Source organism: Rosa chinensis, chromosome 6 (genome assembly GCF_002994745.2).
Source record: "Rosa chinensis cultivar Old Blush chromosome 6, RchiOBHm-V2, whole genome shotgun sequence".
In the NCBI taxonomy this organism is placed as follows: Eukaryota; Viridiplantae; Streptophyta; class Magnoliopsida; order Rosales; family Rosaceae; genus Rosa; species Rosa chinensis.
In genome coordinates, this window is record NC_037093.1 from 5,314,558 (window position 1) to 5,458,207 (window position 143,650).

Here is a 143,650-nt window from a genome sequence, read left to right on the forward strand (position 1 = left end):
CTTGCCCTGGAGGCATTGGACGTGCACCTTCCATTCTGGGTCCTTCAAGTTGAGGATGGCTCGCACCTTGTCAGGGTTGGCCTCGATGCCCCGCTCACTGACAATATACCCCAGAAATTTGCTAGCGGTGACGCCAAAGAAACATTTTTCTGGGTTGAGGCGCATACCGTAGGTCAGGAGGATGGTTATTATAATTTTTAGGTTTGCCACATGTCCGCTGGCTTTTATACTCTTAACCAACATGTCGTCTACGTAGACCTCGGTTATCTTGCCCAGATGTTCCGCGAACATGGCGTTCATCAGTCGCTGATAAGTTGCCCCTGCGTTCTTCAAACCGAAAGGCATCACATTGTAACAATACAGGCCTTTTTCGGTGGTGAAAGTGGTGCACTCCTGGTCGTCAGGATGCATCCTGATCTGGTTATAGTCGGAGAAAGCATCCATCATGCTGAGGAGCTCATGTCCAGCGGTTGCATCGACGAGTTGATCGATGCGGGGTAGTGGGAAACTATCTTTTTGGCACGCCTTGTTAAGATTTTTGAAGTCAACGCACATCCTCCACCTGCCGCTAGCCTTTTTGACCATAACCAGGTTGGAAATCCACTGAGGATAGATGACCTGGCGGATGAACCCAATGCCCTGCAGCTTGGCAACCTCCTCTCCTATAGCACGATATTTCTCCTCGTCGAAGGCTCTGCGTTTCTGTTTGATAGGGTAGAAGGATAGTTTGATGCTCAACTTGTGTGAGATGATTTCAGGGGAGATACCTGGCATGTCTGCATATGACCAGGCAAAGACCTTAGCGTTGTCACATAGGAACTGAGTGAGCTCCGCCGCCAGCTCTGGGTCTAATTGAGCGCCTATGCAGACTGTCCGCTCAGGGTGCTCGTCCGAGATGCTGACAACCCTCAATGATGTTTCTGGGTTGACCGGCTCCTTCCTTACGTACTTCTTTTTGTCTTCCCTGGGGTCCTCAAAAATGTTTGGTGGCGGTGCCTGACTGCCTACCGCTAAGATCTCATGGCGGCGGGTTGATTGTGCTATAGTAGTAGAATAACATTCGCGTGCCAACTGTTGACTTCCCTTGACACAGCCTGTGCCGTTGGGTGTGGGGAATTTCATGAGCAGCATGTACCCGGCGATGATGCACTTAAGTTTGTTGAGCGCTGGCCGACCAATGATGGCGTTATATGAGCTGAAACAATCGACAATTATGAACTCTGTATGTATTTCAGCCATACATGGACTAGTACCAATAACTAGCCGCATATAGTCAGAGCCCAGCGGTTGCGTGACGACATCGGAGAAGCTGAGCAGTGGTTCATGATCTTGGAGCAATTTTCTGTTCCGTTTAAGGTCGTTGTAACAACCACTGAATATAACGTTGACAGCAGACCCGCTATCAACTAGGATTCTTCCCACTGACATTTTGCCGAGAATGGCGTCGATCAAGAAAGGATCGTCATGGGGCAGATATACTTCGCGTTCCTCCTCCTCTGAGAAGGTAATAGGCTCCCAACCAGACCTTGGGAGTTTGGCGGATCTTTCGTAGCGGATGTTGCAGACTTCCTTTGGGTGATTAGCTCGCGCATATCGCTTTCTAGCTCTGTGAGACATGTTGGTGATTGGAGCATCTCCGTCGATTGTGTTGATGCGGCCCATGGGCTCAATGTCGGCGATCACAGGTGGCGGTTGGCACACCTTGAATTGCTCCAGCTTGCCATCACGGTACAAGGTCTCAATGGCCGTTTTGAGGGCGTTGCAGCTGTTGGTATTGTGACCGCTGTCCTCGTGGTATTTGCACCACCTGCCGGTGTTTCTTGGCTTTCCCGTTTTTGGGTATTTTCCTGGGGGTGGCGGTGGGATCTGATCTTTGCACTGATTGTATATTTCTTCATACGAGGCCGTGAGGACTGTAAATACTGCATACTGCTGGGAAGACTCCGTATGTTTGTTGCGGTTGTCCCTATGGGATGGGCGGTTTCCCTTGTAGTGCTGGTCCTTCTGCCGCTTGTTCTGATACTGGCCCTGCTGCCACTCCCTCTTTTTGTCAGTTGGCGGTGTGTTGGAGGTTTTGTTAGCGGTGCCCTGCTGACTGGAGGAGGGTTGTGTCGACTTTGCTAGTGCTGCTGGTGGCGATGGGGTTTCTCCATATGTGATGAATTCTGCTTGGGCATGAATGACCACCTCACTCATGAGGTGGTCGTATACCGCATTTGGATGATTGTAGTTGAGGTGATAGAGGAATGGCCCTTTGAGGAGTCCCTGCTTAAAAGCCGCCGAAGCCATTGTTTTGTCAAGATCGTGGCATTGAGATGCTGCCGCCCGCCACCTTGTGACGAATGCCTTCAGTGTTTCTTCTGTACCCTGCTTGACGTTGAACAGTTGGCTTGTATTGTGGTGCCCGGCAGACAGTAGGATGAACCGAGAGAGGAAAGCGTGTGACAATGCCTGGAATGAGTCAATGGATCCCGGCGGGCATTCGAAGAACTAATTCATTGCCTCATTGTCCAGCGTTTCACTGAACAAGTGGCACAGGGTGGCGTCGTCGAATCCCTTGTTGTTGGTGACCTTCTTGAAGGTGTTCATATGGACGAAGGGGTCAGTCTTGCCGCTGTAGTGTGACATTTTTGGAGTCTTTGCATACGCTGGTCTGACGGCCAGCAAAATTGCTATGGTCAAAGGTCCTGGCCTAGACGCGAATAGTGGATTTGAAATTGGCTCTGGGATGCCTGATTCCGCCCGGATTAACCTTTGTTCCAACTGCTGCATCCTTTCCAGTATTTGAGCAGTTGCATCGCCGGCGGGGCCTAGCCGGGTACTCCGCTGAACTGATCCTCGGCTGGGAGCGGGTGGGTTTCCCTCGGTTCTTGTCCTAGGTCTCGAGCGGTGAGTGTGCAGTGATGACTCTGCCTCCTGTTCCAACATTAGCTGGGGTATAGGGGGCGGCCCCATTCTTGCTAGCTCTGGTGGGTGTAGCGGGACCTGCATATGCACGACTGGTGCTGGTATCAATGCTCCGGTACCAGGTCGGCTGTGCCTGGTGCTCCGTGACTGCTCGCTTCATGCCGGGTTGGCGGTTGCTTCCATCGTTCTCTTTAGCTCGTCAAAGCGTGACACAAGCGTGGCCACTTGCTTTTGGGCCTCAGCCTTTTCTTTTCGTTCTTGTTCACGCTCTCTGTTTGCTTTGTGAAGATCCGCCAGTGCCAGCTCATATAGAGAGGCAAGGTCTTGGCCTGGCGTGCGGCTGCTACTTAGGTTTGTCTCACCGCCGGGGTTGACCGGGGTGGTGAACAACGCGCGGTTGATGCCTACCGCTGGGTTGGTGGGTTGGGGAATGGCGGACTGATCTGCCTTCTCTTCAGCGTTTCCCCCGCCATCTTTAGTCATGGTGATTGTGGCGGGATGACCTTTTGTTCAAGGGTTCCCACAGACGGCACCAATGTTAATGCTCAAGTCCGGCGGTAGCCGACTCTTCGCCTAACGCTAGTCCAGTGGGCGGACCGCTACTCCGAGGATTAGATGACTTCTGCTTGCTGCAACACGAGAGACAGGGCGTCAGAGGGAGACCGCGTTGGGCGGTCTTCACTTCTCCGATGCCTAAGTTAGTCACTGTATACGGGCAGCATAGCAATAAATGAGTAGTAAATGCGTAATTAATGAGGAGAGAGGGGAGAACCTTTTATAGGTGAGGAAAAGGTTGATCTTCTTCTTGTTTCTGATATGGGACTGATGTGCTTCGATTCCCAGCGTCTGGAGCTTCTGATGCTATCTTGATGTACGCGACCCGTCAGCGGTGATCTGGGGGCGATCCAGGGCTCGAGCGGTAGCCAGCCTAGCCGTGCCTTCGCAGGTTACCCCCTTGGTGGGAGTCGGTACCTCTGGTGGTACCATGAGCGTGGCTCATTATAGCTAATTATGCTCGTTCTGGCACATGTAGGTACATATTCGTATGTTAATCATCGACCCTATTTAATAGTCAATAATTTTCCTACTACTAAATTAAGAAGGGCTCTTGACCATTTACTCAATTTGGGCCCAATAAATGTCCACTTACTCTACTAAAAGATTTGTGTGCCTACTTACCCAATTTGAATGTAAAAAGACAAGTTTTCCCTTTAAATAATTAAAAAATTATTGAAAACCTCGCCGGAATCAGGCCACCGGTCGCCAGAATCCAGTCACCAGCCACTGAAATCCGGTCACCGGTCACCAGCAGCCGAAATCCTATCACCGGTTGCCGGAGACTTTTATTACCCCCCCCCCCCCCCTCCATTAAAGTTTTATAAAGTTTATTGGAGGGCAATAAAAAGTTTATTGGGTATTATTGGGGGCAATAAAGTTTATTAGAGGTAATAAAAAGTTTATTGGGGGACAATAAAATAGGACGCCGGACTCCGGACTCCCGTTACCTGTCCGAAGGTTGCAGGAAGTTTGCAAAGAGGTCGCCAGAGACTTTTACTAACACCCGATAAATTTTTAGTGCAAGGCAATAAAAAGTTTATTAGGGGGCAAAAAAGTTTATTGGGTATTATTGGGGGTGATAAACAGTTCATTGGGGGGCAATAAAACAGGACACCGGTCGCTGGATTCCAACGGCCGGTCACTGGATTCTAGATGCCAGTGTCCTAATTCCGACGCCCGTGACCAGAGTCCCGTGAAGTCTCTCTCTCTCTCTAAGTGACAAAGGGAGAGAGGGAAAAATTGTCCCAAAAATAAATATAAATAAATAACATAATTGGGTATTAGGGCAAAAAATATGTTATTTGTTGGGTAAGTAGGCAATCTTATAAGATGTTTGGGTAAATGGGGTTAGTATAGCTCAAATTTTGGTAAATGGACATTTTCCCAATTAAGGGAATATCAATTGTAGTTAAAAGAAGTAGGATTTCCTATAGAGGACTTATAAAACTTGTTTGAGCCCAAAATAATTGTCTCATGACTGATAGTGTTTTGGGAATATGTAAGCGGGCTAGCGCCTGTGGCCCAAATTTGAAGGCTTTGTGTTGTTAAAGACCCAATGAGATAAAAATCTATGGATTGACTCTAGGAATCCTTATTTATGAAGGATATATATCAACGCTAATGGGAAAAATTTAATGATAAAGATCCATGCAAGGGATAATGATGAGTTTCTTCAAGGAAACGGAATCCTGATGGATATCTTAGTAGAAGAATCCTGGCGAAATTGGGATTACTTGCTTGGAGACTACGAGATCAGCTTCTATATAAAGAAGGCTAGGCCAAAATGAAAACAGATATTCTACAATCAACACAAACTAGCGCAACACTACCAAACATCTCATGGAGTACTGTGTGGAGTCTAACCTCGCCCTAACTTGCGACAAAAAGTTCAGCGTGACAGGACCCGCCCCGACTTTCACCCTGAAATCCGAGGTGGCCCTGTGGGGCCCACGTTAGGGATAACTCTACCAAAAATTTGGCAGAGTCACCTCTAAAATGGACTACCCAAAAACCTGTAAAACACACTAAACACTTCAAGCAAATCAACCTTATACTCCTGGAGCCACCCTGCTCCCAATTACCAACAACTCCACTTTCACAAAACACAAACTCAAAAATACTAATCCCAAGGTTATGCAGAGCAATACTACTATACACAGGGATATAAAAGAAGAGTAAAGGATCAAGCGATCCTACACTGCGGAAGTAGTGACAACTATGCCTCAAATGTCATGTACGCCCGACCTCCACTAATTTGCCTGCAAACTGGGCATTAGAAACCGAAAGGCTCAGGGGAAAGTAGACAAAAAACGTTAGCGTGAGTGGACAAAAATAAACAATTTAAAGGAAAAAGGATTTCATACTTTCCCACATTTATTCTCTTTAACAACCGATGCACGCAACAATTAGAAAAAAATACATTTAGCTTTAAATCCAAGAATTCCAAAACGATAAATCGACCAGCCTCGCTAGTCACCACATTCGAAAACTATATCGTAAAACCGAAATCTCATTTCTCAAGAAAATACGACCAGCCCCGCTGGCTACAGTGAAAATCGGACTAGCCCCGCTAGTCAAGCAACGATAATATATGGGGAAGAAGTTTCACCATACAAAAGAAGGGAGCCTTATTGGCTCGGGTCGGAGTGTCCCACACTCTAGAGCATCCCATGCTCTCCTCTACTCGCCTACGAACACATAGTAAGTAGGGAGGAGTACTAATAGGCTAGCTAGCAATATAATATATATATAACGACCCTGGGTATGGTGGTTAAAAACTGATAAATCCTTAAAGCTTCCCCATGTCCCACGTATAAAGAAAACACGGGTACGATTCCCAACCGTACTCGGAAATACTCAAAGAGTCGTATAAATTAACAGCGTGTCCCACACGCTAAAGAAATAAGTAGATTGTCAATGAGGCATTCCCAATGCCAAAAATCGAATAAATAAACAAGAATTTATTCCATCGAAATCCCATTTCGAAAATCTTTCAGAAATCTCAAATCGACGATTATAAAGATAATATAAACAGTATAAATCTCGAAAATCACATCGAAAATCAATTCGTCGAAAATCAACATCATTTATAAATTCGGATCCGAGCATAACATCTTCATAACCAAAACTCACAACCGGTATAGAACTTAAATACTTCATGAGAATCATTATTTAAAAGTAAATCCATGAGATAATTCGCAATTAACTTTATATGCTCGGAAAATACGTTAATAAAATAGAACATGCTTTAATAAAATAAATGCATGCATCACTTATTTAAAACAAACGTCCACTCACAGTACTATTGGGCAACCACGCAGACGAGTTCCTTCATCTAACCGTAGCTCGCGACATTGCCCTGTACACAATTATATTTCCATAAACGGCAATCCGATAAAATAATTACGAACTTAAACGAAATCCGAAAATCCCTATCTCCAATACTTCTCAAATTCAACCCAAATCTCTTCCACAATTCTAATTCCTCAATTTACATATTCCATAATGAAAACGAGGGAAATCCGACGGCCGGATTTCCCATAATTCCACCACAAAACTCCAAACTTCGAAAATTCACAAACAATTCCAAACTCCTCCAAAATTCACCAAACTTCATATATAAGCTCTATGATAATTATAGAATTTAACTAGCTAAAAATTAAAATTTATAAACTACCCTAGCCGCCGCTACCGCCGCCCACAGTGGCGGCGCCGCCGCCACCATCTCCGATGGCCACCAAAATTTGACAGTAGCACCTTCTCAACACACTGATTCAACTTCTCAACTACAACATTCCCAAATAACAATTAAAAACGGCCGAAATCGATCAATGAACAAAAACCCAGAAATCCTCAAGAACCCTAGAATTTCAATTCGTCGATTCGGCATCTACACAACAAATCGTGATATAAGGCCATAGGGGAAATGATCAGTGATGAAAACCGAACCTTCGACGCCGGAATGAGGACCGGAGGTGGCCGGAATCGCCGGAAATCGGCAAAAGCACCCAACTGCCACCGTAGCTTCCTCTGCTCCAAATCGAGGTTTTCCGGGCAAATCGTCGTGAAATACCTCCACAGACGTGACAAGGGGAAGAAACCGAGCTTGGGGGTGGCCGGATTGTGTCCTGGGTCGGCCGGAGGAGGAAGAAACGGGAGGGGGAAAGAAACCGGCCGAGAGGGGAGAAAGAGTCGGGGAGAGAGAAAGAGGGAACTTACCCGGTTGGGTAGGTTTCCAAATATAGAAATCTACCAACAGTAAATTTCCATATATATATACAACTTACCATGAACAGTAATTTTCACATTTTCGCTTATAACTTTTGCATACGAGCTCCGATTTTTACGTACCACATATGCACGCGCTTGGTTTAACGTCCTCTACAACTTCCATGAAGAACATTTTCTCAAATTTTGACCCGAACAAAAAGTCAACTTTTAGGGCCACTAAAAGTATCGAAACAGAATAAAAAGTGAAAGTAATTGTCGTTTACCGTCCAAATGACTAGTAAACAGGTGAATTTAGGTTCGGGACGTTACAATCTCCCCTCCTTATAACAATTTCGTCCTCGAAATTCATACTGTTAAAGTAGAGGTAGCACACATGTACTAATCTGCAATGCAACATCCTCAACGAAGGTAGTACTCAGATCATAACAAAGTGGGGATGATATCGCACGATCGATATGCAAGTCTGCTCAACTCATGCAGAAACTAACTTTAGATCTAGTCCAAGAGGTGGCCAAATAAAATAAGGGAATCGACATATAAAAAGGAACAGTCCTCAAGCAGAAATATGACAAGTCACTGTAATCTTGAATACTGCATAAGGAATAATCGTCTCGCCCGTCAAGAAAACCAAGATATGGAAATAACGATATAACCCACAACCAGAATGAACTTCTTTTCATAGTCCCCAAAAGACTAACCAAAACAATATCTCATCCAATGTTTCCAAAACCTTGAAGCTTGTCGACTTATCCTTGGTCAAATTTTTCTCTTACAATCACAAGTCAACTACTTTGACAACCCCAAAGATTTTTCCTATAATCCCAACTACACAAGCAAATCAAAACATGATTATAATTCAGATAGCACGAGGTATTGACGTCACAAGCCACTTGACTGGAATAGACGTATTCATAATCTTGCATATAACTCATACGGTAAAGAACCAAACCGTTCACCAACAACATTGTTATAAGTCATTGACCCCACACACAATACCTTTTTCAAATTACACAGGTGTTAATGGGAAGCCAACACGATTAAGACATCACAACATGGTTACAGAAACCCAAAAGTCTAAAACAAGTAATCTTCGTAACTACCACACACAACAACACTTCCTTCCATTTATTTATATAAAAATTTATGATCGAATGTCGTTCACGTAAAGGTCCCACAATTGTCAAGCATAACAAAGGGTAGCCTCGGACAAACCCATAAGTTCTTAAGCAGGTAGGTTATGGAACCACTACACTTCCTCTTTGTTACCCAGACAACTGATTGGAACATTGATCACGCCTTGAAATGACATTCCCAGTCACAAGAAAACTCATTTAATAGTTATCCCGCTGGCCACACTTATAGTTCTCAAACGGGCAAATTAGCATTGTCCCTCGAAAGCTGCTTATAACTATAATGTGGGGATAAAATTCTTCTAAATCACATGCATTCCAAGAAGTCTACCAATTACCAATGTCTAAAATCGAAACTGCTCACATTATGTACTACATCTTCCGAAACCTGATGCAAAGCAAAATCCATAAATATTCACTCAATTCCAGCCCAAATATTCAAATCTAAGAGGAGATACATCACACCAAAGTTGTTCTTAGCTGAGGCTACACTTCTTAGTCATAGGTCAAAATTTAGTTGAATCCATGTCAATTTCGCTGGCCTCTACGCCACAAATGATAATTCTACTTCGTATGCCAATATAATTCTCACCACCGAAAACAATACTTGATTGGAATTCCGATCAAATTCAAATAAAATAGCATCCCTTGCTGACTCAACAGTTTTAAAGTATAGATATGCCCTCAAGCATTACCAATAACTCTTAGCCACTGCTAAGCAAAAATTCGTAAAAACTCTTTTGCTCAAAATAACCTGGAGAGAAAGTCGAATAAGAGCCCAAATAGAAAAACTTAAAGTCACTTAATTAAACAAATAACACGTGTGTACCACAGAAACGGAGTCCACTTCCCAAGATAGGAAAATATGATATCGAAGAGGTTCATTGTCTGATGTTACAAGAATCAATGGAAATCAGTTATGTCAAACCACGTTGAACTTGCAAGTACTAGAATATAGCCAACTCCTTTTATTTAACTTAAGGCCAAAACTGATAAACAACAATTGCCTTTACCAAAAAGAGGATAAGATAACCACAAATCCACTCCTCAATCGACACTTGACTTCTAAAATTTTAGTTACAACAAGGATCTCAATGACTTTCCTGTGCTAACCAAAATTGCACCAAAAACTTTCCAAATCTTCTCACTAAGAATTATTCCAATAACATAACTCAATCATAGTAGCTCAACAAGTAGTACTTAAATATATATTGAACCCATGATAGAGCATAAGCCCAATCAATTCATTCCAACTCAACTCCTACTTCCTCTTCAAGTCATCTTACCTTTAGACAAGTGGTGACCGGATTTCACTCGTACCAACTTCCTATACATTTTCAATTAAGGGTCACCAAGATGGCAAAACTCGCTTAATCCCTCCAAAGGAATCCATTAAATATATTTAATTCAAGCAATAACTAATTCCTCAAGGTAGCTAACACAATTCACAAGCTCTTTCCCGAACAATCCTTAATATAAGACAAAGGACACCCGTCCAACAGCTTGGGCCACACCAATCGATATCCGGATCCGAACGTGGTCCCACCACAATAATGATCCAATTTGCTCAAATAATCATCACTGAAGTACATCACTTAAAACAGACTACAATACCTTCCACCCAAGATAACAAGAGTCTTGGTCAAGCCTTAACTTAAAACATTTCCAGAGCCAACAGAAAACTTATTTCCTTAAAGTTATTCCTTCCACCATCCACTAATATAATATCACAACCCATTCGTCCGGCAAACTTCCACTAAGAGTCTATCACAATTCAACCTTCAAGGCTCCGCGATTTAAAACTCAAATCAGATTCCGTATCACAAAGTAATTTCGTTTGAACTTCTAAGAACACCCAACTATATCACTATCACTATTCCCCAAATTTACGTACAACCGTTTCACTCATAAATGGATAAACAAAAGAATCCATTTGCATAATACCACATACGAAGAGTTGATTCCAACTCTCCCAATTATTTACCGACCAAAGTCGTAACTCTATTATAAAACCTTAAACATTCTTCCGATTCTCGAACTTCAAGCACATAACTGCAAAAGCCCATTCTTGTTAATCTCCCTGTTCGTTATCATCCAATACTCGGGAAGACAAAACTATAAGTTGTGGTATCAAAAATCAATCTCTTTTATTTCGAGCAAAACTATGCTCATACACCTTGATTAGGTCAACGACCCAAAATGACAATTTCTAAAAATCTCATCCTACTTATATCTCTCAATTACTGTCATCACCTCTCACTTGCCATCATCAGTGACCAAAGTCACTTGAAAACAAAGACTCTAGCCATAACAACCCAGAATAATTATTCAATTTTCTCTGTAAATGGTTTCCAACACTGAGGTTCCCAAAGAACCACCAAAAATTTCCTATAATATTTCAAATGTTACTTAACAACCAATCACATCACAAAATATCTTTCCCGAAACTTGGTTCAAAGTCAAAACCACCATTATTACCAAGTCCATTTCCACCCACAATCCTGATTTCCGAAGCAATCATATCATCTAGAGACAGCCTAAAGCTATTGTCGCTCGTCTCAGACACTCAAACACAACTCGAACTCTGGTTTCCGCACCTTAATCCCTACCCCAACAAACTTGTTGGCATCAAAGAAAAGACAACCACAACATTTTCCTCGAATCACATTTCGTAGCACAACTCGAAATTGTAGAGTAGTTTTACTCTACCATCACCAGGGATAGGCGCAAGACAGTTAACCAATGGAATACGCAAAGAAAACCCTAGGAGGTCGGCGTACAAGAGGCATAGCACCAGAAGAAAACCAACTGACTTTGTACCTTACACACTTGATGAATACCACAGCACCGAAGAGCACACGATGGGGAACCGCTGCAGTCGGGCCATCACTCGAGAGGTACTGGGCAACACCAAGTATATAAGGTAACAGAATAGAAACGAGTCTACAGAACCTAACAACCTAATGCTCTGATACCAAATTGACAGGACCCGCCCCGACTTTCACCCTGAAATCCGAGGTGGCCCTGTGGGGCCCACGTTAGGGATAACTCTACCAAAAATTTGGCAGAGTCACCTCTAAAATGGACTACCCAAAAACCTGTAAAACACACTAAACACTTCAAGCAAATCAACCTTATACTCCTGGAGCCACCCTGCTCCCAATTACCAACAACTCCACTTTCACAAAACACAAACTCAAAAATACTAATCCCAAGGTTATGCAGAGCAATACTACTATACACAGGGATATAAAAGAAGAGTAAAGGATCAAGCGATCCTACACTGCGGAAGTAGTGACAACTATGCCTCAAATGTCATGTACGCCCGACCTCCACTAATTTGCCTGCAAACTGGGCATTAGAAACCGAAAGGCTCAGGGGAAAGTAGACAAAAAACGTTAGCGTGAGTGGACAAAAATAAACAATTTAAAGGAAAAAGGATTTCATACTTTCCCACATTTATTCTCTTTAACAACCGATGCACGCAACAATTAGAAAAAAATACATTTAGCTTTAAATCCAAGAATTCCAAAACGATAAATCGACCAGCCTCGCTAGTCACCACATTCGAAAACTATATCGTAAAACCGAAATCTCATTTCTCAAGAAAATACGACCAGCCCCGCTGGCTACAGTGAAAATCGGACTAGCCCCGCTAGTCAAGCAACGATAATATATGGGGAAGAAGTTTCACCATACAAAAGAAGGGAGCCTTATTGGCTCGGGTCGGAGTGTCCCACACTCTAGAGCATCCCATGCTCTCCTCTACTCGCCTACGAACACATAGTAAGTAGGGAGGAGTACTAATAGGCTAGCTAGCAATATAATATATATATAACGACCCTGGGTATGGTGGTTAAAAACTGATAAATCCTTAAAGCTTCCCCATGTCCCACGTATAAAGAAAACACGGGTACGATTCCCAACCGTACTCGGAAATACTCAAAGAGTCGTATAAATTAACAGCGTGTCCCACACGCTAAAGAAATAAGTAGATTGTCAATGAGGCATTCCCAATGCCAAAAATCGAATAAATAAACAAGAATTTATTCCATCGAAATCCCATTTCGAAAATCTTTCAGAAATCTCAAATCGACGATTATAAAGATAATATAAACAGTATAAATCTCGAAAATCACATCGAAAATCAATTCGTCGAAAATCAACATCATTTATAAATTCGGATCCGAGCATAACATCTTCATAACCAAAACTCACAACCGGTATAGAACTTAAATACTTCATGAGAATCATTATTTAAAAGTAAATCCATGAGATAATTCGCAATTAACTTTATATGCTCGGAAAATACGTTAATAAAATAGAACATGCTTTAATAAAATAAATGCATGCATCACTTATTTAAAACAAACGTCCACTCACAGTACTATTGGGCAACCACGCAGACGAGTTCCTTCATCTAACCGTAGCTCGCGACATTGCCCTGTACACAATTATATTTCCATAAACGGCAATCCGATAAAATAATTACGAACTTAAACGAAATCCGAAAATCCCTATCTCCAATACTTCTCAAATTCAACCCAAATCTCTTCCACAATTCTAATTCCTCAATTTACATATTCCATAATGAAAACGAGGGAAATCCGACGGCCGGATTTCCCATAATTCCACCACAAAACTCCAAACTTCGAAAATTCACAAACAATTCCAAACTCCTCCAAAATTCACCAAACTTCATATATAAGCTCTATGATAATTATAGAATTTAACTAGCTAAAAATTAAAATTTATAAACTACCCTAGCCGCCGCTACCGCCGCCCACAGTGGCGGCGCCGCCGCCACCATCTCCGATGGCCACCAAAATTTGACAGTAGCACCTTCTCAACACACTGATTCAACTTCTCAACTACAACATTCCCAAATAACAATTAAAAACGGCCGAAATCGATCAATGAACAAAAACCCAGAAATCCTCAAGAACCCTAGAATTTCAATTCGTCGATTCGGCATCTACACAACAAATCGTGATATAAGGCCATAGGGGAAATGATCAGTGATGAAAACCGAACCTTCGACGCCGGAATGAGGACCGGAGGTGGCCGGAATCGCCGGAAATCGGCAAAAGCACCCAACTACCACCGTAGCTTCCTCTGCTCCAAATCGAGGTTTTCCGGGCAAATCGTCGTGAAATACCTCCACAGACGTGACAAGGGGAAGAAACCGAGCTTGGGGGTGGCCGGATTGTGTCCTGGGTCGGCCGGAGGAGGAAGAAACGGGAGGGGGAAAGAAACCGGCCGAGAGGGGAGAAAGAGTCGGGGAGAGAGAAAGAGGGAACTTACCCGGTTGGGTAGGTTTCCAAATATAGAAATCTACCAACAGTAAATTTCCATATATATATACAACTTACCATGAACAGTAATTTTCACATTTTCGCTTATAACTTTTGCATACGAGCTCCGATTTTTACGTACCACATATGCACGCGCTTGGTTTAACGTCCTCTACAACTTCCATGAAGAACATTTTCTCAAATTTTGACCCGAACAAAAAGTCAACTTTTAGGGCCACTAAAAGTATCGAAACAGAATAAAAAGTGAAAGTAATTGTCGTTTACCGTCCAAATGACTAGTAAACAGGTGAATTTAGGTTCGGGACGTTACACAGCGTCTAGAGCAGCTACATTGTTCCCCCTCAGAGCTTGGGCAACAACTTTGCATCCTGGAACCTCAGATCAAGGAGTCACCATTTCAAAACACTCGGAACAAGGAGTGCAACACCACCACATCTGATGCGGGAATCCCAACCAAGATTTCACTCGAAAATCCTGATATTTCCAAAAGAGTAATTTATGATTGATTCCATCATTAAGAAGCCTATTTGAATACCAATTTTCAATATTCAAATTATTCTTCTTAATATGAAGACGCTTCTTTCTTTTCGAGATTTTTTGTTGAAATTGGCTAAAATCTCGTCCTACATCAATCTCCTCCACTTGAAAAGAACTCGACCTTGAGTTCCTCTTGTATGCAGCTCGATCATTAGTAGGAATAAAACATGATAAGCCATCAACTTCAATATTCTCGAAATTAAAAGGTATCACCATGAATCCAATACCGTAGACAAGTTTAGAATAAGCATTTTGAAGCTTAAGCTCCTCCACTTGAAAAGGAATGTCCATTGACTTCTCTTTAGGTTGGTCTTGAACACTATTAAGCATGCATGACATGGATATCGATGTGATGAAAGAATCAGCTTCCTTGTCTTTAATAAGTTTCTCTTCAATCTTCAAAGTGGCTTCTTCATGTTTCTTTTCACACATCTCAGGACGGTCATTCTTGATGTTCTTCCTTCTAGGCTTGATTTTAATTTTGTGCGCATCCCACCTGAATAAATATGTGTTGTCCTTGCAATAACCACCTTTGACGCTTTCTTGCCATGGTCTTCCAAAAAGCACATCAGTGTCGTCCATGTCAATCACATGACAAGTAATCTCTTCTTTATAAAATTTTCCCATAGAGACAGGAACTTTACAAACCACTGTTACTTGCGCATATTCATCCTCTCCAAATGGAATCCAATATGGATAACTCAGCTTCAATGTCGGTAATTGAAAATAATCTACAACTTTGTTTGCTACAAAGTTCTCTCGTAAACCACTGTCAATTATTACAGAGCATACCTTGTCTTTGATGATACATGTAGTTCGGAAGTCGTCGTAATCCGGTATTGTGAATATCCAATGATCCATGTTTTTTTTTTTTTTTGGATTGATGAGGTTGTCCTAGGGCGAATTCCTTGCCATGTTCCTCTTCAATGAAACTTTCTTTGATAGATACTCTACGACCAGCGTCGTTGAGGTTGGTGGTAGTGAACTTCTCCCTTGGATCGTCGTCTGCTAAGAAGCGGGTGATACCCGCTCTGATACCAAATGATGCGGGAATCCCAACCAAGATTTCGCTCAAAAATCCTGATATATCCAAAAGAGTAATTTATGATTGATTCCATCATTAAGAAGCCTATTTGGATACCAATTTTCAATATTTAAATTATTCTTCTTAATGTGAAGACGCTTCTTTCTTTTCGAGATTTTTTGATGAAAATGGCTAAAATCTCGTCCTACATCAACATCCTGGACACTCGGATCAAAGAGTCATGTTGCCTTGTGTTTATAGCTCTGCTATACTTCTCGGGTGTAGTATCGATTTGATTGACTATTTGGTGTTGATCGGTAGGTTTAGCCACCAATTAGTGGCTTTCGACACCCGTTGTTGCAAGCAGAAAGTCCGTTGTTGGCTTTCGGCGCCCGTTCTTTCATATATATACATACATACATATATATATATATATATATATTTACGATTAGGATTGCAAGTAGTTAGCAATCCTAAAAAATAAAAAATAAAAGCATATTGAAATACGATAAAGGACTGCAGTGATGTTGCAATCCTAAAAAGAAAACAAAGATAAAATAAGTAAAAAACAAATGAAAGAATATCAAGAAAGGAGAAATCAAATTCACTAAATTGAATCTTTGAGAGAGCCTTGCTTTGGTGCAATGTCCTAAGACTGAAATACGTCCCTAAAACACTTGCTATAGAACTTAGTGGATATCTGCCCTGCAGGATACAACTCTCAATCCAAGGTGAGCAATGTTGCCTTGGATTCTATCGCGAACGTCAATCTCTATTTTCTCTCAAAAGATTTTATTGAAGATATGTGAGTCTTAGAACTGATGTGTTTGGGAATTGGCCTTTGTGAGTCTTTTATAGAGTTCAGATTAAACCATTGTATGAGAAGCTATAACTGTTTGATTTGAATTTCAAAACGAACATATGTGTACTTTGTAACTGCTGTTATATTTATTTGAAACAAAACAAAGACGTCTGTTCTTTCAAAACAAAGATGCTTATGTGCTTAGGGCCCAAGACCCAAGGCCCAAGGCCCAGTCTTTGATCACAAAGTTCCAACAATACCCCACATTTGAATAGAAAATAAGAGTTTTTCATTTTCTTGAACACTAGACAATGATATTTGGTCTATATTACTAAAATCACGTCCTCTTTTGTTTGTGGTGCTGATTCTTACTTCCTTCTATGGAAAAATATGTTCAAAGAACTTAGCATCATCACTTTCTATTATTGTATTCACATGTCTGTTAGCAATTTCATATTTGAAGACCAAAAATCTATAAGCTGCACTATTCTTTTCATATCGGATAAATACACAATATCTATAGTTTTTGGTCCAAGTTTTGTTCTCTTTGGGAGAGAAACTCGAACATTAGCAAGACAACCCCACAATTTAAGCTAGCTTTCTATAAGGAGACTTAGTAGTCTATTTATGATGGACTCTATTTAAGATAGTATTTGCAACAAAGAGAGCATCACCCCACGAATTTTGTGGAACTCCATAACTATTGCGCATGGAATTTACCATTTCTTTAAACGTTCTATTTTTACGCTCTGCAACTCCATTATGTTGTGGAGTGTAAAGTGCAGTCGTTTGATGAACAATTCCATGGGAAGAACAAAAATCTGAAAATTCATTATATTCATATTCTCCACCTCTATCTGATCTTATGATCTTAATTTTTCTGTCAAATTGATTCTCTACTTCTACCTTGTATAATTTAAACATTTCCAAGGCTTCATCTTTGTTATGTATTAAATACACATAGCAGTGTTTGCTGCAATCATCTATAAAGAAAATGTAATAATTTTGCCCCCACGAGATGGTGTTGCTTTGAAGTCACAAAGGTCAGTATGTACCAGACCTAATACTTCATTGGACCTTTCCACCAATTTGAAAGGTTGCCTCTTAAACTTAGACTCTGTGCAAATTTCACATTTTTGTGCAGAAGCTTTTTCAGGATTGCACTTTGGTAGCAATCCTAAGTTTACCATTTTGGTTAAAGAACGATAATTCACATGGCCTAATCTAGCATGCCATAAATCATTAGAATCAAGCAAGTAGGTAGAAGCCTTATTTATATTATTATTACACACAATAGTTGGCAATGCATTGAATTTGAAGAGATCATCTGCAAGATAGCCCTTTCCTACAAATATTCCACCTTTGGTGAGTACAAACTTATCATATTCAAATACAAGCTTAAAGCTTTTGTCGCTTAAAATGGGACCAGAAACCAAATTCTTTCTGATATCAGGGACGTGTAGCACAGCAAGGAGGGCCAATTGTTTGCCAAGTTTAGTATCACCTTTCCCTTCCCTTTCACAGCAGATGCTGATGCATTTCCCATGTACGGATTTTCACCTTCAATTTCTTGATATGTAGTGAACAAACTCCTATTTCAGTATCACTTTTCCCTTCCCTTTCACAACAGATGTTGACGCATTTCCCATGTACAGATTTTCACCTTCAAATTCTTGATAGGTAGGGAACAAACTTCTATATGAGCATATGTGCCTTGTTGCATCTGTGTCAACCCACCAATCCTTGGTGTCTCCAACCATATTAACCTCAGAAACCACAACAACAAAATCAGTATCAATAGCCACATGTGCTTGATTGTTGTTACCTTAGTTTCCAGGGGTGTTTTGGTCTATTCTATGGCGATAAATCTATGTTCTATGGCCTGGTTTCCCATAGACCCAACAATCTCCTTTGGTTTTGAAATTTTTCCCTTTTGGAGCAAAGGATGAACTTTTTGTTGAGGCTTTGCCTTTGTTCTTCTTCTACAAAGTGGGCTTAGATTTGGATGAGTCTCCTTTAACAATGTTTGCTTTGGCTTCAAAGGATGAGACTTCATTCTTCCCATTCATTATATTTTCTTCTTCAACTCGAAGCTTCAAAACCAGTTTTTCCACAGACAATTCCTTAGTCAAGTTCTTCAAGGTTTGCTTAAAATCTTTCCAGGATGAAGGAAGCTTTTCTATGAATGCACCCACTTGAAATTTTTCATCAAGGTTCATGCTTTCAGTGTGAAATTCATGAATTATGATATGCAATTCTTCAACTTGGCTGAGAACTGACGCTCTTGCAGCTTGTGACAGATACTTCTTCTCTAATGACTCCAATATAGTTCCTTTGCAGTCTTGCACGTCACATAAACGTCATAGAGGGTGTTATCCAATCCATTGAGGATATAGTTCCTGCATAAGAACTCACTGTGTGTCCAAGCATCTATCTCAATCAAAGTTCCTTTGAGATTGGAAGTTCTTCTGCACAAGTTTCTCTTGAGAAATCACATGGGCCAAGTTCAATTAATGTTGTGAGGTACAACAACATTTTCTTTTGCCAGTGCTTGAAATCAACTCCCTTGAATTGCTTTGGTTTCTCAGCATACACTAGGCCAAAAATTCAATCAGACAACACATATCAGACGATAGCAAACATTTTAACTATCATCTAAAATAATCAGACGACAACAAAAATATTTCTGTCGTCTGAAGTTTTGAATCCAACGATACTTATTACTTGGCTCTTGTGCAATTACTTTTCAGACAATGGTTGATATTATGATGTTGTCTGAATGGATCAATTCAGACAACAGTTATTATTTCAATGTTGTCCAACGTTTATTCAGACAATGGTTGATTTTTGATGTTGTCTAATTGTTTCAATCACACAACTGTTTTTAGCTGTCTATTGTGCAATAACCTTTAAGTCAATGCTTGCAAAAAGATGTTAACTGATTTGCTTGTTTCACACAACTATTTTTATTTGTCTGTTGTCACATTATCTTTAGACAATGCACCCTAACTGATGTTGTCTGAATTTAGGTGTTTTTTTTTCCTCTCTCCTGATACAAGCCTAGTTTTGCCTAGGGCTAGACTTTTAACACTCAGACAAAAGTCAAAAATTGTTGTAAATGATCATGACTATTCATGCAATAGGTATTGCTTAATGTATGCGATCGATAGACTCGTAATGTATGCGATTGATAGACTCGTAATGTATGCGTTTGACAGACTCGTAATGTATGCAATTGACGTACAGACTCATAATGTATGCGATTGACATACTTGTAATGTGCGATTGATTAGTATAGCTATTATGTATTGCCTTTTGTATACATGATGTAATCCTATATAAACCTCATGGTGAGATGAATACAATACAATTATCCAATTCTCTACAACACGTTATCAGCACAATACTCTAACCCAAGCCCTAGCCAAGAAAAAAACCCTAACACCCGAAATTTCATTCACCAAAAACTGCCGCAAGCTCCTAGCCCTTGCTAGCCATACCGTGCGCGGCTCCTGCAGCCCTTGAGCACCTGTGCCTCCTACAGCCCCTGTAGCACAGCAGAACGCTCGTTCCTGTGCAGATCATCCTGTTTTCACACCCCTAAACGTCTTGATCCAGACCTTAGATCAAAATCCTTCCTTCACCAAAGTTGTTCATCTCTGCCCCTTCTATCTGAACTCAAAATTTCAGCCCTATTGGAGTCGTTGTGAGACCTATACACCATTCGAAGTGGGAGCTGTTCAGAAGCAAATCTGCTCCGAATTTCAACAAGTAAGTTTTAAAGATTAAAGTTCATGCTTTCTTGTCTTTTAAATTCCTTTTATTTTCTGCAGAATATTGGAATATATGTTGCCAAATGGTTTTGAGTATTTAACAAAGCGAAATTGTGGGAATTCACGCTTAACGAACTAAGAATGTTCATAATTAAACGAACTAAGAGCGTTCGTATGAACTAAGAGTGTTCATAATGCTTGGACTAAGAGCATCCGTAAGCATCAAATTGTGACCATATTAAAACATTATTGTTTGGTCTAATCCAAAAGAGATTCTTGGAAATTGTTTTCTTGGTAGCATAGCTCGGAAATCTTATTATTTTAGTTTTCGTCAAGGACTTAAAAATCGAAATTTTCGCTGAAATATCGGCGAAATTTTCGTTTTCTGAGGTTGGCGATATTTTCTCTAGATACGATGATAATTTCGTGCGATATTTTGGAGATATCGCGATATTTCCGGATATTTTGGAAATTTGGACGAAATTCACGAAATTTTTCCTTTTGTTCCGTGGCCCAACAGCCCAAATTGGGCCCAATCTGCCAATTTGGAATCAAAATTCGGAAAAAAGGAGCAAACCAACCTCAAAGAGGTTCGAACCTTGGTTGTGCCTCATACATTTAAACAAGGAAACCAATCCTGCTGGAGAAGGAACTTGTAATTATTGGAATATCGTTATATATATTTCTTTACAGATCTTATCTTTTTTTACCTTTCCCTTTTCAACAGTTTATTGGGTAGTTTATTTTATTGTAATTAATTAAATTTATTATTTTAAGTACTTTGTACATGAATAAACTACTAATTATTTTATTATTTTATGTACGAGAATTAGTAAAGTATCAAGATTATAAATATCCACTAAATTAAGCTTCAATAAATGTCTGCTCAATGTATAGTTGTGTACTAATTCCCTTTAAATTACATTAATTTATTATGTAATAATATTTGTTTAATATATAGTTTTTAAAAAAAGAGTAGATATTTATTCAGAAAAAAATAGAGTAGATAATTGATCAAATAGACATATTCTAAAGTTTCATTTATAATTTTTATGTTTTTCTCTAAGTTTTCATAGTTTCTATCGAATTTTTATCGATATCGATACTTTCTCGAAATTTCCATTGAAATTTCCATTTTTTGAATGGTCGATATTTCCTCGATCATTGATATTTTAGTCATTGGTTTTCGTGGAAGTTTAGCTCCGAAACTAATATATCTTCTCTTCTTATTTTCAGGATGTCGAATAAACCTAGACTCGACTTTCCCATGCTTGACTCAACAGGCTCGGATTACCACAGTTGCGTAACCGATGTTGAGAACCACCTCACTTCAAATGGAATATTACCCATAATCCGGGCACCTAACCCGGATCGTGTGTTCGTGCGAACACCTACAAAGCATGCTCAAGCAGTTATCTTGATGTGACGCCATATGGACAAGACACTCAGATTGGAGTATATGTCGATCAAGGATGCAAGAGAGCTATGGGTAGCGCTAGAAGAGCGCTTTGGTAATGTCCAAGATTCCCTCCTCCCTGACTTGAAGGTTCAATGGAACAATCTGCACTTTGCTGATTTCAAGTCTGTTGCTGAATATAATTCAAAAGCTCTTCACCTACAGTCCATGTTGAGGTTTTGTGGGCAACCTGTCATAGAGCAAAAGCTAATTGAGAAAACTCTCTCCACCTTCTCCGTTTCAGCCATTGTGGTATCAAAGCAATACCGCACTGAAGTCAATGTTGGACAGATCACGAGGTTTCATCAGCTTATCAATCTCATATCTATAGCTGAGAAACATGATAACATACTCGTGAGGAATTATAATTCAAGGCCCATTCGAACTAAGAACGTTCATGACGCGAATTATAATGCACCCAAAAGAGGGCGCAAGGAGCGGAACCCTAAGAATAAGGGATATGAGGGACATATGGGTCCATATAACCGCCCTAACCAGGAAGGAAACCGCAAGTTTGGTGTGGATACAAGTGGTGGCAATGCCACACGTGGGAAAGGGGGTCGTGGCACTGGCCGTGGTGGTGGCACCAACCCTCCTAGGGAACGCCCACAACGTGCACCTCTGTTAAAGGGAGGCAACCACAATGACATGTGTCATAGATGTGGATCAAGTGAGCATTGGTTCAAGCAATGCAAGGCAAGCGAGCAACTAGCTTTAAGATACAGGGCATACAGGGACCTGAGGGAGCAAGAAGTATACCTTGCAAAAGAAGAAGAAAATGGTGGAGTCATCCATCTCACCATAGAGGACTTCAAAGCTAACGATGAAGTGCACAAGGATGCCGCAGACTTTGATTAGATTAGTCCTTTTTCCAAGAATTTTTGTAATGGCAATATGCCTTAGTCAATAAATGACAATTGTATTAAACTCTTTCTTATGTGGCGCACCCAAAGAAATATGATGTCAAGGAAAGTCATTGAAATTAATGGTACTTAAGAGAGCCTCGCTCCACCAACATCTCTCTCTACTTTCCTGGTAATATGTGATTGGAGTTACCAAACGGATAGAGTGACTACAATGTGTCTTAGTTTGATTTTATTTTGGATTAGACTTTTTGGGACCTTTGATGTAATCATTGGCTATCTTTATTAATAAAGTTCGGATTTAAAACATGTCCATGACATCTAATAACTTTATTATTTTTCAGTATGTTTCCTGGAGAGTTGGAATGCCTTGTTGATAGTGGCACCACACATACTATATTACGACATAGGCAACTATTTCTATGGATGACGCCTTGTCGATCTTCTGTGACTATGATGGTTGGACCATCACAATTGATTCATGGTCGAGGACCAGCTCAATTTATGTTGCCAAATGGCACAAGTATTAATGTCACTGAAGCTCTATATGCTCCTAGGGCTGGAAGGACCCTACTGAGTTTTAAAGATATAAGAGCCAATGGTTTTCATGTGGAAACACATTGTGAGAATGGACAAGAGTTCCTTTGCATCACCTCTAATGACTACAGACATAAACGAGTATTAGAGAAACTTATGTGTCGATCTAGTGGGTTGTATGCAACCACTATTTGAATTATTGAATCCAACCATGTCATAAGAGATGACTTATGGGATTCTGACACATATAGGCTTTGGCATGACCGTTTGGGACACCCAAGTCGTGATATGATGATCCGTATATTAAAGACTTCACACGGACATCCATTTTTCAAAATGAAAAGAAGTCAAAACCAAAATTCGATCCAAGGTAGGGCTGGCACCGCCTACCCCCTGCGGCCAAAAGTGGTATTGATGCCACCAATACCTTCTTGGTTCCTTTTTCTACTTCTAAAGTCAATTGTGACTTCATGGCTCAACCGGATACTTCCCTAGTTACTTCTAAAGCCCATCTTTCATTTTGCAAAGCCTGCTCTTTAGCAAAATTAGGATTGAGACCATCCTATGCAAAGGACACTAAGGAAAATATTCCATTTTTACAAAGAATCCAAGGTGATATTTGTGGACCTATTCAACCAACTTGCGGACTATTTAGATATTTTATGGTGTTGGTTGATGCATCGACACGATGGTCATATATCATGCTATTGTCCACAAGAAATGCTTTGCTAAACTCCTAGCACAAATCATTAAATTACGGGCTCACCACCCTGATCATCCTATTAAGTCAATTCGTCTTGACAATGCTGGAGAGTTTACATCAAAAATGTTTGATGACTATTGCATGTCCATTGGGATTGAGGTTGAACACCCTGTTCCTCATGTTCACACCCAAAATGGTCTCGCAGAAGCTGCCATTAAAAGACTTCAAATGGTCGCTAGAGCATTGGTTATGCGCACCAATCTCCCTGTTTCTGCTTAGGGCTATGCAATATTGCATGCAACTGTACTCATTCGTCTGAGGCCTACCGCCACTCAACCCTTTTCTGCATCCCAGATGGTTACTGGATATGAGCCTGATGTCTCACACTTACACATATTTGGGTGTACAGTTTATGTGCCAATTGCGCCGCCACAGCGCACCAAAATGAGTCCTCAAAGACGATTAGTCATTTATGTTGGATATGACTCTCCAACCATTATCCGCTACTTAGAACCCTTGACAGATGATCTATTTACCGCTAGATTTGCGGATTGTCACTTTGATGAGACAGTCTTCCCGTCGTTAGGAGGAGATAGGAACAATAATGTTCAACAGGAACGACAGGAATTGTCGTGGTATGTCCCCAATTTGTCTCATCTTGATCCCCGAACCGCACAGTCTGAAATTGAAGTGCGGAGAATTCTCGATCTTCATAATGTAGCAGACTCTTTGCCCGTTGCGTTATCTGATATCGCTAAAGTGACAAGATCACATATACCTACTGCAAAAGTGCCTGCAAGGATTGATGTCCCTAAAAATCATGGACATGGCACCACCCCTAGGGGTATTGGGCATGGCGCCTCCACCACTAATAGTAATGGCAATGTGGCTCAGGCCGGGCTCCCAGCAAGGAAACGTGGGAGGCTCAAAGGTTCAATGGATTCTCGCCCGAGAAAGAAAGCGAGTTTGGCATAGAAAGATCCATTAATCATCAACATAAATAACCCGTCTCATGAAGATATTCCAGATTTTGGTTATGTCTAAGAGACTTCATTGGGGAACGCTCCAATGCTAGAACCAATTCCAGGGAATAGGGAGATCTCCATGAATTATACTAGTGTACATGAGACATTGAATCAAGATTCTATTATACTTGATGATGTGTTTGCATATTCTATTGCTCAAGGAATTATAGAACACGATGATATCGAACCTCACTCCGTTGAAGAATGTCAACGAAGAGCAGACTGGCCTAAATGGAAAGATGCGATCCAGGTTGAATTGGATTCACTAACAAAGAGACAGGTATTTGGGCCTATAACACTAACACCCCTAAGTATAAAGCCTGTTGGCCATAAATGGGTCTTTATTAGAAAGCGTAATGAGAAAAATGAGGTCGTTAGATACAAAGCCCACCTTGTGGCTCAAGGTTTCTCACAACGCCCTAGAATCGACTACGAGGAGACATATTCTCCCGTAATGGACGTTATAACGTTCCGCTACCTTGTCAGTTTGGTAGTTTCCTAAAAACTTGACATGCAGCTTATGGATGTGGTTAAAGCATATCTCTATGGGGATCTAGATTCAGAGATATATATGAAGGTTCCAGATGGACTTCAATTACCCAAGTTAAGTGACTCTAAACCATGGAGAGCGTTTTCAATAAGATTGAGACGCTCACTATATGGATTGAAACAATCCGGACGGATGTGGTATAACCGTCTAAGTAACTACTTGATTGGGAAGGGATATGTCAACAATGAAATATCCCCATGTGTGTTTATAAAGAGGACAAGTTCCGGATTTGCAATTGTAGCAGTTTATGTCGATGACATTAACCTAATTGGAACTCTAGATGAGTTAAAGGAAACTGTTAAATACTTGAAATCTGAATTTGAGATGAAAGATCTTGGGAAAACACGGTTTTGCCTAGGACTAGAACTCGAGCACCGTAGTGATGGGATTATGATCCATCAGTCAGCATATACTCAAAAATTATTAAGGCGCTTTAATGAAGATAAAGCAAAGCCTGTGAGTACTCCTATGATCGGTTGTAGTCTTAAGCCTGAAAAAGATCTGTTTCGTCCAAGGGACGAGGACGAAGACTTATTAGAGGCTGAAGTGCCCAATCTAAGTGCAATAGGCGCATTATTGTACTTAGCTCAATGCACAAGATCGGACATCTCATTCGCAGTGAACTTGTTAGCTCGACACAGTTCTGCGCCAACACGCCGCCATTGGATTGGCATAAAGACAATCTTTCGATACTTGAGAGGTACGATTGATATGGGCTTGTTCTATCCCTACATAGAGAAAAGAAATAACAAAAGTGTGGGATCGGACTCCACAAGGCAAAACTCCACCTTCCGTGCTCCTCCTCCCTTCCATCAAAATGACAACGATGTCTTGATGGGTTTTGCTAATGCAGGGTATCTCTCTGACCCTCACAAAGGTCGCTCCCAAACGGGTTATGTCTTTACCATGGGAAGCACTGCGATATCTTGGAGGTCTACAAAGCAAACCCTTATTGTTACTTCCCCAAATCATGCAGAGATTATCGCTCTACATGAAGCCGTGCGAGAATGCATATGGCTAAGGTCTGTAGTTAGACACATTCGAGGAACTTGTGGTTTGAAGTCTACCACAGATGAACCTATATGCATTTATGAAGATAATGCTTCTTGTATTAAGCAAATGAAGTTAGGTTTCATCAAGGGCGACAACACCAAGCATATATCGCCTAAGTTCTTTTACAATCAGCAACAACAAACACTTCTAAATATTGAAGTGAATCAAATCCGTTCAGATGATAATGTAGTGGACTTGTTAACCAAGTCGTTACCTAAATCCACCTTCGAGAAACATCTGAAGAGCATCGGATTAAGAAAGTTGTCCAAACTCCCATAATTGTAGAAATCAGGGGGAGACCTTGACATCAGGGGGAGGTATGATTTCTACATGTTCGATCTCGAAGAGTGAAGGACGTGTTGTGCTCTTTTTGCCCTTCGACCAGGGTTATTTTTGTCCCCCAGGGTTTTTGTTACTTGGCAAGGTTTTTAGTGAGGCAACAATCAAAACATCATCACCGAGTTTGAGTGGCACAAGGGGGAGTGTGGAAGGATGTTGACTACCCCACATTCACGCGCGTTGTGCTCTTTTTCTCCTTCGACCAAGGTTGTTTTTTCCCACAAGGTTTTTATTACTTGGCAAAGTTTTTGACGAGGCAACTTAGAAGCGCATAGCAGAGGCAACACTATTGACATGGAATATCCAAGGGAGAGTGTTGTAAATGATAATGACTATTCATGCAATAGGTATTGCTTAATGTATGCGATTGACAGACTCGTAATATATGCGATTGACAGACTCGTAATGTATGCGATTGACATACTTGTAATGTGCGATTGATTAGTATAGTTATTATGTATTGCCTTTTGTATACATGATGTAACCCTATATAAATCTCATGGTGAGATGAATACAATACAATTATTCAATTCTCTACAACAAAAATTAAACTCTTTCCCTCTCCATTCGACCAAAACACCAGAGCTCCCGCCTCTCTCTCAAAATCACTTTCATTCTCATCGGCCCTCAGTCCTCAGCCCTCCCTAGCCTCAACCTTCGGCCTTAAGACAACCTCTTTCTCTCTCTGAGAACCTCTCTCTCTCTCTCTCTCTCTCAGTCTAATAAATCGCAGCTCTCTCACCCACCGCAGTCAACCACCACCGCAGTGACCTCCAGTCCTGAGGAGCATACCACCACCGTAGTTCCACCTATCTTCAAATAGAGAGAACCTCTCTCTCTCTCTCTCTCTCTCTCTCTCTCTCTCTCTCTCTCTCTAATAGATCGTACGCTCAGCTCTCTCTCCCACCGCCGTCGAACACCACCACCGCAGTGACCGCTAGTCTTGACGAGCATACCACCACTGCAGTTCCACCTATCTTCAAACGTAAAATCTCAAATTAAGTTCTTCCTTCTTCTTTCTTTGTTGGGTTTCTGAATTGATTGATACATGTTGAAATTGTTTGTGTTTCTAGACTGGGTCTTTTGAAATTGTTGTTTCTTTTTTATTATGTTTATGAAATTGACTGTTTGGGATATTGTGTTTGAATCGAAGCCATTTTGGGATATTGTTGTTTCACATGAATTGTGGTTCAATTGAAACAAGCCAATTTGGTTAATGTTGTTGTCTTAGTTGCTGGAATGAAAAATAAAGTCTGTAGGTTTTGCGCAGCTTCCGCTCATACAAGAGGTTTTGTTTGTTTGTAGAGAAGTTTCAAGGGTTCATGAACCTTCAGGTTTTTCGCTATTGATACCTGGAATTGGAAAATGACTGGGTTTAATTTGTTTACTGTTTTTTATTTGCACATTATCAAATATGCTGTTTATCTGAAAATCAAAACTCTTATTCACAATCAGCTATGGTTATTTGTGTAACAAAATATATTTGATTATATGAAATGTGAATATGAAAATAAGAAATCTTATGTACACTGGAAATTAATCACTTCATAACTCACCTGATTGCGAAGTTGATGGTTGTTTGTGTGAATGTGAATTATATTTTGTTGCCTTCAATGACCATATAAGTGAAATTCTTTTATTGGTGGACGTACTGTAATGTTCCTTCGAATGTGTTTTTCTGAATACCTTTATTATTTGCTTGCAGGAAGTTGGTAGTTCATTCTGCTACATTGCATTTTGTCTGAACGGGCCTCTCTCTATTGGTCATTAATCTATTGGTCATTAATTAGATTGCTTGGTGAGTACTGTCCTACTAGAAAAAAGTACAGATTTGCTGTTGGTGAAGCAGACAAATAACATGCTTAATTTCTTTTGTAGGGTATTCTCTTTATGTTTAATTTTTGTATGATCCTTTTGAAAGTAGGTGTGGGCTAATGCTTGAATTGTGGAAGGAGATCCAGGTAAGGAACTTGTAAGGTATAATCTTTTCTCTGTGACTCACTCCTTTGTTATTTGTTTCTGTCAATTTGTCTCTCATCCATATAATTGTTCCTGGAAAATGTACTATTTCCTTCTTATAATTGGAACCCTGAACTTCACTGGATTTTTAAAGGGTTATTATCACAAATGGTACCTGAACTTATCCTCTATTTTATCGATGGTACCTGAACTTCAATTTTGATCACAACCAGTACCTGAACTTTTCGATTTCATTTTAAATGGTACCTAAGGCCACCTTCGGTCACTATTCCGGCCAAAAAAGCCAAATCTAAGAAAACAAAAAACAAAAAAAACAAGTTCAAGGCAAGTCTATTACCAAAAAATCATCACTATATATGATCGCAACCCTTGAAATCATCAAAAATCATCACTATGATGGCCTCCCATGCTGTTTTTAGTTGGAATAGTGACCGGATGTGGCTCTAGGTACCATTTAAAATGAAATCGAAAAGTTCGGGTACTGGTTGTGATCAAAATTAAAGTTCAGGTACCATCGATAAGATTGATGTATAGTTCAGGTACCATTTGTGATAATAACCCATTTTTAAATTATAAACTAAAACATATCTATCTTGAAGTGGCAGAAGCTCGAGAATAGTCATTGATCTAGCTAGTGAAACTCACGGTATGTTTAGAACTGTTGTTCAATATTTAATTATTCTTTGTCTTGGCTTTGTGCTGCATTTTGGGCTCTGGAGCTTTAAAAATTCTACCACATTTTAGCTTTCCAACTGCTATTGGGTTTGAAACTTGAAAGCCTTGATACAAGTTCTAATGTATTACCTATTGAGACATGATTAGGGTATTTTTCAATTTTCATTTTACGATTGATATACCAGTTAAAGCCTAGGGGGATAATTTTGGCTTTGTGGTAGTGGTTATTATTCATTGCTATGACTGGAAATTGACTGAGACTTCTTACTTTAATTTTGTATAGTTATAGTATCAATAATTATATTCTGGCAAGAATTAATGTTTGGAAGGTTGATTCTTGGTCCCGGATATATTTTGTAAGAATTTAATTGTTCTCGCATATGTCCCTGCACCAACTTCCCTAAGCCATAATGGTGCACTGCAACATAGTGTACTTCTGATGCTGAAGTAGAACTATTTCAGGTCTTCTGGGCATTTTCAATATACTTGGAGGCAGTTGCAATTATTCCACAATTAGTTTTGCTACAACGAAGTGGAAATGTGGACAACTTGATAAGGCAGTATGTTTTCTTTCTGGGGTAAGTATATACAACTTTCCTCATTGTCATGTGCTATAAAATTGAATAACTCTTTGGTGTCTATTCGTTGAAGTTCAAGTGAATGGACCTGCTACCATAAATAAAAGCCTTCATTGCATGCAGTAATGGTCTATCAGTTTATGTATGGTCTATCAGACATTATATCGAGATTTAATTACTTTTCCATTATATCAAACTTGCATTTCTTTTTGGAGTCGTGACCACTTACCCAATTTGAGCTTAAAAATTGTCCACTTACTCCGCTAAGAGTTTTTTAACCCCATTTACCCAATCTAACATCTATTGCCAATTTTGCCCTCAATTTAATCAACAAATTACACTCATGTCAGACTCTCTCTCTCTCCAGCCAGACGGTCTCTCTCTCTGTCTCTCCAGCTGCCATGTTATATCCCCGACTTCTTCATCATCTCAACCTCATCTTCGTCCTCACCGCCCTCTCCACCGCTGCTCTGCCTCTGCTGCTCCTTCGCAATCCCCTCCACGAATTTTGACACCACACTCTGCCGGTCCTTCTCATCTTCCACCGTCGACTCGCGCAGCACACGCTTCAGCCACTGCTGGGAGGGGCTGCGGTGGGAGCGATCTTCTGGAGTGCTGGAATGGGAGAGGGAGCGTGAGTGGTACAGTCGCGATCACGGTCACGGTCGTCTCTTTCACGGCGTCTGTCTCTGTCTCGTTCACTGTCTCGCTCTCTTTCTCGATCTCCCATGCTCGGTCAGTGTGAGAATGAAGAAAGGGTTTTCAAGATTTTAGGAGGAGAAGCCTCTTTTTGATCAAAGCTTCTCAGATTTTCACTGGTGTCTTCGTCCCTGGATCCGATCTGGTGCCCAGAACAATTTCTAGGTGGCCAATTTTTTTTTTTTTTTTGGAGCTCCGAGAATGGGAAAGGAAAAAAAAAAGTGAACGTGTACAATTGAACATATAAATTGATCAATTGTGTTGTAGTGTATTCATTTTGGTTTTGAGAGTTTATGCAATTCACTTTAGGGCAATAATATGATTATTGGAGAGTAATAATATGATTATTGGGTGCAATAATATGATTATTGGGAGGCAATAATATTAATATTGGGAGGTACTACAAAGAGTATTGGGGGGCAATAATATAGTTACTGGGTATTATTAGGAGGCAATAAATTCAGACGCCGAAATCCGATCACCAGTCCGGTATTATTGGGTATTATTGGGAAGGGGGGGCAATAATATGATTACTAGGTATTATTGGGGGGTAATAAAATCAGACGCCGGAATCCGGTCACCGGTCCGGTAGCCGGATTTGGGATTCAAGTCACCGGTCGCGGGAGTCCGCGGCCGGCCACTGGTCAACGGAGTCCGGCAAGGTCTCCGATCCTTCTCTCTTTAAGTGACAAAGAAGGAGAGGGCAAAATTGTGCCAAAAAAATATATATAAAAAATATAAAGAAAAAACTTAATTGGGTATTAGGGAAATTATCTCTTAGAGTGTTTGGGTAAATGGACAATCTCTTAGAGTGTTTGGGTAAGTGAGCAAAAATTGGGTAAATGATCATTTCCCCTTTCTTTTTCTGTCTTTACTTTTCAGTACGCAAGAAAATAAACCTATCACGTGTATCTTGCATATATTTTCTTTTCTTTATCTTCTGCAAGTTCCAGAATTGGAAAATTTAGTTCTCAGAAGCTAAATTGATACTTATGTCTTTGATTGCCACTTCAGTTCTCATTTGAGCATACATAGTTTTGATTTTTTTATATTTTTTATGTTCTGATCATTTTGTGTTAGTTTTAGAGTGTTGGTGGTCTGAAAACATATAAAGACGAGCCCCAAGGAAATTATAGACAAAGCCATCATGGAAAAAGAATGGACCAAATATGAAAGGTTAAATTTTAAAATCCTAAACTCTAATTGAATGTAAATGACAGAAACTATAGATAACTTTATTAAAAGTTGGTGCTGATGTCCAATTTTGGTATATGCCTTCTCTTTGATTACTGACAAAATGTTGGAAATACTTGCCTAGAATATTGTTGCAATTGGTATGTGCATTCTCCTTTATTGTTACTCCTTAATCGCAACATTTTTGCTATTGTTTGTAGATCAACTACTTTGGAGAAGTTTTGTATCAAATTGCTCCAAGGCTTTGAACTGAGATGGTGGAAATGAAAGGCAAGGTGCAGTCATTGGGAGATCAAGCTTGGAACACCCAGAAAGTTGTATTATTCTTTATGCTAATGAAATGGATTAATGCTTTATGAAATTATTTTTGTTGGATCTATTGGAGTTTATTATATGTATCAAAGTTGCTTTCAATAAAATATAAGAGTCACTTTCATACCACTCTCAACTAAGTAAAAACAATTGTCCAAGGGAGTTAAACACAACTAAATGGATAGCAAAACCTATTGTTGGAGCCATTTCAGCACAACAAGACTCTATATCAAAACCATTGTCTGTTAAAAACTCAAACAACAGTTTTTTAAGAAACTTGTACTATCAAATACAAACAGACAATGCTATCTTCAAATTTTTGTCGTCTTGTTTGTATTCAATCAATAGTAAACAGCTAGTCAGATGATGTACAAGCTTCATCCAGACAACAATTTATCTACAAGCCAATGTTTTCTGACTGTTCATCACAAGTTTCTCTCCTCTAGCAGCTGTTGTCTGAAATTAATTTGTACAAGAGTTAAGATACTCGTTGATGTTGTTCTTTCTGGTGTTCAGACAACAGCCATGTAAGTCACTGCTGTTGTGCTAAACTTTATCAGACGACAGTTTCATGGTATTGTCTGATTCATGTATCAGACGGCATTGAGATAGACAACAGCGGCCCTTATAATCAGATGACAGTGAAAAACTGTCGTCTGATTGAATTATTGGCCTAGTGATAAGAGTTGTTCTTCAAAATGTTCAGCGATCGATCCATTGCTATTTCTGTCTTAGATTGTTAGAAATATGTATTGTAAGCAATTCTCAAGAAACAGAATGTTGTTTGCATCCACACACACACACATATATTTACAACTAGTATTGCAAGTTGCAAGAAGTTAGCAATCCTAAAATAAATAAATTAAATTAAAGCATATTGAAATACGACAAAGGACTGCAGTGATGTTGCAATCCTAAAAAGAAAAGAAAGGTAACAATATGTAAAGAACAAATGAAAGAATATCAAGAAAGGAGAAATCGAATTCACTGACTTGAATCTTTGAGAGAGGCTTGCTTTGGTGCAATGTCCAAAGACAGAAATACGTCCCTACATACTTGTTGTAGATCTTCATGGACGTCTGCCCTGCAGGATACAACTCTCAATCCAAGGTTAGTAGTGTTGCCTTGGATTCTATTACGAACATCAATCTGTATTTTCTCTCAAAAGATTTTATGGAAGATATGTGAGTCTCATAACTAATGTGTTTGGCAATTAGCCTTTGTGCGTCTTTTATAAAGTTCAGATTGAACCATTGTATGAGGAGTTACAACAGTTCGATTTGAATTTCAAAATGAATAGATGTGTTCTTTGTAACTGCTGTCATATTTATCTGAAACAAAAGAAAGACGTCTATTCTTTCAAAACAAAAGAAAGATGCTCAGGTGCTTAGGGCCTGAGACCGAAGGCCCAGTCTTTGATCACAAAGTTCCAACACCTGGGAACTTCATCTAGAGTTAATCTCACTCCAGGTACACAATCGCTATGGAGAAGAAGTCAAGAAGCGCTAGGAAGCATCACATCCCGATGAATTACACCAATAGGTGTTGGCATGCTTGCAACTCAAGCTACATCAACGCTGCCGAAAGAGACACTTTTGCTGTCTAGTGAAGACACTCACAAACAGAATTAATTGCTAAACTCCAGTTTAAAAGTTGATTTGATTTGATGAATTGAAATTAAAGAAAACAATCGTAATAAACTATTGCTTAAGCTTAGAAAAATCAATACAGAAACAGAGTCAGGGGATTGCATCCACCACCAACCAATCATGTAAACTAGTCATGTTCAACTTAATCTTATTTATCTATGGATGAAGGTACTCAGATTAGTTTATCTTTCCTTACTTTGTATGCTAGATGAGAGATGGTCTACACCTAATCTAACAAGAAGAAATCGTTAAGATATAGAAAAAAGACACACCACAAGATTGATAAATGCGTCTCAATTAGCCGAGAAACCTAATCACATGTAATACACTTGCTACTCTAGAAATCACAAGGAACCTTATTTAACAAAGAGCAGGCAACAATTATTCATATTAATTAAACCCTAGATATGCATCCTAATTTGGCCACCAAAGAAAATACATAAAGAATTCATCGATGTAAGAACATAAATTAGGTTATTATTCATTCGATAATTAAAACTAACTGAAGGTCATAACTAGCTATACAATCATGATCAGGACTTTAACATCCCCCAAGTACTAAGAAATTAGTTACTCATGGTCTGAAGTGAAAGCACAGAAGAAAACAGGAAAACCCTAAAACCAAGAGTGAACAAAGTCAGAGTGGACTGGTCAATAGACAGACTTCGCCTAGTCGACGAGGTGTCTAAATTGCTTCTATGCTCGGATTTCTTGATTGATTCTCGCACATAAGAGTTTCTTCAGATGTTTTTCCAATCTTTTATATTGCTCATTGAGTCATATTTCATTTCTTATTATGGGTTTGAGATTCCTTGACTTATAAGAGAAGCCAACTTCTTGCTCCTCTTGTTGAATTATGATTCTCCACATCACTTGTCCAATGGAAACATGCCATGTCATCATCAATTACTAAATATCTTTTACATTTTCTGTGCAACTTTCATCCTTGGCCTTTCGTCGATCCATCATGAATTTCTTCTCGGGTTAGGACTTCTAACTTTTTCCTTAGGGAAAATGATCATTTATCCAATTTTAGGGTTAATTAACCCCACCTACCCAAACACTCTAAGAGATTGCCCACTTACTCAAACACTCTAAAAGATTGCACACTTACCCAAACACTCTAAGAGATCATTTCCCTAATACCCAATTAAGTATTTTTTTATTTATTTTTGGGACAATTTTGCCCTCTCCTTCTTTGTCACTTAGAGAGAGAAGTCATCGGGGACTTTGCCTGACTCCCGTGACCAGTGGCTGGCCGTGGACTCCGGTGACGGACTCTGGTGAAGGGTCACAGGAATCCCGAATCCGGCTACCGGATTCTGTCGTCTGAATTTATTGCCCCCTAATAATACTCAATAACCATATTATTGCCCCCCAATAAACATATTATTGCCCCCCAATAACAAGTTTATTAGGGATCAATAATTAGTGAAAAATGAAGATGTTTGTAATTTTGAAAGGTTTAGTAGGTTTATCCAAATAAATAATCTTATTATTGCCCCCTAATAATCTTATTATTGCCTCGTAATAATCTTATTATTACCCTCCAATAATCTTATTATTATCTTCTAATAATCGTCTAATTGCCCACTAATGATCTTATTATTGCCCAACGAAATCATAATAAATAAAACAATAACTTCTAGCAACATTCCATATTGAAATCGGTCAATTTTTTGGAGAAACAAACCACCGCAACAACATGGACGACGTTGGAGGCCTCCTACGCATTTTACCAGAAACAGGAGGGAAAAAAAAAACAAGAAGAAGAAGAGAAGCCTAAACGATGGCGTCAGAGCCCCGACCTGAAGCAAAACCGGACCCGAACTCCCGCAGGTGCATGGAGCTTCGGAGGTCTGATGACGACCCTAGCGTGGCGGCGAAGCATCAGAGATGCAGTCGAGGTCGACCGTCAACTCTCCAAACTCACAATTCCGGCAAACGTCAGCTTAGCCGAGTTTTCTGTATCGAAACTGTCGACACGGAGCTTGAGGAGCTCCGATTCATCGCCGATTCAGTCAGACCCAACCTCGCCGACTCAGTCCGATCAAATTTCTCCGACAGTCCGATACACATCCGGCGACGAAGCGGCATATGATGACGACGCCCGCAGACGTTGCCGATTTCGGTCTCCGGTGAGATAAGAAATCGGTGAGGGGGAGGAGAGAGAGAAGAGATCGAAGAGGGGAGGGGACAGAGAGAGAGAGAGAGAGATGAGTGTAATTTATTAATTAAAATGAAAACAATATTGTCAATAGATGTTATATTGGGTAAATGGGAGTAGAATATTCTTAGTAGAGTAAGTGGGCAATTTTTAGGCTAAAATTGGATAAGTAGTCACGGCCCATTTTCCTATTCGTGCATCTTTTCTCCGATATTATCTCATTTTCTTATAATTGCTCCCAAAAAAATAGTAAATACAAAAGTAGATAAATAAAGAAAAATATAATAAAACAACAAAGATAAAAATAGGAATTATCATTAATAACTTCACATAAAATGCGCCAATCAGTTAATTACTACAGTGCCACATTCTTGAATTCAAAACAATATATTACACATACAGATACAATGATATTACGAACAGTAAAGTAAGTTAAACTAAAAGTTTATAATTAGGCTTTGACAATAAATAGAAATGATATTATCATAATTTCTATATGAAAATGTGTATCGTCGAGAGCTTCCCTATCCATTAATAATGCCCTCCAGTTGCAGCTTGACTGCACGATAAAACCACACCATCTGCCTTCTGGCTTCTTCGTTCTTTTCCTTCCCATACTTCTCTTTGGCTAATGCAAACTATCATTGCCTTATGAAAAGCAATACAAAGGGTTTCCCCAAGTTGAGTTTTGTTAAATCTAAGTAAGAAAATGACAACTTTGTAAGTGTTATATGCATAGCACATAATAATAAACAGAAAACAAATTAAAGAGCTGTTGTATCAACCTCAGGAAAATGAAGCCCATAAAGGGCTGACGAAAATTAAGCATCACATTTATGATATGCCTTTGATCTTTCAATTACAACCTTCAAATTATCATCCCTTGTCCTGACCTGCAAACCAAAATGTTAATAATTTTACCAGTTGCTACATGCTAGACAGACAGAGAGCAAAAAGAAATGATGGCAAAAAAAAGTTAACATTAAGCATGGGAAGAAAAAACAGCTGAATAACTCTTGGCTGACACCAGAATACAAAATGGAAACTTTTTTATTCTGTTCAATGTGCATCCCTTTCCTAACTACACCTTTACGAATTTAAATTACTACTACTGCTAACATAGTCCTGGTGTTTTACCAGGGCAATATTCTGAATTAAATCACCATCTGGATACATTAGAAGTGTTGAAATCTATAATATTGATCTGCATTATGAAATGGTTGGGGTCAACAACAGAAAATGAAATTGTCATAATAGATCTAAAGGGTTACTCTGGCATGCTTGCAGCAGGTGAACTACCAGCCAGGAAAATCAAGGTATACTAAAGAAGTTATTAATAAGAACAATTTTGGTTTAACCTATATGCAGACATGGAAAGTTATAGGATTGAAAGACCTACCAACTATTCTCCGACCAATTTTCTAATTAAAATGGGGACAAGAAAAATAAATCAAACAAGAAGTCCTGTAGCTTGGCTATATCTTGGCTTTGTCAACTATTATATTTTTGGCGATATATACTTATATACCATAAAACAAAGAATTGATCAAATATTAGAAATACCAAACTTCAAAAGTCTTGGGATCTGCAAATTCAGATAGAATTACGAACAAAGAGATATTTATACATTCAATTATGCATCTTGGTTTGAAATTTTATATATAACTAATGTGCCATGCGATAACTTACAATCATCTGAAACCTAAGAGGATGGATTTAAGTTTAATATGCAAGACAAAACAGCTTCTAAAAAACTCAACAAGATTTCAAAACATACAATTACTGAAAAATTTACCTCAACCTGTGGACTTTTGCCACGAAGCAATATATCTACACTCTTTTCTGTCTGTGGATAAGAATGGAAGAAAAAGAAAACATATATATAAGTTACTGCAGAATGAAAAAAAACAAACGCACACACACACACAAATACTTACATATGTATGGAGAGAGACAGACAGACACACATATAGACAGAGACAAGGACCTTATCGGTTAGTATTTTAATCGTCTAAGACATTGGACCAAAATTCAAGGGTTAATATAATGTCATTTAATAACAAGCTTGAAGCCTTTATCCGACAGAGTAATAATCTTTCATCTAAATGTTTAGCAGTTGTGCTATCAGAAAACCAACAGGAAGACCATTAGGTGAAACCTTGGAGTATGACAATTACTCTAAGCCTCTGCCTTATATGCTGTAACTTTCGTACAAGAATATAAGATACTAACCAGTAGGTGTATGAATATTACATGAGCAGGCATGTTGTGCGTGGTTGTTATAAATTAGAAAACAAAGGTATAACGTTCAGCAGATAGGTTTATATTTATGATGACATGTACAGTAACTACTTAACCCTCTATAAAGTATCTCATTAGACAAAGAGATAAAAGAATAACATGTCTAGAGGATAGACAGGCACAAAACTAATTTTCTTCTACCATGTTGACTTCGGCAACTGAACTTGAGTAAGCTGTTTCAGCAGTCCAGATACCAAGTATAAGTTCCAGGTTTATTTTTACTCTTTCCGTACTATGGTGAGAGGGGAGTAATCCAGTTATCAAGTATAAACATTTCCGGGTTTTCTTTTACTTTTTCTTTCGTACTTATGGGGAGAGGGAGGAGAGGAAAATCAGGTCAAGGTTAAAATTTTGGAAAAAAAAAAAAAAACAGAGAAATAGATTGACACACCTGATGGGTAACCCAATAGTGTCTGTGTCTCATCTCAATCAGGAATTCAAATGTTGGAGGCGCTTGCCTCTCAAGAATGGTTTTCTGGCATTTTCTAGCTTTGGCTTCATCATCCCCCAAAGTAACAGTTTCTACTCCTCCAATCTGAAAACACAAGATAAGAATTGGAAAGGCACTTTTGACCAAACAGTAAGCCATATACCCTAGAGGAAACGTGATGAAGAATACGAGCAGAATATTTTAAGTCAGGATTTGGAAAGTAGTTCAAATAAACCTAGGCTTTTATTATTAGGATTCTTATTATTATTATTAGGACTATTTCTTTAGGATTCTTTTAAGCATAAGGATATTCCCAGTTATTCTAGAATTGTCTGAGCCTCCCTATATATAGAGGCCTTTGTAGTCTTTTATTTTCAGAATTGAGTTAATAAAAATTGAAAGCTTTTGCTTCTCTCCAGGTTTGTGTGATGCAACCTAACCTTAGGTGTGATGCCTAAGTTCTCTGGGTGTGATGCCTAGAAACCCTACTGGTGTGATGCTAGTAGTTCTATCCCTTTTCTTCTTAAGTTTCTTATTCTAAATCCCCCTTCTTTCTAACAATCAAGACTGCTGCAAATAAACCCTAGTTCTACAGTTCTTTTGCTACTTGTCCTGCATCAAAACTCAACAGTGTTAAACTATTATTTTTTGCGATATCTTAAGGAAAACAGAAACAGAGGATCAGAAACAATCAAATCATATTTGGCGTATGCTCTCATGAAAATTGAAAAATGAATCGACTATCTTTCTCACTCTATGCAAATTTGCATCTTAGATATCATATCACATTTGACTTGGAAGCCTATGCCGTATATGATATAAATAATACCTAATCATTTCCAGCAGAGAATCAACATACAATGGTAAAACGGTGTTGAGAGCTATAGAGTTTTCTAGTACAAGTTTCTCTCATCAGCATTGTTGACATCTTAATAATTTCTTTGCTACCAATTTAATCAACTTGCAGGACATACTATTAGGAAGGGGAGCATAAGACCATAAGTCCCTCAAAGTAAATTAACAATTCTAGTAAATCATGATTGGCTTCATATGTTATCTTCCTTTCATCCTTCTCTGCCTAAAGAGATTATCTTCTAATGCACATTGATGATGCAGATTTAATATTCCTACTTATCCAAAGATTCCATCTTTGTGCAAAACTGGCAAAATCCAGATCAAAACTTCACAGCAAAAGTGAAATAGAAAAAGAGAAGATATTAGCATGCTGAAGTACTGATCCTATAAATCATCTGGAAAAATAGTGTACAAATCCCTTAACTATGGCCACTGGCTCATCAACAGTTTCCTTTATTACTCTAATTTACTATAAGGATATTCATAGCTATTATCTGGAAACTATGATATGCCATCAACACAAAATTAAGATTTACAAGCAGAAGGCAAACCAAAATGATGTCTCTGATGTAAAGATTAAGGAGAACTTAAGGGGATAATTCAACATTTAGTTTCTTATAAAGATCAGAACAAACCAGGTCAGATAGAGTAGGATTCTTCATTATATTCTCAAGCTGCTGTCCATGAGCAGTAGCAATAAGCATGACACCTCTCTGAGCAATTGAGCGACATGCAAGAGCTTCAGTTTCCGTGCCAATCTCATCAACAATGATGACCTCAGGCATGTGATTCTCCACAGCCTCTATCATGACTTTGTGTTGCAAGGATGGTTCTGCTACCTGCATTCTTCGTGCACCTCCTATTGATGCATGTGGAATATTTCCATCCCCTGCTATTTCATTGCTTGTATCCACAATAACCTGTCCCAGTGGTAAACAAGTATTGAACTACTGATTGAAATACTGAGAGAGAGAGAGAGAGAGAGAGAGAGAGATAGATAGATTAAACAAATAAATCAACTTACCACTCTTTTGTGAAATTCATCTGACAAAACACGAGCAATTTCTCGCAAAACAGTGGTCTTGCCGACCCCAGGCCTTCACAAATTGAAGGACATCATCATTAAGACATTATATCAACTAGCTCAGAGATGTTATGTTCTTATCTATAGTGAGTAGCAATGACATGATAATGACAATTTCCATTGTTAGAATATTCCAAGGGAGGCATCAAATTTGACATGGGCAACAATAGATGAAGAAATACATTGATATTATAAGATCACATAATGTGATTTCTAACAGTAAATAATGAGGGAAACTATGCAGTCACAGTTATCTTCTTAAATTTTTTTCAACTAAACTCATCATAAACAAGTCATAGACATGTCAGTGCCGTGCAAGAGGCAAAGAAGTGGTTTAATATAATAATATATATGCACCATCTGGATTGCTAATATTTGACATGTTACTAGGAAAAACCATTTTAACAGCAATCAGATGACATACTTTCCAACAAACAAGATGCTCTTCCCATATTGAAGCAGATCATTAACCATGTCAATGTGACCACTGATTGCCCTTCCGACTCGGCAAGTCAATCCAACTATCATTCCATTCCTACTCCTAATAGCGGATATTCTATGCAACGTACCCTCAATGCCAGCTCTATTGTCCCCTCCAAAATCTCCAACTTCATTTTGAGCATGCTCCAACTCTTGCAGTGATACCTAGGCAAGAGACACTTTGAATACATCAGTAAATCCCACTACATTGTCATTTTCCTAATGAAATTTACCTGTTTCATATATCATTTTAGTTTTATCACTAAATGATGTCTAGAAAGTCAATTTAAATAAAACGGATAGAGAAATTGTAACCTCAAAAGTCAAAAGTATGCCTTTACTTTACCACAGTTCCCCTCAGATATTGACCCCTAGGTTCACCAAGATATCGTGCTTCCGGAAAACGACCTAAATCCAATATGACCTAAATCAAATACATCAGTAAGCATGATATAATCATTGCACGAAGAGTAAGCGCAAGCTATCTAAATACAGAAGGAATATGCAAAAAAACAGGTTGAAGTTGAAGAAAAGTTGGTTTCATCATCAAGTGTCGACTAGAGAAACAAAAGTAAGCTGTGGCTTGCTTATAAAAAGTAGATTGAACAGTTGTGAAAGTTAGAAGGGAGTGTCAAGTGATTCAGAAATCATATAAGAAGTGAAGATGAAAATGAGAAAAGTAAAGTAATTGATGGAGCAGAAATGAGAGACCTCTAAGAGTTGAGATCTCTTGGATTCATTGAGGAGATGGTCATGTAAATCATGCGGAAGAATCTGCAAGGGAAACAAGAGTTGGCATCTGAGAAAGAGTGAAGGAAGGCGAATGAAGAGAATGTGGAGCAAAGGGAGACCTGCAAGAAGGAGTGGAGATCGTCCTGGACCACAAGATCAAGAGGATGATGATGGGCAACGAAGCAGCGGCAGTGCCAAGCGGTGGAAGTGACATGTACGTTGTTATAGTTCTTGAATTGGCTCACTCTTGTCGCCCTCACCAGGTTTGCGTTCGCCCACAAACTAGTATGACCATGACTCATTCTTCCTCGAACGAACGGATAGACAAAAGTTTTCGTGATCAGAAAACCTCTGCCAAGCTTTTTAAGTTTTAAAAATTTGCACTTCACATAACTGCTTCTTCAAAAAGCCCCAAAAAAAAAAAACGAAAAGAAAAAGACACCCGAGGTGCCTTTGGGCCATCCTTCCTTGTGGCCCAACCCACTTTCCGAAGACGTCAAAAGTCAAAACTCACAAGGGTTGGCTGTGAGAGACGCACAGCATAGAGTGGAACACTGTGGGCGAGAGATGGCGAGGGATGAAGAGCACAAGGGTTTGTTGTGGAAGCTTCCAGTCATCAAAACCCAGCAACTCGGCAAGGTGGGTCCCGCCTTTGGCTTCGGCGTCGGCTGTGGTGTGGGATTCGGCATCGGCCTCCTCGGCGGTACGATTTCCTTTCTCATTCTCTCTTCTATTTCCACTCCAACTCTATATGATCTTAATAATAATATTTGTTTAGTTGATTCAATCTTATGGTCGGTTGAAACTTAATTCGTTAAGCAGTTAGTGTATTGACTCAGAATTCAGACCCTGCTATTTGCCAAGCATTAAGTGCTCTTCTGTTGCCACTCTCTTCTTTAATATGATTATCACTAGCTTATATGCATAAAATCAAATGAAATTATATCTGACATGGTTATTGGCTGGTTCATGAAATGAAATTTAGGCGTAGGAATTGGTCCTGGTATTCCTGGCCTGCAAGTTGCTGTTGGTGTTGGTGCTGGATGTGGAGTTGGCTTCGGATTCGGCTATGGCGCTGGGAAGGGGGTTGCTCGTGATGACATCCGAAAGTACTCCAATGTTGGCAATCTCTTTTATGGTGAAAATGTTGGCAGTCGTTCTGGAAATCCTACTTCCCAGTAAGTGTTATAATCTATTCGTCTGTGTGTTTTTGCTTTCATGCGTAAATTCATTGGGCAACTCATTTTCTGAAAGAGTTCAAAATAGGAAATAAACAGATTATGCAGCAATGAAATGTGAAATGCTTATTACTCATTTACTTTGCGGGAGGCTGTTGTTTTGGGATGCATATGAGATATGACTATATGATGATATTAGGAGACACTGCTAGGAGGCCTGTAAATCAATTACTTTAAAGAACAACATTATGTTAGTGCAGATCAATTTCTGGTGATAATTTTGTATTTCTTCCTGTGTGATTGGATGTGGGTATTGATCTTTTGTGCTTTAATGTTATCAGGGATGAAATAGGCGCTCTTGTTGACGAGCTTGTTGATAATACTAGGAAACTGGTCAGAGCTACTACAAGAGAGATCGACAAGTGGACAAAATGAGTTAAAGCAGCTTGCTTGCTGAGTTCTAGGGTACATTTGAATGGATTATGAGTTTATGACTTGTTAAGATTATCTAGGGATTGAAGTATATGTGGAAATTAGGGATAGATTTTTTTGTGTGCATGGCGATTGACATTGTCTAAGCATACAAGTTACTTATGTTATTTTAGAAGTCTGTTGGTTTTTCTGTGTACAGTACGGTTTATCTGAAACTTTGGAAGATGAAATCATGTCATTCGGATTGGATCAATAATGGATTCTGAATTTCCTTTTAGAGTTTGGCATCTTCAGAAACCCACCAAATAAAGAAATGATGACCATCATCAATTCAGCCAAACTCTAATAACAATGGAGGACGGTCCAGAGGAGACAAATGCCTCTTTTATTTCTTCATTTTCTGAACCCTATGCACACAATTATTCTTAGGGTCCTTGACCCAAAGCCCCAAAATGAGGGAAAATTATCCCACTTACCCCAGCAAGAGATTTTTGTTCTCACTTGCCCATTTTAAAACAAAATGACAATTTTGCCCTAAGCTAATTAATGAATTTACATCGTGCCTCTATGTCTCTCTCCTCTCTCCACGATCTGAACTCTCTCTCTCTCATCCCTCTCCGTTTGCTCTCTCTCTCTCTCTCTCTCCCTCTCATCGCTCTCCGACCTGCTCTCTCTCTCTCTCTCTCTCTCTCTCTCATTCCTCTCCGATCTGCTCTCTCTCCGTCTCTCTCTCTCTCTCATCGCTCCCGGATCTCCAACTCCGGCGAGGTTCGACCTCTCGCCCAGGTTCTGCTGCAACTCGCAGGTGAGCTCAACAGCGTCCAACCGTTGTCGCTCTGACAACGACCGCGTCCAACTGCTGCAACGCCCAGATTCCGTGCAACTCGCCCGGGAGCTCGACTGCGTCCAACTGCCTCGCCGGTGCTGGTCGACTTTTGCTCGGATTCTGCTGCAGCTCGCCCAAGCTCGGCCGGCGTTGACAACGACGACCACATGACGTCTTCGATGGCCTCCTGGACGCCGCCGGTGCTCGACCCAGGCTGTGGCAGAGGAGAAAGGTGATTGGGTGCCCAGAGCTTTTCTCTGGGTGCCCAAATCAATTTCTTTTTTTTTTTTTTTTTTTTAAGTAACAGGACAGAAGGAAAGGAAAAAGGAAAAAGGAAAAAAAAAGTTTTGAATGTCTATTGCTCTCTAATTGACGTCTATTACACATCTATTGGAGGGCAATAGACGGCTATTGGGGGGCAATAGACGTTTTGAATTTATGTAATCTCCTTGTTTTTTTCTGTAATCAAAGTTTTATTTGTCTAAATTTTTGGAGATTAGTTCTCATTTTAGCAACTGAAAGTCCTATTGGGGGGTAATAGACGTCTATTGGGGGGCAATACATGGCTGATGGTCGTCTATTGGGGGGCAATACATGGCTGATAGTCGTCTATTGGAGGGTAATAGACGTCTATTAGGGGGCAATAGACGTCTATTGGGGGGCAATAGACGTCTATTGGGGGGCAATAGAGGTTTATTGCCCATCTACTAGGGGGCAATAGATGTCTATTGGGGGCAAAAAAACTTTCCGGTGAGATTTTCAGCAAATTCCGGTGGGCGGCAGTAGGTGACCGAAATCCGGCGACCGGTGACCGGTTTCCGGCGAAAGTTGGCCGGAATCCGGCGAACGTTGGCCTGAATCCGGCGAACGTTGGCTGGTGACCGGAATCCGGCGGCCGGTGACCGGATTCCGGCGGCCGGTGACGGGCTCCGGCGAAGTCTCCCATGGTTTCTCTCTCTTCTATTTTTTCTCTCTCTCTCTCTAAGTAACAAGGGGGTGAGGGTAAAATGGTATTAAAAAAAAATTAAAAACAAAAAAAAAGGTATTAGGGAAGACTCCCTTAGAGTGTATTGGGTAAGAGAGAATTAAAAAAACTTAATGGGGTAAGTGGGAAAAAAATCCCTAGAAATGGGGTAAATGGACAAAATCCCTTATTCTTAAGGAGAAATAAATTTACACTCCATGTATTGCAATTAATACTCCATATTTCTTTTTGAGTATCATACATTTTGTAAAAAAAGTCTTTCTAAATATACCTGGCAAATATCTAAGTACACCCAGTAAAATTATAAAAGTTCTAAGTACACCCAACAAGGCTTCCAATAATACACTTTTTAATAAACCCAGCAAAACTTATATCAAGAAAAATTTTAGATTCGGGTGCTGCCTGTTAAAACATCTGATTTGTGAACCATATCAGATAACTCATCAAGTACATCAGTCAGAGGGTGCCATGTATATTGTATTTTGCAAGCAAGAAAGATGCTTACAGTTGCAATTATCTTCCAACATTCTTACCATTAGATTGACGCATGTAAATCGGTGGGACAACATCATTGCCCATGCTATTGTTACCTGAGGCCTTAAATGCTATCAACACAAATATGATCTGAACTTAAAATTCAAGCCACATTCCAAGCTCTTAAAGATAATTTCGCAATGCTCCGTCTTTCTTTAACCAAAAGGAAACTAACTTTTTAGGAAAAGATTTGGGAAATTTTAGAAAAATGAACCAGCTGTTAAGAGGTTTTAGAGCAAAAGAGTATCGTGGATGGAGATCAAATTGGGTGAAGGGTGCAGCCACAACGAATTCAGGGAGGAGACTGCTGGGTGTGGGTTTTGGGAGTGAGTTTTGCTAGGTTTAATTAATAATAAAGGTATTATTGGAAAATTTGCTGGGTGTAATTAGAAATTCTATCATTTTGCTGGATATAAAAAACTTGCCGGGTTTACATAGAAATTTGCTGGGTATATTTAGAAAGACCCTTTGTAAAATATAATGTTTTAGTCAGATTTGCTCATCTAAGATCTAAGGGACAATTTTAAGGGATTGTGAGGGACAAATGCATCTCAACCACATGTATTAAATATAAAAGCGGAAATTAAAACAATTTAAAACTGTACATTTATTTTCAGCCGTCAAATTTACTTGTCCCTCACAGTCTCTTAAAAACTGTCCTTAGATGAACAGGTCTTATGTTTTAGTATACTAAAAAAAGAAAAACATAAAATGATTGTAAAATTAGAAGTGAATTGCACTCTCCATTCCTACTCATCCAGATTATTGAGGGCCTCATTATCCTTTTGACCCACAAATGGAATTGTGCTTGACTACCGCCGATCAGTACGGGCCGGGCCCAGCTGGCCGGTTGGTACAAATTCCAACTCTGAGCATCTGCAGCATATGAAAAATCGAAAATGGCGGCCATTGCTCCACTCTCTTCCTCCTTGTCGAAATCGAAACCCTCGGCTTTCCCTTCTTCTTCTTCTTCTTCAACAAATGCCATTTCCAGATGTAGTTTCCGCCCCTTCCCGCCCGTTACCCACCGACCTCTGCACATTTCTAGTTCCCTCCCTCCTAAAGCCGCGACTGCCCCTTCGGACTCACAAAGTTTCACTTCCCGATTTGCCCCTGACGAGCCCAGAAAAGGCTCCGATGTCCTCGTGGAGGCCCTCGAACGCCAAGGCGTCACCGACGTATTCGCCTACCCCGGAGGCGCATCCATGGAGATCCATCAGGCCCTCACGCGCTCCTCCACCATCCGCAATGTTCTCCCCCGCCACGAGCAAGGTGGCATCTTCGCTGCTGAGGGCTACGCGCGCGCCTCGGGCCTTCCCGGCGTCTGTATTGCAACCTCGGGCCCTGGCGCTACCAACTTAGTCAGTGGCCTTGCTGACGCACTCCTTGACAGCGTTCCGGTCGTCGCTATCACCGGACAAGTCCCCCGCCGGATGATCGGTACCGACGCTTTTCAAGAGACCCCAATTGTAGAGGTAACCAGGTCCATTACAAAGCATAACTATCTTGTTCTTGATGTTGAAGAAATTCCTAGAATTGTTAGTGAGGCATTTTTCTTGGCCACCTCCGGCCGCCCCGGCCCAGTTTTGATAGATATACCAAAAGACATACAGCAACAGCTTGTCGTTCCGGATTGGAATCAACCCATTAGATTAGCGGGGTACATGTCTAGGCTGCCCAATCCTCCCAATGAGGCCCATTTGGAGCAGATTGTAAGGTTGGTTTCCGAATCCAAGAAGCCTGTGTTGTATGTTGGTGGAGGGTGCTTGAACTCGAGTGAGGAATTGAGGCGATTTGTGGAGTTTACAGGGATCCCTGTCGCGACTACCTTGATGGGTCTCGGGGCATATCCTAGCTCAGATGAGCTGTCACTCCAAATGTTGGGAATGCATGGGACAGTGCATGCTAATTATGCAGTGGATAAGTCTGACTTGTTGCTTGCATTTGGGGTTAGGTTTGATGACCGGGTTACAGGGAAGCTCGAAGCTTTTGCTAGCCGAGCTAAGATTGTTCACATTGATATTGATTCTGCAGAGATTGGAAAGAATAAGCAGCCTCATGTATCTGTTTGTGCAGATGTGAGATTGGCATTGGGAGGGATAAACAGGGTATTGGAGGGAAAAGGATACAAGTTCAAACTTGATTTCTCAGCCTGGAGGGAGGAGCTGAAAGAGCAGAAAATTAGTTATCCATTAAATTATAAGACATTTGGTGATGCCATTCCTCCTCAGTGTGCTATTCAGGTTCTTGATGAATTAACTGATGGGAATGCAATCATAAGCACGGTGTCGGGCAGCATCAAATGTGGGCAGCTCAATTTTACAAATATAAGAGGCCTAGACAGTGGTTGACATCAGGAGGTTTAGGAGCTATGGGTTTTGGATTGCCTGCTGCTATTGGGGCAGCTGTGGCAAATCCAGATGCCATTGTTGTTGATATTGATGGTGATGGAAGCTTCATGATGAATGTTCAGGAATTAGCAACTATCAGGGTAGAAAATCTTCCCATTAAGATAATGCTGTTGAATAATCAGCATTTGGGTATGGTTGTTCAATGGGAGGATCGCTTCTATAAGGCGAATAGGGCTCACACTTATTTAGGGAACCCATTAAATGAGTCTGAGATATTCCCTAATATGCTCAAGTTCGCAGAAGCTTGTGGGATACCAGCTGCCCGTGTGACAAAGAAGGAACATCTTAAAGAGGCAATTCAGAAAATGCTGGACACTCCTGGTCCATACTTGTTGGATGTAGTAGTACCTCATCAAGAGCATGTCTTGCCCATGATTCCGAGTGGTGGTGCTTTTAAAGATGTGATAACTGAGGGTGATGGAAGATCATCTTATTGATTTCCGGGGCAGCATCTATGTTGTCCATGTTCGTATGTACAAATTTGGATGTGCTTGAAATCTTTAGTTCAGTTCAACCACAAAAAAGAAATGTCTTTAGTTTTTGTAGTTTTGCTACTTTGAACTATACACAAATAGTAGTTTGAATTCCTTTTGAAGAGTGCTGTACTTTTAGTAAATGAAGGTGTGGCAAGTTTCACGGATTGAAGTTATTTATAAGCTCTCTAAATGTAATGGTTTATAATTTAACTTCAATATGAATTTTCTTTTCTTGATCCCTGGGCGTCATAAAGCAATTGCTGATAATTAGTGTTCATTTAGTGAGAATTATGTGTTCTAGTTAATTGTAGGTCATTGTCTGCTCTTGCACCCTAATTTGTACTTGTACTTTAACTGAGATTGGCTTCTATTCTTAAGATTTGTTGGCTGATTCACTAGTATTAAGAGTAAATTGCATATGGATTCAATATTACTGCCGAGTTTGCTACTGTTAATGTTAAGTTTTGTTTGTATCGAATGCTAAGACTTGCTGCTGGCAACACTTCATATGTTGCAGTTCAGGACATGGAAAAATGAACTAAAGAACAACCTTCCTCTGTTTGTAATTTACTAAAAGATTTTCATCAGGTTCTGACGAGGCTGAAGCCATTTCGATCAGCAGCAGAAAAAGCCTTCTGATGAGACCCTTTGATGGAATCATGGAAGGAACAAGTACAAGGTTAGTTTGTCATGGTACCATATCATTTTGGGAGAAATCTGATTCTGAAAATTCAATGCATTCATCTTGAGATTAATTCTGTGGATCTATGATTGAATACATAGTATTGAACCAGTGTTTGATATTCTCTTATAAGTTGTGTAGGTTGTTTTTTGTCTTATATTTTAAGTTATTCAAACCAGTTGGCAAATTAATTTATTCTTCTATTAGCTTTATGATTTGTATATCTGCCTCTTGCCAATCTCATAGTGGAAGTCCAAGTAATAAGAATGGAACAAGTGGAGTCTACAGTACGTAAGTGTATCCCAACTCAATCATAGGTGGCTTGAAGTCAAGTTTTGTTTCTACCTCTTCTGCACCTTGTTAGTTCTAGGTGAACTTAAAAATCCATTAGTGTGGTTTTTTTTTTTTTTTTTCCACCTTACAGGTGACACCACGAGACAAATTGAGCAACTAAGTCTTGGAAGCAGGAGATAGTCGAGCAATGTGAAGTAGAGCACACAACCCTTACCACTATCTCAGACCCAATGGACACTGAATCATCCACACCAGGCCTAGTTTCTGATCATCAGTTTGACAGATTTCCACTAAAAAGTAAAAGAGATATAACTGAAGAGTTGAAGCAGCCAGCAAGGAACAGAATAAGCGGATCTGTTTAACTCAGTTAAGCAGAAGAGGTATTAATTTCTTGAACATTGCTACTAGATTTTCTAATAAATTTATAATCATACTTTACTTGATCATTCCTACATCTAGTATGTATCCACGAAACTTATCTTCTGTTGTGTATTCAATTACTGGCATTTTTGGTCATCCAGTTAGGTGTCTTTTAGTCAATGCAGGTAGAGTTGTTTATGAACACCTTCAACTGTATTTCAGTAATATTGATAAGAAATACAAACTGACGAAGAGCAATACACATCCATTGGGTGGGACGGCATATTTAGATTTAAAAAGTGCAGAAGATCGATGCATTTCTACATGGCATCAATTAGTGTACTATGCTCTCAATAAAGTGCTGTCTTGTATGGAACAGTTATCTGGGGGGCAGAAAATTATAGCAGCATTTACATAATTACTCTTTTCCATACACAGGTAAGTCTTAAAGGAACACATTCATGCGTGAAATATTTTGGATGGAAATTGCAGCAAATATGAGTACACATGTTTTTAATATGGTATGATCATTTTTGGGTTTGTGGAATGTTTGCATTCTGGCACAAATGTAATCACCTTTAACCAAATGTCCAAGTTGATTTCATGAAAGGAGTATCATCATTCCTCCTAGTCTGTTGCCCCTAGTTTAATAGAGAGAGCTTTGTGTCTTCCTTTTTCTCCACCTTCTCTTCATTCATCCAATCAAAGTCATGCCAAGGAGTTAGGGGTAAGCTGGTAACCAGGATGCCAACGGAAGCAAAGGATTTTCAGAGTACTGTAATATGTCTAAGAGATGGCTTATATGACAAGGCTGAAGCTTAGTTTGGGGTTTCCAGCTTCGTTATACTTTCACAACCACATACATTCTAGACTTATACGTCGTATGTCAACACTACATAATACGTGCATACACGCTATATATAACATACATATCATACAAACATTCATGCACCTCGATGCATTTGACTCCAATGTCACCTAGATTGCCCTAGCGCAATCAATATGCTCTTTGTACACTCTTATCTTATTTGCAGGTACTAGCTAGATGATGGGCCCCGTGGCACCAACCTGTCATGGAAACTTCACAAGACCCGGAAGAGTCCCTTCTTGCTCACGGAGTTGGGGATTAGTATGGGTATGGGTCATCACTCATACTTGGCGGCATCATATTTAAACTCTCTAACCAAGAAGCACCTCTTACTCGGGGACTTGGGGGACTTGTACATACTGCCAAGCATAAGCAACAACCTCATAGGTGGGCCCCGCAACATGGTAGGTCCCGCCTACGATATGCATCTGGTAGGCCGACACCCGAGCTACCACGCCATGGTGGAGGTCGGCCGGTATCTTACCAAGAGGCCACTCTCCCATGCTCTCCAAAAGCCTTCAAGAGAAGTAAATATGTGTATTATGTCCCACATCGGAAATGTAGAATAGAATGAGACTTCCTTTAGCTATAAGAGGAAGTCCTCCCCTTCTTGGAAATGGATGGATCCATGATCCTTATACTTGTATCACTACAAAGGCTACTTGGTCTCACTACTAGTGGAATCTCTAAGTGAACGTAGCATTGCCTCAATGGCAAGGTGAACCACTATACATGCTTGTCTCTCTCTCTCTCTCTCTCTTCCCATCATGATCCACACTTAGTTCTCGTTCCGTATTCTCACACAGAAACATCAATGTAGAGAGACACAAGGCAAGGTTAGTTGCCAAAGGTTTTACACAGAGAGAGGGCATTGACTTTACTGAGACTTTTTCTCCAGTTTCTACAAAAAACTCGTTTAGGATAATCATGGCTTTAGTGGCTCATTTTGATATGGAGCTGCATCAAATGGATGTTAAAACAGCCTTCTTGAATGGTGAACTAGATGAAGTGATTTCTATGAGGCAGCCAGAAGGATTTGTACAAGCTTGTAGAAAGTGATTTTCATTGCCTTTGTTTATACAACTATACAGCTTATATAGCAGCAGATATGTTGCTGTTACATAGAGAGAATAAAGTGCATTTACAACAAATATAAAACAGAACCTAAACTGATGCTATCAAAGTAATTACACAGCAAAGCAGAAACGGTAGTCTAGGTTATGGCTTGATTGTAGCCAATGATTTATGCTCTCTAACATCCCCCCTCAAACTTGACGGTCCTGGACGGACAAGTTTGTGAGTAAGAAGAGCATGACGGTGCTTGTGAAGTGGTTTGGTAAGAAGATCGGCAGGCTGATCAATGGATGATATAAAGCAAACACGATGACTACCAAGAGCCACCTTCTCACGAACATAGTGATAATCAAGTTCAATATGCTTAGTGCAGGCATGGAATACTAGATCAGAAGCCATGTATGTTGCACTAAGGTTATCAAATGCAGTAGAATAGGAAATTGGATGTGTGCACCCAGTTCATAAAGTAGGAAGGCTAACCAAGTGGTCTCGGCACTAGCATGAGAAAGAGCCCTGTATTCAGACTCGGTGCTAGAACGAGCAACGGTAGGCTGCTTTTTGGAAGACCAAGATTTTTGGAAGTGAAAATTTAGTGTATAAGTTAAGAAAATCAATTTATGGCCTAAAACAAGCTTCTAGACAGTGTACAAGAAATTTGATTATGTGATTTCTACTTTTGGATTTACAGAAAATCTTATTGATGAGTGTGTTTACTTGAAGATAGTTGGGAACAATTTTATTTTTCTGGTACTCTATGTGGATGATATACTTTTGGCTAGCAGTAACATTAAACTGCTTAAAGACACTAAGAATTTTCTGTCAAAGAATTTTGACATGAAAGACTTAGGAGAAGCATCCTATGTACTAGGTATTGAGATTAAAAGAGATAGGGCACAAAGACTACTTGGTTTGTCTCAACAGAATTATGTTATAAAAATTTTAAAGAGATTTGGTATGGAGAAGTGTGTAGCTGGAGAAGTTTCCATGTCCAAAGGATATAAGTTAACCAAGAAGAAAAGTTCCAAAAGTGATGTTGAAAAGGAAAATATGGAGTCAAAGCCTTATGCCAGACTTGTAGGAAGTCTCATGTATGCACAAGTCTGCACTAGGCCAGACTTGTCTTTTGCAGTAGGGATTTTATCAAGATTTCAATCTAATCTAGGTCATGAACATTGGGTGGCTAGGAAGAAAGTGTTGAGGTACCTGCAGATAACCAAGAATTACATGCTAGTGTATAGGCAAGTGGAGGATCTGAAACTTGTTGGATTTTTAGACTCGGATTTTGCAGGGAATTATCCAGACTCCAAGAAGTCGACTTGTGGATATGTATTCATGCTTGCAGGAGGTGCTATTGCTTGGAAAACCATGAAGCAAACTCTTGTTTCAACTTCTACTATGCAAGCTGAATTTATTGCAATATATGAAACTGTGTGTGAAGGACTCTGGATTAGGAATTTTCTCATGCAGACCAAAGTATTGAGTCACATTGTGGCTGGCGCACTTGTGATTTATTGTGACAATGAGGCTGCAATTTTCTTTAGCATGAACAGTAAAAGATCAAACAATTCTAAGCATATTGATTTAAAGTATTACAGTGTTAGAGAAAGGGTAAAACATGGTGAAATAGCTGTTTTGAGCATTGACACAAATTCACAGCTAGCAGACCCCTTCACCAAGGCCTTGTCAGTAGCAGCATTCCAGAAGCATTGGAGTTTTAGCTAATCTAGATACTTAGGTTTAGTAGAGAGTTATTCCAGTTGGGGCAATTTAAATTTCTAAGGTTTCTGAGTTCTTGTATTTCTTTGAGTTGTGGATTTCCAGTTTATTTATCAAAACTTGACTGTAAAGACAGTTTATTATTATCAATAAAAAATTGAGGTATTTCCAAATATGGTTTGTTGCAGCTTTATTGTTATATTTTGGAAATTATCATCTTGTTTTTTGAATATCATACTTGTTATCAGATGGCTTAAATCATGTATAGCATGATATTAAGGTTCAAGCAATATTTTTAAGCCATCAGTGTTCAGAAAAATTTGCTTGAGTTTCTGGTTTAAGAAACATAAAGTAGGACCTGGTATATGCCTTCTTGTTGATACACATTAGCATATATCGTATCACTTCTGGATTGACATATGTAGGTTGCAAGAGCTTGTGTTTGTGGTATTGAAACTCTGCATTTTTGTTAAAATGTATACTGTTTCTTGTTCTGCATAAGTAATTGTGATCTGACCATGTTGGAATGGATTTTTGGTTTGATTTTGTTGTCTAGCGCGCACTACAGTAAGTTGAGTCGTTTTTGACATTTTCTGGTGCAAATTATCAAGCTTAATATGTGTCAGTCCAAGGGGGAGATTGTTAGAATCAACATGGACTTGTCACACATTAACATATAGTAAATTGATAATTAGCTTAATGTCAAAACTAGTTCAACATGGACACAAACTGTAAATTGATATTGTAACTTAATGAAAGAGTGTATCAATTCATTAAGGTAAGTAATCATATTCTTAGTCTGCAAGAAAGACTACAATGATGTGATATATTAAGAGTCTAACTAGGAAATCTAAACCGATATGGATTGCTTTAATGGGAAGCTTCTTGAGGTTTAAGTCTCCTATATGGATGAATTGGTCCCTGTTGCTACCACGATTATTTGCATTAGTTATGTCCATTGAGAAGCTAGGTTGGTAAGCAACAGAAGGCTATTCTAGTGATCATTGTTGTGCAGTTGAAGAGATGGAATCCATGCCAGTAATTGCTGAAGGTAAGTCTTGATTCTTATGTGATTGTTGTCAAGCTTGTACGCATATGATTGTGAGCATGTATATGGTTTATTTTACATACATATATATATATATATATATATATATATATATATTAGCTTGTACTTGCATTGTTTTTCTATTTTTAGAAAGTGAGCTTCAACTGTGTAATTTCTTTCTGACAGAAGAAAGAGATTTCAGTAATTTCAAAGCTAGAATGACATTACTCTACACCATTAAATGGCAGAGGAGATAACGTAGTTATTCTACAAAAACTAAATTTTTAGATAATTGTTAGTCATCTGCTGAGGTGTATTATTAATGATCTTTAGATTTGGAATCTACTAGTTTACATGAAAAAGTGAGAATGAACAAGGTTCGACAATAGCCAAGAAGTATAATAAGTTTTTTTTTTTTTTTTTATTGAGATCACACGTTATCCTGAAAGGCTTCTTAATTAAGCATTTAGTGCTCCTATTTAATCATATTCACCTACATAATGTCTTAGATTGCAGCTGGTGGACGTGAGGGTGAGACCCCAAAGGGCAGCAAAATGGTGTTCTCCGTAGTCCTTACGGTGTAGGGGTCATCATTTGGCTCTTAGGCCCTAAATCCGCCCGGCCCGTAGGGCCGAAGCCCTACCCAGCCCGACCCTTTTAAAAATAGGGTAGGGTATGGGCCATGAGAATGAAACCCGGCCGGCCCTTTAGGCCTGCCCGAATAAGCCCTAATAATTTTCTATTTTTTCTATTTTTTCTAATTTTTGATTATGTTTCTCTTTTTCTATAATATGCAATTTATCTATTTCTTTGTAATTGATTTCTTAAGCTTTGTTTTCTTTAGTTTTTATTTTCTTAGTTACATAACAATTAATATTAGGAGATTTAGAGAGATAGTTAATTGAAAATAACCACCTTAACTAATATTAATAAATGTTATAAGTTAATTTCTACACACACACACACACATATTAAATATGATCAACTAAAAACAATGTCTTATATTACCTATATAACCATTGAGCCACATTTTGAGGAAAAAAAAATAATGTAAGTTTTTTTTTTTATTAAACAAAATAAGGCCCTTTTCGGCCCTATTTGGCCCTATTAGGAAGGTCGGCCCGACCCGGCCCTTTCGGCCATAATAAATCGGGCTTTTAGGGTGGGTAAGGGTTATCATATTTATGCCCCGGCCTGATCCTACCCGGCCCTAAATTTTGTTGACTTTGACTAGGTTTGGCCCGACCTGACCCTAAGCCCTAAAATTTAGAAGGGGTTTTGTCCATTTACCCCATTTCTAGGGATTTTTTTCCCACTTACCCCATTAAGTTTTTTTAATTCTCTCTTACCCAATACACTCTAAGGGAGTCTTCCCTAATACCCCATTAAGATTTTTTTTTTGTTTTAAATTTTTTTTAATACCATTTTACCCCTCACCCTTTTGTTACTTAGAGAGAGAGAGAGAGAAAATGGAAGAGAGAGAAACCATAGGAGACTTCGCCGGATTCCGGTCACCGGCCGCCGGATTCCGGTCACCGGCCGCCGGATTCCGGTCATAGGTTGCCGGACATGTTTATTACCCCAATAAACGTCTATTGCTCCCCAATGGAGGGGCAATAGATGTCTATTGCCTCCAATAGTCTATTGCCCCCCAATAGACGTCTGCTGCCCCCCAAAATAGATGTCTATCAGCCATGTATTGCCCCCCAATAGCCGTCTATTGCCCCCTAGTAGACGTCTATTGCCCCCAATAGACGTTTCGATTACCGAAATGAGAACTAATCTTATTAAAATTACACAAATAAAACTTTGATTAAAGAAAAAAAAAAGAGGTGATTACATCAATTTAAAACGTCTATTGCCCCCCAATAGACCTTTAACGGACGTCTATTGCCCCCTAATAGACCTTTATTGCTTTCTAATCTTTTCTACATAATACTATTGGTCAACAATAATGTTGAATGAATACTATATTAGCTAAAACTATATTTGAACAGATGCAATTCCTTGCCAAAAAACCCAAAACAAAAATACCTTTCAAGGAAAAAAAAAAAAAAAACAAAACAAAAACAGAACAACAAATTCGCGTCTATAGCAAAGCTGAAGTTCATAGGGGACTTTCGTCGAACATGTGGTGGGCAGACTTGACAGCCGCATTGTGGCAAAAACCAAATATTCAGCGTCCTTATATCAATCCATGTATAATGCAACCTAGCAATTCACACACAAATTCCATTATCAAACAACCTCGATTTCAAAGAAGGAATAAGCAAAATGCGCAGAGAGAGACAGACCAGCCGAAGTCATTGCCAAACGATGCCGTGTTGCTACCTTCAGAGGGGAAAAGGAACTGGAATTGATGATGATGAAAAGAGGCGATGGCGGCGAGCTTCATCTTCTGGCGGTGGAAGTCAGTGTTGACGAGGAGGTGGTAGTAGTCCATGGAGTTTCTCCATGGCCACCGACCGAGCCATTTGGCGTCGCCGGTGCTGCGGGAGGCCTTGAGAGCCTTGGCTTCGTCTGAGAAGCGGTGTATCAGGCGCAACAAGAGAGTGTTCGCCGCCGCATTACAGAGGAGGAGGGAGGCGAGTAAGGGAAGGAGAAGGAGGAGAGATCGGTGAGCCGCCATGGCGACTCGGAGTGAGAGAGCTCAGAGCATGTAAGATCTAGAGAGAGAAAGTAGAGAGAGAGAGAGGTACACTTGGAGGGGAAGAAGATGGGAATTGAAGAAGACAGAGAGAGAGAATCGGCGTCCGCATAGAGAGAAGACAGAGTGGCAGGGTTGTAAATCTTTAATTGGATTGAGGGTAAAATGATTATTTTCTGTTAAATTGTGTATGTGAGAATAAAAATTTGTTGCTGGGGTAAATGGGACAATTTTTGTTCAATTTGGTGCTTTGGGTCAAGGACCCAATTTAGAATAGGGCCGGCGCTAGCCCGGCCCATGATGACCCCTAATACGGTGTTCAGCGCAGGTATTTTCGCGGTGGCTTGATGTTGGGCCCAACTTTGATATGCGGTGTCTGCTGTAGGTGAGACGATTGAGGGACATCACACCATCAAATATCAATTGATCTTCTGCCATTGGTGTGACCCATCTGTAATTGGGCTTGGGTTCGATGCATGTAGGTACGGGCCTGGGCCTTGGCCCGGGTTGTGAGCTTTATTTTTTTTGTAAGAACTCATCTCATTGTCGAGACTTGTCAGACTTGGGATACAGCAAGGCACAACATATATAATTTGCAGAAGTAATTAAAGAGAGAAATGAAGAAGGAGAAGTTGCAGGCCCATTCAGATTCAGGCAACGATTGAAGCAGAGAGAGCCTGCAGTGAGCAATTACACATATTTTTAGATGGTAAGTAACTCTGCGGTTCACTGATTCTCTGTAAGAAACGGATAGCATTTGATCGCTAACGGAAAATGTGAATGAGTGATCGATAAAGAAAAGCGCAATTGTTCGATACCCGTAGATCTGATCCTTTTCTTTCAGTTTTGAATTTTCTGATTATGCGGAGGATTTCATTTGAAATTTCAATGTAGGTGGCGGAGCTGGATCTGCAAACCACCTGCACTTGTTAATCCACATGGCTCATCTTGCAACCAACAACACACAGGTATCTCTCATAATTCTGTGTGTTATCTATGCTTGAAAGAATTGAATAATTAGAATTTGGTCAATTTGAAACAAGAGCACAAGAGTGTGCTTCTGAATTCAAATAAGAAAAGAAGAGAAGAAAGAGGAGAATTTGGCAGCTTCATGTACTTTTACTGACCCTATACCGTGTCGGCGCAGGGTCACTCTTATGATGAGAATAATGATGCCCAGAAAAATGTATTTGATTTGGGTGCATTTGTTGGAGACTTGACTGTTGAGGAGGATGCCAGCAGGTGTGTTGTCTCTCGTCTTTGTACATGATTAAATCACCGCCTGAAAGTTTGGCTACTGACTAACCGTATTAGAATTATACACGATACGGATGCTTTGGGTTAGTGTGTTACATTTTTTGTGATAATAAACCGTCAGCAACATTTACGTGGTTTTTTTTTTTTTTTAATTTTTGTATAGAAACTAAGAAGAGAGGTCTATGGTTGTTAGTTAGATTGCATAAGCAGAATGCTAGTCCAATTCAACATGTTGTGCACATTAAGTTGATGGAATACATAGTTCTCTAGTATTGCGTTTTATAATCTGTATATAGCATCTCACAAGTGATTCAATTGTAACTTTTCCTCCTCAGTGATGACATATCGTTGGAAGGACTGCAACAAGAATTAGAAGAATGTAAACAAGATGATGTAAGTAACATATCTTACTTTCTATGCTTTCTTTTGAAGCTCCCATACTTGGTTTAGTTGTATTTCTTTTAGACTAGTTATAATTTTCTGGGGTGGTCATGGGAAGAGGAGGGCTGGAGGCATGTGAAAATCCATTTTTCTGCATTCCCATGTTTCATGTTATTATTTTCGAGCATGATGTGAAATTAGATCCCCCAATGATAGACATGTTCAGTTATGCCAAATGGAATGCCTGGAAGTGAGAGGACAGACAAATTGGTTTCTACTTTTATTTTAAAAAAATTTCTAGTTAGTTTCTCAACCATACATGTCGTACACCACTGGTCCTGTTTCTATGCTTACCTGTAATTCATGCATCAGTTATTTCTGCCTAATTTCCTATCTCTTAATTGTCCTTGGGAAATTACTCAACTTCATTAATTTTGCTGCTATTCATCATAAGGCAGCTGCAAATATACCGTATATAGGCCTTCACTCAACTACTTTAATCTCTCTACTACGTACCGTCTAATGCAGGTAGTTGCAAATATATTGTCTAAGGGTACGAAACTACGGGACTATACAAAGGGGGTTGAGAACAACATACGACAAGTTGAACTAGACTCGATCCAGGTATTGTGTTCCTCCAAAATATCTTTACCTTTTTTGGGTATTCCATAATTCTTATTTCATATTGCAAGATTTATACCTGTAAAAGAATAATCTTTGAGTTGTTAGTTTTATGGCAATCAGGTTTTGGTTATTGACATGAGTGGGCGTCTTTTATTTATTATTTTTTTTTTCTTTGGGTCTTCTTTTAGACTATTGTTCCTACTCTTTCAGCTGCAAAATGTGTTACCTTTAACTAGGGATTTTGATATTGACTTTCTAAGCATGTTTTGTCATGATGAACTATTATTCTCTGGGTTCTCAATTCATCATGCATTTGTTAGGAGGTCTATAATTTCAAGATGGTTTTGCTGGATTGGAACAATTTTCTTGGATGCTGTATTGCATATATCCATCTAGATTAAAGCTATTTGTTTTAGGATGAGAGGTTGGAAAGATGATCTATAACCAACTTAAAAGTAGGATGAAATTAATTGGCTTATCTACTGTACTTGGGTCAGGTTCTGAACTTCTGATCCAAAAATATTAGTTTGGTTAGAGGTGTGCAAATTCTAAGGCATACAGATTTTGGATTCACACCTCATGTGGTAGTCAATGTGAAATGATGTTGAGTTTTAGTTTGTTTCAACATAAATAATTCTTGTAACTTTGAATGTGTAGGAATCTCTGACTTTATGAGACATTTATGTATTGAAACATACTCACATGCGGTCTGTATTTCCTTTTGTTAATTACTTGTTCCCAACACCAGTCCTTATTTTATTAGTGGGAAGGGTTCTGGGAACCATTATAATGAACTATAGGGTCTTACTTTGTGCAATACTGCAGGATTATATTAAAGAAAGTGATAATCTAGTATCTCTTCATGATCAAATTCGTGATTGTGACAGCATATTGTCACAGATGGAAACTCTTCTCAGTGGATTTCAGGTACCTTGGTTCTTGCTTCATTATTTTGCCATAATTAATTCTTTCACCTGCAAAATGACTGTATTTAAGCTGATTATTTGTCTCATTTTCCCCACATCAAATGGAGTGTTCCTATTTGACATTGTACCTCTATCATCAATTGCCAGTAATACTTGAGTATTTCTTGTCCAGGCAGAGATAGGTTCAATAAGTTCTGACATCAAAGTTCTCCAGGAGAAGTCTATGGATATGGGTTTAAAGTTGAAGAATCGCAAGGTATCTTTTGTCTGTAGACTCTCTATAAAATTCATTTCATTGGTATTCTTGAGGCTGAGAATAGTTTTTAGGTGTTAACTAGGCTTTCCCCTTTCTTGTTTGTGCAACAAAAATGGTGGAAGGTTAATTCATGTAATGTTTTATTATTTTTCTGTCTAAATAAAATTTTATAATTGATCACATGGGATGAGATAGATTTGGACGAGAGGTCCACAGAAGTTAAACAAACAACAGAAAACATAAGAAAACATCAAAAACTATTAGACTGCAAGCAAACCACCTACAGAAAACAGAAAGCTTAACCTAGAGGTGCCTTCTGATCTATAATCCTTCTGATCTATAATAGAAGAAAGAGTGTAATCTTTTATTCAACTGAGACAGATTGCCATAAAGCTGACAGGTCCTTACTCTCCCAAATCTCCTCCTTCACCCCTTATTCAAGACATTACTCTCTTTCAGACCATTTAAAACTTTTAGACTGCTGATAGTCTGGTTGTCCAAAAGGTTTCTAAATATGTTTTCGATTTTTCTGCTACAAGTTCTCATCTTCTCTTTTTTTTACACTTCTTTTCGCTTCTATTTATTTATTTATTTATTTATTTGTTGTTGCACATATTGATACACCTTGAATGATTGATAATAGGTGGCAGAGTCAAAATTGGCAAAATTTGTTGAAGACATTATAGTCCCTCCAAGGATGGTAGATATAATTGTTGATGGCGAGGTATGCCTTTTTCTTGATTGTTTTTTTCCTTGTCCTTAAATACCTTGGGGTTGGAAGTTATTGATTGAACTAGCATTAATCTTTTCTAATTTTGCATGTTGAAGTTGAAACCTTTTCCAGAGATAAATCTTTCTTACTTACCATGCTGGAAAAAGCAGATGTTAATCCATTCCTATATCCATTCTGTATAATTTTATTGTTTTTCCTTAATTCTAATTTCCTAAATAAAATCAATTTTGCCAGTTATTTTTTTATTTTGAACTTTTTTGGCCCATATATAATCAAAGGTTCTATTCTAGTTCTGTAGATTAAGAATGTTTCATGCTATATATCTGAAGTGAAACTTAATGGACAGTAACATGTTGCTCTCCTTTTTGCTTATTGAATTTTCATCTCATTATGTTATCTTTTATTCTTTGCTGTTGACACACTCAATGTGGAATTGTTATCCAGGTGAATGATGAATATATGAGAACTCTAGAGATTCTTAGCAAGAAGCTGAAGTTTGTTGAAGTGGATCTTATGGTTAAAACTGCCAAAGCTCTAAAAGATGTTCAGCCTGAGCTTGAAAAACTTAGACAAAAAGCAGTTTCCAAGGTTGTTATCAGTGGTTGGCAATAAACTGACTCATGTTGCTTAATTGCTCTCTGTAATTGTATATTACACATCATATACACCTGGTCTGTGCCAGCAATAAAATAAATGCCCTTTTAACATGTTCTATGTACCAGTCAAGTTGACAAATATAGGAAATTCTGTCAGTTAAACATTTATCCATGTTAGTTTCTACTGCTATATGGACACGAATCTACAATAAGGAGTGTGTCTAGTAACTTGGAAAAATTTAGTGGAGGGACTTGGTACTCTCAAGACCCCAAGTTTTCTCAGTATGTCTTGTTTTGAGTGATGAATTGAAGCCATACATAATACCAAAGACTGAAGTGATAGAATATGTTTGGCCATATTGTATGTTAGACCCTGCAGCTTTATGCACAGGATACCTGATACATGATAGGCCTCTGGTAGATGCGGAGTAAATGGCAGCGACATTTGATGCGGATGATTTCCATTCAACTCTTATGGATTACTAAATGCCACCGTAACTTGCTATGCATTATATTCAATGGCCACGTCTTGAAGCTCATTTTAGTTAACATGCTCTGCTGTTTTAGTTAATATGCTTTGCTTTCTTGAATACTCTATAACTTCTAATCTGTCTATATCTATCTTTTGCAGGTGTTTGACTTCATTGTTCAGAAGCTTTATGCATTGAGAAAACCAAAAACAAATATCCAGATCCTTCAACAGAATGTTCTCTTAAAGTACAAGTGAGTAGCTTCTTTAGCATTCCCAATTAATATTCTAATTGGTTTTCATTAATATCATGACATCCAGATCCTTCAATAGAATGCTCCTTTAGCATTCAAATGAGTAGCCTGTAGCAGTCACAATTGATAGTCTAATTGGTTTTCATAATATCATAGTTGGTTTCTCAGGTGATTGAACTATTCCATTGACAGCTGTGGTTGCAGATATTTTGAGTCTATTCGACATGTCTATTATGGGGATAGATGTTTGAGGAATATATATCGAGCTTTTTTTGTTTAGTTTGGTTAATATGATTTAAATTTGATTTTTAAAAAATGGCAGAATGACAAGTGAAGGATAAAGATAATGAAGGTACATGTGTCTTCAATATACCAAAGACTGAATAATTTTCATCAAACTCTTTAAACATAAACATGTGTAGACTCGTTCAGTAATTATGATTATTTAACGGTCTGTTTGGAACCCTTTAAAATGCAGAGTTCAATTCATTTGAAATTTGTATGTGTAAATGTTTATTTAATTTGGAACCCTAAATGATACTATTTGATCGTTTGATACATTTTTGAGCAGAAGAAACTGGATCAGATCTATTCTAGTATCAAATTTTTATGTCCTGCTCATGAGTCGGGGAATGCTAATGATTGTGGTCACCTTTAGCTGTTAAAAGCAAGTGCTTGAAGATCACATTGTTTCTCTGTATATCTATAATTTGTTCAGTATTGTACCAGTAATGAATGACTAAAAGATAAACATACATTCCATTCAAACGTTTTTTTAGTTCAAAAAAATTCCCGTATTTTCTTTATGCCAATGCGAGGTCTATAGTTTTAAATAGTAAACGCTACATGGCAATGACAACCTTGCTTACTACTGTGACTTTATATTCTGGAGTGATTTTGGTTTTGGCTTCTTCATGCCAATGCGAGGTCTATAGTTTTAAATAGTAAACACTACATGGCAATAACAACCATGCTTACTACTGTGACTTTATTATCTGGAGTGATTTTGGGTTTTGGCTCCTTTCTTTTTGTTGGTTAGTTTGCTCCTTTTTCTTTCTTTTTTTTCATTTTTTCCTTTTTTTCAAATTTTACATTTTGTTGATTCGAGTGTGTTAATGCAGGTATGTTATTTCGTTCCTCAAGGAACACGGAAAGGAGTTATACATTGAGGTTCGTGGAGCATACATCGACACAATGAACAAGGTCAATACTATGAACTGATGATCTATGTCCTATCTGTGAATTATGATATAGAAGATCTAGAACAATTTTCTCTATTTCTTGTTCTCCTTTTCTGGATGATTACTTGTTTAGTTCTTCTTTCAATTGTGTGTAATTTATTAACTTATGAAGCAGAAGCAGACAGTTGTAATTGCTTAATCTGTTTCAAAATTCTCTTGTTTTGATGTTTGAGGAAATTGTATCCAAGTTACAATACTTACTAGAGACTAAATTCTTTTTTTGTGGCCACATCTTTGTTTAAGTAGTGAAGACAAACTACGTTTCATTGTTCATGGGTATGATGTGAAAAATCCAATTTTGATCATCATGTAATGTAGATCCATCAAAGTGGTTCTTTTAGTGCCTTCACAGACTTAATACTTGATGTCATGTTTTCATATGGTTTTGTTGGTTTTTTCTTTACTTGTGTCATGTTCCATAATTATTCTCAACATGCAATTAGGCTATTCCTTTAAACATTCTAAGGATTTTATAAAAAGGCTTTTTGGTATGGAATATGCCTATGATAGAGAGAAACAAGCTGGTTTCACACCATCGGTATTGGAAGCTCATTCATTGTGCATGGTACATTGCTTGTGGCCTTACACACTACTATAATTTATTCGATAAATATTATAGGAAGGATAATGTATGTAGCTTATTAAGTCCATTGATTTCTTTTGCAGGTTCTAAGTGCACATTTCCGTGCTTATATTCAGGCACTTGAGAAACTACAGTTGGATATTGCCACATCTAGTGACTTAATTGGTGTGGAGACGAGAAATACAAGTCTATTTTCAAGAGGAAGGGAACCACTGAAGAACCGGTCGGCTGTTTTTGCTCTTGGAGAGAGGATTAAAATTTTGAAGGTACTATTTTTACTTTTTCTCACTGCAACGAACCAATAATTGGATTTAAATTCAAACTTTTGGGAAAAATTTGTATTGTAATATCCAGTAAAAGTTGTAATCCGTGGTTTATGTAAGCTTAGTTGTGTAAGAGTAGAATAAAAACATGCTGGAGGTTTATAATCCTCGGTTAACTAATGTAGGTTATATTTATAATGTGGACCATTTCATATGATCTTGCCTCTTTAATATCAAGTTGAGATTTACATATTAGGACAACCTCTGTTATGTTCTCCTTTCTTTTAGATAAGAAAAAAGGAAAAAGCAATGTGGGAGGAGAAGTAGTGCACTGGTGTTGGGATAAGCTCATGCCTATGACTCTAAGAGGCTATAAAAAAGAATGATTTGTATAGGAGCCTTGAAGTAGTATTGATATTGAATGACTAGAGATCGGAGCTTTCTAGGAGCTTAGAATGAGATATGTTTCATAGTTTTTGAATCTGTGGACTGGTATTATTTGTTTTTCTGTTTTCTCTTCTATATTGTAGCTTTTATTGATACATAGATTCATAGTGTCCTAATGAAGTGGAAATGTGTTCGATATTTAGATCATGTTGTGGCTGCCACTAAAAAAACTTAGGCCTTCATCTACTTTCAAATTCAATAGGAACATATGGTGTTTTTCTATTCGTATATGAACATTTTGAAAGAGACATTTCAATTAGTAGCAACCTTGAAATGTAAAGGAAATAGGTATTATGACAAATTAACTCTATAGTTGAAAAAGTTTTCACCTAGTATCCTGGTCCTAAACTCTAGCTTTAAATCATTGATTCAGTATAAATGTAGAAATGGAAGCTTTTGTAAAGAACAGATAATGTTAGTTCTGTAACAGTGGAGTTTTGTCTATTTATCTTGCAAAGAACACATGTCATTGTCTGTACTTTTGTTTTTCATCAGGAAATTGAAGAACCTGCATTAATTCCACATATAGCTGAAGCCAGCTCTATCAAGTATCCGTATGAGGTGCTCTTCAGGAGCTTGCACAAGCTGCTTATGGACACTGCTACTTCTGAGTATGTTTTCCTCTACTCGTTGATATGGAATCTACATGCTAATGAAAGATTGTCCATACTGATATATTTGTTCCACAACTATTTCCTTTTATCTGCAGGTACCATTTCTGCGATGATTTCTTTTGCGAAGAATCCATATTTTATGAAATTTTTGCAGGTAAATATTACTGATTTTCTTTGATTCTTATGCCAAGGTTGGGTTATTCCAAATTGTGTACTGATTCCAATACGAAGAGCAGAAAGCTCATTTGTGGTTTTCAGCGTATTTCTGGTCATCTACTGGTGACTTGATTGGATAAAGATTATTACTTTTGCTTTTCTCCTCGTGCTTTATGGAAAAAAAAGGGTGACTCTCTTTGATGACTTTTGTATGCTTTTGACACCAGGTCCATTTGCTGTAATTGATGAACACTTCAATTCAATACTTCCAAATTGTTATGATGCTATTGGTGTAATGCTTATGATCCGCATTATACACCAGCACCAGGTAATGTTCCAACCTTCCAAACTTGTACTTTATGTATTTGAGTTACTTGCTTCGGAACTTGTTTTTTGAACTAGTTGTCATGTATAATTAATCATCTAGTTAACAGTTTCTGAAACTCAATATTGTGTGATATGCACAACCAGCTGTGTAGTGATGATACCAACGATTCCGATTGAGTCAAAATTGTATTAAAAACAATCATAATTGCACCAAGATTGAGGCCTAGCATGCACATGACATACCACTGCTATGCAGTTTAGTATATATGATTAGTCATAACTAGTAACTGTCTCTGGACCTCCTTATTTTGTGGCATGCAAACCCTGCTTCTTAGTGACCACTTTTAGTGACGATTCCAAGTGAGTTAAAAACGTATTCACAAGTATTGGATGCTTATGACATGTCAATGCAATTTCATTCAAATGCCATCGGGACTTAAGATTTGGTACTGAAACAGATTTGTGCCGTTGTATTTGGTACGATGTTTTCTCAGTAGTTGACATAGTCTACCACATCCAAATATTGACTGAGAACTTTATAATACCATTGCATATTTACAGCTTTTCTGTTATATAGTTTCTCAGTCTCTAGGAAGCCCTTCATAAAGTGATATCATCCTTCTAAGAAAAATGAGGACCTTCCCACCCTGGCCACCTCTAATGCAGTTCAATGATAAGAACCACCCATCTTGGAGTCGTTTAAAGGATAATAAAATTAGCCGAATCTGAAATAGTTTGGTTATGTATCTATGCAGACTTTGTAGATGAATAGAATATATTGGATAAACTGAAATGATGATGATGGTCTGAGTGGTATTTTATTTGGCTAATTTTTAGTGGGAATGATACCCTGGAGGACTTAAACAGTGGATGGTTCTGATCATTATATTGCTGACCTTGGTTTGGAATTTTCTGAAAAGTGTGGCCATTCTATGAAGGATGCCCTTAGTGGGAAATCCGAATGATCTCCAGTTATTCAAAATAGCTGTGGTTGCCATTTGAACATTGGATAAAAAAATAAGTCTTTGTTTTTGAGATATTTATATCTATATATGTCCCTTTTCGGACAACGTTAGCCACATTTTCACATGTGTATAACTGTATATGCGAGGATACATTGGCAACAATTTTTGCCGACGTTCCCAATGGCCTATGTTTATTTTTTGTGGAAACGGGAGGGCTAAAACCCAAAACCAGAAAGCCTTTAGAAAGAGTGTGTTGGAGAAAGTTAGGGTGCCTTTCAGAGGTAAGGACGTCAGCTGTGCAGCCCAAGAATTCGACTCTCTCCTTCTCCATCTTTCTACATACATATATACCTTTTCATTGTTGGTGGTAGAGAATGATTTTGACTGCAACAACTTGGAAATATTAGTTTCAATCGAAACTTAGTCTTTTCATTTAATTTTTACAATAGATAGCCATCTCTTACAATAATGTTGAAACTTTGTAGCTGAAAGATAATTTGTTGTTTTTCCTTTGCAGCTCATCATGTCTCGGCGGCGTATCCCATGCTTGGATTCATACTTAGACAAGGTGGGGCCTTTTAATTTGCCTGCACAATAGTCTTGAAATATATATTGTATGCATGTTAGGTGATGTAAACGTGAGCTCTTGAAAATATGGTTATAATCAGCAACAATACTATATTGGCAATATTTACTTGAATTTAAAATAAGGGAAAGAGCTTTCAGTTGAATTTGTAATTTCTATTTGCGATTTTTTTTAAACAAAAATAAAATATCCTCTTATGGTGTCATTGGCTCATTTTTTTTTGTATGCTTGTTGGACTTTTATATTTTAACAAATGTAAATCATAATTTATTTATATATATATTTACAGGTCAATATCGCCCTTTGGCCTCGTTTTAAGATGGTGTTTGACCTGCATCTCAACAGCCTGCGCAATGCGAATGTGAAGACATTGTGGGAAGATGATGTTCATCCTCACTACGTCATGAGGCGATATGCTGAATTCACAGCTTCACTTATCCACCTCAATGTTGAATATGGAGATGGGCAGGTTAGATATAGAAAATGAACTTTAGAGAGGAATTCTTACAAATAAGTGGTTGCTCATTAGGAGTTTGTCATGTAATCTACTTATCCTCATTTACTTAAATATCCTTTTATGACTTGCAGCTTGAATTGAATTTGGAAAGACTGAGAATGGCTGTTGATGACTTGCTTATCAAGCTTGCTAAAGCATTTCCAAGACCAAAACTGCAAACTGTGTTTCTGATAAACAACTACGATATGACTATTGCAGTGCTGAAGGTAATTTCTTGTTTCTTATTTCCTTTTTTTATTGTTGAGAAACAGCCAAAATAAATCAGCAGTCATTCTTTAAGGGTTTTGGCTAAATTTTCTGAGACTGTTTAGTCGTATTAGTTGCAGTACTGCCTTTGGCTGTTGTTTGTTTACAATGTTTTTCATCTCAATGCTAGGAAGCTGGTCCGGAAGGTGGTAAAATTCAAATCCACTTTGAGGAACTGCTGAAAAGCAACACAGCATTATTTGTGGTAAGTTTCTGGTCTACCTATCTTGTAGAAAATATTTTGGTGCAAACTGAAAATTGCAATATTGCAAGCAATAGGGACTTTGAGTTACGAGAGATGCTGAAGAGACCACATTTTGTTGTTCGACTTTTAGTCTACATGATGTGGCAGTCAACGTAGCATTTAAACCTTAGACAATGCTACGGAGATCACATGATGTTAGACGGTGTTTAAATGCCATATGATGTGGCTTCAGTTCAATTTTTTTTTCCTTTATCTATTCATTTTTCCCGTAATGTTCAGTCTTACATTTTTTGTGCTTTTTGTTTGCAAACTTTGAGGGAAAGTATAAAGGGTTAAAAAAAAAAAAAACTAACAAAAAAAAAGAAGAAGAAGAAGAAGAAAGGTTCTACTAATGGTTATTTTTTAACATGTGCTAGATTTTTTATAATAACAGAAGTGTTATTTCCATAGAGGAGGACAGTATTTTACATCAGTGGCAATAACTCTTTCTTTGAATAATTCGGCCAGAAATCTAAAGGGCAAGTTTGTTACTAGTAAACAGAAGGTGTTGAGGACTATCAAGTGCTTTTGAGTATCCTACTGAAAATGAATTGGAAATAGGTGTCAAAACCTAGGTTGGACCGAGCCAAACCTATATATTTTATATGTTAGGACATTTGCAGAGGTTAATATTTCTAATTTGGAATTTATAATACGCCAGTGTAGTCGGACTAGCCTAGCATATGGATTCCTTGTGGCCGAATTGGGTTTTACAGGTTGAATTGGCCACATGAAAAGTAGAATTCCGATGTAGGTTTAAATGGGAGAAGTGGATAAGAAATTAAATGGGAATTCCGATGTAGGTTTATTATGAACAAGTAGAATTCCGATGTAGGTTTATTATGAACAAGTATAAATAGAATTAAATGGGAGAAGTGGATAAGAAATTCAATCGGAGTTTACCTTCCTTTTTGTATATGTTAGCTGTGATCTGCTTATTTAATGTTTTACCTCTTCCCTTGCAGGAAGAACTATTACTAGAGCATTTTAGTGATTTAATCAAGTTTGTCAAAACCCGGGCTTGTAAGTGTTTAGTTATCTGTGACAATTTTTTTTTTTTTTTTTGAAATTGAAATTGAAATGAAGGATGACATCATAATATTCTTTTAACTGCTTATCAAATATACTTATCTACAATTTACTTGTGGCTTATCAGCGGAGGACCCGGGTGCTAATGTTGAGAATCCTGTAACTGGCACGGAGGTTGAGCCACTTGTGAAGGACTTTGCAAGTAGATGGAAAGCTGCAATTGAGCTGATGCACAAGGATGTCATAACTTCTTTCAGCAACTTCTTGTGTGGTATGGAAATCTTGAGGGCTGCATTGACTCAGCTACTGCTTTATTATACTAGGCTCTCCGATTGCATAAAGAGGATTGTCGGTGGGTCTACTCTTAACAAGGATCTGGTGTCCATATCCTCAATCATGTATGAAATTAAGAAATACTCGAGGACTTTCTAAGTTTGGGTATGGGTAACTGGGGTTTGCAGTTGAGCATAGGAGATGCATGGAGATGAAATTTTAAGGTGCTCAAATTGTCCTTTTATGAGATGAGAAATGCTATTCCACATTATATAAATCACTTTTGCTTGCAGAGAATACAATGAAATCATGACTTTGGAGAATCAGAAACTCAGGACTTGTGTAACACAATTTAGAATAGAGGTTTGGAAAAATAGGATCGGGGTATGAAGAATCCAATTTGAAGGGAGTCTCAAGTGAGTACTTCTACTCTCTGAAGACTTCTGATAGACCTACCCTATTCCCATTAAATCACGGGAAGGTTTCTAGAGAGAGGGTCCTTTTCTCTAGAAATTTTCTCATATCAGACATACATGGAGAGTCTCATAATCACCACCGTCTCCAACACCACCACCACTGCTTATACGTCCATCTCCACCCAGCCTTTATGTTGACTAGATCTGCCCTTTTCCTTCAGTTTCTTCCTCTCTCTTCCCTCTACTTCTTTCAAATGCTCCATCTGCCCGTCCCTTGCTGCCATCATGAGCTTTGCCATGACTGCACAAGCTCTCAAGTCTCACCATCCCCATCAAGCACTTCCTCATCACAACCAAAATCCCATCTCATTTCAACACATCTACCTTTTAGCACATAACTTCCTCTGTTTTTGTTCTTATTTGATGGGTTTGACCTCTTTAGCTTGCAGAGCAATCCACGTAAACAAATTTATGCCCGTTGGTGAATTTGTTGTTACCTTAACAAAGGGTGTCTAGATTACTTCGGCAATCACTCCCTCATCAGTTACTTGGTTTCTTTTTGGTGTTCTTGAGCCCAGCGTGTGTCATAACTGGTGGACAATATTACGGTTTGGTGCTTCGGAAGCGGATTCACGTCAAGTGATGACTTGATTATTGCGGAAGGAGTTCTTTGCAGCTGATGAAGATATGGTGGCTGTTAGGAATTTTAGGGTTTGTATCTTTTATTTTTGGGCTTCTGTCTTGTAACTTGGCTAAACCCATTAGGGTTTTAGGGTTGGAAGAAATCGGGTAAGGCTAGCACCGGTGCAGACATCAGTGCCAATTTGAGAGCTTCAAACGCCGATTTTGATACTATTGACCACCTGAAGTTGTCGTTCTTAAGAAGATCAATGAGAGGCTTTGCTATAATGTCGTACTGGTAAATAAAGCAATGATAATACCTTGTTAACCCTAAGAAGTCGCACATAGCTTTAAGGGTTTTGGGCTTGGGCCAATCTTTGATAGTTGCACCTTCTCTGGATCAACGAATACACCTTGTGAAGAAATTACATGGCCCAAGTTGTGCAAAAGAGCATTTGGAAAGCTTGGCTTTCAAGTGGTTGGCTCATAAAAGATTGAGTACCTCTTATAAATCATGAACATGTGTACGTAAATCACGGCTATAAACCAATATATCATCGAAAAATACCAAAAGACATTTGTGAAGTTATGGTTTAAAGACTTGGTTCATAAATACTTGAAAAGTAGAGGGAACATTAGTTAACCCAAAGGTATTCAAAGTGACCCTCGTGAGTGCGGAAATGTCACGCCTTGAACCCGGTGTAGGTGAGATTAGATACCTAACACTAAACCCGAGGTGTGAACGTAGAAATGTAGAGTGAAATTAATAAAACCAAATACATTTTCTGAAATCATTTGAAAATAAAACACTTTAAATAACAAAAATATATTACAAAGATTAGGCATCCACGGTGGTAATCTGTTAGAAGTGAGATAGCAGTGCTTTGAAATCAAAATTGAGCCGAAGCCAAAATGAGCAAGAAATGCAAGTACAAATTGCTCCCAAGTTATGAGAGGGTGGCGCTGCTCGAAGGAGTTCATCCACATCGATGCAAACGGATTGAAACAAGATGCAATGGTGGGCACTTGCTCTAATGGAGGAATACGATATGTTCAGAGGAAGCGGTCTGCCATGGCCAGCTAGCTTACGACATCATCACCATTAAAATCGGGTAAGTCCATTTTGGGAGGTTTAAAGAAAAAATCTGGTTGTTGGTATTGATGTTGGTGGAAATTGGGAGGTTGCAAGGTAGGAAATTGAGCAAATGAAGAGTCAGAGGAAAGTGGTATTTGTTGAGGAAGGGAGGTTGTTGGATCATAATTAATTATATATTTGTGCCCTAAAACACGAAAATTACTTGTTCTAAAAGTCCAATTTAGTGTTGACTAATCTAATTTCATGTTTTGTAGAAAATCTTGACAAGAGGAGAAAAAAGTAAAATTCCGGCGAATTTTTCATGCACCACCACTTTTGGTGGCACGAGTACTTCATGAAGCAATCCCAGAAAAATAAGAGTTTAAATGGAGAAATGAAGGCATTAACCATAAATTACAGATGCTAAGGATACAGTTTGATCATTCCTTTGGCCGGAAGTTACAAGGGAAGTCCATAGAAATCGTTGTGCAAAATAGTTGGTGCAAAGCAGAAAACTGCATTTTAGAATCTGCTTATCGGGAACTGTTTTGCAGAGCTTTTCTTGCAACCTTTTAAGCGAACTCTAGCAGAAAGGTAGCAAGACATGATGTTTTAATACAACATGAGCCCAAGATCTGGTCAGAAAAGTCATCAAGGCAGCGAGAATTAATGATCAAATTAGGCTTCCCGAGAAGGCATAAACCGTCAGCTTTTCACAAAGCTTTTTGGGAGATCTTTTCCGGCCACTTACTTGGAGTTTTTCTCAAAGGTTGTTGATCATCATAGAAGACATGATGTCATAGAGTATGTAGGAGTCGAGAACCATCCAGAAACAGGGCAATAGAAAGTCAAACCTAGTCCAAGAAAGAAGCTATTGAAGTAGAAAATGAATATTCTTAGTCAAATAAGGGTAACTTGGTCGAGAATCCTTTTTTTGGATAGCTTTGCTGTACGTTTTTGGAAGGTTTATGATGCTATAATTATCATGGAGAGTTCTAGAAGAATCCTATAAGATTATGGCAAGATTAATCCATCATATTATCTTTTAGATAATAGACATCTCTTGCACACTTTCTCTTCCATGCTTGTCACCTTGACTTTGGTGACCCAAAACCACTCTTCATTTTCATGTTTCCTATGCACAATAAAGAGAGCTATCTGCTCCTCACTTCTCCTTTGTTATATTTTTCTACTCCACTCTCTTTAATTAATAGCTCATTACTTCCCTATTTTTACTCCATCTCTTCCATACTTTTTTCCCTTTGATTTTGGAATCTATTACCATTTTCATACTCCACTTCTTTGCTCAATTCAAGAAGTGAGCTGCTCTCTTTGTTTTCCATCATCATTTTACACATCTTTATTTTCCTATATAATCACTTCATCTTCCTACAAGTTTCCATCACCCATACCACCCTTTTCTCTCTCTCTATCTCCACCATAAAACCTCAATCTCCACCTCCCAAAATCTAAATATATAATACCCATACTCCCTTTACTGCTCCTCAACCTCCATTATCACCACTACCACAACTATATCACCACCACCACTACTCCATCACCACCACCACAACTACATCACCACCACCACTACTCCATCACTATCACTCAAAGTTAGTCAAAGGAGCATCATATCTTCATCACCATTCCATTCACTATCAACAAAAAGTTCATCATCCATCCATATATTCCACCATCAAGTAGGATTCAAGGAGCATTGAAGGAGGAAAACGAAGGAGAAGCTACCCATTGATTTTGTCAAGTTTTAACTAGTTCATTCTTTCCTTAACTCTTTAATTTACCTTGATGTACTTTATAGATCACTACACCAAAATTGGTCTTTTACTGCCCACCATGTGCGCCGTGAAATCCTATTAACGGAGCACAAAAACAAATTGTAAAAGCTCGCGTTGTAAAAGACCACATGTCTTTTACGGCCCGCAAAAATGCGTCATAATAGAACAAGTAATACGCCATAAAAGTGGTTCCACATATGTCATTTAGGTCATTTACTGCCCACATTGCATGCCGTAAAAGACCTCCTATTAAAGGCTTACACAGCACGCTGTAAAAGAGTGGCTAAACTCCTAGTTAAGACGCACACTGCGGCTGTAAATGAGGTATGTTCAAAAAAAAAAAAAAATCTTTTTGCTCAAATATCGTACTCATATTACCCTCATTATAATTAATTTGATTTACAACGTAACTATTGGAAATGTATTTGTAGAGCTCATTACATCAACCAATTAAACCCATATCTCTATCTAACTTCATGCCAACCTAATGAACCTGATGACTAGAGACGGGCATTTGTGAGGCTTCCACTTGCCTGACCTCTCCACATTGTTCCCTTGTAAGATTCATCTCTTGCTTGATCAGCCAAGGTGGTACAACTTTCAGGTCTATATTATTAGCTTTGGATTTGATGTCCTTACCGTTGTCCCCAAACAACTTCAACCTGCCAAGATCCAGTACGTTTATGACAACACTTGAGGTTTATTTATATTTATATTTAATCGTAAGAAGCTGCATAACCAAAACACTCCACTACAACACACACCAGACACATCAAGTACCATAAGTAGAAAGGCAAAGCATGAAACCAAGTAAAGACCCAAGGTGCCCACCAAATGATATTTGAATACTTTGCATTACATCAACACCATAAAAAATGTAGTTAGAATCCATGTGTTGATGTCAGCTTAAATGACAACACCACTATTGGTGTTGATATAAATGATATACATGTTCACGTGAGACATCAGCTTAAATGACCACAGCAGCAACTAAAAACACAAAAAGCAAGTAATGATAATGCTAAGTAAACAATTGTTAGCAGTAATAATCATTGCCAAGTTTAAGCCCATCAAAATCATCATTCCTTACAAGCTGTAAGCAATGACCTAGGGGTCATCATGGGCAGGGCTAGGGCCGGCCCTACCCTAAATTTTAGGGCTTAGGGTCGGGCCGGGCCGGGTCGGGCCTAGTCAAAGTCAACAAAATTTAGGGCCGGGTAGGGTCGGGCCAGGGCTTAAATATGCTAACCCTTACCCGCCCGAAAAGCCCGATCCGTTAGGGCTGAAAGGGCCGGGTCGGGCCGGCCCTCGAATAGGGTCAAATAGGGCCGAAATGGGCCAAAAAAGGGCCTTATTTTGTTTAACAAAAAAAAAAACATTATTTTTTTCTTCTCAAAATATGGCTTAATGGTATATATTGGTAATAAAAGACTCATTGTTTTTTATTGAACATATTTAATACACACACACACACACACACTTGTAACTTATAACATGACAATGCTCATATGCATATACAACAATAGTAGGTATTGTGTAAAAAAATTATGCCGATCTGCATTAAATAAGGCACCAAACGGAGCGGTCAACACTTTGTATAAGCAAACTTCCGTAAGGGGAGCGGCACCTTTTGCGGACAAACATCCCCGTATTTTGACAGCAGGTGATAGACCCCCTCCCCATGAGAGTGTGGGAGCTGATAGATCAAAAAAAAAATTGCAAATTCTCGGTTATGAGCATATTTGTGTTAGGTTTTATTTAGGGTATGGAGTTGACCGGGTCGATAGAGACCCAACCGAAGGTGGAAGTCACTGAAATTTTTACCACTACCATATATTCATATACGGATGACATCCAACGGTGCATTTTAAAAAATTCCATTTCGTCCCCCATTTTGCTCATGGAGGATAACAAGCCTAATAAACGAGTTATACTACATTAATAGGCATATAAGGATTATATGTGATCCAAAAATTCTGAAATGGAAATCGACCAATATGAAATTCTCATATGTTTATACAACATTGATAGGTAATTAGGTATTGTGTAAAAAAATTAGGCCGATCTGCCATGAATAAGGCGCCCAACGTAGCGGTCAACGCTTTGCACAAGCAAACTTCCCTAAGGGGAGAGGCACCATGCGCGGACAAACGTTACGGAATTTTGACATCCGTAAGTAGACCCCCTACCCATGAGAGTGTGGGAGCTGAAAGATCGAAAAAAGTGAATTGCCAAGGACCCGTTAAGGGCATATTTGTTTTATGTTCTATTTAGGGTATTGAGTTGACCGGGTAGATCGAGGTCCAACCGAATGCGGAAATTGTTGAAATTTCTACCACTAACATATATTCACATGAAAACAACATCCAGCGGTTCATTTTAAAAAATTTCATTTCGTCCCCCATTTTGCTCATGGAGGGTAACAAGCCTAATAAACTAGTTATACTACATTACAAGACATATAAGGATTATGTGCGATCCAAAAATTTTGAAATGAAAATCGATCAATCGGAAAATTCTTATATGTTTATACAATAGTGATAGGTATTGTGTAAAGAAATTAGGCCGATCCGCCGTGAATAAGGCACCTAACGGAGCGGTCAACGCTTTGCACAAGCAAACTTCCCTAAGGGGAGCGGCACCGTGAGCGGACAAACGTTGCGGAATTTTGACATCCATAAGTAGACCCCCTACCCATGAGAGTGTGGGAGCTGAAAGATCGAAAAAAGTGAATTGCCAAGGACCGGTTAAGAGCATATTTGTTTTATGTTCTATTTAGGGTATTGAGTTGACCGGGTAGATCGAGGTCCAACCGAATGCGGAAATTGTTGAAATTTCTACCACTAACATATATTCATATGAAAACAACATCCAGCGGTTCATTTTAAAAAATTCCATTTCGTCCCCCATTTTGCTCATGGAGGGTAACAAGCCTAATAAACTAGTTATACTACATTACAAGACATATAAGGATTATGTGCGATCCAAAAATTTTAAAATGAAAATCGATCAATCGGAAAATTCTTATATGTTTATACAATAGTGATAGGTATTGTGTAAAGAAATTAGGCCGATCCGCCGTGAATAAGGCACCTAACGGAGCGGTCAACGCTTTGCACAAGCAAACTTCCCTAAGGGGAGCGGCACCATGCGCGGACAAACGTTGCGGAATTTTGACATCCATAAGTAGACCCCCTACCCATGAGAGTGTGGGAGCTGAAAGATCGAAAAAAGTGAATTGCCAAGGACTGGTTAAGAGCATATTTGTTTTATGTTCTATTTAGGGTATTGAGTTGACCGGGTAGATCGAGATCCAACCGAATGCGGAAATTGTTGAAATTTCTACCACTAACATATATTCATATGCAAACAACATCCAGCGGTTCATTTAAAAAAATTCCATTTCATCCCCCATTTTGCTCATTAAGAAGTTAACATTACATTGGTAAAAAGGTTTTAACTCGACCAATTGATTATTTTTAGTTATGTTGATTACTTGATTTATTTCAAAATTGGTATTACATGAATATATTGTCCAATTTGAAATAATAGCTTTGTAATTATTACAGTTAATTAGTTAACAGTAATTATTGGTAAATATTAAAATACCCATAAGATTATATTAAAACGGCGGCGTTTTTGCCGAATTAACGGTTAATTCTTTAAAAAAAATTATTTTTTTCTTCTCAAAATATGGCTCAATTTAAAAGACTAATTTCCTAATATGGTAGATTGAAATAATTTTCTACACTTCCATAGTTTTATACATATAACACATGTAATAGAAAATAACAAAAATAAAATATAAATTTTAGGGCCGGGCTTTAAGGGCCGGGCCGGGTCTAGCCCTTATGGGCTCAATCGGGCCAGGCCGTAGGGTAGGGCCGGGCCGGGCTTCGGCCCTATGGGCCGGGCGGGCTTAGGGCCCAAGGGCCATATGATGAGGCCTACAATGACCTACTTTATCAAGAGATGACAATAAGATATTGAAGGACTGCTTAGAAGCACTACCATGAGTATAGGTATCGCTTGCCATTAAAAGGATCATCAACAAGATGGTTAAAAGTCCCAATGAAGATACTGTAAACAAAACCATGCAGAACACCCTCAGCCATGATGCATTTAGAACATTAACCCGGTTAAGTTAAACAAGTGAACACAATCTGATTGAACTGTCAGGTTTTATAAAATAAAATAAAATAAATCTCAGCAACATGGTCAACTTAGAAAATTCACCAAGTATTCATTGTAAACAAAAAATTTCAGCAGCATGGTCAATTTAGAACACAATGAATCTATTGTTGATCAATATATATGTGTAGTAACCAAGCTCTTTGATAGTAATGTTGGGAAAAAGCAGCCAAGAGCTGTACAAAATTGTCACTAGCTATTTGGTAATGCATGAGTTGGCTGCCCACTAATGAAATGGCCCCTACTGGAACTGATTGAATCTCTCACTTGACCTTGTAGGCTAGACTGGTGTAGCTTTTATAGAAGCTCAGATTCATCTGGATCAAATTTATTCTTTGGTTAAGTTTGATTATGATTTTTCAGTCACATACAGGTAGAAGCAGCCAGGCTTTTCAACAGCTTCTCTTTTTGAAGACCATTCTATAATAGCTAAATTATCTTATGGAATCATGGAATGTGGGGTTACAGCTCTAGCTTAGTTCTTACACATTTTTTTTTTTCTGACTACACGAGATTTCTTTCTTTTCTTTTTCCATGTTTGTTACCTCTCATTCTCTAATATCAATGTGACATTAAAAGTCATGAAATATCAACTAATACACCTTTCCTTCCTCTGACATTATAGAAGGTATAGAACTACAGAAGAAGATAAGTTTCATACCTAAACAAAAGCACTTAATCAATGAAATATCTCAATCGTCTTACACTCTTACTTGCTAGTTGATTCAAATTCATATAACTATGTAAGACTAGTATAATAGTAAGAATTAGAAAAATGATTAATATTTAAGTCAAACTGAAACTACTTACCTCGCCAGTACTATTGTCCTCCTATTATGAACATCCAGCCCAAAGTGGATGAACCCTAAAATCCACTTCCATTTGGGGAAAGTTGTCACCGTAGAACTGTTCCTCTCTGAATCAATATATCAATTAACCAACTTAGAAGTTGCCTAATTTTTAGCAAGTAAGACTACATGTCCATATAGAATTAGATCAATATATCAATTAGCAACATATAAACATGTTAAATCTCTTCACATTTGTTCTCAAATCTTTGAAAACTAAAGTAAAACACTGCTAAGACATTCTCCATCTTAAAGCCTGAACCTGAAATTTCCCAATCTTAGTTAAACTTAAACAAATACTTGGACATTCTTTCAAAATACCAGAGTATCCAAAGTTAACAATACCTGAGTTCTTGGTGTCATAATCCTTAAACTGATGGAAGGAACATGATATAATTTCACAATGAGATCTTTAGTCGAGCCATATATCATTGAAAAAATAATCCAATTGCTATGCAATCATAGAACAATGCATAGTGAAGGCTTGGTCTAATTAATTAAAAGCAGCAAAATTGAAACAAACCCAAGAAAATAAAACTTCGAATCTAGCAACTTACGTCCAGTAAGGTAATGAAACTTAGAAATTGAACACAATAAGTGTAGGTTCAGAAGGGAGATAATTAAATGAGTGAAAATTGAAGCAACCCACCAGCAACGTGTATAAATCGAGCTCTCTCCTCAGCTGCATGTTGAGCAAGCTCAGTCCAGTAGAGCCTTCAATCTTGGCGCTGAAAGAGGAGGAATTGAGAGAAATTGATTTTGACAGATTGAAAATCAAGAAAGAGGAACCAGCTTTTCCTCACCAAAGTTCTTCTGTAGTAGTTCACCAAAGTTCTTCCTGATCTGAAAAACAAAAACAAAAAACCCAAAAATCAGAATATGGAAATCCAAACATGGTAGAATGGGGCGAAGAGACCAAATCTAGGGAAGGAGAAAATGAAATTACCTTCGGGGTGACGTTGCTTAGAACCAACACTTTTGAGCTTCTTCCTTTTTCGGTTTGCAGGTGAGAGAGAGATGAAAGAAGAAAAGGTCGGCTTCTAAGAGATAGACACAAATAAGAAGAGAGAGCAGGAACGGATTCTTGCATGGTTTGCGGAACTTTCTCCAAGAAGCGACGTCGTCGGAGAACAAGATGACGACATGGGACTTGCCGAATCCGATCTGGAATTCGTAGAGCTGGGCACTCCTGAAACGTACTTGCCATAATCCAAACTGGAAAGCCTAACGCTATGCAAATCCCACCTCTGCTTGACGGAAGGTACCTGCAAGATGTGGGAAGAATTAAAAGCTAGAATGAATTGTAGGGAAAATTGGAGAAGGTAAAAGAAGAGGAGGACGAAGATGGCTTTTGTTCATCGTGTTGTATTTCTAATTGTTTGTGAGTAAAGGAGGATCGATCCCTCTCATCCCACTGTCAGAGTTTACCCACCACCACCATTATTTATTTTTTGGAAACAAGCTTGTTGATTGGACTGAAAAGCAGCGTGAGACTAATAAAAAAATTAGGGGAGGGAAATTTAACTTTTGGCCAAAAAAAAGGGCAGGCTATGGCATTTAAGGCATGCTATTGATGCATGTCATAAAAGACTAAACAAGCATGGCTTTTACGGCGCGCAAGAGATGTGGGCCGTAATTATATTATGACATTTACGGCGCGCAAGAGATGTGTGCCGTAATTGTATTATGACATTTACAGCGCGCAATAGATGTGGGCTGTAGAAGACCAAACACAAATGACTTTTACCGCGTGCAATATATGTGCGCCGTAAATGTATACATTTACGGCGTGCATCAATTGTGTGCCGTAAATGTATGTCATTTACGGCATGCTTTTTTGTGCGCCGTACATTTTGTGCAGTAAAAGCCTACTTTTGTTGTAGTGGATTTGATGTTAATTTATATGATTATGAGTGATCGAGTAATTACTTTGTTGAGGCTAGGGTTGAAAGCCCTATCCAAACTTGTATGAATTGATGTTTTAATTTACATTTGATGTTATTTGTGATTTTCATCTTCATATGCTAATTCAAGAAGTGAATGCATTCATTCAAACTTAACTATCTTGATTGTGTTGTGTTTGTCATCTCATGAAAAAAAAGTTTAGGGAGTAGTTAGCCTTGAGCATTGATAGCACGATACCATCTTCTATGTGCATGTGAATATTGTGAGTTAAAACCATCTAGATATAGGATTGGTTTGCTTGCATGATTATCTAAACTCAAAGCTTTTTGCATCTAGGAACAATGAATTTAGACTTAACTGGTAATAGGATTTATTCTTAGATAGTTAATTCTAGACTTATCCGGTTGGAATTGATAACATTAAAGAAGTTTAAGCTTTTGTAGTCTTATCCGGATGCAAAGAGGGTAATTAGGAAATTAGAATATCATCACTTGAATTTGAACTTCAATATATACTTGTAAGGGAGGTTAGTGATAGACAATCCAACCACTAACTTCATCCATTATATTACTAGTTTAGTTTAGAGTATTTTAGTTTACATTTGAGCATTTATTTTAATTTGATTCACCACTCAATCCAATAAACAATTTCACTACCACCACAATGCATATACTTACCATGACCCTAGATTTTCTTGTGAATTTAGGTTTGTGATTGTAATTTGCATATTCTAGCTCTCCTTAGGTTCACATTCTAGCTAGTGAAAGGAATCCAAACCCCGTGGGTTCGACAACCTTTCTTAAATCTCTATACTATTACTTGTACCCCTTATACTTGAGGGTAACAATTTGGCTAACAGAGGTATGGGTGGAGTACACAACTGTGAAATGGTTCGAGACTGTGAACTGTGGTGAAGGGGAAAAAGATGTGGGTAAAGAGTTAGAGAGAGGATGAGGAGGGGGCGGGGGTTATAAAGTCCTAGGCCAATCCAAGTGGTGATCATGGCTGGGATAGAGTTGAAAGATAGGGGTGTGTGTAAGGGTGAAGGAGTAGAATAGTTAAATGGGGAAGAGGCTGACTGAAAGCGCATGATGGAATCAAATATGAATTATTGAAATTGTGCAAACTATGAGGACATCTGATGTTGAAAAGAGTCGAGGGAATGGTGCAAAGCAGCAAAGCATTTTGTTGAGTCTATAGTTGGTTGATGAGGCCTGAAATAAGGTTATGGTGGCAGATGAGTGGAAGAAGGGAGTGGTTGAGATGCGGTGTCACTGGCAAAGGCCACATCTGTAAAAGCAGTGAGGGCAGGAAGGGTGGGAGTTGATAGCAGAGAGCTGAGATGTTGGGGCCACGCATCCTTACGGGCTCTAATACCAATTGATAGACACAACTAGAGAGAAAAAAGGGTTGAAAGGAAATCAAAAGCAAACCATTTTCATTCATAACCCAAAATAGGAAATTAAATGAAGGGAAGAAAAAAAAACAGAATAGGGAATTGTTACAAGATTTAAAGGGAACAACCAAAAGAGTGACGTGTCTCTAAAACCACTGTCTATGTCATCTATGCTAGCTGGTAATGGGCTTCTAAGATACACATTACTATTCTTACTGGGATGGAGCATTCCTGGGCTTAAGGAATAGGCTTTTTTTTCCTTTTTTTTTTGGGTCAGGGAAAGATAAATGTATTAGATATATGATCCAAATGGTACATCAAAATACAAGAGGAACAAAAGACCTTAGCAATAAGAGGCACATAGGCCTAGAATAAACAAAATTTGTGGTGGAAACAAATGCTAGTGGCCTAGGAATTGGACTAGTTCTCTCGCAGTAGAGGCATCCCATTGCTTTCCTCAACAAGGTGTTATCCCCCTACAATCAAGCTCTATCAGTGTACAATAAGGAGATGTTGGTCATCCTTGACACCATTGATTAATGGCGCCCGAATCTATAGGGCAACCCATTCACTACCCTAACTGATCATCAAACTAACACTTATTAAATCAAAGAATTTTGACTCCTTCTCAACACAAAATGGTTAGCAAAGATCATGGGCTACAGTTATACTATTGAATATAGAGTAGGCAGTTCTAAAACAGTGTTAGATTTGTTATCAAGGTGCCATGAATTGTGCGTGGTTCAAGTTATTTTCGCCCTCGTTTTCGACAACCTTGACCAGATTGCTCATGCATGTAGTTGTGATCCAGAAGCTCAAATCATCATACCTCAATTACAAAAGGGAATTTCATCAGGGAAAGGTTTTTCTTACCAAGGCCAGCAGCTATGGTACAAAGGGAAGGTCTTTGTGCCAGTCACTTCAAAATGGTGCCCCAAGCTACTACTTGAATTTCACTCTCCTCTCACAGCAAGACATCTAGGGTGCTTGCACACTTACATTCGCCTAGCCTGCAATTTTTCTTTGTCAGGTCTGCATAAGGAGATCGAAGCCATCATAGCCTCTTGTGATCAATATTAGAGGCAAACATATGAGACCATACACCCACCTAGGTTACTCCAACCATTTCATATCCCAAAAAATGTTTGGTTTGACAGTTCGATGGACTTTATCGATAGCTTACCCTCCATTAAATTGAAAAAATGTAGTTTTAGTAGTGGTGGATCGCCTATTCAAGTATGGTCTCTTCGTGGTGGTCGCACATCCTTACAAGGCTAGCCAAATTGCCGAAGTGTTCATGAAAGAGATATTTCGTTTACATAGCATGCTGAAATCTATAGTCAGTGACCGCAATCTAGTATTCATTAGCCATTTTAAGCTCAAGTTAGCATTGGTAATCCATCCCATTTTTCATGTTTCCCTCTTGGAAAAAACGTATTGTTGATGGTAACCCCCCTTAAATTGACAGTCATGGTGAATTAGTTTGCCAACCCCTGCGAGTGTTGGATATGGTAGCATGGTAGTTTGTAAGAAAAAGAACGCAACATTACCAAATGGCTCATTTAGTGAGCTGGCTTCCCAGTTGAAGACGCTACCTAGGAAGAAACACACATGATCAAGGCCATTTGTCCATTATCCTGCGCATGAGGAAAAACTGCATCTTAAGGGAGTGGTACTTGATAGAACCAACCCTATTCCTTAAGCCGAGCAGTGCTCCATCCCAGTTAATGTGTATCTTAGAAGCCCAATTGCCAACCGGCATAGATGACATAGACAGTGGTCCTAGAGACACATGTCACTCTTTTGTGTAAGGGGTTGTTCCCATTTTTCCTTTAAATCTTGTAAAACAGTTCCCTATTCTGGGTTATGAATGAAAATGGTTTTCTTTTGATTTCCTTCCAAACCCTTTTTCTCTCTAGTTGAGTCTCAACTTTTAAATCAATGTTTAGATGAGTTATAAATTTGAATTAAAATATTATTTCTGTTGAAAGAAAGAAGTTATCAAAGGAAAGAATTGTTGAAGGAAAGAAGCTGTCAAAGGAAGGAATCCCATCATATCAGTTAACTGATTCTGTAAAATAGCAATGAGTCAATTGTGTATATATTAGAACTTGATTCTAGGCCATAATTGTGGATCGGGTATGTAAATGAGATGTATAAAACATGTGAACTGGTATAGCATCAATTAAGAAATCAATTTTTCTTCTCATTATATTTGTCTTTATGGTATCAAAGCATTCGTTCTGAGGCATAACGTGAAAAACAAACAAACCATCTATGGCAGGCAGTGACGATCAAAAGCTGGAGCATGAGAAGGCCTCAACCTCAACAAGGACACCAGAACCATGGGAGAATCCCAACCACCCTTTATTTCTCCATCACTTGGATTAGCCTGGTGCAGTACTTGTATCGCAATCCTTGATGGAAGACAATTATACAACATGGATTCAATCCATGAGTATGGCTCTGACAATCAAGAATAAGAAGGGGTTCATTGATGGATCCATTCAGAGGCCAACCAACAGGATTAAAGAATAGCAGCAGTGGGATTGCTGCAACACTTTAGTCAAGACATGGCTGCTAGGATCAATGTCGAAAGAGATTTCTGGCAGCGTGATTGATTGCAAGAATGCAAGAGACATGTGGCTTGAGTTGCAGGAGTGTTTTTCTCATACCAATACTATCCAACTATTCAACATAGAAAATGCAATCCATGAATGTGAGAAAGGAACCGGATCAGTGACTTCCTTCTTCACTAGACTCAAGAGCCTCTGGGATGAGAGGGATGCAATTTGTGAGATTCCACCTTGTAGCTGTGAGGCAAGAAAAGAGCTTAAGTCATACATGGAGAACCAGAAGACCATGAAGTTTCTAATGGGACTCAACGACAACTGTGCTGCAATTCGAAGCAACACAGTGGCAATTGATCCACTGCCAACTGTGAACAAAGCATATTTGATGGCATTGCGGCATGAGAAGCAAGCAGAGGCTTCGAATGGGAAACCAGTTATTCAACCAGAGGCGGCTATTTTTGCCATGAAAAAGGGAGGTCGAGACCTTGATTTGGGAGACGGCGAAGCTAGATGTGAAAAGTGCCACAAGACTAATCATAGAACCAAAAATTGCAGAGCTCATCTCAAGTGTACTTACTTTAGGTGGAAAGACCACACTTATGATTATTGTAGAAGGAGAAAGGATGCTGCAGAAGGAGGACAGGGAAGCTCAAAGGGAAATCATGTTGTTTCCATAGATGACAAGAAATTTGATGGAATCAACTTTCCGTTTTCACAAGAAGATTGTAAGCAGCTTGTTGAGTTGTTGAGTAAGAACAAGGTTGCCACAGCCAACCAAGTCGGTAATATCCCCAATTATGAGGAACTTTCAGGTAAAACTTATTGTTTTCCTCAACATGGCAAAGCAAGTGTTTGTATATTGGACAGTGGTGCCAGTGATCATATAGTCTGTACTCCTACTTTTCTCACTTCTTTGACAATTGTTCACAATCGTTTTGTTAAGTTACCGGATGGTACCTCGGCCTAAGTTAGTCATATTGGCAAAGTGGTTTTCTCTCCTCAGTTCATTCTCCATAATGTCTTATGTGTGCCACTCTTCTATCTAAATTTAATCTTTGTTGGCAAGTTAGCACTTGATTCATTTTATGTCACCATCTTTCTCAGACAACTTTGTGTCATACAGGACCTACGATCGGGGAAGATGATTGGGATGGGAACTGAGAGAGGGGGACTCTATTGCCTCAACCAAGGACAGAAAGGAACATGCAATTCCGTTGACAGTCGTACACCCAACCTTTGGCACCAACTTCTTGGTCACCCTCAAGCAAAGTTTCTTTATTATTTCCAGTTTCTGCAAATAAAGCTTGTGATACAAGCAAATGTTCTATTTGCCCTTTGGCATAACAAACCAGAATGTCATTTCCGTTAAGTACAATCTCAAGTGAGTATCCTTTTGATTTAATCCATGTTGATATTTGGGGTGGGTACCATGTTACTACACTTTCTGGTGCACAATATTTTCTCACAATAGTTGATGATTACACTAGGAGCACTTGGGTGTATTTGATGAAGCATAAGTCAGAAGTCCGAAATCTCCTAATTAATTTTATTCAATTGGTTGAGAATCAATTTGCAAAAGGGGTTAAAGTTGTGCATAGTGACAATGGTCCCGAGTTTAAGCTTGAAGCCTTTTATTCATCAAAGGGAATAATTCACCAAACTAGTTCCGTCAACACACCACAACAAAATGGTGTTGTTGAACGTAAACATAGGCACTTACTTAATGTTGCTCGAGCATTTATTTTCCAAGCCAACTTACCTAAACATTTTTGGGGGGATGCCATACTCACCTCAGCTTATCTTATCAATAGGACTCCCACACCACTTCTTCAAGGAAAAACACCCTTTGAAAAGTTGTTTAACAAGGTTCCAAATTATTCACATTTACGGGTATTTGGTTGCTTGAGTTTTATGTCAACTCACCCTACCAAACCCACCAAATTTGATCCTCGTGCAACTAAGTGTCTGTTTCTAGGTTATCGTAACTGTCAAAATGGTTATCGAGTCTATGATCTAATCGAGCATAAAGTGTTTGTCTCACAAGATGTATTGTTCTTTGAGGACACTTTTCCTTTCCAGTCCAACCCAGCCACAAAATCTCAACTTCATGTGCCCATATTTCAACCACAACCACAGTTGGCGTCCTTTGACATTGAAACTACAGTTTCATCCTCTTCCAACTCTAGAGTCCCACCTAATGATACTAATTCTGCTGCCCATTCACCACATAACTATATCCCAAATTTCTCTCCACCATCGACCACAACTAATCCCTCAACTGAACAACCGGTTCCCTCACCATCACCTGATATCACTGAACCACCTTCCATGATGGCTCCGCCACCATCACCGTCACGCCAGTCTTCCCGTCCTACCAAAACCCAACATTTTTGCAAGACTGTCATGTTGAGGTATCCCTCCCCTCAAGGCTTGCACCACCATCTTCACCGAGCACAAGTACTGTTCATTCCCTTTCTAATGTCTTATCATATGATCGTCTCTCATCCAAACACAAAGCCTTCACTACCCAACTCACTGTCCAGAAAGAACCCACTTCTTTTTCACAGGCAGTACAGATACCAGAGTGATGTGCGGCTATATATGAAAAGCGAGATCCAAGCATTACAAGCCAATCAAACTTGGAGTTTAGTGCCTCTACCACCTCATAAGCACCCCATTGGTTGCAAATGGGTGTACAAAATAAAACTCAATTCGGATGGGACGGTTGAACTATATAAGGCACGGTTAGTGGCGAAGGGATATAGCCAAGTTGAGGGAGTTGATTATAGAGAGACTTTCGCACTAGTAGCCAAGTTGACAACCGTGCGAGTCATCCTCAGTCTTGCAGCTCTGCAAGGATGGCATTTACATCAACTAGATGTTAATAATACATTCCTCAATGGTGATCTTTCCGAAGAAGTTTACATGCAGATTCCTCCAGGGTTCGGACGAAAGGGGAGAACAGAGTATGCAAGCTTCACAAGTCTCTTCACGGCTTAAAACAAGCATCCTAGCAGTGGTTAATCAAGTTGTCAACAACCCTCAAGTCAGCTGGTTTTCATCAATCTTGGTCAGATTACTCATTGTTCGTCCGAACTCATTTAGGTAGATTGACAGCATTGTTGGTGTATGTAGATGATGTGATTTTGGCAGGAACTAGCTTGGAGGACATCACAAATACTAAGCAATTCCTTTTGAGTCATTTCAAACTGAAAAAGACATGGGGCAACTTAAGTACTTCTTAGGTATAAGTTGCACGGTCAAAGCAGGGCATTACACTTTGCCAAAGGAAGTACGCTTTGGAAATCCTTAAAGATACAGGCTTTCTAGGTGCCAAGCCATCACGATTTCCGTCGATCAAAACTTATCACTCACACAGATGAATGGTGAATTGTTAGAAGATCCATCTCAATATCGGAGGCTTGTAGGATGATTAATATATCTGACTATTACAAGACCAGATCTCATCTATGATGTCCATGTATTAAGTCAATTTATGGACAAGCCTAGACAGCCACATCTTGAAGCGGCACACAAAATATTACGATATATCAAGCAAGCACCTGGCCAAGGAATTCTTTTACTTGCCACAACATCATTGGAATTGAAGGCATTTTGTGATGCTGATTGGGCTCGTTGCAAGGACACGAGAAGGTCCGTAACTGGATACTGCATTCTACTTGGTCACACACCTATTTCCTAGAAAACAAAGGAGCAAAGCACAGTTGCTCGTTCAAGTGCGGAAGCAGAGTACCGGTCTATGGCTACAACTTGTTGTGAGGTAACGTGGTTGCAGAATATATTAAGAGATTTAAATGTGGATCAAACACAACTAGCTAAGTTGTTCTGTGACAATCAAGCTGCCATTCATTTAGCCTTGAATCCAGTATTTCACGAGCGCAGAAAACACATAGAAATAGACTGCCATGTTGTGCGTGAAAAGGTGCAAAGAGGAGTGGTTAAGACAGCACATGTTCGGACCAAGGATCAACTTGCAGATTTATTTACAAAGCCATTGAGTCCAACACAGTTTGAAGCACTACTTGGCAAGTTGAGTGTAATTAATATACACTCCAACTTGAGGGGGAGTGTTTAAGGAAAGAAGTTATCAAAGGAAAGAATTGCTGAAGGAAAGAAGCTGTCAAAGGAAGGGAATCTGACCATATCAGTTAATTGATTCTGTAAAATAGCACGTTGGGGCCCAGTGCGTCCCGTGACACTACAAGAAATATGGGCTAATACAACGAAGTGATCTGCAAGGACTTGGCAATTCTTTGCATTTGGTTAGATTATATAACGAATTGTACAAGTCTTTGCTTTTGGTTCGAAGGATACGTAAGGAATACAGAAAGTCCTTGCATTAGGTTAGCCAAACTGGAAAAAAAATATAAAATCGTTGTTTAAACTTTTCATTTCCTTGCATTGACCGAGCGGGATCTTTGGCGCTCACATTATTTGCTTCTTTTTAATTTGTTTTCCTTTTTACTCTCTCTCTCTCTCTCTCTCTCTCTCTCTCTCTCTCTCTCTCTCTCTCACTCATGTCCCCATCTCTCCTTAGATCCGCTCACTCTCAAAAACCCAGACCAAAGAACACACCAAACAGTAAACACCAAATAACCAAAATCAGAATCAGACCCTCGCCATCCATCTAGTCATCCTTCTCTCTCAGCTTCTCAAATCTTGTTTCGCTTCCTTTGAAATCCAATCTGTACCCAAATTCCTAATACCCAAATCACAAACCCTAACACCTCAGCCCCAAACACCTCCTTCAATCTCACATGCTCTCTCTTGATTCTTTAATCCTTGTCTTCTCTGTTTTTCGATAAGGATTGGGTTAGTTCTATGAGGCTGAGTTAATCATCGACTCATGATAGATTACCAAAGACATCGGAAAAATATGGGTTTCCAGATCACTGAGCTGTGCATGACTAGCCATCTCATTCTGGTTACTTTGCTTTGCCGTTTTGGATACGTATTATCAGACCTTTTCTGCTTCTCATTGATTTCTTGTCGCTAGTTTGGTATTTTCTGCCTTTTGGTTTACCTTTATAGTCTATTTTTGGTAAATTGAAGTTAATCTTTTGGTTTTTAATTGTGATTCTGTCAAGAGATTCTATGGGTAGTAGGCTCAGAGCAAATCTGTAGGTTGCAGAGGTCTTTGCTTTGGCTATATTTGCAGGTTTGCCCATTTGTTGCATTTGTGTTTGGGTCTTAGATGTCTAGGTCACTAGGATCACCTAGTGCCTCCAACTTGCCTGTTCTAGCTCTCTCGTGCCGTTTCACCTGCATAGTTACTCCCCCTAACTCTCACTCTTTCAGCCCTCAAACCCCAAATCTAAATCTACATGCTAAATAAACTTCAAAATTCTTTAAAAAAAAAACGGTCAATTTGTAAGCTTACAGCTGAAACTCCATATTTTTCTTCTGTTATGATCAAGTCATTTAGTATAGAATGCAAATAGGGTTTCCTATTCTTGGTGAAAGCTGTGTATTTCTATCTGTTCCATCTTATTTTTCACATGATGAACATCAATTGTGTTCTGATTGATGATTTTGTTCTTATTGTAGCCTAATAGCATCATACTAGCAATATCTCCAGCCAACTAAGATATCGCTACATCTGATGCTATCAAACTTGCACAGGAAGTGGATCCAGCAGGTATACCCTGTTTACTTGTTAGAGTAAACCATTTCCCCTGCTTCTGGACTGTCCTACAGTTAATTTGTCTCATAAATTTATATTTATAACTTGCACACAGGTGAACGAACGTTTGGGGTGATGACAAAGCTTGATTTGATGGACCAAGGAACTAACGCTTTGGATGTATGATACTCTCTGTTCTGTACCATCTTCACAAACGGTTTTTGCAATGACCAAGCTAATGTTCAGTTGCATTATAAATTCTGAAAATAGTTGGGCCATAATTAGCTAGATGCATTTGCATTCCGAATGCAACAGTTTTCAACCATAAGGCATATATTGTTTTTAAAGGATGTGATCCGTAAAACTCTTTTATCGTTTTCTTTACATGTTCCCATGCTTGTTGCATGCATGCCTTTTGCACTCATTGCTTGATATAAAGCTTTGTGTTAAAAACAAAGAAATATTAGTATTATTAATATCTTACATGTTTAACCCAAAAGGTTATTGAAGGAAGATCTTATCGCCTGCAACATCCTTGGGTTGGAGTTGTGAACCGTTCCCAAGCAGATATTAATTAAAATACGGACATGATTGTCGCAAGGCGCAAGGAATGTGAGTACTTTGCAACCAGTCCTGACTATGGGCACTTGGCTAATAGAATGGGTTCAGAGTACCTTGCTAAACTTCTGTCACAGGTTTGAGCGTGAATATCTTTCTTGCAATTAAAAGTATCTTGCTCCTTCAATAAAGTATCCATTTTGATGATTTGATCTTGTTTATAGCACTTGGAGTCTGTAATTAGGGCTCGTATCACAAGTATCACATCCTTGATTAACAAAAGCATTGATGAACTTGAATTCGAGATGTACCATCTTGGTAGGCCTATAGCCATTGACGCTGGGGTGAGTTTAACTCTATTTTGTAAATTTCATCACATATCATCTTTGCTGGTTTTGTCATTTTCTATACTGTTCATTACACATTAAGAATACTTTCATATGAGTTGTAGTAAACACTAAGATTTGAGCTTGTTGCCTATTAATTAGCTGGAAAAATATAATATGGAATTGATGTTATGATATCACTATGGTGTAGCAACAGATATTTGTTAGTACACTGTAAGTTGATGAAGCTCACAAATGGTAATGCTTTCATATTTGGTCCCATGCAGGGCCTAGCATACTGGTAATTGATGAGCAGAGGAGAGATTGCTTCCAAGAGTACAAAGTTCATGGACCGTTTTATTGCATTAGATCCTCTGAAAGAAAAAAACAAAGTTATCTATCAAATTTTCAATGGTATTAAGAATGCTCCTCCTTTCACTTAAAGCTATAATTTGTTGTATCTTCTTTCACTTTAATGATCGCACACATTAACTTTGATCAAGGACACATTAGATAAACATACACACTGTATATTAGTACATGCACTGACTCTTAGTCCAAACTGGCTTTGAGCTTGTTACCTTCATTAAGAGCTTTGAATATCTTCTCTTCCTACTTGTCATTTTCAGCGCCTTTGCATGATGGACAAGTGAACTGACCCCAGGTGATGCTATTATGTGCTTGTTGGATTATATGGTAAGGCAATACTAGTGATCCAGTACATAATACCAAAATTCTCATCCTTACATGTAACCAGTAAGAGTGGGCTAGCACTAAGAAAGTCAATGGAGTTGTCAAGCTGATGAAACTCTCTACATAGATATGTACCCTAGCTAGATACCTCATTTTTTTTCTTTAACTATTATTGATTAGTTGTCTCCTTTGCCTTCTCTCTCCATTAGATCTAATCTTATATAGCTTTTGTTCTTTATATACAAGTCTATTTCTTACTATTTTTATCTTTCTAGTTTCTACTCACTGAAAGGATATATGTACATATGGTGTGTGAGTGCCTTGTCATAGATTTCAACATGCTTGAATTCATATATTTTAAAGAGTATAGCCTTTTTTGTTTGTATCAGATTTTCACTCAGCTATGGTACATGCAAATTTTAACTAGATTATGATGCATGCAGAATAAGTTTTGAGGCAAATTTGTGTTCACTGCAGTAAGCTATAGCTCTGTGAGTGAAGCATCTGCATTAGGCAACTTGGACCCAGATTCCCCTTATTTCTTGATGTTATTTTCAGGTATTCTCTTTTCCTTTACCAAGTTTCTAAATCTTCAATATTTTGTTGTATAACCAGAGTGTTCTCATTCAAAAATGTTATCATAGCTTAGTCCAAGTTTAACATAAGTGCATTCTGTGACTTGTGAAAAATGTATGTTTTGTGGCCAAACCTACTTTTGATTGAGTTAATTGTAGTTAAGCAGTGAGTTATATTTTAATGATGTTCTAGTGTGCCATCAGAATGTAAGTAAAGAATGATTCTCTATTATTCCCTTGACCTCGATTTGGCAAAGTAATGATTCTATTGTGCCAAACATGTTCTAGCGCAAATGACAATCAACCATTCCCCTGTACTTGAAGAATATATTCAATCTTCCATTCCTGTTTTTCTCTTTCAACTTTTTTTGGAAGTTGCCCTCTTGAACAACTAATCTTTCTTTTCTAGTTTAAGAAACTTGTTTTTATGAGTTTTGTATTTGTCCTAACGATTCCTTGTCAAGAATAGCTCCTCACTTTCCTTTTTGAGTACTGAGTCGTGTACAGTTAAGCTCTTGCCTAACTATAACTTGATATGTCGAAAATGAGTATTCTGGAGAAGTTTTCTTACACTTATTTTTATGGCTGATTGTCATGAAGTTAGAGCTATAGCTTTAATTCTAAACTGCTGCATATGCACTTTGTTGGTTAGAATATATCAACTTTGGTTTTCTGTTTGCCTATTATCATGTATACTGTTTCTAATATTAACCAAGTCTATGCCAAACCCAAAATAGGTTTGGGTTTCTGATTTTTCTATGATACAAATAGGAACTTGTTTTTTGTGAGGTTGTTATCATGTATACTTCTTTCTAATGCTTGTCATTACTTGTCTTTGTAGGTTCTATGTCGGACATCCTTTTGTTCACCATTAAATTAGCACTGCTTCAGCTAGAAGTGTTATGTGGTTGTAAACTTGTAAATAAGAAGCTTTGAGATTATCTCAAAGTCTTTGACATATATCTCTGTGAACGTTTGAGTGCTTCGGGAATTTTCCATATGTAATTATTACTCTAATTTATAATAAAAAGTAATTCATTTACTCAAAGCCTCAAATTTTTTTTACTAGATTTGGTAAGTAATTAATGATAAATTAAATGTAATTAAACTTTAAATAGCATGTTAATTGCTAAAAAGGGCCTTGCATCTACTAAATGCAAGGAATGATATGCAAGGAATTGTCCTTGTATATTGGTCAACCATAGTTAACCTCAGGTGCTAAATTCCTTGCATTTGAGATTAATAATTCCCTGCATTTGCAAACTCAAATGCAAGGAATTTTCAAGTTGTTGTATTTGCTCTTTTGCAAGGGCCTCTTTGCAAGGACTCAAATGCAAGGAAAATTCCTTGCATTTGGGTTAATGCAACGAATTTCCAGCTTTTTACAAGGAAAAAATTCCTTGCAAAAAGCCTTTTTTCTTGTAGTGTGACCCACTGAGTTTTTATTTTTTTTGATTCGGAAGTATGTAGTCAAGGTACATATAGATGCTGGTTTGTATAATTACCAAGCTGTAGGCCTAGCCCAGTGGTTTCTGTTATAAAAATTTAATATAATTATTAGCTTATTTCTTTAGACAATTTACAACAAATTACTTTGATTTTTTTATTTTTAATTTTTTTATGAGTTATTAATGTTTTGTAAGTGCCCCACTTAAAGTTAAATCCTGGCTCCGCCACTGAACTCTTCAATTCTTTCTTCAATTTCATATATATATATATATATATATGGGGGGTGAAATTTGCACCCCCATATTTGCAAACTACACCCATTTTCCTTTTTTTAATAATATTTCATCTCAAATTTTTTGCACTTCCTAAAACACCCTCAATCTTTTTTCTTTTCTTTTTGGGTCTTTTCATCTCTCTCTCTCTCCTCCCCTCTCTCTTCCAGACCACCACCAAAGTCCTTTCTCTCTCTCTCTCTCTCTCTCTCTCTCTCTCTCTCTCTCTCTCTCTCTCTCTCTCTCTCTCTCTCTCTCTCTCTCTCTCTCTCTCTCTCTCTCTCTCTCTCTCTCTCTCTTCTTCCCGATCTTCCCGATCTTCACCAAGGACTCCGCCGCCACGCCATTATCAACCTCCACCACCTCGCCACCTCACAACAACCGCTCATTGACCGTGAAAACTTTAAGTCCGAGCATTCTCATCATCCTCCTCCTCCTCCTCGTCACCATCGTCACCTCATTCTCCCTCTGCCGAATCCTCCGCTGCATCAACAACCGCTTCCTCCGCCATGTCACTCCCTCCTCCGGCGGATTTGTGGAGTTTCGTTCTGTCCGAGAGCAATTTCGATTCAACTAGGATGCTTTCTCTTCTCTGCTGACAGAGAGTTCGCGTCTTGTGTCAGTTCTCAACCTCTATTTGCTTAGTTTCTGTTTTGGGCTTCTTGTTTTTACTGGTAGATTGGCGCAGGCCGCTGGCCTTGCCGGCGTGCTTCTAGTGTGGCCGAACGGGTTGCTGTCGGAGGTGATTGGGATGGAGATTGGAAACTGTGGCATTGGGATTTCGATCTGTTTGGTTTTTATTTGATGACGGTGGCTGCACGGAGACTGGGTGAGCGGAAGATGGTGGTGACTGGGTGTGTGGCGGTGGTCGGAGATTCGGATTCGGCAGTAGTGGGGTTGTTGACCCTCCAGGTTTGGGGATGGAGACGGTGGGAATACAGGCTCGGGTGTTGATCTTCTTCATGGAATTGGGCACGCGAGCTTTGTGTTTGTGGTGGTGGGTGATGTGTGGTCAACGACGATTAGGGTCCGGTATCGGCGGCGACGTGACGACCCTGGTGGTGGGATAGTGGTGGTGGTGCTGCCCGTGCAGCAACAATCCAGTGTCAGTGTGAAGATTGTTTCAGAGTCTATATGGATTTCACATGATGATTCTTCCAAGGAGAAGAAGATTGTTTATTCAAGCTGGTGGTTGCCATGGTATTGTGCTTGTCAGTGTCAATGATTTTAATTGAACTGTGCTATACTTTTTTCAGAAGTAGAATTTGGCTTTCTAGTTTTGGTTGATTCAGTGAAGATTCTTGTTTATCGACCATTTCCAGAATGGAGCATGACCAATTGCCCATCTGGTTTGGAAAGAGAAAAGTTGATTGACTTTTGAATGGAGAAGATGACCAATTTTCAATGGGAGAAGAGGTCGTTGTCTGGAGAAGAAAGAGAGAAGAGGGAGATTGTTGTCGCGAAGAGAAAAAGAGAGAGAGAGAGAGAGAGAGAGAGAGAGAGAGAGAGAAGAAAAGACCCAAAAAGAAAAGAAAAAAGATTGAGGGTGTTTTAGGAAGTGCAAAAAAATTTGAGATGAAATATTATTAAAAAAAGGAAAAGGGGTGTAGTTTGCAAATATGGGGGTGCAAATTTCACCCCCCATATATATATATATATATTTTGTGATCCAATTCTGTAATGGATTTAACATTTTTAACTAGAAGGAGCCCAAACAATATATGATACAAGAGAACGAGCAAGATAATGCCCATGAAGAAATAATCAAATGGTGACAGCTAGTGCAAGCTTGTGCGCTGAGGAATAGGTGAAGAAAGCATGTTAGATTACCCAGCTCTTTGACACGAAAATGTTCGTGAATAAAGGTTTTATGAGGCTCAAGTTCTTCACTTTCTGTGAGTAAAATATCATGATCGATCATCCACATAAATCAGAAATATATTTGACCAGTAATCAGAATTATTTCACGTAAAGCTTATCAACTTGATTAACAAGATCAAGTGAGCTTATTTTCTCTTTTTCTTTTGCCTGAATAACAAGAAGTGAGTTTAGACTTGATCTTATTTGACAAGTATATATAAGAAAAGACCAATATTAATTACTTGTCCAATATGTGCTTCTAGGCCAAGACACCAATATTAATTGCTGGACATAATTACTTGATGTATAAATTACTTCTTGCCTCTAGCTATTACTTACGGGCATAACATCTCCCCCAAAATGAGAAAAAGGTTGATATAGCAAATCATTAACCCCCGATTTCAGGATAACAAAACATGGCTACTGATGAACTCGTTCGTAGTCGATGAAAAATGAATCTGTCACATCAAATTCCATATATCCCGAAATTAACTGAACTAGGTTTTACCATACGTGCATGACTCCACACTTAACGGTAATTTTCATGTTGGAAGTGATGAAATCACTACCTGAACAGGACAAGGATTAATTCGAAGAAAAATGATATTATGAGAATAAGAGAGGAAATAGCAGTCTCAAATTAATAGCATCAGAAGTAAGCATAAAAAACTGAAATAAACAGCAGAGTACTTGGTAGTTAAGTAGCATATCAATTCTCAAGCAGCATCGCCGGAGAATGAACATTCTTACTTGTACTTAATATGATCCCTAATTACAATCCAAACCGTAGGCTTATACATATTAAACAGTACTGATGAGTTGAACAGAGAGAGAGAGAGAGAGAGAGAGAGAGAGAGAGAGCAGGGAGGGAGAGAGAGAGATGATGATCGATGATTGATGATTATGAGATTGACCTAAGTCCTAACCATGGTTGGTGCATTAGTGGGGAAGAACCCAAGGGAACCAAAATATCTCCCAAGGGTTACATGCAGATGCTTTTGAGCTCCACATCCATTAATGGAGTTATCAAAAGGATGATGAAATATACTAGCTGGCTAAAAGCTAACTGCTAACTAAGGAAAACACTATCCCTCCTACTTAAATTAGTGAAATGGGGCTAAAACTCCCATAGTTTAGCCACATTCATAAATTTACAAGATACTAACAAAAAGGAGTTAGTGATTTTGCTCCCCTAACCCAAAGGGAAGATGGTTAGACACATTTCATTTAAAAGCTGCCAAAACCAGGAAATTAATTAGTTGGTAAAGCTTCAAAGAGACATGACTGCTCCTACCTAGCTAGTTGCAAAATCCTAAGACTAGATGTCAACAGCCAAAATATTGGGGCATGCAATTCCATGCATCCCCATGTGTTTTTTTTTCTTTCCTAACTAATTTAAAACTGAGATTGAAAGTGAAGGGGTTTGCTATTTGTGTTGAATTTACAATATTTGCAAACCATTTTATGCCTTTGCTTAGCCTTCCTGGGCTAAAAAGTTATATGCATGATGAGGGTGCATAGTTTTTTCTTTTGTCGCCTCTCAGCCTCTCCAAGGCCGAGAAGTAATTAAAAGAAGAAGAAAAAGAAAAAGAAAAATGTTACTTACAACTTAAAAGCTAAATCCAAATATAGCCTTGAGTTGTTGGTTAGGAACATGTATGATTTTGTTTGATCTCGTGATCCATCAAGGGAACCCACGTACCCTTGCTTTAAGAAGATGCATGCATTTTACTCATGCATGTTTCTAGCAGACAATGAATGATTTGATTGTAGAAAGCCGCTATGCGAGGCTTTCTATATATCATGTGTGCATGCATGCAATGAGATAGCCCAAACGCCAAAGCAGCTTGGGCTAACTTGTGTTAGGCGGCGAGAGAGAAAGGGATGTGATGATAACCATGGTTAGGCCAAAGGGATGATCGAGGATGATGAAAATTGAGAAGCATGCAGCTGATGATCGATTGAGGATCAGATGAGTTGAAGTTTGAAGTTGATGAAGGAGGAGCCAAATGCATTCGGAATATATGATGATCATGAGTAGTAGTAGTGCTACTAGCGATGAGCTGGAATTGGAATTAATGGTGCAGCAGGAAGGGCCATGTTTACGCCTGTGGCACAGCAAAACACACTGTCAAAGATATTAGTATGTGCCTCGCTATCTAGCCCTTCCGGCCATATATAAAGTAATCATACAAGAAATTATTGTTATTATTATTATTATACCTGGTGATTGCAAGGCAGGTGAGGGTGCAAGAGACATGGAAGGAGCATAGTGCTGGTAGCCTCCTAGTCCAGCAGCTGAATACTGATAGAGATTATGATGATGGTGTGGGTATTGGATGCCACCATAGCCAACATTCTGCGCCCCAGAAGTAGTATAGGCAGCGGCACCTCCATTCGCTGCTTCTCCGTATTGAAGATACGGGTAAAAAGCCGCTGCCGCAGCTCCTCCCGTCAGCATCCCGCCCGTTCCATACACTGGATACTGGCTTGTTGCTCCACCTCCGTACAGACCGTAGTAGTTCTGAATATTTATACAAATATGCCACACAATTCACATTAACTAATTACACAACACAAATTGTGTCACTTAATCATACGTAAATCCTAGCTAGTTTAATTTCTGCACAGGTTCAAAATAAAGGCGTCACATGAATAAATGAATCGATTCCCATATACATATTCAAATATATGTGTGTGTGTGTGTGTGTGTGGAAGAAGGAGATCATTAACATATTGAAAGGTAGAGAGAAGCTTGTGCAAATTACGTACCGTAGGGTAAGTGTAGTCTGGCGAGTATGGAGAGTACCTGAAAATGAAATAGAGCGTGTTCAAAGAAATGAAAAATTAAAAGCTTCATTAGCTGCAGGTATGTCAAGCAAGGAATGCCCGGTCATATTGTATTTGCATGAGAGAGAGGTAGGGTTTCTTTAATGAGTGAGCCAGTACACGTGCAGCTTGGTGCAAATAAATACAGCTAGCTAGCAGAGATACACACACACACACACACACACATATATATATATGATGTTGAGGGTACAAAAACCATTAGCTAGCTTGCACAATATCGATGTGATGATGATGAATGAAGAATTAAGATCGATATATATAGTTAGTATGGTAGTCGTACCCCGCGGTGGCATAAAGATTGTAAGCAGCAGCAGCAGCAGCTGGAATCCCTTGTTGAATGGCGGCATAATGATGATGAGCTGGGAATGCGGTTGCTGCAGAAGCTGCTGCAAAGCCCGATCCCACTCCAACTCCAACTCCACCTGCAGCTTGGAATATTGATCCCGCCATTACCCTAAAGTTCCTACCTCCTCCTCCTCCACCTGTCCAAATAATTTTTTCATTGTTAATTTAATTTCCAACAACCATAATACTACGTAATAGGTGTTGGCTCAACTACCTACTTACATTAACTAAATAATTTGTAAGATTGATGAGAGCATCACATTTCCAAACTCCAAACTCTGGGAAGAAGATGATTGCAACAACCGTTGTCAAATCAACATTACTAGTATAACTGATCCAACTAATTAGTACTCCAATTTGTTATTCATGTAATTGTTCTCTAATTATATTAATGCAATTTTCACCTTATTAATTTGCAGCTCATACATTATCAAAGTAAGTGGTCATTACATAAACAAAGTGCTTTAACATTATATTGAATAAAGTAGTTCTTGTTTAAGTAACCGAGACCTTAAATTGTGATAACTGATACATGCATGTAACCTAGTTAAAGTGTCTTTTACACGCGGAAGTGACTTTACTCTCTTTCAAAAAAAAAAAAAAAATTTGCAAAAACAATAACGTTTAATGAGGAAGAATAATTAATTCTCCATAAACCAGTTATTAATAAGTAACATTAGTAGGGAAATCGATCAGATCATCTTTTTTATATTTATAAATATGTATAGTAACATGAAATCACGATGTCATGAAACTTGGATAGATCTGATATAATTAACCCCGCTTAGGGAAAAGAAAAAAGAAAAAAAAGAGAAAATTAGTTGGGTGTATATGTAGAAAAAGGTAGCCATTTTGTAATCATTGGTACTTGTATACGTACGTACCATGCTTTGGAGTAGAAGGCTTGGATCTCTGAACACCAAGAGAGGCAAGATTGCAGTTGGCCCTCCTTCCATCTATCACTGGGGCAGCATCGACACAAGCTCTCATCGCTGCTTCCGATTCACGAAAGGTTACCTACACATATATACCATCATATGTATAAACATCATTAAGTCAGCCACTAGTACAAATTGTTAAGTTAAGATCACAATTAATTGAATATAATCATGTATTTGTTTCATCAAGATCTAGCAGAAAACAATTAGGAAGCCATGAATATTGATTTACAAAAAAGAAAAGAAAAAATGCATGTGATAACAAGATCGAAATAAAAGAATTGAAGAAGAGAAAGGATGAAAGGAAGAGGAGGATAGGATGTATATACGTACAAATCCGTAGCCCTTGGATCTGCCCGTGGCCTTGTCAGTGATAACAACAGCCTCCAAGATGTCACCAAACTGCTCAAAGTATTTCTTCATGGTCTCCTTCTGGGTCTCCCAAGCCAGTCCTCCAACAAACACCTTGGTGTACGTCGTGTCCCCAAACTGACCTGCCGCTCCTCCTCCCAAATTAGTTGCTGCTATTGTTGCCGTTGGTGCTGCTACTGCCGGGCTCATCTTTTCGATCTTTTAATCCGTAGCTAGCTAGTTGTAGAATTGAGCCGATCTATCGCTTCTCCGCTCGCTCGCTACCACTAGTTGTATCTTAGCCGCCTCCTCCGAACCAAAGTCAGTATGTATATGTCGATCGATCTTCTACTGATTAATATATGAGCGAGCGAGCCTAGATCTAGGTGGCGGTGTGTGCAAGTGTATTAGAACAAGAAAGAAGAAGAAGCCCCACTAAACTTAGGGAGGGATCTTGTATGAGATTTAGATGGAGTAGATGAGAGAAAAGGAGAAAGATGAGGGAGGGAGGGAGGAGACAATTAGGTCAGACAGAAATAATAGGGAATAGGGGGAAGGAAGAGAAAGCAAAAGCAGGAATTGGAGAAAAAAGGGAAGGAAAGGGCCTCTCATAATACGGACATGAATTATATAGACAAAGCAGCCCCCACCTGCTCGAATTATTGTGGCGCAAGACACCCTTCACTGACGCGCCACATTTACCCTCGTGCTGTGCACGTACACTCCATTGATTCATTATTATAATGGGAGAGTCGCCCACGCCTAATGATGAGAGTCAGAATGGCTTCTGTTTGTATTATTATGTCCCTCACCGTTGTCTTTTTGATTATTTTAAGAGGGAGATGGATGCAGAGTGACTGTTTAGCCCTAAAATGCTGCTGCAAATGACGAAACTTACCAGAAGCAACTGCCTTGAAAGCCAGTGGCAGAAACGGAACGGGAAACTTAACCACTTGGAGTTGGAGGGAAATAAGGCGGGAATTTAGTCAAAGCTCAGCCGTCTCGTCCCGTCCAGTCCAGTCCAGTCCAAATAGAAGCTGCATGCGGCTGCACCTGTGCCTGCTTTGCAGAATCAGGCTGCTTCTCTGCCTCTTATTCTTTCTATGCACTCATTAGTATTTATATATATACACACACACACACACCTATAACACATGCTAGACGTCTAAACCTCTTATTCACCAAAAAAAAAAAAAGACGTCTAACCTCTTTAATTTAATCCTTCTTCAAAAAAGTATAATTACTGTCAAGTTTAGCCACGTACATAGTTAATTACTGTTAGTTTTTAACATCAGCACAAGTTACGGTCTTCCTCAAAGATAGATTTTCAAGACCAACTTGCATGGTTAAATACAAGTTGATCGAAAACTATATGTCATGATCATTAACAAGTATTCTTATATAATTTGATCACGTCGTAGTCGGATAAGATGGATGCTTAATGAATTAAATTAAAACTAACTAGCAGCTGCATGCTAGTAGTTAGGTATAATATCACTATCAAGCTGATTGACCCCTGCTCATCTACCTTACCACACATACGCTTTGCAATTCCTTATCCTCTAATATCAGCAATGTATGCTGTATATACATTATAATTTTTCTTATGGTTGTTGTGAGTGGCTATAAATATTTAGGGGTTAAATGTGAGTGGATAATTTTTCTTATGCATATAACTATAGATAGATAAACGTAGTGATGAAAATAGACATGTATGGTTGGGGGAGCAAAGGATCTAGGAGTCATTAGAATTCATTGAATTTTGGTGAACTGTAACCACATTGATCATTCTGGATAGTGACGTGGGATGATGTGTAGACGGTAGCCGACGGACACGGATATACGATAACTGGCCGGAAGAGAAGTAGAAGGACATGGCAGGTAAGCAATAAGATATCGCTGAGAATACTGTGAGCAAAGAATGGAAGAGTGCCAGATCCAAAAAAAAAGCAATGGAAGAGTGCGCTGGTGAATAGGGTACGTACGTAGAGGTAGAGACTAGAGATGAGTGGTATATGGAGGAAAAGGAACAAGTATTATCTGGCCAGTGCCAGCCATGCTAGGCTGGCAATTGCAGGCCTGCAACTGGGGCAGCTGTCTTCCATTCCAATTTGCTTTGACCAAACAAAGTCATTTCATTCCATTCATTCGATCTTTTTCCTAACTCCCATTTTTGATGTCATCTGGCTGCCAGGCCTTTGGGTTTTTCTTTTTCATTTGATATGGTATATATCTATGTATCGGATGAGTAAGCGATCTGATCTGACCATTTAGTGTAACTTAAGTAACGCTAAATATGTTTTTATACGAAGTTGAAAGTATTTCGATTCAATTAGTTAATTTTTCGGTCAGATGGTTACGATGTAAACAATTCCCTACTCAAAAGTACACCAGTGATTGTGGTGCGGTGCGGACAGCGTTACCAACTCACGACACATGCCTGTCTCAGCTCGCAGGCACGGCTTTACTTTTCAGAGATCCCACATTCCCACCTATAAGGCTACATACACACAACCACCACAGACCACCTTTCCAGCTCACCAAACACTTGTGTGGGGTCTGCTTCGAGTCCCTTTCCCTTCCCTTCCCTTCCCGCGCGCTGTGGTAGCAATATATGGAGGGTTGTGCGGTTGTGCCGCCCCCTAGTAGGCTGCCCTGGCTGGCTTAGGCCCCCGCCCCAATGTGGATAGAATTGTCTGACATGTTAAGGAAAAATGATAACGGTCGTCGCCGTCGACACCGTCATCATCAATCAGTGCTGATGATGGCTGGTTCTTAGTAGCTCTGGAACCAGTTCTCTTTCGCCCAATAGCTTGTTTGGGCCTTCGTCTCCTGCCTTCGGATGCTAACTATTGGGCCTGCCTTTTGATTTAGGTAGCCTCCTACCACAAATAGCACGCCAAGCTTGAGCATTACGGCCATTACCTTCCCTAGCTTCTGCTATGTGTATTTCAGTCACCTGAAGGCCTTCAAAGACGAGACAAGACCTCTTATTCAGTTAGCATATTGATCACTTGTTGCAGACTAGATTCATCGTTATAGAAGAAAGAAGATAAATCAATTGCTGAGTTAAGTCTCAAGAAATCCAGCTGCATTGCGCAAAACTCCTGCATCTCATAATGCTGGAGGCACAGTACAGCAAACTCGGGTAAACAGCAGCTTCTCTCACATTTGGATGCCCATCATGAATCACACAGTTACCTTCTTTTGACAAAGTCTATGAAATACAGACAAAATTCTAACTTATGAGGCTGCATTACTAGCAGAAGATCTCAAACAAATCCAGGCAGAAAATTTGATGCTAGATACTTTACCACATTTTGGTACTTTTACACAGAAGGATCCGTAATTTAAAAGTGGATAGAAGATTATGTTTGTTACATGTATAGCTAGAACTTAAACATAAACCCTAAATACAACAATTTCACCGGAAACTACTCTGACATGATTGCTTGCTTACATGGATGAAGGCTTGAATGGCAGTTACATACAACACCAGAGTTCCATTTCAAGAAACCAGGTCGCATCAGTTAAAAATATATCCTCAACAACAAAAGGTAATAAGCCATAAGCATCATCCATCCACCAAAAAACTGCAAAGATGCCCATAATCTTCAAAGCACAAGCACTATGTCTCACTAAGACAAATCTTCATGGTAAAGATGAAGACCAAGCCCAAAGCGCGCACAAGCTCGACGAAATGCCATTGCTTCAGCCTTCTGTACTGGATCCCCATAACTTGTGTCATCTACCGAAGCAGTCCCTATAGACTCCCTAAAAATCTGGTAGAAACAGGAAACAAACAGTGCCAAAGTGTCAGATCCTTCCTTTAAAGGAGCATCAACCAAATCTTCCGCAAACTTTTTAATTCATTGAACTAGATGTATGCAGAATTATATGGGGAGAGGAGAGAAGAGGGAAAAGAAAGCATAGTGATAGAATGGCACATAAAATGGAAAGTAAACAATTTATATAGTTTTTGTTCTATAGATCATTATATTGTCCTTATATCTCTCTTCCTTTTTTCAACTCCTTTCTCCTATCTTAAAGTTAAATGAAAACTAAAACCAAAGGATTTTGGGTTACGAAACAGGTCCCTCAGTGTTTTCTTAATCAATCTTAAGGACAACAACGGAATGTCAACAACTTTGACCATAATATCTTACATCAAAAATAGACTAATTGTTCTAACAGCAAGATATTTATGCTTTCTAATGATGAAAAATATCAGTGAAAATGGTACCAAAGGGGCATAATCACAGAAGGAATTAACATGCATACCATTTATTCATCTGTATATAGGACATTTCATTTGTAAAGTACAAAATACATGTGTTGCTTTTTGATGAACAACAAAATCAGAGAATAAGCTACAACTGAATATGCTTTCTGATGAAGAACACAACACTACCACTATGCTACCAAAAAGGGTTTTTTAAAATACAACTGAATTGTAAATGTTTTTTAAAATACAACTGAATTGTAAATTCACTCGAAAATAGTTCATGGAGACCAGACTCCTGAGTACTTACAGCTCAATACAGTAATCACAAAAGCAAGTGATGTGATTTTTATTCATTCATTTCTAGCTAGCACATAGGGAGATGCATATGCGAATACCATAGATTATTAAATATATGTATTGGAATATTCTAATTCTTTAGACAATGTAAATGACAAGTTCCATCAACATCAGAACAAAAAGATTAAGAGGAAGAAAATAAACGAAAGGATACATACCTCAGCATCAGTTCCATAGAGCGTGACACGATAAACAACAGAAACAGACTTGGCATCAGCAGAGTATGTGATGCTTCGGACCTCACCAGACCATTCTACGAAAATAAGGAATTTACGATAAAAAAAAAAAAGAAGAAGAAGAAGCAAGATTGGGGGTAATCACATTGGAAAACTGGAATGTGAAAGTACAATAAAACATTACCTGGAGCATGCAAGTTCATAATTCGATTAACAACGTGCCTGTAATGTAATTACCACACCAAAATCACTGAATCGGAGACCTATTTTGGTGGTTTACTTGCGAAGAAAATAAATTTAAAAAAAAAAAAAATTTGAAATGAAATGAATGAACGTAATAATACCAGGGGATGTATTTGGATGTAAACCCATTTTCATGGCGGGATTTGACGAGGGTATCAGGGACTTTCTTGTTGATTTGCTTGAGGATTTCAGAGAGGGGTCTGCTGATTCCAGAGCTCACAGCGAAATCTTCAACATCTTCATCTGCTTCCACTTCAACCTGTTTCTCCCTCCTCCCTTGCGCACAAGACGAAGAGGCCAACTTGGCATAGGAACGGCGCCACGCTGAACTTTGAAACGCAGCAGCTACACGCAGCGACCTCAATAAACAAGATCTACAAGGATGCGCCATTTCACTTGACAAAACCCAAGCCGCAGAACCCTTTTCGACTCTCCAGTCTTCACCGCGCTCAGTAGTCTCAACACTTCAACTTGATTTTCTTTTGAACCGTCAATTTTCCTAAATTCCAATTTTATTCGTTATGAATTTCCGAAAATTGTACGGAATACTTTACCGTACTCGACATTATTATTATTATTATTATTTTTTTTAGGGGAATGGATAATGTTCCAGTGACCGAAAAATCATAACAACTGTATGAGATCAATTTAGAGGAACCGAAAATCACTCATTACATTCACTACTCAAGTAGTGCACTGACTACACATATGAAATGACTCTAACCTTGAGTCCCTAGACTACTACGCCTTAATCAAAATGAAGCAACAAAGTTCAACCAATAAATTAGTATATTTGCCACTACTACACCACTCAGCCTTTAGCCACCAGATGCTAACCACTAGTCAACGCTGTCCAAAGCCCGAGAGAATTGTCGCACACCGTCACCTACGAAGCCCAACACCCGATCCCCAAAACTGCACCTCAACCTAGACGAAAGTCAGCAAGCGCCACCAGAACCTGAATTTGGGAGGAGCCAGCTCACCTGACGAATCAATCGACCCTCCACCTAGAAACAATGTGATCAGAGCAGTCGATCGCTCCGCCTGGCCAAAACTGCCTCGACTAACCCTGTCCACAGGAAACATATCCCTGACCAAGTCAAAGCAAGCATCTCCATCAGGAACAGAAAACCGCCCAGCAAAAATCCCTCGTCTGACACACACCACACAACCCAACAAGGCCAGCTGGCCAGGCACTGCGCAGGGCTATCGGACGAGAGCGAAAGAATTCTTGAAGAAACCCTAGTCGCTCATGTGCGGCGCTGTTCACTTCGTAAGGGAAGAAAAAAAAGAAAAAAGAAAGAGGTACTTGACATTATTTTAGTCATGGGGTATCAAAGTTTTAATTTTTAATTTTATTTTTTTTTATCTTGGATGAGATAGAAAGCCACATCGGTTACGTGAGCGAGTTAATAACACACTCGCCAAGTCATTATTCGGATCAATGCTGGCACAAACTAGTGGGAGTTGAGATTTGAACGCTAGACATGGGGGTTCCGTGCTAAATAACTCAACTAACCTTACTACACCTGTGATCCATTTAAATTTTTAATTTATTACTTAAGCTCTAATTAGTAATTTATTATATTAAACATATAACAATTTATTTATTCTCAAGGTTCAAAAAATATGTAGTGATCGGTGGATCAATAAGTGCAAATCGCGATCACAATGGTACAGATCAACATGGCAATGATGGCCGAAGCTGCAAATCTTGATCGGCAGGGAGTTCCAATATGACGGCAAATTCCTATTAAGGTGGTGGCGTCTTTTCAGTTTATATTTATTGTTTGTTTGAGGCTTTTAGTTCTCTTTAAATTCTGGACCTATGATCTTATCTCAAATAAGTCCATCCTTTTTTGAGTTAGATGGTCGTAGATTCTGATGAGTGCCTAAATTTGAGTAGATGGTCTAATGCCATAGGACTCAGTTTTTTGGTGACTAAAGGTTGTGCATTTCATTACCAGCCTACGTTGATGTGATTAGGAGATCTTTGGATAGCTCAACCAATAGCTCTCTATTGTGTTCACTTGTTTAAATTATTGTTGACTATTTTAGTTAATTTGTCTCAATCAATTGTCTAATCTTGTCCTCGTCGTTGGATTCATAGGCATGTCAGTCTCTCATCTTTTGAGAGAGGGTGTTTAGTCTTAGTTATTGATGTTTGTAGTTGGTTGTAATCCTTTACTGAGTAATGTGTTGTGTCAATTTATAATTCCAGTTATTTGAATGAAATTTTTTCTGTAAAATAAAGAAAATTATTAATTTATATATTCTCAAATTAAACTTAATAAAAATCGGATCGTATATGATTAGTCTCCAAAATATGCTTTGGAATTGTCTAGACTTAGAGAACTTTAGAGATCTTCTTATGGTGGATAAGTCATTGACTTGAATTAGTTGAACTAACTAAACACATCATTAACAAGAAATTTAGAAGAGTAAACAAGCGAAACCCTAGGTTTAGAGTCTAGAGCGGTGCCGCCTTTCCAGCTGGAATCCGTAGCGGCTTAGTGACATCAATCATCGAGAGTCTTTTGTCGTGGTCTACTGGGTCGGGATTTCTTTTGCCAGATTTCGTGAGGAGTGGTATTGTGGAATTTGGTCCGGGTGCTAATCAATCAGCATCAGTGTGTTTGGCGATGCATCGATCGGTGATCGGACTCGATCTTTGAATTTTGGTTAGATGCGTTGTGGTACCTTGCAGTTTAGGTGCTCGGCCGTGTCGTTGGGTACGTGCAGCAGCCTAAATCAAAGGTTGAGTGGTGGTGGTGATGGCAACTTGGGGCTAACGTCCTCCAGACAGCGCGACTGTGCAGCAAGTTCAGGCGGCGCGCGCAGCATTCTGACCTGTAGAGCACTTGGGCTTGGGCCTCTGAATCTGGAGTTGGGCTTTTTGGTGGCATCTTTTGGGCCCTTGTGAGTTGGTTTGATTCTTCAAAGAATTGGGCCATGTGGGAGGGGGTCTTGCCACCCTCATATGTCACTTAATGGTACGCTCGGTGAGTTTACCGTCGTTCTGGCAACCCAGACAGCCAGACTAGTCGTGTTTGACGCGGCTCTTCATGTTGACCCGTCCTCTAGCCACCATCAGCTCCGATTTGCATTGGAGGATGAGTTTCGAAGCAAAAAACCCCAGCTCATTGCTGTGTTCAATCACTGTTTTTCAGCCACCTCCAACGATGCCACCACATGCGTTTTGAACCCATGCTTCCCTGATCATCCTCATACAAGTGTCATTGCTCAATTTGATCGGAGATGAGAGAATCGAAGAGTGGAACAATTTTGGGGATTTTTGGCCTCTTTGCTTTCGAGGTAATTTCTGGCTTCCTCTTTTGAAATCTGACTTTATGGTAGTTGAAGAAGTTGTTTGGGATGTTGAGAGGAAGATTTCGATGTAAATTTGGTGACCCAATTCAGGGTTGGAATCGCGGGCGGGTAGGGGAGCTTCCGGTCTGGCAGCCTACTTTGGTCTGTTGGGTTGAACTTGTTGTTAAGGAGTTGTAGATATGATTTTGGTAGATTTCAGAGAAGTTTGGGTGTCAATCAGAATTTTTAAAGTTTCAGATTTTGGAGTTGTGATTTGAGGGGATCTGACCATTAGATCGTCTTTGTTTTGCATTAGGATGCTGGAATAATTAAGTTGGCGAAATCATTGAAGTTTGGATTGTTTCCGATCTGACTTCGGATGTTCGATGAATTAATTGTGCGAGGGGTTTTCAAGTTTTGTTTTAGGATCGTACTTATTTTCAAATCGTCGTTTACAAGTTATAATTATGTATAGGCAATGTACCGAGATACTGCTCAACAAAGAAAACCGTATGCGTGGTCACCTAATTCGTACTGTGACTGGACTTTTGATTTTAAATTATGCATGCGTTTACTTTCTGAATCAATGATTTATTTAATTATCATTTTATTTATCAAGCATATTAATTAGTTTCAGACATTATTATTTTTTGGATTCTAATTTGCTATGTTGATTGGATTTCTGCCATGATTTAATTGATGTGAGTTTTTTATGCTTGGTTTTGGATTTATGATTTATGACAATTTTTGACAAATTAATCTCCGATGTGATTTCTGGAATTAAATATATATCTATTCGTCGATTTGAGATTTCTGAAAAGTTTTTGAAATGAGATTTTCGTTGGAATTATATTTTCTTGTTTATTTATTGACTTTCGGTTTTGACATTGGGAATGCCTTAGCGATAATTTTGGTTTTAGTTAGTTATTTATAAATTATAATTTATAATTTAATCTCACTTATTTGTTATTGATTTCTGAATTTTTTACGTGTGCGACACATCGTTGATTTAATTGAATTATCAAGAGATTCTCCGAGTACGGTTGGGAATCGTACTCATGATTTCATTTGCAAGATTTTGGGGAAGCCTTATGAGTTTTATGGATTTACTGGTTTTAGAATGCTTTTCTTATGCCATACTGGTGGTGGTTATTTTATCTTGCTAGCATGTTGTCTGCCTTTGTGATGACGTGATTGGATCACGGAAGCCTGTCCGCCTTTGTGGTGCTGGGTTGCTGCCTTTGTAGCGGTAACCCTGAAGCCTAGTATCCTATCCATCTCAGTGGCATAAGGGTATATATGGGAGTATAGGAGTACTTTAGCTTGGGAGGCTCATTTGTGTGGCTATCGTCTTTCCGTACATGTACTTTATTATTTTTGACTAGCGGGGCTATTCCGATTTTACTTAACCAGCGGGGCTGGTATGTTTTCATAAGATTTCAAGTTTACAGAGATATGTTTTCTAAACGTTGCATGCATCGAGATTTTATAAGTTTAAATCTATGGGAAAGTAGTAAAGTTGTTATCATTTGAATTATCTTATTTTTTTTATTTTTGTCCACTCACACTAACGCATTTTTCAATTACTTTCCTCTGGGCCCTACGGTATCAAATGCCCAGTTTGCAAGCTGGATTATTGTGGTCGAGCGTACATGAAACCAAGGCATAGTTGTCACTACTTCCGCATTGTAGGATTTATCGATCCTTTGCCTTTCTATTTTATTTTCTTATATATTTTGTGTACTACATTGCTCTGATAAACTGTGGGCTAATTGTTCTTAAGTTGAGATTTGTGTTATGTTGTGGAGTTTTTGTGATTTGGGGAGCAGGGTAGCTCCAAGAGTTAAGGATGGTGTTGATATTAGAAGTGTAAATGTTTTTCTATAGGTTTTGGGTAGTCCACTTTTACAGGAAGTTCCGCCAAATTTTTTGTAGTAAATATGTTTCTGTTGAATAAATGGGTGGTCTAGTCCAGCAGAATCATGGAAAGCATTGTCACTATCACTATCGGTTTCGTTTATCTGTAAAACAAACAAAGGTCAGAGGGAAGACTGGGTGTGCCAGCCTTCAACGCTCCAATGCCTAAGTTAGTATCGTTATAAGATAAAGATAATGGAAAGCGATATACCTCTTTAGGATGTTGGAGATGACCCATTTGTAGAGGGTTTGAGTAGATATAATTCCCTTGCTTCCAGATTATGCTAAGTTTGCTAGGTGTACTCATCTCCAAAGAAGAAGATGGAGAGAGAGCTAGGTTTGTTTTTGGAAGAAGAAGAAGATGGAGATAAACAGAGAAGGAGAGAGAGCCTGGAAGAAGAAGAGGTAAAAAAAAAAAAAAAAAGGAGAGAAAGAGGAAAAAAAAAAAGTAATTGAGAGTAAAATAGACATTTTGGTGTGAAATGGATGCCACATCAGCAATTTAACGGACAATTTGGACGGAGCTTGACAGTAGGGACCAATTGTAAGGAAATTGAGAGTTCGAGGAGCTTTTAGGTGAAATTCGAACATCAGAGACTGAAACAACGAAACTCTATAGGTATAGGGAATAAGCAGTATTTAATCCTTCTTAAAATCATGTTATACGAATGTCGAGCTTACGGTGAGGAGAAGTTTAAGAAAAAAAAAGTGTTAACAAATTTAACATGTTTCGGTATGCTATTACATTCCACGTGTGTGCCTATGGCATCTTTCAAAGTGACAAACCATGCAAAGCCCCTTTATATATATATATATATATAAATTGTCATGTTTTTAATCGATCTCATAGTTGGTAAAGCATGAACTTTAGATCCAATTGACAAAATTATGTAGGTTTTAAATAATTTTTCAAAAAGTTGCAAAGCAAGAAAATACATAAAAGAAATCCATTTAACATTTTAGTTCTGCAAGTTCACGCATATTTTAAAAGTCATTCTCTACGAATATTAAGCTCATGGCATATGTGAATTTTGAATGGCACATGAAATACAGAAAACGAGCCTGTGAAACATCTAAACATGTCATACCATATCAATCCCTATATCTATTCAAAAATTTTCATGCCATAAACTCACTGTTGGTAAAGCACTAGCATGGATGCCCACGCGTTGCTGCGGGTTTTAGAATGAAAATCTTAAAGTTTAGGAGGATAGAGTATCTCGTTAAGAACTAACATACACCATGTTTTACTGAAATTCAGTGTTAAAAAACGGATTACAGTTGCTGTTGAAACAGCTTGCCAAAAATAAGCTGTTCTACTTATAGGCTAACACTTAGTTACAACAAACACCTAATCTGGTTGCCAAAAATAAGCGATGATGTCCATTAGCACATATGCATGCTGAGACGATGTTAGCCTAGTGATGACCAGTAGTGGAGGTTGTCCAAAAAGTTGCTTCTTGTGACACTTCAGTCCAGTTTTTCTTTGCTGATGATTTCTGTTGATGATGTTGATGATGTTGCTGATTCAATACTGGCTTATCTATCACTGTGAAAGTAGCTTCTCTATTAAACGAAAGCTGCCGATTCTATTTCAATTAGAGCAGAAAGGTAGTCAATCGAACACCAATTACCTCCAGATCTTTTTTTTTTTTTGTCAATGTCACTCCCCGTACAGTCAATCAGCAGTTGGTAAGGTTGTTGGCTTGGATGAATTGATCTTTGACTGTAGGAGACAGTGACTACAGTAACATTGATGAAAAAACAAAAAAAGTGAAGGAAAAGAAGTGTTCACGAAAAAAAAAAAAACCTAGTGTTCGTGAAGACACCAAATGAAAAACTGCTCACAGAACACACCTCAAATGTAGATTTTTATCTTCTGATTCAATAGAGAAATGTGACCCAGACAGTTTTGAACAGAATTTTATATCAGAAAACAAAAGACTTCAATAAAAAAAATTGCTTGAAGCATCATATAAACAACATGTGTAGTAGCATTTTAAGCAAAATAATTGGCCACAGAATTTTGTCTTATACCTAAAAGTAACATGATGATTAATCCTTAATTACTTTCCTTAATCTATTGCAAAGGGGGAAGAATCTATATAATCATTGTTTGCTGGTAGTTACAAATAATCCACATTAGTTCTGCCAGATTGGCCATGCATACAACTTATCTTTTTTCTTTTTTAATAGGTAAACTAAGCAATAGCTGAAAACTACTTGATTGATCTCTTACATAGTTATCCATAACTATAGGTATAAAAAGATGAAAATCAGGTTTTACATGTACTTTTATTTTCTGCCCAGTATTCCCTTTCGCCCTCCTATATAAGCAAGCATTTCAAACTTCAAAACCATTATCTATTCCAGCACTCCTTAGTGCCCTATTTCAACATGTTGCTCTCGACCATGAACGTTTAGGGTTTAGGCATGCAAGATGAAGTCATGCATCAACACATCAGACTATTATTGTATGATTTTTTATTTACCGGTAACTACATCAATGTGGTTGCCACATATGCTATAGCCAAAGCCTACTACTTCCATATCAATGAAAGCATAAAACTGAATTCAACACGTACACATTAAAGCATATACTAATAGCTAATACCATTTATGAACTCCACAAAAGATGTATACATTTGAACAGTTCTACCAAAGAAAAGCATAAAGAAAGAGATTACCAGGTTTCCCTCAATTCCGAATTGGAGGAACCAAATGTTTTGATGTGGAATGAATCTAAATTCTCTCTGGACAGGGATGAGGACAAAAATATATGTTCTGATCACACAACCAATACTCATTAAGGCACATAAATACAAACTCATTCATCTTCTATTTAGTTGATCAAGAAAACTTCTTTATACTAAGAAAAGACGATTCTTTCCTTAAAACTCTTTTTAGCAACTATATATGAGACACATTAAAACATTTGTCCTCAACAAAATTTACATACATTCATCAAATGATTCATAAGCCAACTGTCCTTTATATCAGATATTTCTTAAAGAAAACCAGATGGGCAAATATTGTTCGGATTTGTTCTAATAGTGGTTGATCTCTTTGAGTTGGTATATTGATGTAGCAGAATATACGTGGTTGCTATTTAACAAAATGCTGCATCTGTTTTCTATTTCTTTGATCTACTCATCTATTGTACCATTATCTTTAAAGATAAACGTATTACCTATAATGCAATTATCTTAGGTAGATAATAGTAGCCAAGGAAAAAACAATACCAACTCCAGATCTCCCTTCTTCCTATGCCCCAATTTCCCTGCAAAGGAGTGAAAGGATTAGATATCTCAAGTGAGCTAATCTTCCTCTATAAATTAACACTTCTGTTTGAGTATACAGCCAAGGGATTCCACTTTTATACACTTTAGTAAATTGAAAAGATATACTCAGGTGACCTGAACTTCCTTTACAAATTAACATTTCTGTTTGAATATACAACCAACGGATTCCACTTTTATGCACCAAATTAAATTGAAAAAATATATTAATATCAAAAAGACATCAGTATGATTACTCCAATGCTTTTAACTTTACATGAAACAAATATTTATGTGGTTTGAATTTGATAACAAATGAAGATAAAGAAAAGAAAAGCAATGTTTTTTAGTAAGCATAAAACTGAAATGTTTTTAGCAAAAACTGAAAGTACACACTGATGTTTACTAATGAAATAGAAATATTGTAAAATATTAATGATTTCAATACCATGAAATAAAGACATTAAATTGCTCTAATTTTGATATGTACCTTTTTCAAAAGAAACACAAACTGATTCACCCTCCTCTCTTTCTCACTGCAAAAGGAAACCCCTTAAAGTAGTTACACCAGACACAACTCATCAGATAGATTAAAAAAAAGACCTTCGAAATTCTAGTCATTCTTAACCATGCAAACTACTTGCTTATTGTTTACAAAGCTTATATACTCAGTTAAAACAAAAGATGCAAAGCTTATCAAACACCCAACTCAAACAAAAAGTATAGAAGAAAATGATCCATGAAACTTACCCTTAAGCACCCATTCTCCCTCCTGTTGCTGTAAATACATTCACAAATCAATCCAAAACAAACACAAAATGAAAAACAAAAATCAATTCCACAGTTAATTCAAATGGAGATTCTCACCACCTCCAAACTCGAAAAAAAGAATACAGCAATAGATAACTCACCAATAAGCAAAATATGGGTTTTAAGCAAAAGAGAAAAGAATAGTGTATAAGCAAAATGTATCTAGATTAAATCCCCCCTCACTCCTGTTTTTTACATTTGAATAGGTATAGTGAATTTAGCAATGATCAACTCTATTGGTATCCAGCATCTAGAAACAGAAAGCAATAGCAACAGAGAGCAAAATCAAAGCCAAACCTTGATCAGGTAGAAACATGTAGATCTAAAAAATTGCATCAGAAATCATTAATCATCTAGATGACAAATCAGAAACACCTACATCAACTTCCCTAATCTGATTCTCTTGAATCTTAAAGATCTACCAAGGCTTGTGGCAATCAGCCAAGAAAAAAAAAAAAAGAATTATAATTGAAGAACATGCAACAATCAAAGCATAAACCCATCACCTGATTGATCTAACACGTTTATCTTCTAAACCCAGGTACGATTGATTTACTTGTAGCAGATCACCAACTGAAGACACAATTATCCTGAAGTCAAACACAATGCAAAATTACTATAGCAAAAGAGAAACCCAACCACTAATGAAGACAAACCCATGCACAAATCTCAATCAGAACACAAAACCCCTCACTGATTGGTCTAGCACGATTATTCAAAACCCAGCGACACCGAAACCTGATCAAGCCCCTTCTAAATCGAATAGAAATAGACAGAACAATGACATGTAGAACCCATCACCCAACAACTACATACCTCCAGATGCGCAGAGTCGAGCTAAGAACGAAGAGAGAAAGAGAGAGGAAACAGATCGCGTCTATCACCCTCAACACCTTTTATACCTAGGTCCAACAGAATACCGTAATTAAGCAAAGAATGGAGGGCAAAACGGTCATTTCACAGTAACGGCTCGGCTCGAGCCGACACTATTACTAAGCCGATGAACAGTTAACTGGGAATTAGTATATAGTAAATGATTATCAAAATGGTATTCCAATTGACATAACTTAAAAAATATCAACCTGTTCTTTTCACATTAGATTAAATTTTTTTTATGACTATTTAGATATGTTGATATTTTCTCTAAGTAATAATTTAAAGGATATGCAATTTAAAAAAAAAAAAAATAATACCAACTCGTTTATTGATAAGCGAAATTAGATCACTTCAAATCGGTTTGGCTCGATCTAAAGTTGGCCCGATTTGGTCCAAACGGCTCAAATGGCCAGCCTTGCTTCTTATGGTGATATAATTACGGTAACTAATTAAATTAAGAGTTAATTACATATAAGTGCATATTTGAATGTTTTTTTAGCCATAAGGCCACCAACTGTTTTTTTCCCTCATAAGGCCACTAGAATAAAAAAAGTGATAAATTTTAGATATAAAAATGAATATATTTACATAAATGCCACTAGAGTAAAAAGTTAACAATCATCCTTTATACCCTAAACCCTAACCCTAAACCCTAAACCCAACAAAAATAAAACCCTAAACCCTAAAGTAAAACCCTAAACCCTCAACCCTAAAGTAAAACCCTAAACCCTAAAGTAAAACCCTAAACCCTAAACCCTAAAGAGGCAAGTGGACAAAACAATTTAGGTGGCCTTATGTGCACAAAACAATTTGGGTTAGTTTTCTTAGGTAGAAGGGTAAAATGGACAGAGAAAAAATAATTTAAAGAGGCAAGTGGCCTTATGTGCACAAAACAATTTAGGTGGCCTTATAACTAATATAAGTCTCAAAGTGACACTTGTTCGTAATTTTCTATTAAATTAAATATGAGGGAGAACTGACGACCTTCCATTCATTTTTAGCATTAGCAAACAGCTAGATTATGGGACTGTTTCTTTGATAGGTTTTGGGGTCCCTACTCTCTATTTTTAGAACTGTACCATCATCGAAAATGAGTATCAGAGTATGTGAGGTTTGTTAATTGTGTCTTTAGGGATGAATCATTATTTATAAACTTCACTCTATATAAATGATTGACTTTCACTTTAAAAAAAAAGAGGTATAATTGCGATAAAATTCAAAAGAAACACTTTCTTTGTTTTGAGAATTGTGAATCATGAATCACACTCCATAGTCCATGGGATATGAGAGCAACAAAGTTATGAGTAGCTTTTGAGGTTGATAATAAAATTTTTTGTTATATATTTTGTTTTGTATCTTGCCTATGATAGTTTATATAATATATTTTTCTTTTTGCTTAAATAGTATATAGATATGTTGAAGTTTACATGACTATACTTCAAACCCTAATATTGCATTTGATACATGGATGTAAGATACTTGATCAGATTATATGAGAGCCATTTGTTGGACATTGATGGGGTAACTATCAGAGGGCGGGCCATTAAAAGCTCGCCAAGCAAGGACTGCGTTTGCAGCTTCAGTTGGGTGGAAAGCATCCCAAAACATATATTGATTTCTATTTGAGCATGGAACTGCAAATGGAAGACAAGTTATCTGCCCTTGGTTCCTCCCAATTCCACAGCAAGCCCTATCAATCACACTGAAACCTGCACGCAGATGCCAATGCCAATCAAATTTAGACTAATAATGTGTCAACATAACATGCTGCTATCCAGCGTGAATGCGTGAGACTGTGAGAGTATATAAGTACACAACCTTAAATTCAAAATAGGGTGGTTCTGTCTTCTTTGACCAAAAGAAAAATCTTATGTATACTTACCATAGGCTGCAGGGTTATTCAGAATGTCACCAAAAGCGCCATAAGCATTGCCGTACACAAAGATGGCACCAGGATGGTTGTTGTTAAGTTGGGTGACGAGCGATCTGAGCCCTTGATTGAAGCTGCCCAGGATCTGATTGACATTGTCAACACACCTTCCAGGCTGGGCCTTACCTGATGCTCTTTGGTTAGGAATGCAACCCAAAGGCCCAATTCCTACTAGCACAAACTTCCTCAATCCAAGACCGTGCAAAGCCAGAATCTGTGTGGCATAGCGATTAAGGAGAAGGTTGGCAAAGGCAAGAGGAGTGTAAGTGTAGCTGGAAGAATAGAAGGAAGGCATGAGGTAGTTGTTGATGTAGTCATTGCTCCCAAATACCAAAACGGCAATCGACTTAGCCAGGTACTGGGTCAGGTTAGTTCCCCCCATCATCGTTCTTAACTGATTCAAGGTGGTCTCGAAATTCAACACTTGCCGGCTTAGGGTATACCGATCTCCCTGAATATAAAACATACTCATGCATGTTCATCATCATTAATTAATGGAATTAAAGCAAGTTTGTTCATTAATATTTTAGACAAGCAAGCAGTTAAGCTAGTAGTGACGTACATAGTGCCGGCCTGTCTCATCGAGTATGCCAGCAGCTGCTGAAGCATAATTGACTCCCCTGAGCATTCTGTTTCCTTTTGTATTAGGATCTGCAAAGGCTGGAGCATAAGGAAGACCCAGCAAATTTCCTGCACAGTAGCAAATAATTAATTAATTGAAGAAAACATGTACGTATAGGTACATTCACACACACACACACACATAACTAGCTTGGTTAGACAGACTCGAGGGATCGATGTAGCTGGGCTTTAAACGGACGCACCAAGCATATCAACGAAAGTTCTTCCATTGGTGAATCTGCCGGAGGGGCCTCCCCTGAAATCGATGCCGTAAGGATAATAATTGGATTTTGCGATGGAGCTTATGAAGTTGTTGTTGCCAGCATCAATGAGTGAGTCGCCAAACGCAAACATTGCCGGAACCTGCGCCGCCGCCGCCGCCGCCGCCGCAGCTGACTCCCCAAATCCCATGCCGGCCACCATACTACTACTATTAATTAAGATCATTGTAAACACCATTCCGATAGTATAATTGGCTAACCACAGCCGGTCATTACAAATCGCTACCATCTTCTTACCACCCATGCATGCATGCATCAAAATATATCTTATATATAGCTTGATCTTCACAACAAAATAAAATGGCTTTCAATGATATATATGAAGGGATGAGGAAAGAGATGGAGGTGTTGATTATATATCTATCCAATTTTATCTACGAAACGCCTATGGCAAGAAAAAGCCTCTCAAACTCGCTTTTGTACGCCTTTTCTTCTAAATTTGCGGTTGTCTTATTGACGTTCGTTTTGCCTTTAATTTATCTTCTCGATCAATCGATCTATCTCTTGCTAGGGATGTCGCTAGCTTGCTTCTTTGCATGTTGTCATGAGCTCATCTTATCACATGAATTGCAAGTAGTTATCCATGGTTACGTAGGATTCATGTGGATCCAAATATATCATGATAATATATATACACACACACACACACACAACCTTGTTCAGGTGCGGATATCCGCACCTAAGCAAAACGTATGGATTTTCCATTTTTACCCACTTTCCGATCATATTTTCACATTTTAACTGTTCAGTTTTTAGATCCTAATAGATAGATCATTTCCACAAAATTTCAGCCAATTTGATGATCGTTAAGGCATCCAAAACTGCAATTTACACGAACGAACCGAATCTGTCGAACCGGAACCGTTCGTGTTTATAATGGTAAATTGCAGTTTTAGATATTTTAACTATCATCAAATTGGCTGAAATTTTTCAGAAGTGATCTATACATTAGAATCTAAAAACTGAACGGTTAAGATGTGAAAATATGATCGGAAAGTGGGGAAGAACTAGAAATCCGCACCTTTGGCTTAGGTGCGGATATCTGCAGCCAAGATGGGCTGTATAAATATATATATATATATATATATATTGTTTTGAGAAATCAGAAATTAGGAGAGAATGAGTTGTGCGTTCATTGATAATAAGGGCCTCTTTATATAGAAAATTATAACCAGAGAATATGAGTCTTACATGGAAACTAAATCATACAATGAATGAGATATCTTCGAGGATATGTGTAAGACTAATCATATTACAACTTAGACAAGTCACTAGAGTTTAGGCCAGACACATAAATCAGATGTCCTTAAACATATATATATATATATATATATATATATATATATATATATAACTTTCCTCATCCGCACCTAAGAAAAAATGTTTCCGCATCCGCACCTAAGAAAAAAGGTACGGATTTCCAGTTTTGACCCACTTTTCGATCATATTTTCACATCTTAACCGTTCAGTTTTTAGGTCCTAATGTATAGATCACATGTGCAAAATTTCAGTCAAATTGGTGATCATTAAGGCATCAAAAACTGCAATTTACACGAACGAACCGAATCTGCCGAACTGGAACCGTTCGTGTACATTGTTGTAAATTGAAGTTTTGGATGCCTTAACAATCACCAATTTGGCTAAAATTTTGCAGAGGTGATCTATACATTAGGACCTAAAAAATGAACGGTTAGATGTGAAAATATGATCGAAAAGTGGGTCAAAACCTAAAATCCGTACCTAAGAAAAACTGCTGACGTCCGCAGTGGAGAAGCGCTGTGTATATATATATATATATATATATATATATAGAGAGAGAGAGAGAGAGAGAGAGAGAGAGAGAGAGAGAGAGAGAGAGAGAGAGAGAGAGAGAGAGAGAGAGATTTTATCCAGAGCGGAGCTCCCTTTTGAAATTAACATGTGAAGTTCGAGTTTTTGGTCACTTTTCCGTCGCATATCCACATCTCGACTATTCAGTTTTTAAGTACTAGTGTATAAATCATCTCTGCAAATTTTCAGCCAAATTGATAATCGTTAAGGTATCTAACTCGCTTAAACCAATGGACGGATTGAATCTGTCAACCTGAACCGTACTAGTTTTAAGGCAATTATCAATGCCTTAACGATCATCATTTTGGCTGAAAATTTGCAGAGACGATCTATACACTAGTACCTAAAAACTGAACAGTCGAGATGTGGATATGCGACCGAAAAGTGACCAAAAACTCGAACTTCACACGTTAATTTTCAAAGCGGAGCTCCGCTCTGGATAGGATATGTGTGTGTGTGTGTGTATAATTGGTATATATAGTGAATCACATGAACCATGTAGCTAGATACTACAACTTCAAAATTCAATGCTTAATTTATTTTAAATTAAAATTGCAATATATATTTTCAGATGTCACAATTAGGATATAAATTAAGAGGAATGAAAACTAAACTTCCCTTTACAGTCTATACTCTTTTAGGTGTCCTCAAATTGAACAATTACATTTTCTCATGCATGATCGATGTTCTCAACCTTTCTTTGTAGCTTCTTTATCTTTGGTGCCTTTGTCTTTTATTATTATTATTATTATTATTATTATTATTATTATTATTATTATTTTTTATCCTCACCTCACCTATTCACATGTCATTGAAATTCAAACTAATGTTATCAACCTATTCAGTTTGATCTTAAAATGATACTGTTAGCATTCGTTGTATTGGGCGTTCTGTACAAGTCAAAGATTGGGGAGGGCTCTCCCAAATCCGTAAGTGCCATAATTTAATGCATAAGCAGAGCATATTTGGAACCTGAACGATGATCCTCAGGTATCAAATTTTTCAGTGTTTTTTTCTTTCTTTTCTTTTCTCCTTTTAGTACTATTACAAGCGAAAACAAAAGAAATACATGATGTAGTCGTTAATTCTAACTGACTGTGGCTTTTAATTTGGTCACCCAGCTTAGCAAAAGAAAAAAGAAGAAGAGAAACTAATTATGAAGTTCAGGAATCAACCGCTGCCAAATCCCTAGGTTATTATCAGGTGTGATAATTGTTCGTATGACATTAACACTTGCATAATGAACGCAAAAGGAAACAGATAAAGCAAAAAAGACTAAAATCTTCCGTATCTCAACAAACTCAAAACGTAAATGAATGGTGTAATAATATGTTTGTTGATAAAGGATGACGAATCCACACTACTCAATTACATGTTTCTGTTGATGTTTTCGCATTCCGTTTCCTAATTAGAAGAGCTGGGTATGGTTGTCTCCCACTCGAAAGCAATTTTGTATGCCGATCGACACAACCCCAACAATATTCAACCATCAATATTGATGGTTGTCTTTACATTTTTTCTCAACCGAGAGAGAGAGAGAGACTCACATTAAGTTTGCTGCTTAGCAATCGGATTATTAATTATAAATGTATATATCGACTTGTTTGAGTGCACCAACATTGGGAGGAAAATTTAATGATGCTCTAAGCCTCTAACAAAAAGTCTATAGGCCTACATTGCTGCTTAATTCCTTTTTATCCCACTAACTAATCAATCCTACTTCTTTTTGACCCATTTCTTTGAAGATCAAGGAACTAATATGAAAAGTGGTAATTTTATAATAAATCAGTTTTTAAGAATTTGGTGATAAGCTGGGTCGGTTTTGTAAAATACTCTAAAAATATAGGAATGTTAAATGTGGTTAGAAAATGCAAGATAGGGTTGAAATAAGGTACCCATTGGTAATCATGACTGTGCTTAGCTCCAACCATAATGTCAACCCAGCACTTATTCTTGTCAATGCTCTGGTTAGCTTTATTTAGTATCTTCTCTTGCACTTGATTCATTATCATCATTATTCGATATAGACTTCATCCACAAGTTTATTGTCAAACTCTACTAAGCCAAACACCAAAACTTTTGTCAAACTCTCAATGAGGACAATTTAACCATTAAGGTTTAACCCACATTTTTTTAAAAGAGTTTAGAACCCAGTCTAGCTAGAACACTTGGCCTCACGCGGAGTTCTATTTATTATATTAAAATTTTACATCAAGGGGACATATAACTTGAATCATAAGCTACATAAAAAATATAATAATAGTCTTCATGGAAAACATCCTTAATAATAGCAGACGTCTCCTCTAAGGAAAGCTCATCTAAATTCCACATCTAGCAAGGTGAGCTAATCTATTGGGAACACCATTTGTAGAAAAAAAAAAAATTCAATGCACTAATATGATGGAAATAAAAAAATAAAAAAATGACATGTCGAATATAATTGTCCACATACATGATGGAAATCGCATAGCAAATATTGAGGATATTCATATTAATGATGTGGCGAGCCTTTATTGGTCAAGTGATGTGGAGAATCCTAAATAAAATAGAGAATCAAGAAGTTGGCTTCTCTTCTACTTCAAGGAATCTCAATGCAAAATGGAATGAAAGTAAGGAGAACTATAAAATGGCAGAAAAACATCTGAAGAAACTCTTACACACGGAAATCACGCAAGAGATCTGAGGAAGAACACAAGGAGATATGCTGTCGTTCAACCAGTCGATCCAGTCATTTTGACTAGTTGAATTCCACCTTGAACCACTTCTCAATTTCAGTTTTCCTTAGTTCTTTTCTTGATGAATTTTAGTGTGCTTTCACACAAGACTGTGTAACTAAACATTTAAGTTATGGACTTTTGAAGTCCTAAACATGATGTTAATAGCTTTTTGAGACTTGATACTTTTAAATGTTATTTGGATGAAAGTTGGTTTTTAAATTTCTCATTGATGATTTCTATTTGCATGTTCTTTGAGTGTGTTTTAGTTGTCTCGAGAGGAGTTTGATCCAGCTGAACATGGGATGTATCGGTCTGCTACTACCACTATCGGTCTCGCTTATCTGCAAAACAGACGAAGGTCAGAGGGAAGACCGGGTGTGTCGGCCTTCAACGCTCCAATGCCTAAGTCAGTATCGTGTAAGATAATGATAATGGAAAGCGATAGTAAACAGTTGCCTCTTTAGGTTGTTGGAGATGACTTTAATGTAGCAGCTTTGTGGGAGCTTGGTTCTGTTTCTTTCAGTATGGGACACTCGGGATCCCGATATCACCCCGAAGGGTATCGGAACCCTTGGCTGGGAGCTTACCTCGCTGGTATATTGGCGATACGAGTCTTGTGCTTCCGATACTTAGGTATGTACATACCAACAAGTTCCCCAAGTCTCCGGTCAAGAGTTCTCTTGGGTGGGGAGTTTATCGTTGGTAAAAGTATTGGAAGTTCAAGGAGAGTTTATGCCACGTGGCTTCCGTACAGCCATTACCCCCAGTCCCCCAAGTCTCCACTTAAGAGGAGTCTTGGATGGGGTAAGTAGGTCGTGTTGGCATTTGCCGTTGTGTCACTATCACGAATTGGTGGTGGGGTCGTATGCGTCTTTTGGCTTATAGGCTATGCCCATGTGACACGTGTGGTGATCTTATTTGTTTTCGTGTGCGGGAAGACTGGTGTACTGGAGGCCGGAACGTGTAATAATGGCGTAGTGGTGGGAGCCGAGGCCACGGCGCATGACCTCTGTAACGTTTAGGGATGTTGGACACGTGGTGAGATCTGGGGTCATCGTCCTTGCACGTCCAACGGTCCCGGTGTTCTCGAGGTCCCTATATAAGGACAGAGGAGAGATATGGAGATGGTTACTATTCCCGTGTTCATGTTGGAGGTTGAGACAAGAACTGGGTGAAGTTGGGGCCGTCGGTGTGCTAAGGGCTCAAAACTTTTCGTGAGATGGTCGTCGTTCTCTCTGTCTGTCTATCGAAGGAGTGAATAGGTACGCCGTCTCTTGACCATTCTGGGTTCATCTGGGGGCGTTGGTGTGTGTGAGTTTGTATTAGGAGGGTCATATTCGGGGAGTGAGATTTACCGGCGGGTTCTAGGTTGCGTTAAGACTGGTGAATTTTGGAGGGGTTGATTTTCGGGTTAAGTCGAGCCTTTTGTGGTTGCTCCGGGTAGGTTTTGAAGATTTGAAATTTTGCGGGGGAGTCTTGTGGAAGGCGATATAAAAAAACGACTGACCGGTTATCTATACTGCTCGTAGTATGGCGCGGGAGAACTGCAGTCGCGGTAGGTGAGAAGGTTCCTCTCGCCGAGCGGAAGGATCCTCTCATGGTGGCGTTGGTGCTTCTCGTAGTCGCAGTGGAGGTGTTCCCCATGGGGGCACCGTGGGTAGTTCCTGAGGATGTGGCAAGGGCACTTCCCGAGGAGGTGGTGGGGAGTACCTAGTGGGAGTATAGCGGGGAATTGCCGAGGAGGCGGCGAGGGTATTTCTTGAGGAAGTGGCAAGGGTTCGTCCCGTGGAGTTCCGAGTAGGGTTGGGCAACCCATGGTGTCTGACGTAGTTGATGTGGAGGATGTTAAAGTATTGGAGATCCTGTGTTCGCCACGGGGGCGGTTGCTCCTTGGTGATACACCTATTGATCAACCTGGTCCGAGTATGACGGAGGAGCAGATCGCCTAGATGAGGACCACTTGGGTGATTCCGGACAACATCTTGTTGAACCCTTTGAGGGATGGTGAAAATTTTAGCCACCCCGAGCTGGGGTGGGCGTGCTTTTACAAATATTAGCTCAGCTGTGGGTTGATGTTCCCGATACCGGAGGAGTTGCAGTATCTGTTGTCCTGCCTGAATATATCGGTAGGGCAGCTATCGCCCAATGCGTTGAGGCAAAAAATGGGAGTGTTGCTGCTATGGAAGCTTAGCAAGTTGTTATGTCCCAATATCAGCAGGTTTAATTCCATGTTCAAGATGCAGTACTCGACCAAAGCCGGCGATAGTGGATGTGTAAATTTTAGGGCACGCAGCGGCGCTGTCATCGAGGATTTTCCGTCAAACATTTATGCTCGCTGGTGGGGGAGGCCTTGCTTGGTAGGAGGTCAGTGGCAAAATCCGGATATGGTGCATCGGGCTCCGACCCGTTTCCAACCCATCTATGAGTATCGTGATTGCATTTTTGGTGGGTTTTTACCTTTGGCGTATACTAATAGCGTGTTTTTGCATCGTAGTGAGGCAGGAGGCTGATTTGACCACGCTGGAGCAAAAGCATGTGGCGAGGGTGATGGGTACGTTTCCCAAGGGGACGAGGGGGTTTTATCGTCTGTGTAGTCTCTAGATATACCAGAGGTTTGAGTTGGGGAGGTTTCAGGGTGAAGGGTTCTCTTTTTGTTTGGTATTTAGCTGTATGTTGTGTTGTATCCTCGCTGACATTTTATGTTTGTTTTGCAGCGGATATGCCGAACGAGGCTCCGAGCAAGAGCAACGCCCCGTACGCCGATGTCGATGCCGCTATCATTATTGAGGGATTGTTATGAGAATTAGATACAGCAAGGCATAATGCATGTATGTGTAATTGATCATCGGGTGAGCATGCTGCTTCCTAACGAGGTGTATCTAAGTTTTCCTGATACCGTGCTGGAGTATCTCAACCAGCAAGCTAAGGAAGAAGTCGATGTCGAGGGGCATGAGGCGTTAGACGGTTGGCAAAGCGCAAAAACCCCCGGGGCCGCCAGTGCAGGTGGGTGAAGTGGGCGAGCGTCTTCAAATGCATGTTGGTGAGCGTTAGTCTCCCGAGACATGGGAAGTGGCGAGACAGTCCCCCCGGGTCTCGGAAGGAATGGTGGATATTGGTGACGCGGCTCGGGCCTCGGAGCCAACAGTGGAGGTAGAGATCTTCGTCGAGGAGTTACTGGAGGAGGTGGAGCAGGGTCAAAGCGATACCAGTGCTCGTGCTCGCTTGGTGCAAGATGCAGTTTTGGAACAGCTGGAAACAGTTTTTGTGATGAGATTGGCAATCCCGTCTCGAGGGAGGTCATTACCGTGGACAGTGGGGAGGCAGAATTGACCAGGCAAGCCGTTAGCGAGACAGGTCTGACAGTTGAGGCTCTTGAGGTGCAACCCGGCTCCGGAGAAGGTGTTGTTTGGGGTGCCCAGGTTATTGAGACAGGGGCCCGTGGCTAGGATGGCGAAGGGGATAGGGTCCCCGTGTCGGACACGTGCACCCGGAGGGACGGGGTTGGATCGAAGAAGAGGACCGCCTCGCAGCTACGTCTCGGGAGTCCCCCAGTTGGTGTCACCATCGATACTCGTGGTAGCAAGAGGTCTCGGGTTGATAATGTATCACGCTCAAGATCTACTAGTGGGAGCTCGCGAGGTTCTCGCTATAAGGTTGCCGGCAGTCTTGCGTGCACCTTGGGCTAGATTGGAATCACTGATGGCGCCATTCGGCATATGGTTACTGACCTGTAGAACTATCATCGCGACCGCAGTAGTGTGAATACTGAAGATCCGCGCCTGGGCTATCAGGAGGCTCAGGAGAGGTTGATAGGGTATGTATTGTTATGGGTTTGCTAGATCCTTATTACTTTCACGTAGGTATATTGACATTGGTGTGCGATACAAGCTGTGAACATGAATTACCATGCCTCTGGTGAGTTGGTAGCTCACTTTGATCGGGAGATAGCCCGGTTACAGGGGGAGTTGAATGTTAAGAGGGAGCGGGTCCGTGAGCTTCAGAGTGCGTTAGACCAGGGCTAGGTGGAACGCGAGGATATGAGGCGAGCAATTGATGATGGGATCATGAGAAGGATGGAGTTGAAACGATCACTCACAGTGGAGGAGGCGTGTCGCCAAGAGGCCAAGGGTGCTATTGTCCCGCTGAGTGAGGCGAACCTGGATCTTACTGGGAATTACAACGGGCGGAGGATGGCCTAACATTGGTGGATCAAGTTAGGGCCCGGGTTAGCGAGGTTGAAGAGCGTCTGTAGGACTTGGAAAGGCAAGTCCGAGAACGCGATACCTAGTTGGAGCTTCATGCTGATGCCTTGGAGAGTTTGGCTCCCTATCCCGATCGCGTGGTGGATTTGGAGGGGCAGGTTGGTAATCTGCAAAGGGAAGTTGACCGTTTATGGGATGTTGAGCTTGAAGCAGGCGAGAGGGAGGCAAAGATGGAGAGGCTTAGGAAGGAGTTAACCGAGCAACAGGCTTAGTCGAGTAACTTTGCTGAGGAGTGCAATCGCTTGCATGCTGCTGCCAAGACACATCAGAACAAGCTCGCCAAGGCTAGGCGGGATGGTGCAGATAAGGTGGTGAATCTCTATCTCTGGTCAGTCCACTTTCAAGAGAAGATGAACAAATCCTTCTCGGATGGGGCCTTGCGCTCGATTCGAGATGGTATCGCTGCCTGTTGGATTGATCAGGAGAAGATGGTTTGGGATATGTAGGCCAAGAAGGCAGCGAGATCACAAGCCAGTGGTGCAAATGGTGGTTGAGGTGCTAGGATCGTGATTCGGGAGCAGGCTGTACCGGAGCAAGCATCGGGTTTAGGGTGCTACTGGCAAGAGGGAAGCCCGCATGGATATCGAGGGCGAGGTGCGAGGTTAGAATGTCAGAGAGCGAGACGGGGTGGAAGAGAGAGATCGAGTAGAGGAGTAGACACGTAGTGCCGAGGGCGAGACTTAGCTTTTGTATTTCTTCATTTTGTGTTAGCGATAGTGTTTCCTTTACTTGTAAATGCCTTGGATTTTGTTTAGACAAATGACTCAGTGGTCTGACTTTGTGGAATGTCTGCTTGGTATTGGACGCGTAAAGTTTATGGGGAAGAGATATTGTTGGGCGATAGTCCCCCGTGCGTTGCATATATTTATTGCTTTGGCGATTAGTTGCCTTGTCATTAATGCAGGTCGTCAGGGCGACGCGATGATTGGTCGTCTGGAGACGGTTGGTGGCGATGGCACTCCCCTATAAATAGGCAGGGGTAAGGAGATGGGTTGATCATATTCTCAAAATGGCGTTTTCCTTGTTTATCATTGTGCTTCTGCTTCTGAAATCTTTCCCTCCCTTTAGGCCGTGTGTGTTTCCAGATTTCTAGGCTTTATAGCTTAATCTCATCTTGGGTTATGGGCTTTATAGCCTAATCTCACAAGGACTCAGCTTCATCACCCATTTGGGGATTATGCAATCTGTGTCCCTGCGGAACTGAAAACCCAAGGACCAAGATTGTTGGAGGTGCGGCGAGCTACAATAATGGAGATCGGGTGGTGATACAGCAGAGAGTGGTGAACCAGTACTGCCCCCCACTCTTTCCCACCATTGCCCGACCAGCCTACCAATTCTCTTTAGTCTTCTGCTGAAGCTCCTCAAATTCCAGAGAATCAGACTTGAATGGAGCCAGCTTGTATCGAACTTGGGAGGACAAGCTAGGATAGTTGCATGTGTATCGCGTTTGTATGAATATGTAACTATCATTGTGTGTCGCATTTGTGCGAAGTAGCAATTGATGTATCACTATTGGCCGCAAAGCCTATAATAATAAACATTCCTTTTGGTGTATGTATTGTCTTACATTGGGCTATCACCCTTTATTTCTGTGAGCTTTTCATTGCGCATCGCTTGTCATTGTGGTGAAGTGTGAGTGTGGGCGCCGTGTTTTAGGGCATGTAGTATGATATCGATATTTGCGGCGATAGCGAGTGGCAAACTTTGGACATTGAGCGATTTGGTTTGGCGTGGCATATCGTCGGCGTTAGCCGTCGCTACCTTACATGTGAGAGGCCCTATAAATCGTGATGTGTCGCATGGTGATAACTGTTCTCGTGGCGATGTACTGTCCACCACTTGTTTAGTTGCTTCGTGGTGAAGTATTGCGTAGCGTTTATGTAATTTTAGCGTAGGAGCTTTTATTGGTGGCGCAATATCGCATATCGTTAATCATTCATTCATTTGCGCATCGCATAACATTCATTCATTCATTTGTTAGCGTATCGCATAACATTCATTCATTCATTCATTCATTTACGTATCGCATAACATTCATTCATTCATTTGTTCATTTGATCGCAACTGGCAGCGTAAGGGTTTGCAAGGGACAGCATTGTGCTGTATCAGCGGAAGCTGCCGTGAGCGATATCGCATTGACATTATAAAGCACGTAGGCAATAAGTTGGGATTACCATACATCGTGCCCTTGCTTGTGGCATGTTACGATGGCCATCGTAAGGCCTGCGGCGATAATGATGGGAGAAAAATGTGACCGATCATAGGTCGAGAGGCGATAATCGTTAGCATTTGTTTAATTCAGTGGGTGGGTGTGGCGAGTAGGAGTGTTGTATTCATTGCGAGAGCATTCGATGCATAGGTAAGATCATGTCATTCAATACTATGCGAAGGCAGCTGCAAAATATGCATTCGACTAAAAGATGAAAGGAGAAGATTGATGCTTACAAGCATGGGGGGGGGGGGGGAAGCGATAACATTACAGAGACTAGCTTGAATTCTTAGCTCTACTTGGGGTAGTAGCGGAGGTGCTGAGCATTCCACGGGTGTGGGAGGGTGATGCCATCTGCCCCCCTCAAGTAGAAGGTAGCGGGTCCGACGACCTCGATGTTTTCGTACGGCCCTTCCCATGTGGCTTTGAGCCCTGTTGGCGTTGGCATCTTCTCCTTCATCACCCGGTCCCCAGCAGAGAGGAGGCGAGGCATGACTCTGGCGTTGTAGTAATGAGCGACGTGCTGCTTGTTGTTGATGTTCTAGAGATGGGCTCGCTCGTGGTGTTCTTCCAAGAGGTCGGAATCGAGGTTCAACCCTTCCAAGTTGGTGAGTGGGTCGAAGCATGCGACCCTCTCACTGTGAACCTCCTGCTCGACAGGGATCACGGCCTCGAATCTGAATGACAAGCAGAAAGGGGAATCACCATTGGCCTTGGTTGGGGTCGTTTTGATCACCCATAACACCTTGGGGAGTTTTTCTACCCATAAGCCCTTAGCATCGTCGAGCCGCCTCTTCAAGTTTTGCTTGATTATTTTATTGACAGCCTCAACTTGGCCATTTGTCTGTGGGTGTTCGGGGGAGGCATATCGAATCTGCGTGCCGTACTGGCCAACTAATTCCCTGAGCGTATAGTTATCGAACTGGGTATCGATGATGGTTATCTCGGGGATTCTAAATCGGCAGTATATGTTCTTCCACAGAAAGTTAATGACCTTGGCAACTATGATCGTTGCTAAAGCCTCATCTTCGACCCACTTGGTGTTGTAGTCCACTGCGACAATGGGAAATTTGAGCTATCCTGGTGCTGTTGGGAATTTGCCGATGAAGTCCAGACCTCATTGGCAGTATGCCCAAGGGGCGATGATGATCAAAAGTGGTACCGGTGGTGCAAAGGGGAGTTGGCGAAATGGTGGCACTTAAGGCAGGCACTAGCGATACGTTTCGCGTCTTGTTCGATTGTAGGCTAATAGTACCCTATACGCAGTGCCTTAAACGCCAGGTTCCTCGCACCTGTGTGATTGCCGCAAACTCTACTATGCAGCGATAGTAAGACTCGCTGTCCCTCTTCGAGGGAGATGCACTTTAGCAGGGGGAAGGACCTGCCCTTCTTATATAGTTTGACCTCTCGAACCGTGTACAGTGTTGCTCTTCTACGGAGCCTGGTGGCGATAGTCTTGTCTTGGGGCTCGATGCCCTTAGAGAGGTAATCGATAAATGGGTCCATCCATGAAGGTGTACGCTCGCTCTCGGTCAAGAATATCTCCGAGAATGGCTTATCTATACTCGGCTTGAAGTCTCCCATATCGGTGTTTGGGGGCGATGTTGCCAACCTGGCGACAGCGTCTGCCTTGCTGTTCTGTGCCCAGGGGATCAGGGCGATTATATGGTTGGCGAGACATCGCTGGAGTAAAGCCTTGGCGCGGGATTGGTAGTGGGATAGATGTGACTCTTTGGCTTGGAAATGGTCGTCGACTTGGTTGACGACGAGTTGGGAATCACTAAAAATTGCCAATTTCATGACTCCTAACTCCTTGGCCAACTGGATGCCGACGATCAGCGCTTCACACTCGGCTGCGTTGTTTGAGGCTTTGAACTTGAATTGTAGCGCATACTCATATGTGTTCCCTTCTGGATCAGTTAAGACTACCCCAGCACCACTCTGCTTACTGTTGGAGGATCTGTCGACGTGAAGAGTCCACGTGGGAGTGGTATGGTTTTCCGAGACAGTCTCGTCCAAGGATGCGGCATCTTCTCGGCGTATGAACTCAGCGATGAAATCGGTAGCGGCTTGCCCTTTGATGGCCGTACGCGGCGTGTAATGAATATCAAACTCGCCGAGTTCGATGGACCATTTTACCAGCCTTCCTAAAGATTCCGATTTCTGGAGGACTTGTTTCAAAGTCTGGTTAGTCAAAACATGTATGGTATGTGCTTGGAAATACTGCCGTAATCGCCGGGCGGCTATGAGGAGTGCGAGGGTGAATTTTTCGATATCGGAGTACCTGGATTCGGCATCATTAAACCCCTTGTCGGTGTAATAGATTGGCAGTTCATTGTTGTCCTCTCGTCTGACCAGGGCAGCGCTGATTGCGGTGACTGATACGGTGAGGTAGATGTACAGGACCTCTCCTGGGATAGGTTTGGAAAGAGTGGGTACTGACGCCAGATAGTCTCGGAGGCCCTGAAAAGCCTTGTCATGCTCGGGTCCCTAATTGATCATCTCGGTATGGTGTGTGGGGACCCGAGTAGCCAATAGGAGCTCGATACGTGGTATACGTATCGTAGACCTACCAACTTAATACTACAAGGCCTTTTGAAAATGCAAATTTTAGAAAATAGGAGACCAAGAAAACTTTTAAGAAAGGACTTTGAATCAACAACCCAACACTCAAATTAACAAGTCTGAAAATGCTTTTTAAAAAAATAAAGTGGGCAAGTGCATTGTGACGCCTTAGGGCTTACATCATAACCAAAATGAAAGGAGTTCAACAATAACAATAAAACAAAGGGGTGAGGAGCGCTCCCAGATAGGCGGACCTCACATGGTGAGTTTTGAGGAGCTTGAAGAATGGGGCACACTTGTCAGTTAAGCGCGATATGAATTGGGCGGGAGCGACAACCTTCCCAGTGAGGGATTGGACCTCATTCCTAGTTTTTGGTGGTGCCATATCGAGAATTGCTTGCACCTTCTCGGGGTTGGCCTCGATGCCCCTCTTGCTGACCACAAAGCCCAAGAATTTACCTCCCAGTACGCTAAACACGCAATTGTCTAGGTTGAGTCGCATACCGTATTGGAGTAAGATGTCGAAAACGATGCCCAGATTCTTAATCTGATCTTCAATGGTGACGTTTTTGACTAGCATGTCGTCCACATATACCTCCATGATCTTACCAATATTATCTGTGAACATGGCGTCAACCAGTCTCTTGTACGTGGCCCCGGCGTTCTTTAGGCCAAATGGCATTACCTTGTAACCGTACAAACCTTTATCGATGGTGAAAGATGTGGGCTCCTGATTGGAGGGTTCCATGGCGATTTGGTTGTAGCCTGAGAAGGCCCCATAAAGCTGAGGAGCTTGTGGCCTGCAGTGGAGTCAACTAGCTGATCAATTCGTGGTAGGGGAAAATTATCATTTGGGCATGCCTTGTTCAAGTTGGTGTAATCAACACACATGCACCATTTTCCGTTGGGCTTCTTTAACATTACAACATTGGAGAGCCATGTCCGGTAGGAGACTTCCATGACAAACCCGATGTCTTGGAGTTTCTTAACCTCGGCCTGGATGACTTTGTATTTTTTTTTTTTTTCTGTGAACGCTCTTCTTTTATGTCGAATTAGGGGAATGTCGGTGAGATGGTGAGTTTGTGGGTGAGTAGGTCTGGTTATATCCCTGGCATATCGGCGTACGACCATGTAAACACCTCATGTCGGTTCTTGAGGAAGGCGATTAGCTCCGCTTGGAACTGTGGATCTGTTTTGGACCCGTTCTTGACTTTTCTTTTTGGATGTGTATCGGAAATGAAGACCGATATTAGGTCTTCCAAAGCATCTAGTCTCGGGTGCTTGAGCTTGCGCTTATCATCCTTCTTTTTGCAGCGTGTATCGCAGTCATCTGGAATCTCGAGATCTTCCCTTGGATCATCGGGCTTGTCGGAGGGAGAGGGTAGGTCTGAAGTTAGGAGTACCTCTCGTCGGTCATGTCCCCTCGCGACAGTCAAGGAGTTGCATTGTCTCGCGAGCTCTTGATCAGCTCCGACGATGAGGATGTCGCCCAGGGTCGGTATCTTCATCATTAGCATGTGCCCTGCCACAAAGCACTAGAGTCCCCAGATGGCGTCGCATCCCAAGATGACGTTGTAGGAGGAGGGGCAGTCGACAATGATGAAGTGTGCTATTCTGGAGGCGATAGTGCTACCGCCGCCACCGCCCAGTGTGATCCGCAAATCATCGGATCCCAAGGGCTGTGTGATTTCTCCTGCAAAGCTGATTAGGGGTTCATGGTCTTGGGTGAGTTTCTTCCTATCTCGGTTGAGGCCTTCTTAGCAACTGTCTAACATGACGTTGACTGATGCGTCGCTATCGACCAAGACCCTGTGGCATCGATAGTGGTCGATGATCATAGTGATTATGAGTAGGTGGTTATGGTGCTTCTTGATGGTGTCCTCGCTGCGATTAAAGGCTATTGAGTTCCATTATACTTGCGGGGTGTGCCAGCCATGGCTGAGTCTCAATATCTCCTGGCCCCTAGGGTATTGGCGTTTTTGTGCATGGTGGGTCTTGGGTGTCCTTGGAGCGTCGCCATGTATTGTTAGGATTTGGCCGTAGACTTTGATGGCGTTAGTGCCCGTGGCGGGAGTACGGTATGGCGAGAGCTGGCCGCTTTGAATGAGGTGCTCAATAGCATTTTTCAGTGCCCAGCAGATATTGGTAGGGTGGCCGGACTCCTCATGATATGTACAGTATTTACCGTTATCTCGCGGTTTTGCCTGGCCAGGTTTACGCCGTGGTGGGCGTGGGATGATGTCCTTGTGGTTATTCCAAATATCCTTATAAGAAGTGGTGAGTGTGGTGTAAATCTTGTATCGGGGTGCCTTGAAATGCTGGTCAGCCTTGTGTTCAGTGCCACTGTATGGTGCATTGTGATATCGACTGCTTGAGGAGTTGTATTTTGGCTTCTCTGGCTTTTCCCGTACTACTTATCCCTTTTGTCGTAGTAGCCTTGCCGCTCCCGCTGGGATCTGTCATGCTAGATAGGCTTGTCCTTGACAGAATCATTGCCTCTACCTTTTGTGGTCCTGATGGGGTTGTTGACTTAGGGGGCGCTGACAAGATGTGCGTTGGAGTTGGTATCGAGGCCAAATGTATCATATTCGGCCTGTGCAAAGGCGGTAGCGGCATAGAGAAGGTCATCATATGTGGTGGGGGGATTGGTGTTTATCTGCAGGAGGAAGTAACCTGGCTGGAGTGCTTGCTTGAATGCTGATGCTGCTAGGGCCGGGTCAACGGAACGGCACTACGTAGCCTACTTCTACCAACTGCAGACAAAGTCTCGTAATCCCTCTTTTGGCCGCTATTTAAGCCGGAATAGGTCAGGTGTCTTGCGATACCCGCTTCCGCACAAGATGAATCTGTGGAGAAATTTGTCCCCGAGCTCCTGGAAGCTATCGATGGAGTTGGGAGGAAGATTAAGGAACCAACGTAGGGCCTCGTCAGTTAGGGTTTCCTCGAACGCGTGACATGCCATTGCGTCAGTGTATCGGGTACCGTGTAGGATAGACTTGAACACTTTTAAGTGGTGGTAAGGGTCTCGGGTGCCATTATATTTCTCAATCTTGAAGGGCTTGACTTCTGGCGGGCGCTTCTCAGCTTGAATACGGTCAGTGAATGGTCCCGTCTTTCCCTAAAAGCCTACCGTGATCGGTTGCCAGCCGGTCCTGCTTTCAGCGTTTTCAACTCGTGCCTGTATGGAGGCAATGGCTTCGTTCATTTGGAGCAATAGCTGAGTATTGTGGTCGGGTGGAGGTACGTTGGCTGCTGTGGCAGCGTTTGCACCCGAAGTTCCCCTATATCTTGGACAGGCTGAGGTGGTGGCTCCGTGCCGAGTTGATTGGGGAGTAGGGGCGAATTCAAGTAGATGACCTGGGGCACTGCAGTCGTGCTGCCAGGTGTGGGGCTCGTGGGGCTTCCAGATGTGGTGCCTGGAGGCACGAAGGTGCCAGCGAGGCCAGTACCTGGGTCAGTGGTGAGGACTACTCTTGGTGTCGGGACACCACCGATAGTTGGTATCGGGGTCTCTTGCTGGTAGGCTCTGTCCAGTGCTTCGTTCTGCGTGACTCGCCGCTGGAGTGCCTCTCGGAGGATGCGATTCTGGTTTGTCATATTTTTACCTCCCGGTGAGCCGCCATGGCTGCTGCGCACTCGGCCTCGGCCTGTGCGCATGTCTCAATGAGATCGCGCATCGCTTAGAATGTATGATGATCTATTGTTTTCATTTTTTTGATGACCACCTAATCAATGCATGTTTAATAAGAAACAACAAGGAACTTAACCCTCTTTGTGAAAATCAATTTCTAGGTAACCTAGTGATAACACCCTTTATTAGGTATCTGGTTATGTTCATATATTCGATTTTCTTCCTTAATGAGTTCAGCGACTTAGGTATTTGATAACACCCATCTTTACCATTTTTTTGAATATCACCCTTCACATAGCATGTCAACGAAGAGAATATCCAATACGGTTTTGACCTTAACATCCTAGGTTTAATCGTGAACATAGTCATCCAATTGCATTGAATTAAGTTAAACAGATTGCTATTAATAAATTGTTTAGTGGTGTAGACATTCCCTAGCTCTTTTTTCTGATTGGATTCTTTCGACTTACTTTTTCGAAATACTTAGTTCCAATAATCCTCTGCAGGAGAATGTACTTCGATCCCTAAAATATAAATGACATTCTTAAGTGGTGGTAGGAAAATAATTGGGTAGTAATTTACCCATCAAGGCTTATTTGAACTAACTAATTACGTACTGAAAAATGAAAGCCTAATAGAACTTGAAAATCTAAGTGGCATGAAGGAAAGGGAGGAGCCTAGGGTGATAATTTTTCTCTGTGTATAAAATATACACCCATTTTATCATGAATTAATTTATTATCAGTTAGTGTTGATGAGTCTTATTCTATTGGTTAGCTATAGTGTAAATAACATTGCGGGTGTCACAAGTTGAAATCTAATTAACATAAGCAATTGGTCAAGTGACGAGTAAAAATATAAAAAAATAAATCTTAGTTAGAGAAATATGAGATATGATTCTGAATGGATAGAGATATGGAATTACTGTTGCAAGCTTTCAAGTAGAGCTCAAGTCAAAGATGATATATATATATATATATATATATATATATATATATATATTTTCATATATGCACTTATGATTGTTACAGATACCCATAAGTATAAAATAATTTAATAAATTATATTTTTGTTATTACACATAAATATATGTGTATGCTAGGTCTCGGTAAAATTAAGTGTGATCCACCCACTTATAAGTTATATTTTATTTGTCACTTTTCTAATGTAGGATTTTTCCTCTCCAACGCACCCCCTCACGTGCAACTTAGCTCTAGGACTACACATGAAATTAATTACGCAATTAGAAAGAGACCCGCTCTGATACAAACGTGGCTCGTGGCCCACCATTGTACTGATACTGTCTCAACTTAATCACTCGATAGGTGTTGGGTTTTAATTACAAAAGACCTCGGTACAATTAGGGGAATGAAATTAGTTGTCCCAGATTTCTGCGTCTCAATTCTGTCCCCTCAACATTGACCAATCATGTTGAGGGGACAGAATTGGGATAGAATAATGGGGACAGCTGATTTCATCCCACAATTAGATGTGATCCATCCACTTATAAGTTATATTTTATTTGTCACTTTTCCAAAGTAAGATATTTCCTCTCCAACATGTATATATGTGCTCATGTAGGGTCTAGTTAAATCCCACAGATTTTTTATCAGTGTGAAAGTTAGTATGTTCAAAATCAGTGTGGGTTGTTAGTTTTACTAGTAGTGTGGGAATTGGGATAACTACTAAACAGTTTCTAAGTCGGTAAAGAAATAAAGAGAAAAGAATGAACGCAAATTAACAGTAGAACAACTGAATAAGCTAGCTAGGACATGAAAGTCGATCATGAGGAAACTGTTTCATGATGCATCACCAGGCCAATACATTTTCTTGTCCAATTCTGGTGTGCGTCTCAATTCGATCAATGACATAATGACACTACTGTTAGAGTAGGTCATGTCGAATCACAATGGCGAGTTTAGCTGCCGCCAAAGCCAATTTAGGTTGAGGTACCGAATATGACTTGGGAAAAGCTTTCGTGGCATCTTCTTATCTGTTAGCTCAGGATTATACATTTCAGTTCGACTATTATGACACCATCCACGCAAATTCTCCACTAGGATCTGAGAATTCTGATCATCATACGCCTCGAGACGTGTTAGTTCGTCAGTGGGAATCTCGAATAAACAGAAATAGGATAAATTTTAAACTCGAGCAGTGTCCTACAGATCTGCAGAACCAATACGTGAACTCATTTCTTGCTGATCGAAGAGCTTAATACATACGTGAACCACATGCGCTTTTTCTATAAACCCTTTCTGAAGTTGCATGGATGCACGCGAACTTAATTATCGAGCAATTTATACTAATTAAATCCATTTATACGCATGCATGAAGGCCTTGAAATCCCCCGTTAATTTGACACATGCATATATAGAATTTGGTACATGGAGCCATACCTGTTTAACATCTGCTTCACATCTTATAATGCTTTATTCCCAGATGGCATGGAGTCGCCGCTATCAATAAGAAATTACAAAGTAATCAAACAACAGAAACTAAAGGGGGCCGTGCTTAAATCTACTGCCTTTAAGAAGCATTATAAAGCACCGCTGAGCTAGCTGTGATGCCCTACCAGCTAGTATCATCTTCCACTATCCGGGCATCCGGCCATCAACTTCCAGAACCCATCATGCAATTCAATCAATACAATAATCTATATGGAAAATTCTACAATATGTTAACGTATGACATGCATACAATTGCCTTAAAGTGGTAAAATGAGTCCTCAAAATAATAAATAGTAATATTAGTCCTCAAAATAGTAACATGAGTCTTTAAAGTAGTAAAATTTCTTAGTTACGACATTAGTCCTCAAGTGGTAAAATGAGTCCTCAAAATAGTAAAAATAGTTGATGTATGAGAAACATTAACATACCATAACCTTACCCTAATATATATATATATATATATATATATATATATATATATATATAATGACTTGTACAATGGTTATTTACAAACTTTACAGGAGAATCTTCTAGTAGTAAACCCATGCACTAATATAGAAATGCAAGCTTCAGGAAATAATCTCTATTTTAGAGATAAAAATTTATCTACCTGTTCTTGTAGTTCAGTAGTGGGCTGATAACTGCTTGCCATTCCTATAAGGAATATTCTTCTTTCATTTGTGACTCGTAGCAATTTACTTTGCTAGAGTTTTTTGGAACCTTTTTTTAGGTGTAGTTCACTGCGAATTCCATATAGTAAAGGATCAAGGTGACTGATGATCCTATATATTGGCTTTTTCAACTGGCATTATGGTTTGGTTGACCTTGATGTTCTTCAGTTTCTGTTAATAACCAGATTTGATATGATTGGTAAAACTTGTCTCGCTCTCTAGCAATGCTGAAAGCCTGAAAGGGAGAACCTTCAAAGAAAGACCAACAGAATAAAGTCAAATGAAGTCAAAGCACCTCATGGGTGTATCTATAATGGAATCAATGGGTTTCTGCCACGTTTTTAGCTGACTTTTTAATAGGTCATTTGAAGGAGCCGATAGTGCTGGAGGGAGAACCTTCAATTGTATGATTGTATTCAGAGTTTGGAATACAGTTGTAGTCATTTTAGAGACAAGAGACGTCGCTAGTGCTCGTACTGCCTTTGACGTCGCTAGCTAGCAAAAGTCATTAGGCTTTTTCTGTGCCTTCCCCTGCAACACGTCGATCTTACCTAATTTACGTTAGTGGCTTTAGTGCTTCTTCAAAGTTTAAATTCAAAAGAGTCTATAACATTTTAAATGGGTCCAACTATATCCGCATCAATTATCATATAGTATAGGCTATATAGGCAACATATGGTTAATTGCTTCTTTGCCATACCCTAGAGGCACGCCCAAAAACTTCATATATTGTATAGATAAGACATGACATAAAGTCCGGCCGATTTGTCCAGTGGCGGAGGGAGGAATATACATGTATAGGGGTAACAAAATTTAACCAAACACCAAAAGACCATTGATGAATCAAAATACATCCCCTGTATTTGTAATTAGTGCATATAATACACAAAAATGATTCGCATTATACAAAAAAGACTTGAGCTATTTCCTAACACAAAAGACAATGAATATTTCCTAACAAAATAGAAACAATATTGCTCAAGTCATCTATAGCTGTCCTCGACGAGTAGACATGTTTTGGAATCGTTGAATTATAGGCTCATTGTCAATGGCATTGAATATATCTTTCTCAAGGTATACCGTTAAGCTATCATTCAACCACTAATCTCCCATTCGATTTCGCATTCGATTTTTTATGATATTCATGGCAGAGAATGCTCTTTCAACTGTGGCTGTTGCAACTGGAAGTACTAATGCCAAGGTTATGAGTAGATAGACAAATGGATATGTCTTGTGCTTTCCTGTCTCGACAAGTTTCTGTGCTAGAGAAGAAATTCCTTGCAAGTCTCTTGCATATCATCAATACAGCTGAGATTGTAGTACCAGCAAATCTGATGTAGAGAAATCATCCTGATAAAATTGAGCAAGAAGCATCAAACGTTGCTTGTTGAAAGTAGAAAATGAATGATTCGGACGTAAACATGCCAAACAAAGGAGTAGCTCAGTATTAACCTCATTGAAACGATTGTTTAGCTCTTGAAGTTGGAGATCTATCACAGCACAAAAGAAATCAAAGCAATAATAGTGCAGATTTGTGATTTCTGGACTTTTCCGTTTTGATTTCCATTTACATAGATGCTGATCACTCATGTTGGGAACCATAATATTTTCCTTGCCACAAAAGACAACAACCTGCTCTAGTAATGAATCCCATCCATTATCCCTCATATCTTGCAATTTTCTCTTGCAAATTTTCACTAAATCCATTGCATTTACTATATCTTGATCATCTTTTTGCAAGGCTTGTGACAAATCATGACTAATTCCAAGTACAATCCTCATCAAGTGCAGATTAAATATGAAATCAAAACATTGCAATAACCCCAACGAAATAAAGGCATCATGTTTCTGGTCAGAATCTACTTTGTGAAATGCAATTTCATCTAGCACATCAATTATGGGAGAGAACGTAGTAAAGTTTATGAGCATACCATAATGTGAGCTCCAACGTGTATCAGCTGAACGCTTAATCTCAATTTCTTGATTTAAGCCTCTTCCACTTGAAAGTTCTCCAACTTTCAATGCTTCAACAACTTTGAGAGACTGCTTTTCTCAAATAATGTCACGCCGTTTAGAAGATGCACCAACAATATTTACAACATGACCAACTGATGTGAAGAAGGCACCTACAATGCTATGTTTCTTTGCTACAGCCACCAAAACTAACTGAAGTTGATGTGCAAAACAATGGACATAGAAAGTAGAGGAATTCTCCTTCAAAATAAGTGTCTTTAAGCCATTAAGTTCCCCACTCATATTACTGGCTCAGTCGAAATCCTGACCACGTAAACTTGATATGCTTAAACTATGTTTACAAAGCAATGCATCTATAGCTTCTTTAAGTGTAATGGCAGTGGTATTGGCAACATGTTCAATGCCAATGAAACGTTCAATCACACTACCATTCTTATCCACATAACGAAAGATAATAGCCATCTGCTCTTTTATAGAAACATCTCTAGCTTCATCAACTAGAATAGAGAATAATGCATTATCCATGTCTCTAATTATAGCATTTGTGGTTTCAACTGCAGCAGCATTGACTATGTCTTTTTGAATCATTGGTGATGTCATTTTGAGGTTTTCTGGAGATTTTTCAATGTAACAACTCTAACTTCTTCATCATGATCACCAAGAAATTGCAAAAGCTCAAGAAAGTTACCTTGATTGCTTGAATTGTCTGACTCATCATGGCCCCGAAATGCAATGCCCTGTCTTAGAAGAAACTGAATGCAATTAACTGATGCAGTGAGTCGAATTTGATAATCTGTTCTGGATTGCTTAGCATTCTTGTGGATGATATTTCGAATGTGTTGTCCTTCATTCATCAAGGTTTCATAATTTTTCAAAGCTTGATTATGAGCACTATTATGGTCTCCAACATGATCATATAATCTTTCTTTCTTCTTCCAATTTTGAAAACCATCACTAGTAAATGCATCACCACCTGCTTGTTCTCCAATATTTGCTTTAAATAGGTAGCAGCACAAACAATATGCACGATCTTTGTCGATACTATATTCCAACGATTTAGGAAAATCATCGAACCAAGCAGATATAAACCTTTGTTTCGAAGCTCCACACTTGGTTTGAAGAAATTTGTGTTCCCTAGGCTGACAAGGACCCCTTTGCAGATATTCTCTTCGAACTTAGTCTCGAATGTTTGGATCGTAATCTTGAATTCTGGTTCGTAATTAATCCAGGATCTGAAGGAAGATCTGCCAAGTTTATTTCTACCCGAAAACACGACTATTCTTTGACATTACACTATCTTCAGGGGGTGGTAGCATGTCTGATTTTCTTTTAAAGAATCTTTCCATGACTCTTTCACATACAACTACATTAAGATGATTAAAGTGTAAGTAAAATTGTTTGAAAACTAAGAAACGATCAATATAGTAAAAAAATCATGTGTAATCTATCTATATGCTTATAGAGTTCCACACAGCCACACTTGACACTTCCATCCTTCCTTCCAGGCATGCAAAAAGAAAAGAGATCAAAACAATGACAATAAAATCTTTCAACACAAAAATAGAGCAATCAAATTATACTATCAACAATACACAAGAACAGAGCCACAGCCCACAGAGGAGAAGAAAAATAGTAAAAAAGAAACAAACAAATTAATCAACCTAAAGTTGGAGAAACGGTGATATTGATAGTTGAGTTTGATCAACAAAGTGATATTGATATCTGGGGTTTGAAAAACGAAGTCATCGCAGCAACTAGGATTCTAGGAAGCCAGCAATATCAGTTGTACTTGGTTATTGACTTTGAGTGCAGAGTGCTGGCTTTGGTCCTTTGGTAGTTGAGTTTGAATATATATATATATATGCTGAATGGGGTTGCACAAGAAGCTTCATGGGGAGCTTTTTCTTGTTTTTTCCGTCAGCTTGTGAGAGTTGTGTTGTGGGTGGTGGGTGATAAGCTCATAAATGTACGTGATTTTGTATTGATTTCTTCATGTTTTCTTAGCTAGTTTTCCATCTATTTGAGTCATTTACTTTATTTTTATGTTTTGTAGGTGTTATGGAGCAAAGTAGAGGAAAGGAAGCTAAATCAGTAAATCTACCTGTGCAGATCAGTCAACTTCGACATGAAACTGAGAGCAGCTCAGAACGAACTAGAGGGTGATCTTTATATTGATGGAA

At 39.3% G+C, this 143,650-nt stretch overlaps 10 protein-coding genes and 1 long non-coding RNA gene across 18 annotated transcripts; 4 read left to right on the top strand and 7 right to left on the bottom strand.

The window, feature by feature from the left end:
* Nucleotides 1-30,439: 30,439 nt before the first annotated feature.
* LOC112170639 (U4/U6.U5 small nuclear ribonucleoprotein 27 kDa protein-like) lies at nt 30,440-30,765 on the bottom strand. The gene is made up of 2 exons (XM_024307979.1): nt 30,693-30,765; nt 30,440-30,642 (listed from the first exon to the last, which is right to left on the bottom strand). Exons 1-2 carry the CDS (start codon nt 30,763-30,765, stop codon nt 30,440-30,442), a joined length of 276 nt encoding a protein of 91 aa, XP_024163747.1.
* A 5,588-nt stretch (nt 30,766-36,353) lies between these two features.
* Nucleotides 36,354-42,298, bottom strand: LOC112170280 (uncharacterized protein ycf45). 2 transcript variants are annotated; one of them, XM_024307508.2, is made up of 10 exons: nt 42,058-42,297; nt 41,918-41,980; nt 41,553-41,630; nt 41,151-41,371; nt 40,667-40,739; nt 40,278-40,562; nt 38,749-38,892; nt 37,852-37,902; nt 36,842-36,949; nt 36,354-36,753 (listed from the first exon to the last, which is right to left on the bottom strand). In XM_024307508.2, exons 1-9 carry the CDS (start codon nt 42,238-42,240, stop codon nt 36,878-36,880), a joined length of 1,170 nt encoding a protein of 389 aa, XP_024163276.1. In that variant the 5' UTR covers nt 42,241-42,297; the 3' UTR covers nt 36,354-36,753; nt 36,842-36,877. The 2 variants fall into 2 exon arrangements, with proteins under 2 accessions (XP_024163276.1, XP_040363819.1); XM_040507885.1 differs by lacking the exon at nt 41,918-41,980 and having other exon boundaries at nt 42,058-42,298.
* A 153-nt stretch (nt 42,299-42,451) lies between these two features.
* On the top strand, nt 42,452-43,825 carry LOC112170281 (fibroin heavy chain). The gene is made up of 3 exons (XM_024307509.2): nt 42,452-42,641; nt 42,924-43,116; nt 43,458-43,825. Exons 1-3 carry the CDS (start codon nt 42,506-42,508, stop codon nt 43,549-43,551), a joined length of 423 nt encoding a protein of 140 aa, XP_024163277.1. The 5' UTR covers nt 42,452-42,505; the 3' UTR covers nt 43,552-43,825.
* A 2,804-nt stretch (nt 43,826-46,629) lies between these two features.
* On the top strand, nt 46,630-49,016 carry LOC112170279 (acetolactate synthase 1, chloroplastic-like). The gene is given in 2 exon segments (XM_024307507.2): nt 46,630-48,173; nt 48,176-49,016. Coding segments are annotated over 2 exon segments (1,947 nt in total). The 5' UTR covers nt 46,630-46,792; the 3' UTR covers nt 48,742-49,016.
* Nucleotides 49,017-58,017: 9,001 nt separating this feature from the next.
* On the top strand, nt 58,018-70,763 carry LOC112172448 (vacuolar protein sorting-associated protein 52 A). Its single transcript, XM_024309794.2, has 21 exons — nt 58,018-58,178; nt 58,364-58,437; nt 58,617-58,711; nt 59,062-59,119; nt 59,636-59,731; nt 60,557-60,658; nt 60,830-60,913; nt 61,557-61,637; nt 62,091-62,234; nt 62,874-62,965; nt 64,087-64,168; nt 64,873-65,055; nt 65,995-66,110; nt 66,209-66,267; nt 66,497-66,597; nt 68,079-68,129; nt 68,437-68,616; nt 68,736-68,870; nt 69,041-69,115; nt 70,120-70,177; nt 70,311-70,763. Exons 2-21 carry the CDS (start codon nt 58,408-58,410, stop codon nt 70,613-70,615), a joined length of 2,127 nt encoding a protein of 708 aa, XP_024165562.1. The 5' UTR covers nt 58,018-58,178; nt 58,364-58,407; the 3' UTR covers nt 70,616-70,763.
* Nucleotides 70,764-85,293: 14,530 nt separating this feature from the next.
* LOC112170640 lies at nt 85,294-86,244 on the top strand. The gene has a single exon (XM_024307980.1). It carries the CDS (start codon nt 85,294-85,296, stop codon nt 86,242-86,244), a length of 951 nt encoding a protein of 316 aa, XP_024163748.1.
* Nucleotides 86,245-97,269: 11,025 nt separating this feature from the next.
* LOC112170497 (RNA-binding protein 24) lies at nt 97,270-101,745 on the bottom strand. Of its 2 annotated transcripts, none has more exons than XM_024307812.2 (6): nt 101,121-101,745; nt 100,732-100,866; nt 99,785-99,987; nt 99,427-99,463; nt 98,878-99,178; nt 97,270-98,782 (listed from the first exon to the last, which is right to left on the bottom strand). In XM_024307812.2, the coding sequence occupies exons 1-6, from the start codon at nt 101,346-101,348 to the stop codon at nt 98,757-98,759; spliced, it is 930 nt and encodes a 309-aa protein (XP_024163580.1). In that variant the 5' UTR covers nt 101,349-101,745; the 3' UTR covers nt 97,270-98,756. The 2 variants fall into 2 exon arrangements, with proteins under 2 accessions (XP_024163580.1, XP_024163579.1); XM_024307811.2 differs by having other exon boundaries at nt 97,270-98,762; nt 99,785-99,986; nt 100,734-100,866; nt 101,121-101,743.
* Nucleotides 101,746-104,380: 2,635 nt separating this feature from the next.
* On the bottom strand, nt 104,381-106,654 carry LOC112172841 (DNA repair RAD52-like protein 1, mitochondrial). Its single transcript, XM_024310338.2, has 4 exons — nt 106,241-106,654; nt 106,081-106,118; nt 105,879-105,973; nt 104,381-104,920 (listed from the first exon to the last, which is right to left on the bottom strand). Exons 1-4 carry the CDS (start codon nt 106,528-106,530, stop codon nt 104,777-104,779), a joined length of 567 nt encoding a protein of 188 aa, XP_024166106.1. The 5' UTR covers nt 106,531-106,654; the 3' UTR covers nt 104,381-104,776.
* Nucleotides 106,655-112,566: 5,912 nt separating this feature from the next.
* Nucleotides 112,567-116,302, bottom strand: LOC112174432. Of its 6 annotated transcripts, XR_005801166.1 has the most exons (6): nt 116,148-116,240; nt 115,960-116,043; nt 115,394-115,421; nt 115,134-115,179; nt 114,053-114,645; nt 112,567-113,107 (listed from the first exon to the last, which is right to left on the bottom strand). It is a non-coding gene; the product is annotated as an uncharacterized LOC112174432 (long non-coding RNA). The 6 variants fall into 6 exon arrangements; XR_005801165.1 differs by lacking the exon at nt 116,148-116,240 and adding an exon at nt 116,270-116,302 and having other exon boundaries at nt 115,394-116,043; XR_005801164.1 differs by having other exon boundaries at nt 114,053-114,149; nt 114,556-114,645; nt 115,394-116,263.
* A 1,515-nt stretch (nt 116,303-117,817) lies between these two features.
* On the bottom strand, nt 117,818-119,291 carry LOC112170641 (GDSL esterase/lipase At1g71250). Its single transcript, XM_024307981.1, has 4 exons — nt 119,084-119,291; nt 118,822-118,949; nt 118,212-118,710; nt 117,818-118,038 (listed from the first exon to the last, which is right to left on the bottom strand). Exons 1-4 carry the CDS (start codon nt 119,289-119,291, stop codon nt 117,818-117,820), a joined length of 1,056 nt encoding a protein of 351 aa, XP_024163749.1.
* An 11,429-nt stretch (nt 119,292-130,720) lies between these two features.
* Nucleotides 130,721-133,492, bottom strand: LOC112170643. Its single transcript, XM_024307982.1, has 3 exons — nt 133,004-133,492; nt 131,472-132,669; nt 130,721-131,232 (listed from the first exon to the last, which is right to left on the bottom strand). Exons 1-3 carry the CDS (start codon nt 133,490-133,492, stop codon nt 130,721-130,723), a joined length of 2,199 nt encoding a protein of 732 aa, XP_024163750.1.
* Nucleotides 133,493-143,650: the final 10,158 nt, after the last annotated feature.

Excerpts from the sequence above, each read along its gene's own strand:
- LOC112170639 (XM_024307979.1), bottom strand. The coding sequence starts at position 30,765 with ATGGGAGATCGAGAAAGAGAGCGAGACAGTGAACGAGACAGAGACAGA. Across the intron at positions 30,643-30,692 it reads TGAAAGAGACGACCGTGACC|AAGATCGCTCCCACCGCAGC; the intron begins GTGATCGCGACT and ends CCAGCACTCCAG.
- LOC112170280 (XM_024307508.2), bottom strand. The coding sequence starts at position 42,240 with ATGAGTCATGGTCATACTAGTTTGTGGGCGAACGCAAACCTGGTGAGG. Across the intron at positions 40,563-40,666 it reads ATGAATTTCACAAAAGAGTG|GTTATTGTGGATACAAGCAA; the intron begins GTAAGTTGATTT and ends CCACTGGGACAG. Across the intron at positions 38,893-40,277 it reads ATCCTACTCTATCTGACCTG|ATTGGAGGAGTAGAAACTGT; the intron begins GTTTGTTCTGAT and ends TTGTGTTTTCAG.
- LOC112170281 (XM_024307509.2), top strand. The coding sequence starts at position 42,506 with ATGGCGAGGGATGAAGAGCACAAGGGTTTGTTGTGGAAGCTTCCAGTC. Across the intron at positions 42,642-42,923 it reads CGGCATCGGCCTCCTCGGCG|GCGTAGGAATTGGTCCTGGT; the intron begins GTACGATTTCCT and ends AATGAAATTTAG. Across the intron at positions 43,117-43,457 it reads TCTGGAAATCCTACTTCCCA|GGATGAAATAGGCGCTCTTG; the intron begins GTAAGTGTTATA and ends TAATGTTATCAG.
- LOC112172448 (XM_024309794.2), top strand. The coding sequence starts at position 58,408 with ATGGCTCATCTTGCAACCAACAACACACAG. Across the intron at positions 66,598-68,078 it reads GCATTATACACCAGCACCAG|CTCATCATGTCTCGGCGGCG; the intron begins GTAATGTTCCAA and ends TTTCCTTTGCAG. Across the intron at positions 70,178-70,310 it reads GTTTGTCAAAACCCGGGCTT|CGGAGGACCCGGGTGCTAAT; the intron begins GTAAGTGTTTAG and ends GTGGCTTATCAG.
- LOC112170640 (XM_024307980.1), top strand. The coding sequence starts at position 85,294 with ATGTCGAAAGAGATTTCTGGCAGCGTGATTGATTGCAAGAATGCAAGA.
- LOC112170497 (XM_024307811.2), bottom strand. The coding sequence starts at position 101,348 with ATGAGCCCGGCAGTAGCAGCACCAACGGCAACAATAGCAGCAACTAAT. Across the intron at positions 99,464-99,784 it reads AATCTTTATGCCACCGCGGG|GTACTCTCCATACTCGCCAG; the intron begins GTACGACTACCA and ends TTTCATTTTCAG. Across the intron at positions 99,179-99,426 it reads CAGACTACACTTACCCTACG|AACTACTACGGTCTGTACGG; the intron begins GTACGTAATTTG and ends ATAAATATTCAG.
- LOC112172841 (XM_024310338.2), bottom strand. The coding sequence starts at position 106,530 with ATGGCGCATCCTTGTAGATCTTGTTTATTGAGGTCGCTGCGTGTAGCT. Across the intron at positions 105,974-106,080 it reads TATGAACTTGCATGCTCCAG|AATGGTCTGGTGAGGTCCGA; the intron begins GTAATGTTTTAT and ends TTATTTTCGTAG. Across the intron at positions 104,921-105,878 it reads TCTATGGAACTGATGCTGAG|ATTTTTAGGGAGTCTATAGG; the intron begins GTATGTATCCTT and ends TGTTTCTACCAG.
- LOC112170641 (XM_024307981.1), bottom strand. The coding sequence starts at position 119,291 with ATGGGATTTGGGGAGTCAGCTGCGGCGGCGGCGGCGGCGGCGGCGCAG. Across the intron at positions 118,950-119,083 it reads AACTTTCGTTGATATGCTTG|GAAATTTGCTGGGTCTTCCT; the intron begins GTGCGTCCGTTT and ends GCTACTGTGCAG. Across the intron at positions 118,711-118,821 it reads ATGAGACAGGCCGGCACTAT|GGAGATCGGTATACCCTAAG; the intron begins GTACGTCACTAC and ends TTTTATATTCAG.
- LOC112170643 (XM_024307982.1), bottom strand. The coding sequence starts at position 133,492 with ATGGAACCCTCCAATCAGGAGCCCACATCTTTCACCATCGATAAAGGT. Across the intron at positions 132,670-133,003 it reads AGCTCCTCAAAACTCACCAT|GGACCCGAGCATGACAAGGC; the intron begins GTGAGGTCCGCC and ends ATGATCAATTAG. Across the intron at positions 131,233-131,471 it reads AGTTTGCGGCAATCACACAG|TGGACTACAACACCAAGTGG; the intron begins GTGCGAGGAACC and ends CCATTGTCGCAG.